Source organism: Microcaecilia unicolor, chromosome 2, assembly GCF_901765095.1.
Source record: "Microcaecilia unicolor chromosome 2, aMicUni1.1, whole genome shotgun sequence".
Classification (NCBI taxonomy): domain Eukaryota; kingdom Metazoa; phylum Chordata; class Amphibia; order Gymnophiona; family Siphonopidae; genus Microcaecilia; species Microcaecilia unicolor.
Window position 1 is genome coordinate 30,233,284 of NC_044032.1, and position 144,179 is coordinate 30,377,462.

At 47.5% G+C, this 144,179-nt stretch overlaps 1 protein-coding gene across 1 annotated transcript; it reads left to right on the top strand.

Annotated features, from left to right (window-relative positions):
* Positions 1–52,444: 52,444 nt before the first annotated feature.
* AQP3 (aquaporin 3 (Gill blood group)) lies at positions 52,445–115,274 on the top strand. The gene is made up of 6 exons (XM_030192875.1): positions 52,445–52,613; positions 90,526–90,652; positions 93,546–93,683; positions 97,378–97,496; positions 102,084–102,301; positions 113,269–115,274. Exons 1-6 carry the CDS (start codon positions 52,506–52,508, stop codon positions 113,435–113,437), a joined length of 879 nt encoding a protein of 292 aa, XP_030048735.1. The 5' UTR covers positions 52,445–52,505; the 3' UTR covers positions 113,438–115,274.
* The last annotated feature ends 28,905 nt before the right edge of the window (positions 115,275–144,179 follow it).

A 144,179-nucleotide genomic window follows, 5' to 3' on the forward strand; every position in this document is an offset into this window, starting at 1 on the left:
GAAAAAGTTTCCCCAGCACTGCTTAACAGCACCCAGGAAGAAAAAGGGTTTCTAGCCCTCCCCCTGGATATCAACTGAGTGGCTGACTTCAGGAAGAGCAAGCCCCCCCCCCCCCCCCCCACTCCTTCAGAAGAGGAGAGATGTCAGTAAGGCTGCCAACTGGATCCAGATTTGCAGGACAGGATTGATCCAGTACTGGGTTTTCCCTGTTTCATGAAGGGAATTTATTTTAGTTACATTTGTACCCCACACTTTCCCACTCATGGCAGGCTCAATGCAGCTTACATATTGTATACAGGTACTTATTTGTACCTGGGGCAATGGAGGGTTAAGTGACTTGCCCAGAGTCACAAGGAGCTGCCTGTGCCTGAAGTGGGAATTGAACTCAGTCCTTTAGATTTCGTCCTTTAGATTGTAAGCTCTTCAGAGCAGGGACTGTCCTTATTTGTTAATTTGTACAGCGCTGCGTAACCCTAGTAGCGCTCTAGAAATGTTAAGTAGTAGTAGTAGTAGTTCCTCAGGACCAGCTTCCACCACCCTAACCACTAGGTCACTCCTCCACTCAAATTGATTGTCCACATTGCATTCCCTAAGAAAAGCAAGTCTACAAGTCCCTGCATGCCACAGGGTAAATCCAGGACTGGATCAACCCTGTCCTCTGAATCTGGATACAGTTGGAAGCCTTAGCTGTCGGGCCATTTTAGGGAGAAAAGAAAAAGAGGGATAACTGACAAGGCAGTGCAGCTTTGTGCTCGCCATAGAGGAGCTTAATGATCAAAGGCAGGGTTGCCAGGTGGAAAATATTTTTCCAGCCTAAAGGAGCCCAAAATCCAACCCAAAACCCGCCCAAACTCAAACCCCGCCCCTGACACCCCCGCCCCCGCGTCATCACCCCCGCCCCCGCCGTCATCAACCCCGCCCCCGCCGTCATCGGCCCCGCCTTCCCCGCCACTAACCCCGCCTTCCCCGTCACTAACCCCGCCTCCCATGTCACTAACCCCGCCTCCCACGTCACTAACCCCGCCTCCCACGTCACTAACCCCGCCCACCGCGGCCGAAAAAGCCACCTAAAAAAACCGCCCGAAGCACAAAAACCAGCCCAAAAAACCGCAACCCGCCGCGGGCAAAAATTTCCCGCGGCGGGTCGCGGAAAACCGCCCAATTGGGCGGTAAAACCGCCCACCTGGCAACACTGATCAAAGGGGCACATGTGCTGAAGATACAGAACCCTATGGAAGTAGGAGGGGCTAATGCAGGGGTTAAAAAAAAGGATTCTCTCCTCTCCCCCCCCCCCTCCCACTGAGCAGAGCAGAACACAGGAGGGAACCAAGCTGAGAAGAAAAGAAAAAAAGAAAAATTCTGCAGTCCCAGTGATTTGCACAAGGGGGGGGGGGGGGGGGGGACAGTGAGAGAAACTCAGCCTTGGTGAGTCATCTGAGGAAAATGCTCAGAAAGGGAACAGAGAGGGAAGATGGAGAAAGCCTCACAGTGGAGCCCTGTACAGATGTCAGAGCTAGTGGCTTCTTATACAGCAGCATGCAAGAAGCAAATTGGATGCAAATTTTATGCATGGCAAATCTGTGGCAAAGGTGGGGGGGAGTATGCCAGACATGCCTACAAGGTTTTGTGGGAAGCCTGGCTTCTTGTGCCACATGTCCAAACCAAAAATGAAAGTGCGCTTGTTTTTTTTTCTGTGCTTAAATTTGAGCCTTGTACAAATTGTTTCAGAGGCTCATATGTAGGAGCAGAAAAACAGGCACCAATGTTTGCTTTCCTTTTCAGTTTTTGTTTGGAGAGGTGCCCATGTTTGTAACTTGCCATCTGACTTTAAAACTTACACGGGTTTCCTTCGGCTTGCATAAGAAGACAGAAGCAGCACTTAAAACTGAAAAATTCACCATAAATCTCCGCAAAACCTGGACCCTCGCAGGAAATTTCTTACGTTATGCATGCGTCAAAAGTGGGAGGTGTACTCGCGGCATAGCACAGAATACCTGAAGGAGCTTGTCAGCATACGTAGAGCGACAGCAGCCAAAAAAGCAAACAGGATGCTAGGAATTATTAGGAAAGGGATGGTAAATAACACTGAGAATACTATAATGCCTCTGTATCGCTCCTTGGTGTGACCTCACCTTGAGTACTGCGTTCAATTCTGGTCACCATATCCCAAAAAAGATATTGCGGAATTAGAAAAGGTTCAAAGAAGAGAGACCAAAATGATAATGGGGATGGAACTCCTCTAGTATGAGGAAAGGCTAAAGAGGTTAGGGCTCTTCAGCTTGGAAACGAGATGGATGAGGGGAGATACGATTGAGGTCTATAAAATCCTGAGTGGTGTAGAACGGGCAGCAGTGAATCAATTTTTCACTCTTTCAAAAAGTACAAAGACCCAGTGGCGTAGGAAGGGGGGGGGGGCGGTCCGCCCCGGGTGCACGCCGCTGGGGGGTGTCGGTTCCGTGCTGGTGCACTGCCCTCTCTGCCCCGGAACAGGTTACTTCCTGTTCCGGGACAGAGAGAGCACTGAACCAGCGCGGAGCCGACACACCCCAGCAACGTGCAGTCGGGGCGGATCGGCCCTCCCGCCCGTCCCTCGCCGCAGGTATGCGCTCCGGGGGGGGGGGGGTGCGCTCCAGCGGGAGGAGGGTGCGCCGTGCTGCACCCGGGGGGGGGAGGTGCTCAGCGGCGACCTGCCCCGGGTGTCAGCTCCCCTCGTTACGGCTCTGCAAAGACCAGGGGACACTCAATGAAATTACATGGAAATACATTTAAAACAAATAAGAGGAAATAATTGTTTTTCGCTCAAAGAATAGTTAAGCTCTGGAACTCGCTGTAGGAGGATGTGGTAACAGTGGTTAGTGTATTTGGGTTAAAAAAAAAAGGTTTGGACAAGTTCCTGGAGGAAAAGTCCATAGTCTGTTATTGAGATGGACATGGGGGAAGTCACTGCTTGCCCCAGGATTGGTAGCAGGGAATGTTGCTACTAATTGAGTTTCTGCCAGGTACTCAGGATACTGGGCTAGATGGACCATTGGTCTGACCCAGTATGGCTGTTCTTTATTACTACTACTACTTATCATTTCTATAACGCTACTAGATGTACGAAGCACTGTACACTGGACATGAAGAGACAATCCCTGCTTGAAAAAGCAAACAATCTATCTAACTAGGACAGACAAATAGGACAAATAACTTGTGGTTGTATCATCTATGCAAATTAACACCTACGCACAAGTCCTCTCTGCATTGCTCGGCACAGAGAATGAGCGTTCAACTCTCAGTAACCCCGCAGCGATTCCTGTGGTTGATTTCTACATTGGCCTCACTCTGAGAGCTATGTGACTGCTGCTAACTAAAAAGAAAACAAACAAAAGCAAAAATCAGCTTCGATGAAAATTCCTGAGGGCAATTCCTGCTAGTGCAGAGAAGGGGCACAGTGTGCTGTAGCCCAGGGGCGTAGCCTCGTGGGGCCACGGGGGCATGGGCCCCCGTCAATTTGGCCCTGGCCCCCCTGCCGCCAACCCCTTCGACCGCCCCATCCCGCCGCCAACCCTCCCCCGCTGCCGCCACCGTCGGGTACCTTTGCTGGCGGGGGTCCCCAACCCCCGCCAGCCGAAGTCCTCTTCTCTGGTGCGGCCGCATTGCTGATCTGCAAGGGCAGGCTTCTGTTTCTGTGAGTCTGTCGTCCTGCACGTACAAACGTGCAGGACCCCCACCAGCAAAGGTACCCGACGGCGGCGGTGGGGGAGGGTTGGCGGCGGTGGGGGAAAGAGGGGGTCGAAAGGGTTGGCACTGGGGGGGGTCAAAGGTGGTGGTGGTGGGGAGGTAACAAATGGTGGGGGGAGGGCTAAAATGTGCCCCCTCACCTCGGGCTCTGGACCCCCCTCCCGCCAAAGTCTGGCTACGCCCCTGCTGTAGCCAGGAGCAGTGTGGGAGCACTAGGCCCCAGGGTTAGCCTCTGGGAGTGCTTGCAGCCTGCACTGCTGCAACAAGGGACAGTCTTGTCAGCAGAGCCAGGGAGAGTCCCTGCAAGTGAGGAGGGACACAGCTAAGACAGTGATACTGAGCTTTGGTGCGTTGCAGGGTGTTGGAAATAAAGATATTGTGTTTCCATAGAACAGAGGTGGAAATGTATAGTTCAGGCTCTAACTAGCTCTTTTGTAACAGAAAGAAGTACATTATAGCTGTTTGAACTATTACTTATAAGAAGCAGGAACAGGAGGCGGGGGGGGGGGGGGGGGCTTGTAAAACTATTGAGAGAGGGAAAAACTTCAGTCAGGTCCCAGAGCTGAGATACAGTTGCATGAGGCGGGACATGGACATCTGTGAGATAGCAGGGAAGTATGAATAAAGGGAAATGGGACTTGATATAGGTTTTTGCAACTACATTCAAAGTGGTTTACATATATTCAGGTACTTATTTTGTACCAGGGGCAATGGAGGGTTAAGTGACTTGCCCAGAGTCACAAGGCGCTGCAATGGGAATTGAACTCAGTTCCCCAGGATCAAAGTCCACTGCACTAACCAATAGGCTACTCCTCCACTAGCAGCATTCCATGTGGAAGCCCGCCCTTGCAGATCAGCAATGCGGCTGCGCAGGCTTCTGTTTCTGTGAGTCTGACGTCCTGCACGTACGTGCAAGACGTCAGACTCACAGAGTGCAGGACGTCAGACTCACAGAAACAGAAGCCTGCGCGGCTGTGTTGCTGATCTGCAAGGGCAGGCTTTTGACATGGAATGTTGCTAGTGGAATAGCAACATTAACATTCCATGTAGAATCTCAGATAGTAGCAACAGAATCTCAAATAGTTTCAACATTCCATGTAGAATCTCAAATAGGGAAAGGGAACTGGGACTAGACATGCCGCCTTTCTGAGGTTTTTGCAACTACATTCAAAGCGGTTTACATATATGTAGGTACTTATTTTGTACCAGGGGCAATGGAGGGTTAAGTGACTTACCCAGAATCACAGGGAGCTGCAGTGGGAATTGAACTTAGTTCCCCAGGATCAAAGTCCAGTGCACTAACCACTAGGCTACTCCTCCAGGGTACAGAAACTACTGAGAGTACATTAGGGAGGAGGTTCTCAGGTTATCTGAGGGCTATTTATAACACAGGGGCCCACAGAGCCATAAGTCCGTCACTGGTTAAGGCAATAAATAAAACCTTAGATACCTTGCAAACTTGAGTTCTGTTTTATTTTAGCTTAGAAAGAATAAAGCCCAGTTCAGTGTACTCACTTTAGAGCAGGCATACTTTGGTGCCAGGACATACATAGGGGTTCTGGTAGTTTTGGTAGTCAGACAGGGGTATCAAAGGATAAGGGATCTTCATTTCATGGAGAAAACCCACTGACACAGTGAAGGAGGGTACAAGGAACACTAAAGCTGGGAATACAAACACGGAGTTAAGGAGACTGACGTCTAGAATCTAGTTTGGGTTAAATGAATAGAGTGGTTTTGAGAACTGTTTGTCCATTTTGCCATTGCTGTTGTTCATGCTTATTTTGGAAGACCTGGTTTTCTTTACTCTTATTCACTATTCTCCTATCTACCTTCAATGAACTAAACAAAACTGTTCACAAATACCATATTCCTGCCTGGTCTCCCACTATAATTCATGCTAACCATTTCTTACAGTGCCAGTCTCTTGCTCCTACCTCCGGGTAAGCCTCACATGAGGGTACATTGTGACTTCAGGGAGGGGTGGTGTCTTGCCCTGCAGGAGAAGTTGGGGTCCCAAAGAGAAGTCACAGGCATCACTCGAAGACGGAGGGAAGCCGGGACCACCTACCCCACCCTGCCTAGTGTGAGAACTACACCTGACGTCATGGACAGGATAACACAGCTGCTAGCTGGAGGTGGACATGTCCCTGTTGAGTGAAGACAGTACTATAGTACTAGCCTTCACTATCTATGGTAGGGTCCAATTCCCGTCATCATGGAGCAGATCGAGGCAATCACCATTGAGATGTATTTGGCCCCACTTGGAGTATTATGTTCGGTTTTGGAGCCGTATCTTGATAAAGATGTAAAAAAAGACTTGAAGTGGTTCAAAGAAAAGTGAGAAAATGGTATGGGGTTTGCATAGCATGAAGTACGAGGAGAGAATTGATGACCTGAACATGTATACCCTAGAGGAAAGGAGAAACAGGGGTGATACGATACAGACATTAAAATATTTGAAAGGTCTTAATCCGTAAACAAACCTTTTCCAGAGATGGGAAGGTGGTGGAACTAGAGGACATGAACTCAGATTGAAGGGGGGGGGGGGGGGGCCCAACTCAGGAATAATGTCAGGAAATATTTTTTTCACTGAGAGGGTGGTAGATACCTGGAATGCCCTCCCGCAGAAAGTAGTGGAGATGAAAATGGTAATGGAATTCAAACGTGCGTGGGATAAAAGGGATCCTGTTTAGATGGAATGGATCCAAAGAAGCTTAGCGGAGATTAGGTGGCAATACCAGTAATTGGGAAGCAAAGTCAATGCTGGGCAGACGTCTACGGTTTGTGCCTTGATCATGGCTGGACAGAATCAGCTTCAGAAGTTGGAGAACAAGGCCAGTGCTGGGCAGACCTCTATGATCTGTGCCCTGATTATGGCTGAATAGATTTGGATGCGTTAGAGTGGAGCCTATCAGGGACTTTGATGATAACTTCTGAAGTTTTAGAACAAGGACCTTGCTGGGCATCTTCAGAAGAGCGGATTCCCAGCATCATAGGAATGAATGTCCTATAGAACTTAAAATATATCTTTGTAAACCTAACTGAGCTTTCTGCGGATCCCAGTATGATGTGGATGAGAAGGATTTTGGCTGATATCAGACAGTACTAGAAGCATAAACGAGCTGAAGAAAAAGAGGTGGTAGACAGCAGATGCCTCAGAATCCCGGCCAGAAGGTCCCATCCAGTGGAGGTGGCTCCTCTAGATACAGCCCCATTGAAAGTTAGGATGCCTATGGAGCATATTCCCTAGCAATCCCAGAGAGGGTCAGTCCAAGCCAGAATGACGGACAGTAAGCCTAAGGCTGGATATATCCCACCAAGACTGAAGACCAAAACCATTAAGAAATACATTTCCCTAGAAGATAAAGACAGAGGAAAGGTAAACTGACAGACGTGCTACCTGGGCTGTTCAGACCAAAAATAAAGTGTCTAATCTACCATATTCATAAGAACATAAGAATATCTATAACTGGGTCAGGCCAATGGCCCATCTAGCCCAGTATTGTGCTAATACCCAAATAGTAGCAACATTCCATGCTACCAATCCCAGGGCAAGCACTGGCTTGTCCCATGTATATTCTCTAGAATAATTAGTTCATTTGCAAACTGAAGACCAAGACCCAGCTAAAGTATCTGCAGCCTTGTGAGCTAAACACTCTCACAACATTAGAAAGTGGATTAAGACTCAGCAGAAACCGTGGAGACACTGTCATTGCTTGGAGAACCAAAATGGGTTGCTGTACATGAAAAACGCAAGAACCGAGAGATAGTAGAGAAGTTTTCCAATTGCTCATACCAAAAAGCTTACAAAGCTAGTAGTTTATTTATTTAGTTACATTTTTCCCACTCATGGCAGGCTCAATGCAGCAGGCAATGGAGAGTTAAGTGACTTGCCCAGAGTCACAAGGAGCTGCCTGTGCTAGGAATTGAACTCAGTTCCTCAGTTCCCCAGGACCAAAGTCCACCACCCTAACCACTAGGCCACTCCTCCACTTGAAGGGAGACACTTGAGAGCAGGACACTACAGAGTAGAGATAATAGTAAAGACCTTGAGAAGGGATTGCTATTGGGTGAGCATGGAGAGAAACATAAAAGACTAGCCCCCCCCCCCCCCTTTATTAAGCTGTGCTAGCTGCTGCCATGCACTAATGCCGACACAGCCCATTGCCCGTTCACTTTGAATGGGCAGCGTCGGCACTGACGCATGGCTTAGTAAACAAGGGTGTCTTTCCAGATTCTGGGTTGGCTGTAGAAAGACTACCCCTCCTGAGAAATGACTCACCCTGTTCCCCAGAGAGAGTAGGCCATAGAATCTCAAGACAAGAGAATAAGGCAAGGGCCCCAGCATTCCTTTCCCAAAATGATTTGCTGTATGGTTAAAATTGAAATTAGGCAAGTTCAATTTCTACTAAAAAGAGAACTGAGTTGATAGAACTAACAAATTATTATTGACTGTGAATCTTTTCTGACAAAGCTAATGATCAAAGAAGTTGACTTGAACTTGTACAGGATTGTGGAAACATCTCTTTTATTCCTTCGGGAAATTCCCTTGGCACAGATTTCACACAACTCCCATAAGAGGCAAACCTCAGTTTTATTATAGGATGTAGCTACAAATGAGCCCGGGCTATATTCATAAAGCATGCCATAACCCTAACTGAACTTCTTCTGGACTCACAAGCATTTTTATACAGTACAGAGACAATTTATTCTTTAGTCAAAATCAATTTACAAATATTCTGTGGTCACCTAGGCCTATTTATCAAATCATGATTGTTCCATGTCTTCCAGTAATTACCCATTACCTTCTATAGTTAAATTCTTACTGAGTTGTCAAAGGACGATAAGGTAGGCACTTGCCTAGATTATTGTGCTACTGTTGCTCTGCGAGCTGGAAACTAGCTATTCATTAAAAGAGGAAAGTTACTGAACAACAGAAATATGCAGGTGCACCATTATCTTACTTGTAAATCTTAACCACAGACGCGTTAAAGAAAGGATAGTTGAAGATGCATGACATTTGAATGCAGACATCATTTCTACTTTCTGTCCTATCACACTTAAGAGTTAACCCACATCCTGTTCTATGCAGCACAATAGACTGTTTTTCCTAACTCCGAGCAAAGCAGTGAGTTCATAATAACAGTGCCCATCACTTAAACCCTACTGGTACTGAACTTCTACAATTTCCCTTTCTTCAGGGCCACTGTACTGGAGTGTTGATATCAGAAGGTGACTGAGACGTAATGTGATGTGAAGTTGATTTTGTGCATAATATTAAGACGTTTAATGATGCACCCTCAGAAGCAGACTGTGTTGAGGGCAACATTAAAGAACCTGGGGAGCAATGTAACTAGTGAAAAAAAAAATAACGATTAGACTTTTCCTTCTCACCTGGGAAGGAATACCTGTCCCTGGCAGCCAGGTAGCAGCCCTAGAGCAGTGGAAAGCATGAGAGGGCATTGGGATCTTCCTTCTGTGACTGACAATTAGGGAAGCCAGGATCAAGGAGATAGTCCTGCAGGAGAACAGCCCAGTCTGAAACAGAGGCTTATGAAAAAAAACGTCCCCCAGTATTGCTTGTCCCAAAAAAACAACAAGGCAAACGATCTGCAAAATCCAATATGGAAAAAGAAGCCAGCAGATCAATATAACATCAAGGGCTGCGTCAGGGGCTACAATAAACAAATATAAGCATTTTTTGTGATGGGATGATTTATTTATTTATTTGTATTAAGTGGTCCTTTCTATGTACACCACATACTTATTTATTCATGTTTAGATTTTACATACATGTATGTATAACATTTTATACCTTATACATTATTTGTTCATGAATATATGAGAAACTATGGTGGTATGTTATTTTTATATTCTAAGTATGTTGTTTTTATATTTTAAATTTGATGTTTTATTTATTATAATTCAATCTGTTTGTTTATTGTAGCCCCTGACGCAGCCCTTGGTGGGCGAAACACGGCCTGTGTCGGGCAATTTGTTTACATACGGTATCTTTAATAAAATCTTTCTGATGTTATATTGATCTGCTGGCTTCTTTTTCCCCCAGCATTGCTTTGCAGGGAATATGAAGAAAAAGGGTTCCTAGCCCCCCCCTCAACTCAGAGCACAGCTGCTGGAAGGAAGAGTCTGTCCCAAGGATCAGGGGCTGAGTGGCAGACAAGTCCCCCCACCCTCCATTTAGAAGAAGAGGAAAGACATCAGACCATTTTTTTGTGGGAAAAGAAAATGCAGGAATAACTGACAAGCAGTGCAGCTTTGGAATAACATGTATAGAATGTTTGTACGTTTGGGAAGCTTGCCAGGTGCCCTTGGCCTGGATTGGCCGCTGTCGTGGACAAGATGCTGGGCTCGATGGACCCTTGGTCTTTTCCCAGTGTGGCATTACTTATGTACTTATGTCCTCTACTTGCCTCACTTTTATTACATAGAGCAGTGATTTAACCTATTGTGATGTCATAGTGGCTCATTCCACCAATAAGAGCCAACCTCATTAGTGATGTCACAATGGCTTGATTGTATAGAATGTTTGTACGTTTGGGAAGCTTGCCAGGTGCCCTTGGCCTGGATTGGCCGCTGTCGTGGACAGGATGCTGGGCTCGATGGACCCTTGGTCTTTTCCCAGTGTGGCATTACTTATGTACTTATATCTTTTGATTAGTAGTTCAAGGCAATGCTGACGACTTCCTTGCCACTGAGGCAGCATGGGAGGCAGAGACATATTGGGCGGTGGATCTCTTTGACTGGTGGGGCTTTAGCATCCCTGTCAGCAATTGAATGGGTGCTACAGTTTTGGAAGGGGCCTGAGCCCAAGATGGGGGAGGGACTCAGGCCCCCAAGAACCCCTCATGCAGTGGCGTAGCTAGACCTGATATTTTGGGAGGTCCCTTCCACTCCCTCTAGATATATAAAATACAGTTGTTTAATCTTTCCCCTCAGCCCCCTGCCCATAACCAACAAACTCTTCTCTCCCCCCCAACTGCAGACTGGTAACTGCCCTTCTCTCTAAACCTCCATCCCTCCCTGGTGTACCTTGGAGGCATCCCCATCAGTCTTTGCAGCTCATTTTTACTTCCTGTGCTGGCCCCGCAGTCTTCTTTCCATCGTGTCCTGCCAGTGAGGAAACAGGAAGTGATGTAATGAGGGTGAGATGTGATGGAGGGAGGTCTGCGGGGCCAGCGCGGATAGTGAAGATGAGTTGCTGTGGCCATCGGGGACATCTCTGAAATACTCCAGAAAGGCAGATGCTGGGCTGCTGGTGGAGCCCCCTACACTTACTCCCATCTAGTTGCATGACCTCACTGCCACCGAGTTTTTCTCTGCCACTCATTCCTTGGCCCTCTGTTCCCTCTAGGCTAAGTGGGAGTCCTCCACCTACAGTCCTGCCAGTGGGAGGGGGGGGGGGGGGGTTCACTATCACATTGTGGAGGAGTAGCCTAGTGGGTTAGAGCACAATTCTTGACTTCCAGAAGTGCCTGGTTCAAATCCCACCACTGCTCCTTGTGATCTTGGGCAAGTCACTTAACCCTCCATTGCCTCAGGTACAAACTTAGATTGTGAGCCCTACTGGGACAGAGGAATATCCAGAGTACCTGAATGTAACTCACCTTGAGCTACTACTGAAAAAGGTGTGAGCAAAATCTAAATAAATAGTTGAGATTCTACATGGAATGTTGCTACTATTGGAGATTCTGTTGCTACTATCTGAGATTCTACATGGAATGTTAATGTTACAATTCCAGTAGCAACACTCCATGTAGAAGCCTGCTCTTGCAGATCAGCAGCACGGCCGCGGAGGCTTCTGTTTCTGTGAGTCTGACGTCCTGCATGTACGTCCTGCAGGACGTCAGACTCACAGAAACAGAAGCCTGCGCAGCCGCATTGCTGATCTGCAAGGGCAGGCTTCTACATGGAATGTTGCTAGTGGAGGAGTAGCCTAGTGGTTAGTGCAGTGGAACATGGAATGTTGCTACTATTTGAGATTCCGTTGCTACTATTTGAGATTCTACATGGAATGTTGCTGACTGGAGGAGTGGCCTAGTGGTTAGAGCACTGGTCTTGTAATCCAAAGTTGGCCAGTTCAAATCCCACTGCTGCTCCTTGTGATCTTGGGCAAGTCAGTTAACCCTCCATTGCCTAAGGTACAGCATTAGTTTGTGAGCCCTCCAGGGACAGGAAAATGCCAAGTGTACCTGAATGTATCCCACCTTGAACTACTGCTGAAATCTAAATAAATTTATTTACAGTCTTTATAAAAAAATATAAATTACAGAGAGGCATATTTTCAAAGCACTTAGCCTTCCAAAGTTCCATTGAAACCTATGGAACTTTGGAAGGCTAAGTGCTTTGAAAATATGCCTCAGACTGTCTTCCTGCTCCTCAGCCATCCAAGGTGGTTTACAACACCATAAAATACAATACTCTTTATATGGCTTCCAGTAAATGAGATGTGTTATCTTCTTGTGCCCAATAAAATGTGTGTCTGTTTCCAGTCCACTGCTGCAAAATGGGGGTCTAGGTTGCGAAAGACATTACTGATAGAATTGCATTTATTTAAGGCTCTCCAGACTTTTAGGGGCCCTTTTACTAAAGCTTAGCATGTGCGAACGGAACTCGCACACGCCAAATGCTAAGAAGCCCATTTTATACCTATGGGCTTCATAGCATTTAGGACATGCTAATTCCTACGCTAGCGGCTGTTTTTGCCATGTGCCAGGGCGCCTTTTACTGCAGCGCAGTGAACAACGTATACATAAGCCTGTGGAGGCCTAAAAACTCAGATTAAAAATACACTAAAAAAAAACCGTCAATAGTTACAACCAAATATATAAATATTATTTAAAAGTATGTACATTTCTAACCAGCATTAAACTGAAAATAAAAATTACACACAGTATAAAGAACAAAATAACTGTGACACATAAATGAGAAAGACATTATTCCCCGGATTCTATAGAGTGCGCTTAGATTTAGGCGCCCAAATTGGCGTGGATTCTATAACACAGCGAGTAACTTAATTGGCTTAACAAGCAATAATGAGCACTAATTGCTACTGATTAGAATTTAGGCGCACAACTCACTAAGCAGGTAAAAAGCCCCCTCAAAAGAAATGGCCGTGCGGTAAGTTCGCACTTTCCACGCAGCCGTTTCAGCTGAAGTGGCAGCAAGGGCTCCTGTGCTAACCCAGCGGTAACTGGGCAGTGTGTGGTGCTGCCCCATTACTGCCGGGTAAACCCCCCCCCCCCTAATATTTTCCAATTTTTTCTAGCGCTGGGAATGGAACTTGCAGCAGTACCCTTGTTGGGCCGTGGTAGTTCCAGATTGCCGTGCGGCAACCCTTTAGGGCAAGGGCCCCTTAGCAAGTACCGAGAGGCACGGCTGTTCATGTAAGCCTTTTAGTTTGATTGGACAGACCACAGTCCCATTAGTCTTGGTTTTGGATTAGGAATTATCCGTGATTTACCTTCTTTTAGGAAATTTTGGAACTGCGGGAGTTGGTGGAGATGAAAATGGTAACGAAATTCAAACATGCGTGGGATAAACAAAGGAATCCTGTTCAGAAGGAAGGGATCCTCAGAAGCTTAGCCGAGATTGGGTGGCAGAGCCGGTGGTGGGAGGCAGGGCTGGTGGTTGGGAGGCGGGGCTAGTGCTGGGCAGACTTCTACGGTCTGTGCCCTGAAAATGATAGATACAAATCAAGGTAAGGTATACACAAAAAGTAGCACATATGAGTTTATCTTGTTGGGCAGACTGGAAAACTCTTTTTATTGGAAAAAACTAAAAACAAATAACATACAAATCAAAAACAAGCCCCTAGCTATACACGGTCCTCCTATCTATGTACACCCCTCCCCCTCCTCAATAGTACAGTGGAAACTGTTTATTAGAAAAACCAAAGAAAAAAAAACGGACATGCAAATCAAACCCCAGGCTCCTAGCTAGACATGGTCTGCCTATCTATGTACACCCCCTCCTCAATAATACAATGGATCAACCCCCCCCCCCCCGACCCCCCACAAACCCCTTCAGACAACTGGCACACAATCCCCTGGGAAGCATGTCCCCTCATGGCAGCTTAAGCCTCACGTGCCTCCACCACCTCGAAGCCACCCCCACCCCTTTTTCCACCCTTTCCCACTTCGCCGCTTCCTGCACCGCCCTTATCACATCCCAGCTGACTACCTCCGCCGGCCGGACCTCCTGGTACAGGGACACCCTGCAGCGCGCCATCCAGAGGCAGTACCGCAATATCACCGAAATCAGAAAGCGTGTTACCGGATCCCCGCGTCCCCCTCCACCCTCTGGGCCGTACACCCAGTCCGCATAGCTGTAGTTGCGGAAACTGGGGATCTGCAGCAACGAGGAAACCCGGTCAGAGACCTGGACTGTAAATGGGCACCTCACCAGGAAATGCTCCATCGTCTCTTCAGTTCCAGCACATTCCTCCCGTGGGCACCCTCTATCCCGCACATTGCGATATTTCAAATTTCCTCAGACGTACAGTCTACCATGAAAGGACAGCCACGCCAGGTCTTTATACTTCGCCGGGATGCGGTTCGAAGCAATCAATCCGTAACCCCTGCTGCACCCGTGGGGCCGGCGCGTCCCTCAGCACTAGAGGAGCTGAGAACATCTGCGCCCGTACTCTGTCCATCCAGATCCCCCGTTGTCCTGCCTTCACCTCCCCCACCATCAGCCCCCACACCCTCACCAATTTCACTAGGGTCTTGCAATAACTCACCCCCCCCCGGGGCCCCCCTTCGCAGTGCCACTACCCTCCCCCCCTCCCGCCATAGGTCCCAATATCTCGGCCACCACTGCAGGACACTCCTAGCCCACCCCGGTGGCTCCCGCCCTACCGCCCTCCCCAGATTGAACTGCAGGAACAAAGCGCTGAAAAACAGGACTGGGTTTATCATGCCCCCCCCCCCCCCCCCTCCTAGGCAGATATGTAACATTCCATTTTACCGGATTCGTCCTGTTGCCCCAGAGCAGCCGGAAGAACACCCCATACAAGGCCGCGTACCGGCTCTCCGGCAGCAAGCAGATGTAACTGACGAACAGAAACAAAGGAACTAAGTGTGCCTTGATGAGCTGTACCCACTCCCCCATGGTCATTTTCCATCCCTTCCATCTATCCACCCTCCCCTTCGCTTCATGTAGACACCTATCCCAGTTGTAGAGCCTATAATCCCCCTTCTCAAAGTATATTCCCAAGACCCGTATACGTTCCACAGCTGTAGGAAACCTACCTCCCAACTCAAACTGCAGCCCCTGATCCCCAACCCACAGGCTATTGGACTTTTGAAAATTGACCTGCGACGCTGTTGCCTGCGAGTATTCCTGGATCAGGTTCTGCAATCTACCTCCCTCCCTCTGGTCCGCTACCCACACTGTAACGTCATCTGCATACGCCACGACCCTTAACTGGCTATTGTCCCCCACCTCCACCCCTTCCAGCCCCTCCGCCCCCCCTTCTCCAGCCGTCTTATAAAAGGGTCGATGGCGTATGCATACAACAGCGGGCTGAGCGGGCACCCCTGCCGGACCCCTGCCCCTACCTCAAACCCCTGCCCTCTCCACCTGTTAACCAGGGGAAAACACCCCGCATGCCGATAAAGTAGCTGTAATTGCTCTATCCAGCCCTTCGGAAACCCATAGCGCTCCAGAATGCTCCATAGGACACCCCACTGCACTCTATCAAACGCTTTTTCCTGGTCGAGTGTTACCAACAGCCTACCATGCCCTCCCACTCTACTGCGTTCTACCCCCTCCCGCACCCATGCTGCCGCTTCCAAGACCCCTCTCCCTTTAACCCCACATACTTGTGAGGCTGCCAGCAAATCCCCAGACACCTGCCTCATTCTCTGGAATAGCATTCGCGCGAAAATTTTCCGATCTGTATGAAGCAGTGCTATAGGCCGCCAGTTGGCCAGCATCGCCGGGTCCTTCCCCTTACTTAGTAGGATAAGAGCTGCCTCTGTCAGGGAACTAGGCAAGGAACCCTCCAACTGGGCTGCCCCCCATACCCTCACCAGGATCGGCACCAGCTGCTCCTTAAAGGCCTGGTAGAACTCAGATGTTAGCCCATCCGGCCCCGGCGAGGTCTTCCTGTGGAGCGCCCCGATGGCTTCCTCCACCTCCTGTTCTGTCCATGGGTTCAAGAGGGCCTGAAGCTGGGGTCCCCCGTGACCTATCCCCGGGGTTCCTTCCACATAACACTCCATCTGCTCTATATCAATCTGCTGGGCCGAAAGGAACGCCGCAAAGTGGTCCCTCACTGCCCCCAGAATCCCCTCCCTGGTGTCCTGCAGGACCCCCTGTGCGTCCCGCACCCCCTCCATCACCCTGCGCGCCCTCCGCTCCAGGCAGCATGCGAAGGGGTCCGGGCTACACATTTTCCCGAAGTCCCGCTTGTACACCAAGGAGGTGTAGCAGTTGTACTGTACCTGTTCCAGGAGTGCTTGGAGATCATGTATTTCTTCCTCCCTCCCCCCTTGTGAAATCAGTGTGTCCCTCTTTTTCTTTATCGCCATGCCCAACTTTGTCCTTTCCCTCCCCTCCCTTCTCGCCTGTCTGAGAAAGAATCCCCGCGTTCGTCTTTTCACTGTATCCCACCACTCCCCCAATGACTGAAATGCCCCCTGCACTGACACCTGATCTTCCAAAAACCGGCGGTACTCCTCCCGCACCTGCTCGCTACCTAACCACTTTAAATTCAGTCGCCATAACCCCCTCCCTGGCCTCTGCGCTGCCGCCCCCCCCACCTGAAGGAGGACCATGTGGTGGTCTGAAAAGTCCACATCCACGTTTCGTGGACCCCCCAGACAAACCCCCTTCTTTACCAGGAATCTATCGATTCTACTCTTACACTGCCCTCGAAAGAACGTGAACCCCTCCTGTTCCTCACAGAAGGCCACATGTGCGTCTACCAGCTCCGCCTCCCGCATGATCCCTGCCAGCCTCACCCCGTCATAGCCCACCTGTACCGATCGTCCCCCACTATCCTTTTTCCGCAATATGGTGTTAAAATCTCCCCCCCAGACTACTTGGCGCGAAGTGTATAGGTAGGGCTTGATCTTCCCAAAGAGGAGCACCCTTTCCTTCTTGCTTTGGGGCCCGTACACATTCACCACCCTCAGTGCTCTATCCTCCCAAATCGCATCCACAACAAGACATCTCCCCACCCCCAGCTCCACCACTCGCTGAATATTCACCCGGTGGGACTTAAATAAGATCCCCACCCCACCATATCTCTCCCCTGCCAACCCCCACACCAAGGGACCCCACTTCCAGGCCCGCCTCGCCCGCCTGATCACCTCAATGGACCGCAGCCGAGTCTCCTGGAGCAGGAAGCAATCTGCTTGGACCCTCGCGAACCAGTCATACGCTAAACCCTGCTTCTTCGGAGAGGCGATGCTGGCCACATTCAGCGTGGCAAATGTCAACACTAAGCCTGCCATCCTTATTGCGAGTCACGGGTCTGCTCACTCCCACCTTCTTTCCTTATCTCCTGGGATACCCCCTTCTTACCCTGAAGCAGGTCCTCTGCTATGCGGTCTACGTCATCCCCTGCCAGATCCCCCTCCCCCCTGCGCAGCCGTCCTGTCTGCACCTTACCCCCCCCTCCCCCTTTCTTCTTCCTTTCTTCTTTGCTCTATCCGGACCCACCCCCTGAACCCTCCCTCTCCCCTCTCCCCCCCCACCCCTACCTCCTCCTCCGAGTCCTCCACCTCCCCCAAGTCCTCCAAGTCCTCCAGATCCTCCTCTAGCTCCACTCTGTCCCCCCAAGCCTGCACTTGGGCCTTCACCACCTGCCCAGCCCCCTCAGCTTTCCTCTTACTCCCCTTTCCCCTCCCTCCCTCCCTTCCCTCTTCCTCCTCCCTCACCCCTCCCCCTCCCCCCAGAGCCTTCCCGCCCTTCTTCCTACCACCAGTACTCTCCTCCAGTGCTTCCTCATATTTCCGTTTGCCCTCTCCAATCCCCCTGCCGCCCCCTCTTCCTCCATTAACTCCACCTCTTCTCCTTCCCCCTGTTCTTCCTCCTCCCTCCCAACCTCCCTATCCTCCTCCTCCTCCTCCAACACCTGAAATCTGTTCTCCCCCCTCTTCCCCTGCAGTGATCCCTCCCCGCCCACCCCTAGTTTCCCCCCCCTCTGAAACTTCCCTTTCCTCTGTGGCACTTGTACCCATTCCCCCTCTCCCCCCTGCTCCACTCCTAACCCAGCCCCCTGCCGCCCCCCTCCTGCATCCCCTCCTTCTCCCCCCCTTGCCCCTCCCTGCCTATCACCCCCTGCCCTATCCCCTCCTCCCTTACCCCCCCTCCCTGTCCCTTCCCCAACATACCCCACTCATTATGGGCCGCCCTAGGGCAGTTCCGATATGCATGGCCTAACCCGCCGCAGAGGTTGCACCTGATTGCGGTGCAGTCCTCTGTGGTGTGCTGATCCCCGCATCTTCCACACTTTACCACTGGGCATGACATGCTGAAGTGCCTAAACGAACCACATCTGAAGCACTGCCACGGCTGCCCCTTGTAAAAGCACAGTATCCTGTCGCGACCGATAAAGTCAGCCGAAGGAATGTGCTGGACCACATGGCTCTCCTGTCTCAATTTGACCAGGGCTCCCCAACCTCCTGCCCAAACCCTGCTTGGATCCGGTAACTTTGTAAGCGGGGATCTCAGCTCCGCGTACCTCTGTAGCCAGTAGGCTAAATCTGCCCCAGAGATAGACTCATTTCTCACGAGCAGGGTGACCTGCACCAGGTCCGGCTTGCTGATTGGAATGGCCCTGAGGTCCCGCCACTCCCCCTTTCCCCTCACCCCCTCGTACCTTTCCCAGAATATTTCCATCCCCCTCTGGGTCATGAAGCTCAAGTCATATTCTGGGATGTTGATGGGGTGTATACACGCGTAAAAGTCCTCGGGTATAAACCCCATCCCCATCACCAGCCTCAAGACCCGATCCCTGGAGGGCATTGCCCCCTCCCCTATCCATTTCAGCTGTACCACATTTCGCCGCTTAGGCAGCTGTCCACCCCCTGTCCCCGCTCCCCCCCAACCCCTCCCTGGGCCCTCAAAACCACCCGATCTCCCCCCCTCCTTCCTTCCCCCTCCCTGGACTACTGCCGCAAAGGACTTGGACCCCAGCCCCCACCGCCCCCCCTCCACACTTGTTCCAGCCCTTCCCTCTGCCTCCCCCCCCTTCTGTCCCTCTGCCCCTCCCCTCATCCCTCTCCCTTCCTCAATATCCACAGCCCCCTCCCCCTCCCGCTGTCCCCCGTCCCCTTCCCTCTCAGACAAACATCCAGCAACGTCCATAGTCAGTTCCGCTGCTTGGGCTGCCTCCAACTGATTGTCCTGCCCATCTCCACTTCCTGGAACGTCCCTTCTCGTCCCTGCCACTGCAGGCTCCAGCCTCTGGGCTAATCGCCTCCTCTCCTCTGTCTCCTGGTGATACTCTGGCTCCTGCCCAGTCAGGTCTGCAGCTGGCGATACCAGACTCCCTGCTCGCTCCGCTCCCGAACTCCCTCCAACCTCCGGCACCAGGGGCGAAGCCTCCGGAACTCCGCCACTCCCCTTGGCTCCTCGCTCCCAGCCGTCCTGCTGGCAGGTCCGCTCCACCACCCGCTGCACATCTGTTGGACTTGCCATGTCCACTTCTCTAGTCAACAGTCTCTCAACAATCGGGTTACTTCCCACTTGCTTCTGGTGCAGTCCCTCCTGTGTTCTCCCAATGGCTGGCGCTTCCCGGGGGCATGGCTTGTCTGTTCCTGATTCCGCCACAGGCTGGCTGTTAGCATCCCCCGATGTCACCTCTTTTAATGGACAGCTGGTCAAATGAGCTCCCAGCTGCTGCCCGCTCCTAATCCTCTCTCTCCGACCCCTCTCCTGTAAACCGCCAGCTACTCCATGCTCAGGGAAGACCTCCCCTGCTCCCGGACTTCGTGGGCGGGGCTTCTCCAGATGCCATGCTGCCTCGGTTTCCACTTCAGCCATTGCAGACCCGGCCAAAAATACCGGAGTCTGCCTCTGCTGACCCTTTTCCAACAGGGCCTCCTTCACGGCAACTGTCTCTGCTGTTTGCACAACTGCAGGTAAGCCCTCTGAGACTTCGACCACCACCTCTGTAGAAAACAGGCTGCTACCTGCGTCTCCCTCTGTCACCTCCATTATCTGGAGTTTTGACAATGTACTGAGTTCTTTCCTCCCCTCCACAGGTAGGATCTCCGCTCCAGCCCCCACCTCAGAGCCATGTCCTGCCGCTGCCTCCTTATCCTCTGGCTGCTGGGTAAGTGCTCTGGACTGTGTTGCCAACTGTCTCATGTATTTTAAAGTGGGGTCACCTCTGAACCCAGACAACTCTTTTGATTCTAATGCTGCTGAAGACACTGAAGCTTGCTGCAACTGTAGTGTTCCTGAACCCCCAGACTGTGGTATAGAAGCCATCCTTTCTCGGTTAACATAGAGCTCCCTCAAAGGATTCACAGAGCCCTTTTTTAAACAGTTCAACAAGTGTTCTTTTTTCCCCAACAACTTCGATATCCGGGCTTCCTCTTTAACATTCATTTGTCTGTGCTCCGCTGGGGCAAATTTAAACATAGTTCTTGCCAGTTTCAGACATTTTCCTAGCTCCACTACTTCTTTTTCCACAATATTTACCACACTACTTGCTGGATCATCAGGGTCATAGCTCACTTCAAGGAACTCCTCTTCCTTCTCCCTTCCTTGGAAGCGCCCTTCTGGGGCCTGTACTATTTTCCTCCCCCCTCCACTGTCTTCTACAGGGGCGTATCTGGACTCCGGCGGTAGGGGGGGCCAGAGCCAGAGGGAGGGGGCACATTTTAGCGCCCCCCCCGCCGCCGAGCCCCCACCGCCACCAATGACTTAGTCTCTCCACCCCCCTCCCGCCGCCAACCCTCCCCCGCTGCCGTTCTTACTTTTGCTGGCGGGGGACCCCAACCCCCGCCAGCCGAGGTCTGCTTCCACCTGCCGCTGCCTTCAAACCTTCTTCTTCAGCCGGCGGGGGACCCCAAACCCCCGCCAGCCGCCCCGCGCTGTTTAAAATTCATCTTCGGCCTCCGTGGCCGTGCTGCTGGGATAGGCGGCGCTGTTGAAATCCACTTCGGAGTCTGACGTCGCAGCACGTACAACGTACAACGACGTCAGACTCCGAAGTGGATTTCAACAGCGCCGCCTATCCCAGCAGCACGGCCACGGAGGCCGAAGATGAATTTTTAAACAGCGCGGGGCGGCTGGCGGGGGTTTGGGGTCCCCCGCCGGCTGAAGAAGAAGGTTTGAAGGCAGCGGCAGGTGGAAGCAGACCTCGGCTGGCGGGGGTTGGGGTCCCCCGCCAGCAAAAGTAAGAACGGGCACGGGGGAGGGTTGATGGCGGTAGGGGGGGCCAGGGCAAAATCTGCGGGGGCCCAGGCCCCTGAGGCCCCACGCAGATACGCCCCTGGTCTTCTAGCTTACCTTCCGCAAGCTGGGCCATGGAGGGGGAAATGCTCTTGTGGCCTCCACTGGGCTGCTTCTCCCTTCGGTCCACTGGACTCCTTTCCCTTCTCCCGGTAGTCAAACCAGGGAGAGAGCCACTCCTTTCAGCCTTCTGGTCCTGGGCCCCAGGAGGCCCCACAGCCTGGGACTTTCCTGAGGCCTTCTCCCCAGGGACCCTCCTCATCTTTGGGGAGGGAGCTAGGTCTCACTCCCTTTCCACTGGAAGTCAGCAGAGCTCTCTAAAACACCTCCTTCCTCCTCAGCAGACTGGATGGACCGTGCAGGTCTTTTTCTGCCGTCATCTACCGTGTTACTATGGTGTAATCCCATGAAGGGTCTGACTAGGAGTGGTTTGTAGCCTGCAACTCGGTATGATCATTAAGATAACAGGTGGTTTGCTGCTACTGTCTGCCACTTCCCTCCAGGAAGTTTACAGTTAGTTTGAATTATTACACTGAGAGGTGGGGTTGGTTTTATTTTATATTTGTAATTGCTCTGTATGTATTTTATTTGCTAGCTGTTGCCCTGCTGAGCCCTTGATGGAATCAAGGACTGCTTTATAGAGCAGCTGGTTCAGGAGTCAACAAGAGGAGGAACAATTATAGACCTAGTCCTTAGTGGAGCAAATGCTCTAGTGCAGGAGGTAATGGTGCTGGGTTGCCAGAGAATGTGGTAAAAGCAGCTAGCCTAGCGGGGTTTAAAAAAAAAAAAAAAGGTTTGGCTAGCTTCCTAAAAGAAAAGTCCACAAGCCATTATTAAAATGGACTTGGGGAAAATCCACTGCTTATTTCTGGGATAAGCAGCATAAAATGTGTTGTACTGTTTTGGGATCTTGCCAGGTGCTTGTAACCTGAATTGGCCACTGTTGGGGAAACAGGATGCTGGGCTTGATGGACCTTCGGTCTGTCCCAGTATGGCAACACTTATGTACTTATGCACTTATGCTTTGAGCTTATATGTATAATACATGCAGGGTTGCCAAATAAAAAAAAAAATTCCCACACAAAACAGCCCAAAAACCGCACACACCCCACCCCCGCCGTCATCAACCCCGCCCCTTCCGTCATCACCCCCACCCCCGCCGTCATCAACCCCGGCCCCTTCCGTCATCACCCCCGCCCCCGCCGTCATCAGCCCCACCCCTTCCGTCATCACCCCCGCCCCCGCCGTCATCAGCCCTGCCCCCACCATCATCGCCCTGCCCAAAACGTCACAAACCCCGCCTCTGTCGCTATTAGCCCCACTCCCGCCGGCTGAAAAACCGCCCCAAAATCCGCACAAAAAAAAACAAAACGAGCTCAAAAAACCACAACCCGCCGCGGGCAAAAGTTTCCCGCGGTGGGTTGGGAAAACCGCCCAATTGGGCGGGAACCGTGAATACATGTGAGATGAATGCAGGTGAGACGTGAGAGTGTCAAGGAAAACCAAAAAAGGAGTGGAAGTGACCACAATAAAATTGTTCCAGGGGAGAGTGTCACAGAGCAGGAAAGAAGCATATTGAGGCGTTAACTGGTGTTTTGTATAGTATGGGTCTACATCAGAGGCGTAGCCAGACACCCAATTTTGGGTGGGCCTGGGCCCAAGATGGGTGAGCAGAAGAACTCTGCCTTGTCCCACAAGTGATTTGGTTTCTCCCTCTCTCGCCTGCATGCCGTATGGTCTCTCAAACATCCCCCCTTCCCCCACCTTTTAAATAGCAGATTTTCATCGGCGGCGAGCAGCAACTAATACACACTGCTCATGTTGGCCCCACAGCCTTCCTTCTGATGCAACTTCCTGTTTCCACATAGGCGGGAATACATCAGAGGGAAGGCTGTAGGGCTGGTGCGAACAGTACGTATCAGTCACTGCTTGCTGCAGGCAAAGATCTGCTATTTACAAAGTATGCAGGAGGGACAGTTCTTGGGAGTTTTCAGCTGGTGGGGCGTGAGGATCCTTGTCAGCCACTTCATAGGTGTGCTGCTACTGGGTGGGCCTGAGCCCAAAGTGGGCGTGCCTGAGCCCAAAGTGGGCGTGCCTGGGCCCACCCGGGCCCACCCTTGGCTACGCCACTGGCCTACATTCTTCTCCCTCCTTTTGCCACTTCTATGGCAGCCAGCTTTGGATCTCCCGGACTTACACTGTTCTTTCTGCGCCTGCTAACTTAGGGGCCCTTTACAAAGGTGTGCTAAAGAAGCGGCCTGTGGTAGCGTGGGCATGTGTATTGGACGTGCGCTGGACCACCGCATCTGGAGGAAAAAAAAGGTTTTTTGTTTTGGGCTGGGAAATGGACGTGTGGCAAAATGAAAACCACTACTACTACTACTACTATTTAGCATTTCTATAGCGCTACAAGGCATACGCAGCGCTGCACAAACATAGAAGAAAGACAGTCCCTGCTCAAAGAGCTTACAATCTAACAGACAAAAAAAAAAAAATAAAGTAAGCAAATCAAATCAATTAATGTGAACGGGAAGGAAGAGAGGAGGGTAGGTGGAGGCGAGTGGTTACGAGTCAAAAGCAATGTTAAAGAGGTGGGCTTTCAGTCTAGATTTAAAGGTGGCCAAGGATGGGGCAAGACGTAGGGGCTCAGGAAGTTTATTCCAGGCGTAGGGTGCAGCGAGACAGAAGGCGCGAAGTCTGGAGTTGGCAGTAGTGGAGAAGGGAACAGATACGAAGGATTTATCCATGAAGCGGAGTGCACGGGAAGGGGTGTAGGGAAGGACGAGTGTGGAGAGATACTGGGGAGCAGCAGAGTGAGTACATTTATAGGTTAGTAGAAGAAGTTTGCAACAGGATGCGAAAATGGATAGGGAGCCAGCACATGTCTATTTATGGCCTGAGCCCTTAATGCCACCCATTGACTTATTTATTTATTTATTTATTTGTTGCGTTTGTATCCCACATTTTCCCACCCATTTGCAGGCTCAATGTGGCTTACAATTTTCCATCATGGCAATCACAATACAAGAGTAAAGAAACAGTTGGTACTGCATAAAAAACAAGTGTAACATCAAACATATAAACGGCAAGTGACCGACTCACCTGCAAATGCGCAGTAGAGACTTCCCTCTCTGTCCCGCTCTCGCGTCAAGATGTGATGACGTCAGAGGGCGGAACAGAGAGGGAAATGGAGTCGGAGTCGCTGTCGGACGCTGCCGCCTGCAAACGAACATCGCGCGCACCAACCTCCACCCTCCCCCCATCCCCGCCGCCGCTCCTGCCCTCCTCCGCATCGGGCCCCCTGCACTGACCTGACAGCGCCTCTCACCTCCGTGTGGAAGCGCTGCAGGCAGCAGCAGAGCGATCTGCTGCTGCCTGCAGCGCTTTCACACGGAGGTGAGAGGCGCTGTCAGTGCAGGGGGCCCGGCACGGAGGGGGGAGGGAGCGGCGGCGAGGAGGGTAGCTGGAAAATGCGCCCATTTTTACGGGCTTAACGGCTAGTAATAGATATAAGCAAATCGGTATTAAAAGATAACAGTCATAGTATCAGGAAGTAGTGATGTGCTAAAATTAGCAGTAAGGACTCACGCATTACCCATGCGGTAACCGTCCAGGTCGCACCAACTGCCGATTACTGCCGGGGATGCCCCTGCGATAGAAAATAGAAAAATTATTTTCTACCGTAGGGTTTCGGCGCATGCCAAATTCGGAATTACCTCGAGGCGCACGCACTAGCTGGGCGGTAATGCCAATTTGATGTACGCTGCACGTGAGTAGCTCCTTACACACCTCTGTAAAAGGGCCCCTTAATGCAGTAAGTCTGTGTTACAGTCATGCACTGAAACTTGGGGGATACTTCAATAATGAGACGCCAAAAGCCAGGTGGGAAGTATGTATTTAGAAGCTGGTATTCTAGCTATTTGCATATGTATGTGAACCAGTGACGTAGCTACGTGGGGTCAGGGGGGCCTGGGCCCCTGTAAATTTGGCCCTGGACCCCCCTGCCGACGACCCTCTCGACCACCCCTCCCGCCGCCAACCCTCCCTCGCCGTCGCCGTGGGCTACCTTTGCTGGCGGGGGACCCCAATCCCCGCCAGCCGAGGAGGTCCTTTTCTTCCCGCGAAGGCTTTGTTCTGTTTCTGATGTCCTGCACGTTGTATGTGCAGGACGTCAGACTCACAGAAACAGAACGAAGCCTTGCGCCGTAAGAAGAGGACCTCGGCTGGCAACGTGCAGGACGTCAAACTCACAGAAACAGAAGGAAGCCTTGCGCCGTAAGAAGAGGACCTCGGCTGGCAACGTGCAGGACGTCAAACTTGTTGGATTATTTGTAGTAAATAATTAGCAGATTTTAGTACACATAGCTTCAGCTTTAGAAATGTTAATTTCTTTTCTTCATCTCTCTCATACACCCCAGAATAATTCACTACTGAGTCACTTTAAAGTTGAAGTAACAAAACATCTGTTTACTCACAGTTTGTAGTTAGATTATATTCAGACAGGCTTATATATACATAATACTATACATTTGGATTATCAGCTCTTTCCATGTGCTTAGATGGTAATGGATGCTCACACCATGAATTCTCTCAGGTTAGGAGAGACCATGAGCTCCATGTGCTGTGTCAAACCCCCACAGGAAGTTGCATGGGTGTGACCTCTCTAAGCAATTTACATCAGAGGTCACAGAGTAATCACAGAGAAAAGATTTCTGACAGGCAATGCATGTAAAATACAATACATTCCAACAAACCCCTTCTCATGCATAACTGTCATGCAATTATTAATTCATACAAAGTCCAAGCTTTATACGCAGATTCTCAAAACGTTCTCTGGGTAACGGTTTGGTCATGATGTCAGCTGTCATCTTACTGGTGTGACAATAGTCTAGCCTGATGACCCCTTCTTTTGCCAACTCTCGCACGTTGTGGTATTTCGTTGCGATGTGCTTGGTGCGTGACTGAACCTTGTCATTCTGTGACAGTCGGATGCAGCTCTGATTATCTTCCATTATCTGGATTGGTCTCTGTTCAGCTATTCCAAAATCCAGCAAAAGTTTTTCAATCCACATCAGTTCTCTGCATGCTTCTGATACGGCCACATATTCAGCTTCTGTAGAAGACAGACTCACAATACTTTGTTTATGACTGGCCCAAGAAATTTTTACATTTCCATACATAAACACATATCCACTTGTGGATTTATAATCAGAATGATCCCCTGCCCAATCTGAATCACAGTAACATATTAGTTTTGGATTACTATTGGCTGAAATCTTTAATTTACAATCAATGGTACCTTTTAAATACCTTACCATCCTTTTAACTGCAGTCCAATCTGATTTGGTAGGTGAGCTGACCCTTCTGCTCAAAATTCCTACTGCATTTGCTATATCAGCCCTGTATGTGGTAGTCAGATATAAAAGCTTACCTATGGCTGATCTATATTGGATGTTATCTGGTAAAGGTTCTCTTACTGTTTCATCCTTCAGAAAATCAGTGATCATGGGAGTGCTTACAACTTGGGCATCTTGCATACCTAAACTTTCAATAAGCTCATTTATTTTCTGCTTCTGGCTTAGAAGATAAGAACCATCATTTTGTTTCTCAATTTCTATACCAAGATAGTATGACACATTACCAAGTTCTTTTATCTCAACATTCAGGTTTAAATATTTTACAATGTCCTTGTACTCTTGCTCACTTTCGCTTGCAATGAGCAGATCATCAACAAAAGCTAAAATGTATGCATATTGTCCATTTCTGCACCTAGTGTACAAGCATTTATCTGCTTCACCTTGCTTAAATCCTAAATTTGTCAATATTTCATGCAATTTGTCATTCCAACATTTTGCACTTTGCTTTAATCCATAAAGACCTTTGTTTAATTTACACACTAGCTGTCTTTGTTTTGTATTTATGAAACCTGTTGGCTGTTCCATGTACAAGTCTTCAGTTATATCTCCATGAAGAAATGCTGTTTTCACATCAATGTGGTTGACTTGCATGCCTTTTGAGACTGCAATGCTCAGAAGTGTTCTGATTGTCGTGTGTTTCACTACAGGTGCAAACACTTAATCAAAATCTTCTCCATATTTTTGAAGATATCCCTTTGCGACTAATCTGGCTTTATACCTTTCCACTTTTCCTTGTGCATTCCTTTTTAACTTGAATACCCATTTGCATCCTATAGCTTTCTTGCCAGGAGGTAATTTTGTAAGAATCCAAGTTTATTTTTATGCAATGCATCAATTTCTTCTTGTGCAGCTTTACGCCATTCAGCAGCTTCTTCTGCTGGCATTTTCTCAATCTCATCCCATGTTAAGGGCTCTTGAGCTTCTGCTGACTTTGTTAGGTAAGACAGTCTTGGGGGTGGAACACCTTTGTTTTCCCTGGATGAGCGTCTGACAACAGGTTGGTCCGACCTTTCTGCATCCTCTAAATCTGAGAGTCCTTCTCCAATTGATTCCCCTTCTCCAACTGTACTGTCTCCTGCGATGATCCTTTCTGTGTCTGCTTCCTCTGCCTGTTCCTCGTTAGATACAGATGAGTTGCTTTCAGACATCTGCCTTGGTATGGCATTTATATACACTGGCATGTCTATTATGGTTCTAGTTTCATATTCTGGATGATAAGGCTCATCTGGGATAATCCAGCCTTTATCAACCCTTTTGTTTTCATCAAAATATGTAACATGTCTTATGCCAACAATGCCAGTTTTCAGTTTCAAAATTCTATATCCTTTGTGTCCTGGAGCATAGCCTTTCTGTTGTGGAATCCAGCTTATGCCTTCTTTGCTTTGGTACATGAGCATATGCTGTACTTCCAAATGTTCTTATGTGTGACAGGTTTGGCTTCCTACCATGCCATGTCTCATGTGGTGTGCGCTCAGCGCCTTTAGTTGGCATTCTGTTTTGTAGGTACACTGCTGTGAGAATGGCTTCCCCCCATAGTCTTTTAGGGAGATTGCTATCTGACAGCATACATCTGGTCATTTCCACAAGTGACCTAAATTTTCTCTCTGCAACAGAATTTTGCTCTGGTGTATAAGCTACTGTTGTGATATGCTGAATGCCTTCTTGTTCTAGAAATGTGCGCATGCTTTGTGAAGTGAACTCACCACCATTGTCGGTCTGAAGAACCTTTGGTTTTCTTTCAAATTTATTGCTCACCATGGCTACGTATTTCTTCAGCATGTCTGTGACTTGACTTTTTTCTTTCAGCAAATAGGCCACACAATATCTAGAGAAATCATCCAAGAATATTAGCACAAATCTGTTATTTCCCAATGATGGGATATTAAACGGTCCACATAAGTCACTGTGTATTAAGTCCAGTACTTTATTACTCCTATTTCCTGTGTATGCAGGAAATGAGGGTCTCACACCTTTTTGAGTAACACAGTCTATGCATTTCTCCATTTTACCAGTATCTGCACTTATCTGAATGCCAGTGGCAAGTTGCTTACTGTAAAGATCCTGGATCACCTTAAAATCACGATGTCCCAGGCGGCGATGCCAGATTTCCAGACTACATTTACCATCATTCTTCCTTACTTGCGCCAGATGTGAGGCTTCACCTGAAATGCTCAGTTTATAAATATCATTATGCCTAAAAGCTTCAGCATACACTTCATCATTTTTAGAGATTGTGCACTTACTGTTTTCAAAATGAATCACAAATCCCTTCTTATCTAATGTAGATACACTAAGCATATTGCAAACTGCTTGGGGAATATACAAGACATCACTTACAGGAATTTCTTTAACTTCATTAGACACTTTGCATTTTAAGAATCCAATGCCTTTTGCTTGGATCTGAGTAGTCCCTGCGTTTGCAGTTTGAAGAATACCTTCTTCTGGACTCATTTCCTGAAAGAAATCCTTACAATTGGTTAAATGGCATGTGCTCCCCGAATCCAAAATCCAAGTACTTTCATTTGAATTATTATTTACCATAGTCAAAGATTTTTCTGCCATTAGAAAGCTCTTATGTTTATTATTGTCTTTCATACATTTCCTGGTTGGAGAATTCTTTTGTTCCATTGGCTTAGGTGAGCTAGAGGGAGTGTTTTGTGTTTCCTTACACCATTTAGATACATGTCCCTCCTTTCCACATGAGTAGCAAATCAGCTTGCCCTTGGGTGGAGTTTTCCCATAGCTCCGCCTTCCTCTGTTCTTTGCCAAGAAATTTGTTTCATTTCTCTCTGACTTGCTTTGAGAACACATCTCCTCAGAATCATTAATTATGCATTCCTGCCTCAGTTTTGATGCTGCCTGTTCAAAAGATTGCCCTTCAATGGCTTCATTTACAGACCTAAAAACATCAAACTTCTTTGATAGTGAGGTAAAAAGAAATGCTCTTTTCAATGCATCACACATGGGAATTCCAGAAAGTTCTAACTTTTGAAATGAAGACATAAGATGCATAATGTGATCATTACACTTACTTTTATCCCTTAATTTGGTTTCATTCAACTCTGCCAACCAAATTGGTTGCTGTTTTGCATATGTAGTTGCATACATAGTTCTCAGTTTATCTAAAATTTCATTTGCTGTATCTTTTGCCTCCACTAATATGGCTTGTTTCTCTGAGAGAGCTTCCAAAAACATGCACTTCACATAATAGTTTGCATTGTCCCATTCAGCCATATTTTCAGCTGTTCTGTTTTGGTCTAAACATATATTTAATTTCTTTGCTTGAAGGAGACATCTGAATCTTAGTTCCCACTGCTGATAATTAAATTCAGTTAATTTAGGCACCTTGAGAGAGTGGAAAAATGGTGAATTTCCTCCCTCAGCCATTTTCTTAGCCTTCTGTTTGGTGTGTGGGGGGAGAGAGAGACAGACTGAATCTTTCTTTTAAAACTTAAGAGAAAATATTTCTCTTCTTCCTTTTTCAATTCCTGGCCCTGGGCCCATAACCCTTTTGTTGGATTATTTGTAGTAAATAATTAGCAGATTTTAGTACACACAGCTTCAGCTTTAGAAATGTTAATTTCTTTTCTTCATCTCTCTCTCATACACCCCAGAATAATTCACTACTGAGTCACTTTAAAGTTGAAGTAACAAAACATCTGTTTACTCACAGTTTGTAGTTAGATTATATTCAGACAGGCTTATATATACATAATACTATACATTTGGATTATCAGCTCTTTCCATGTGCTTAGATGGTAATGGATGCTCACACCATGAATTCTCTCAGGTTAGGAGAGACCATGAGCTCCATGTGCTGTGTCAAACCCCCACAGGAAGTTGCATGGGTGTGACCTCTCTAAGCAATTTACATCAGAGGTCACAGAGTAATCACAGAGAAAAGATTTCTGACAGGCAATGCATGTAAAATACAATACATTCCAACAAAACTCACAGAAACAGAACGAAGCCTTGCGCCGTAAGAAGAGGACCTCGGCTGGCAAGGTGCAGGATGTCAAACTCACAGAAACAGAACAAAGCCTTGCGCCGTAAGAAGAGGACCTCGGCTGGCAACGTGCAGGATGTCAAACTCACAGAAACAGAACGAAGCCTTGCGCCGTAAGAAGAGGTCCTCGGCTGGCAACGTGCAGGACATCAAACTCACAGAAACAGAACGAAGCCTTGCGCCGGAAGAAGAGGACCTCGCTGGCTGATCTGCAAAGCTTCGTTCTGTTTCTGTGAGTCTGACGTCCTGCATGTACAACATGCAGGACGTCAGAAACAGAATGAAGCCATCACGGGAAGAAGAGGACCTCCTCGGCTGGTGGGGATTGGGGTCCCTCGCCAGCAAAGGTAGCCCACGGCGACGGTGGGGGAGGGTTGGCAGCGGGAGGGGGGTTCGAGAGGGTCGTTGGCAGGGGTCATCAAAGTTGGCGGCGGCGGGGGGGGGGGGGTTCGATAATGGCTGGGGGGGTTGGCGCCACCGGGGGGGGGCTAAAATATGGCCCCTCACCTCCGGCTCTGGACCCCCCTCCCGCCGAAGTCTGGCTACGCCCCTGATGTGAACATATATACATGCAAATGACAATAATCTGTATTCTGGTCTCATAAAACATCTACATGCATTACTATCCAGACAGTTAAACCAGCCCAACATCCACATGGCAGGCTCTGCTTATCTTGAATTTGAACTGTTTATTGCAAGAGTAAGCAAACCATAACTTGATGCCTGCAGTAGCTGGAACCAAGAAAGTCACGCTGCCGAGGCAGGAGAGTCTTTGAACTGGATATTCACAATTGTTGATAGGCTGAGAGGCGGATGTGGAGTTTCTGAAGAATGGGTTGCTTTATTGCAGAAGCGAACTCATATCCTATATAATAATTCTCACCTCCAACGTTCTAATGTGCCTGGGACCGTGGCTCCCTCAGAGGTGGTCTGCTAGGCAGTTTAGAATGCACTGACGTCAGTGATGTCACTGACACCTGATTCCAAGGCAAGGGGAGGAGTAGGGAAACAGCTGTCAGTGCCCCCCCTCGGTGCAACACCCAAGCCCCTACCCTGCAAAACCACGAGTCAGGCAGCTCTCAGTGCCCCCCCCTCGGCGCAACACCCAAGCCCCTCTGCCCCGGCACAGCACCCAAGCCCCTACCCCCCCTCGATGCATCACCCAAGACCCTCCCCCCGGCGCATCACCAAAGCCCCTACCCACCCACTCGGGCACATCAACTCCCTCGCCATCCGCAGCCGCCAATACTAACGCCCTCCTGTTGAGCAGCAGCGGCCGGTACAAAAAGAAAAAGCCAAAAAAAGATTTTTAACCTGAAACGCGGCTCTGTAGACAGCCATCTGGCAGGAAGACCCCAGAGGAGCGCAGCGACATCAGAGGGGAGAGGAGGAGCGGCTGCAGAGATGACAGTCAATGCCAGATGGCTGTCTATGGAGCTATGTTTCAGGTTTAAAATCTTTTTTGGCTTTTTTCTTTTTGTACCACCGCTGCTGCTCAACAGGAGACGTAGCAGCGGCCGGACAGCGTTAGTATTGGCGGCTGCGGGTGGCGAGGGGGTTGATGTGCCCGAGGGGGGGGGTAGGTGCTTGGGTGATGCGCTGGGGGGGGGGTTAGGGGTTTGGGTGATGCGCCAAGGGGGGAGGGGAGGGTCGCTGGACATGGGTGGCTGGAGGGGGGCAGGGGGAGGGGAGGGTCGCTGGACTTGGGTGGCTGCAGGGGGGGGCAGAGAAGAGGGAAGTGGGGAGGGGGTCCTGAGACCAGATGGGTGGCTGCAGGGGAGGGCAGGGGAGACAGAAGGGATGCTGCAGGGGGGGCAGGGGGAGAGGAGGGTCGCTGGACATGGGTGGCTGCAGGGGGGGCAGGGGAGAGAGGTGGGTCGCTGGATATGGGTGGCTTCAGGGGGAGGCAAGGGAAAGGAGAGGAGGGTCGTTGGACATGGGTGGCTGCAGGGGGGCAGGGGAGAGGAGGGTCGCTGGATATGGGTAGCTGCAGGGGGAGAGGAGGGTTGCTGGACATGGGTGGCTGCAGGGGGGGCAGGGGGAGAGGAGAGTCACTGGACATGGGTGGCTGCAGGGGGGGCAGGGGGAGAGGAGGGCCGTTGCACATGCGTGGCTGCAGGGGCAGAGGAGGGTTGGTGGGGAGGGGGGTCCTGAGACCAGATGGGTGGCTGCAGGGGGGACAGGGGAGACAGGAAGGACGCTGCAGGGGGGGAGATTACCTTGCTAGCGCCCTTTTCATTGCCTACCGAAACGGGCCTTTTATACTAGTAGAACATAAAACTGAACAAGTTGGGCAAAAAGTTGTGTCTTCTATATTTTTTTCAGAATAAGACTTATCAATTCCAGACAACTGATAGAATTTCTTGTGTCTAGAGAAGAGGAAAGGATCCAAGTATCCAATCCACTGAGATCAGCTACAATAGGCATAGAGTAGGCTGTGTCTTGATATTTTGACTTTATATTTCCTTTCTTTTGAAAATTGTATAATCTTGGATCATTTATTGTGGTTGAATACCTAAGTACTATGTTTCCTTGGTTTTTTTTTAAATTCATTTTGTGAGGTAATTGTGATTTGTAATACTGAAATTATGAAAAAAAGGTGCCTCTTTATAGAACTGACCTCCATGCACATGGTTCCTAATGCTAGCCTAACACTAAATTTTAGTTCCCCAAAGCCATATGAATTAAAAAGTGAGTGGTCCAAAAAAAAAAAAAAATAAAGATAAAAACAGCATGCAGTGCTGCGGTAATATGCAGTTGTTTGATGCATTAATGAGTAAAATGTCTTCCTTTATATCAAGCTCTTCAAAACAGACTAGGGACTCTCGATATGTAGTTTGAAACTTTATTTGGTAATGGCCCGACACGGTACCAAGTTTCAGGGTTACCATATTTTGTCCCCCCAAAAGGAGGACACATGCCCCGCCCCCACCACACACCCGCCCCACCCCTTTCACACCCCACACCCTTTCACGCCCTCGCTCTGCTGGGCAGACTTATACGGTCGGTGCCACAGCCGGTAGTGGGAGGCGGGGCGGGTGGTTGGGAGGCGGGTCTAGTGCTGGGCAGACTTCTACCGTCTGTGCCTTGAAAATGGCAGATACAAATCAAGGTCAGGTATACACAAAAAGTAGCACATATGAGTTTATCTTGTTGGGCAGACTGGTTGGACCGTACAGGTTTTTCTCTGCCGTCACCTACTATGTTACTATCCTTTAGTACTGTGGTTTTATGCTGATTTTCCCCACACTGGTCTATCTTTTACATCTGGGAGCAGGATTAGAGCTGGAAAATCAAGCATAACACGCTGCATTAATGAGTACTCTAGCTCATTGCATCAGTAGGAACCACTGGAAGTATCCACAAGGAAGAGATCGTAGATTACATAAATAGGCTTCATTGGGGAACAGAGGGAGTGCTGAGGAGTTGGAGAAACAAAACATCAATAGGCTTGAAGCGTAATGGAGAAAAGCCAGTTACTGTTTTTTTGTTTATTCAGGCTTAATATACCGCCTGGTATGCAGGCATGTTATGGCAGTTTACAATGTGTTAAATAAAAGAATGAAAGGAACTCCGTAAACGAATAGGAAAGATCATAATACACTCAAGAGCACAGCAATCAGTTCAGACACTCTCAGATTATGCTCTGGGACAAAGCTCCTATGCTCAGCTAGTCAGCAATATATCTAACCACTTTATTCTTATTGTGAATTAATTTGGAAATGCTAGTTTAAAAAAATGGGGTTTTAGAGCTGATCTAAATCAACCTTCTCCTTCATAGGAACTCGGCTATGGAATATGTTGCCTAAACTCTTAAAATCAACTCAGAATCATCTACACCAGGAAATTACTGAAGACCACCCTGTTCAAGAAGGCGCACCATCCAGACGTTACTTAGTTTATTTCCTATCTTTCCAGCAAAATTTATGGACCCTAATGTTTTCCCATTATCTTTTATTATCTTTGTTGTCGTAGACGATACGTTTACGATTAATTTTTTACTATGACATTGTTTAATGTTATTATACTGAAGTGTAGCCAGTGGTGTGCTGGAGCGGGCTCGCGAGAGCCGTTTGTTAAGTTTTTAAGAATTTTGGGAGCCGGTTGTTAAAGTAGGCCTCCCCATGGCTACTTTAACAACTGACTCCCAAAATGTGGGCTTGGGCCCCCTCCTGAATTCTCTTTTACTTTGCTGGCAGTGATGCTGGCCCCACTAGCCAAGTAAACAGACTGCTGCTGCTCCCTGTTCCTTGTTTCTGACTCTGAGCATCAGGCTGGGACTTTTCATGCAAGCGCAAGAAGGTTCCATCATGCTGCTCAGAGCCAGAAACAAGCAGCAGAGAATGGTGGCAGTCCATTTATTGGCTGGTGGGGCTCGGCAAAGGTATGCCAGGTAGTACTAGTCTAAAATCATTTATAAGATTCATTTATAATGAAGAAAGCAGGTAGGAACGTAGGGAGATGGTAAGGGATGATAGATAGATAAGAATACCGGTAATGTAGAGCTTTGTGTGTTAGTGATTATTTTTTAAATTTTAATTCTGAATTCAACGGGTAACCGATGAAGTTGGCGAAGTCATGGTGAAACTATGATCTCTGCGTTTGTACCTGGGGCAATGGAGGGTTAAGTGAATAGAGTGTGTAGAGAATCATTGTCTAAGTAACTGCAAAGTGATCACAGCTGACGTAGGGTAAAAAAAAACCTGCCCGTAAAACAGCTTTTGAGCTGTCCTAAATTCACCTACTTAGCTATGTAGGTGCTGACACTGAGGGAGTCTTTTACTAAAGCTTAGATTGAGTTATCTTCAGCGGGGCCCATAGGAATAAAATGGGCTCTACTGCAGATAATTCCAGCTAAACTTTAGTAAAAGACCCCCCTGAATATTGCCGGTACCTGCATAACTGCCGGCTACTCCCCAACGCCGCCCCCTGTACTGCCCCTGACCTGCCCAATTCTAGCCGGTATTCAGCGACACTGTCTGGTTTAACGCTGCTGAATATTGGGGGTTGGGCAGCCCCAGGCGATATAAGCAGGCAGACGAGGCTTATATTGCTTTGAATGTAAGGCCCAATATTTATATTTTTGGATAAGTACAATTTGTTCTACTGATATTTAGTGTAGGGTGGTGGGAATTTCGCACAGCAGGGAACACCCATGATCAGTTACATCCTTCATTGCATCACTTTGAGGGGCATAATCGAATGGGGACGACCATCTCTAAGGGTGCCCATCTCTATGGACGTCCCGGCGAAGGGGCGGGGAAACCCGTATTATCGAAACAAGATGGGCGTCCATCTTTCGTTTCAATAATATGGTCGGGGACACCCAAATCTCAACATTTAGGTCGACCTTAGAGATGGTTGACCTAAATGTTGAGATGGTCGACCTTAGAGATAGTTGTCCCCTGTTTTCGGTGATAATGGAAACCGAGGACTCCCCTCTCAAAAACGACCAAATCCAAGGCATTTGGTCATGGGAGGAGCCAGTATTCGTAGTGCACTGGCTCCCCTCACATGCCAGGACACCAACTGGGCACCCTAGGGGGCACTGCAGTGGACTTCACAAATTGCTCCCAGGTGCATAGCTCCCTTACCTTGGGTGTTGAGCCCCCCAACCCCCCCCAAAACCCACTCCCCACAACTGTACACCACTACCATGGCCCTAAGGGGTGAAGGGGGACACCTATTTGTGGGTACAGTGGGTTTCGGGTGGTTTTGAAGGGCTCACGTTTACCAGCACAAGTGTAACAGGTAGGGGGGGATTGGCCTGGGTCCGCCTGCCTGAAGTGCACTGCACCCACTAAAACTGTTTCAGGGACCTGCATACTGCTGTCATGGAGTTTGGTATGACATTTGAGGCTGGCATAGAGGCTGGCAAAAAATATTTAAAAAGATTTTTTTGAGGGTGGGAGGGGGTTAGTGACCACTGGGGGAGTAAGGGGAGGTCATCCCCGATTCCTTTGGGTGGTCATGTGGTCAGTTTGGGCACCTTTTTGAGGCTTGGTCGTGAAAACAAACGGACCAAGTAAAGTCGACCGAATGCTCATCAGGGACGCCTTTCTTTTTTCCATTTTTGGCTGAGGATGCCTATCTCTTAAGCACGCCCCTGTCTCGCCTTCGCTACGCCTCCGACATGCCCCTGTGAACTTTGGTCATCCCTAAGATGGACTGCAGTTGACGCCCAAAATCGGCTTTTGATTATGCCGATTTGGGCGACCCTGAGAGAAGGACGCCCATCTCCCGATTTGTGTCGGAAGATGGGCGCCCTTCTCTTTCGTAAATAAGCCTGTTAATCATTCAGCACAGAGTTGGCGTGGGAACTCCAGAAATTTATTTACCCCCCCCCCCCCAAGACAGATGAATACTTTGGGGTCCTGCTACATCACTCTTAATACGAATTTGTTATTGCACTGCAGCTAAGCATTTCAACGGGCGCCAAAGAAAGGTGGGAAGGATACTTTTCGGAAACCTTAAATGAAAAAGGTAGCAAATCTGCCGGTGACTTGAACTCTAGAAACTGCTAAGGAACTAAGGGATCCTTTTACTAAGTTGCGCTGAAAAGTGGCCTGCGCTAGTGTAGACGCATGTTTTGGACGCGCACAGATCCATTTTTCAGCGCACCTGTAAAAAATGCCTTTTGGTGTGTGGGGGGGGGGGGGGGGGGGGGGGCTGAAAATGGATGTGTAGCAAAATGAAAATTGGCACGTATCCATTTTGGGCCTGAGACCTTACCGCCACCCATTCACTTAGTGGTAAGTTCTCAAGCGTTAACTGGGCAGTAACGGTCGATGCGTGTTCAAATGCCGATTACCGTCCGCACGCCGGAAAATAAAATTATTTTCCGGTGCGCGTAGTGGACGGGTGTAAAAAATGAAATTACTGCCCGGGCCAATGCGGTAATTCCAAATTGGCGCATGTTGGGTGAGTGTAGGCGCCTACGTGGCTTAGTAAAAAGGCCCCAAGTTTCTCCTTCTACTAAAAGGTGTTAAGTTTGGGGCTTCATGCGCTATAAGGCGGAATTGTATCACGCAGCAAAACCAAAACCAATGCTACATCAAGAATTGCCATTCCCTCTTTTCTACTGCAGGTTGTGCATTAATATTCGGATTAACACGTGGCACCTGCTCCTGGTTATCTCGGAAGAACTTACCACAGTTGGTGCATGGTGCGTTCCGGCCGTTGACTGCCAAACGCCTTCCATTCCCACGCTCTGCCAATGCCACAGAGAAATTTTTTAAAAATCAACACACGGTTTAACGCGCAGCAGAAGACAAACTACCAGAAAACCCTTTGCCGTGGTTACATGGTGGTCTCTCAGTTTCAGCACATTCACATGTTTAGGGGCTAATTCTACATACATCACCTAAACGTGGTGACAGGATGATGTGTTCTAAGCGCAAATTCTATGGTAACAGTTGTGCACTCAGCATGCCATTATAGAATACTTGTGTAAGTCCACATCTACGCACTTAATTTTAGACGTGAGCTCAATGGCTCTCCTAAATGCTAACTGCAGGCAGTTAGGTGCGTAAATGTTTGTATTCTATAACCCACACACTTCAGTGGCATAGCCATGCGAGGTGCATATGTTGGGTACGCAACCCCTGTTAGATAAGTACATAAGTGTTGCCACACTGGGACAGACCAAAGGTTCATCAAGCCCAGCATCCTGTTTCCAACAGTGGTCAATCCAGGTCACAAATACCTGGCAAGATCCCAGAAAAGCTCAATACATTTTATGCTGCTTATCCCAGAAATAAGCAGTGGATTTTCCCCAAGTAAATGTAATAATGGTCTATGGAGTTTTCCTTTAGGAAGCTGCCCAGACCTTTTTTAAACCCCACTAAGCTAACCGCCTTTACCACATTCTCTTGCAATGAATTCCAGAGTTTAATTACACGTTGAGTGAAGAAAAGTTTTCTCTGATTCGTTTTTAATTTACTACTTTGTAGCTTCATCGAATGCCCCCTAGTCCTAGTATTTTTGAAAAGAGTAAACAAACGATTCACGTCTACCTGTTCCACTCCACTCATTATTTTATAGACTTCTATCATATCTCCCCTCAGCCATCTTTTCTCCAAGCTGAAGAGCCCTAGCCACTTCAGCCTTTCCTCATAGGGAAGTCATCCCATCCCCTTTATCATTTTCGTCTCCCTTCTCTGTACCTTTTCTAATTCCACTATATCTTTTTTGAGATGTGGTGACCAGAATTGAACACAATATTCGAGGTGCGGTCGATTACTATTAATGGTGCTCAGCATTTCCCTCTCTTCTCCATCTCACCCTCTGTCAATGGTCTGGCATTTCTCCCTTCCCAGTCCCACAAAGCTCTCGTAATTCTCTCTCCCCCATGCCTTTAAGTCACCTCCAATCTTTGCCCGGGCAGCGCCAGTGACAGTGGCACCCATTGGCTGCCTGCGGCCTGCACCGGGGCCTTCTCTCTGAACTGTCCCACCCCTTCTGATGCAACTTCCTTTATTCTGAAGTGCAGGTCAGTTCAGAGAGAATGCCCTGGTGCAAGCCGCAGGCAGCCTATGAGTGCCGCTGTCACTGGTGTCGCCCAGTTGCACCCCCTGTTAAAAATTCCTGCCTACGCTATTGGCATGTGTAACTGCCTGGCACGCCCCTGACTTGCCCATGCCCCTCCCAGATCCACACTCTCTCAGAGTTGTACGCTCTAGAATTTGAGCATGCAACTTATATAATACCGACTAAGAGCAGTTAGGTACATAACTGCCAATTAATGGCAATTAATTAATTAATTTGTTACATTTGTATCCCACATTTTCCCACCTATTTGCAGGCTCAATGTGGCTTACATAATACCGTAGGCGTACACCAATTCTAGCCAGTAATTGACTGTTAAGGCCAATCAGCGGCTGATTAATTCATTAAGTTATGCACACAACTGACCTTGTTTTTATAAGCTGTATGCAAAAATTTGCACGCTGGTCAGAAATTTAGGGTCCCAAATTTCTAGAATTAGGGGTAATCAATAGAAATAAAACAAAATAAAACATGGAAAAGAAAATAAGATAATACCTTTTTTATTGGACATAACTTCATACATTTCTTGATTAGCTTTCGAAGGTTGCCCTTCTTCGTCAGATCAGAAATAAGCAAATGCTGGTAGATGACAGTATGTATAAGTGAAACATCAAAGCATTTCAGTGGCAGTCTAACAGGATGGGGGTGGATAGGTGACAGACAGGGAGATATGCATGGAGACAGGAGGGTGACAAACAAAGCAGTACATTTTTATGGCTTATAATGGGCTAGAAAACCCAGAATTAGGTGACCTGTATTTGTGACCTGGATTCTATATATGGTGTGTGGCCAATTTACGCATGCTACTCAATTAGTTAACAAGCCTATTAGTGTTGATAATTGGCCAATAATGATCAATTATCAACATTAATTGGAAATAATTGGAATTTACATGTGCATCTCCTTAAGCGTATTCTAAAAAGACGCGCGAGTAAATTCCAGTGCGTGTGGCCAGAAACAGGGCATGGCAATGGGAGGAGAGTGGGCACGTTGGGGCCATCAATCAAATCTACGCATGTGGTTACAGAATTCGGGGGAAGATTCCGACGCATCCGCCCGGCCTATGCGCTATTCTATAAACCGTGTCTGAATGTAGATGCGGCTTTTCGGGGATCTTGCCAGGTATTTGTGACCTGGATTGGCCACTGTTGGAAACAGGATGCTGGGCTTGATGGACCTTTGGTCTGTCCCAATGTGGCAATACTTGCGTACTGATCTGCTTATAGAATACCGCTAAGTGCGTAAATCGGACGCGCCTAGATTTTAGTCGCCTTATTTAGAATCTAGCCCTTAGTAGAGGGACCCTTTACTCTCAAGACCTTTTTCTCTGCTTGAAGGACATTGATTTCCTGAATTGAATCCTTCCTGTTTTCCCAGATGTAGGTTAAGCAATCCAAGCTAGGCACCAGACATTTCTGGTTATATGCCAGGAGGTGACAGCGTGGGAGGTTGGGGGGAACAGTTGTTACATTTCCCTGGAAGAATTTGGTGATTATGCAAGGAATCATGATGTGCCTCTGGATCTCGCCCAGTGTGAGGCATTGTTGAGGAATCAGGCTTGTCCTGCTTCCTCACCTGTTCTTGGAAAAACAGACTAAGCTGTTGTTTCGAATGAAGCGAGGTTGTATTCTGAGCTTGCGGGTGTCTGTATTGCTTTAGGAATGTATGAGAACTGTTCTGTTTAATTATGCTTTTCTTTAATCATTGGGCTTGGATTCTCTTCCTGTAGAGAAATTTCCAATTACATTTAACATTTGAATAGTACTGGATTTTTTTCTATGTATCTTGACTGAGAAATGTATATTTTATTATTATTATTATTATTTTTAATCTTTACATTACTACTACTAATCATTTCTATAACACTATACAACACTATACACAGATACTTTCTCTGTCCCTAGGGGCTCCCAATCTTAGATCCCTGTTTATTAAGCCGCATTGTAAGTGCGCAAACCTTTTAGCGTGAGCTAAAAATGAGCATGCGCTAACCATAGAAACACCCATAAGAATAACGGGTGTCTATTGTTAGTGCGTGCTAATTTTTAGTGTGCGCTAAAACATTTGTACGCCTTCAGCGCTGCTTAGTAAATAGGGCCCTAAGGGGATCTTTTACGTAGGCGTGCTGCTGTTTTTAGCGCACTCAATCTGCAGCCCCTCACTACCTCTCTACCCTCATCTCCCCTTACGTTCCTACCCGTAACCTCCGCTCTCAAGACAAATTCTTCCTTTCAGTACCCTTCTCCACCACCGCCAACTCCAGGCCCCGCCCCTTTCTGCCTCGCCTCACCCTATGCTTGGAATAAACTCCCTGAGCCCATACGCCAAGCCCCCTCCCCGGCCATCTTCAAATCCTTGCTCAAAGCCCACCTCTTCAATGTCGCTTTCGGCACTTAACCATTGTACCTCTATCCAGGAAATCTAGACGGCCTCAATCTTGATTGACTGCACTTTTTGTCCTTTAGATTGTAAGCTCCTTTGAGCAGGGACTGTCCTTCTTTGTTAATTGTACAGCGCTGCGCAACCCTGGTAGCGCTTTAGAAATGTTAAATAGTAGTAGTAGTGTTAAAAATAGGAGCGCGCTAAACGCTAAAGACATCAATGTATTCCTAAGGGAGTCTTTTGTGTTTAGCGCACACCTATTTTTAATGCGCGCTAAAAATGCCAGCGTGCCTACATAAAAGACCCCCCCTAAGTTTTTGTACCTGGGGCAATGGGGGGTTAAATGATTTGCCCAAGGTCACAAGAAGCTGCAGTGGCTCAAAGCCCCCTGCTCTAACCATTAGGCTACACCTCTACTCCTAATGCATTATTTAAAGAGAGAGAGAGAGATTTTCCCATTTTGGCAGAATTGCGTTGGTTGCCCAGTGAACAATGCATTTTTCTGGAGCTGTATCTGGAGGGTGTTATATGTTTGAAAGATCTCTTGATATTGTACGAACCTTCGAGGCAATACACAGTTGCAAGCCACCTTTTCCTGGGTATTCATGGTGATGACGAGTCTAAAGCTGTGAAATACTAGTCCATGTTCAAGAAGAAATTGAAAGCACGGCTCTGTGGGAACCGCTAGTGGTAGTCAGGCCTGATTGTAGTTTTGCTGTTATTTGGCTTGGGGTAGTTAGATGAGATGCATAATATGAGATCACAGCAAAACTGACTTAACTCTTTTTGAATCGGGGATAGTGGAGTTCTGGTAGCACAAGTCCCAGATACCACTACTTTATCAACAAACGGTCTTTTTCGAGACCCCTTTTAGCAATTCAGTCTTTGAAGGCAGGCTCACGTGTGCTTTTCACCACCAAGGACAGACTGTATTTTGACTGTGGTCTGTGGTCTGTGACTTTGAAAGAAAGACCTGCAGAGTGGTCTGTGATTCTGAAAGTTATATATAAATATATAAATAAATAAATAAATAAATAAATAAATATATATATATATATATATATATATATATATATATATATATATATATATATATATATATTGTGAGGAATGGGTAGATAAACAGAAGGGGAAAGGGAGAAGGGGGGCCCTCCTTCCATATAGGAAGCTCAAGAGGAGCGAGGGGGACTACAGAGACTACAAGTCCCAGAAGCCTGAGTTGAGTAGGAAACAGGAGGGGGAGGACTTTCCTTCCCGGAGAAAGGGGGAGGAGGAGGCTGATTGGGAAATGAAGTCTGAGGAGGGGAATGAGGCACACCTGCTGGGGGAGGGAGTGAACGAGCATATGGACTGGCAAGCAGCAGGAGGGGAGGAGGAGCCTGAGGAGATGGACTTAACAGCTTTTGCTCGTAGCAGGAAAGGGGCTAAAGAAAAGTAAGTCCAGGGGAAAACTGTATGAATTCCAGACCTGAGTGGGTGGTTGTCAGGAAGCAGTGCTGACAAATGAGGGAGGTGGGTCCCTAGGGTAGCAAGTAGGAATTGCTAGCCCCAGGAGGGGATTCATATAGTATAGGAAAAGCTTTGATCTGAAGAACATTTGAACTGGCAAGTGGATCTTTGTATGAGAATTCTACAAAAGGGGGGGGGGGGAGGGAAAGAGACTGAAGGGGCCTGTGCTCAGAACAGGACTAGTAGAGAAGCATTTGGCCTCCTAACCTGGGCTGGAGAGGGTCAGGGAGTAAGTAAACTCGGTGGCTTCTCTTAACTCCCCCCGAATACGGGGTCTGCTCTAAGTAGAGGCAGGACTATCCCTAAGGGAAAGCCCAGGGTACAGAAGGGGGTTCTCTGGGCTTCACAAAGAGAAATATCCTGTTTGGTAGTAGGGTGGGCCTGGAACTAATTGGCTTACTGTTGACTAGAGTGAACTTAGTCGCAGAAGCAGGAGTAGTGGTGGGATACTGACAAGAAGGAGCTTGCAGCAATAATAGAAGTAGGAGGATTAGCCCCAATTGGGCGGGCGAAGAAGGACAGCACGGAGGGGTGTCTAAGGGAGAGCGGACAGCACGGAGAGGTGCAAGCTGACAATATATATATATATGTAAATCCATTGAATCGTTCAAACAACCAGGATTTTGTATGTTATAACCTTTTGGAGTAGATGTACTATCTATGTATGAAATAATGTTATTTTATAGTGTTTGTTTGTGGATGATATGAATGAGTATGTGTGATAGTGATTGGGGAGGTTTTTCAAACAACAGTGGAAAAGTAGTAATGATAAAGAAAAAAAGAGTTTAATAAAGATTGTTAATACATTTTGTAGCGGTTGTCAGTAATTGGTAATTTAAATGAATGCAACCAATAAATGAGTGTTAACTCAAATAAGAATTGTGGTTTATATCAATAAGAGACTCCTGAGGCAGGCACATTTGTGCCGAAACGTGGTACTGTGTCAAGTCATCCTTAAGAGTCATGAATAAAAGCTTTGATTTCATACTGGGTGTTCCTCAGCTCCTACCAGAAGCAGTGGCGTAGCTACGTGGGGCCAGGGGGGGCCTGGGCCCCCGTAGATTTGGCCCTGGACCCCCCTGCCGACAACCCTCTCGCCCCCCCTCCCGCCGCCAACCCTCCCCCGCCATCGCCTACTTTTGCTGGCGGGGGACCCCAATGCCCGCCAGCCGAAGAGGTCCTCTTCTTCCCGCGAAGGCTTCGTTCTGTTTCTGACGTCCTGCACATTTATACCCCGCACTTTCCCACTCATTAGCAGGTTCAATGTGGCTTACGTGGAGGGGCATAATTGAATGAAAACGTCTATCTCCATGGGCGTTTATCTCCGAGAACGGGTCCGTGAAGGGGCGGACCAAACCGTATTTTGGAAAAAAATAGACGTCCATGTTTTATTCGACAATTTGTGAGCTGGGCGTTTTTGTTTTTCAGCGATAATGGAAAATGAAAGCGCCCAGCTCAAAAACGAATAAATCCAAGGCATTTGTTTGTGGGAGGGGCCAGGATTCGTAGTGCACTGGTCCCCCTCACATGCCAGGACACCAACCGGGCACCCTAGGGGGCACTTTTACAAAAACAAAAAGGTACAAGAGCTCCCAGGTGCATAGCACCCTTCCCTTGTGTGTTGAGCCCCCCAAATCCCCCTCAAAACCCACTGCCCAAAAGTCTACACCATTACTATAGCCCTAAGGGGTGAAGGGGGGCACCTACATGTGGGTACAGTGAGTTTGAGGGGGTTGGACGACTAAGCATTAAGCAGCACAATTGTAACAGGTAGGGGGGGATGGGCCTGGGTCCACCTGCCTGAAGTCCACTGCACCCCCTAACAACTGCTCCAGGGACCTGCATACTGCTGCCAGGGAGGTGGGTATGACATTTGAGGGTGAAAATAAAAAGTTGTGAAACATCATTTTTTGTGGTGGGAGGGGGTTAGTGACCACAGGGGGAGTCAGGGGAGGTCATCCCCGATTCCCTCTGGTGGTAATCTGGTCATTTAGGGCACTTTTTGGGGCCTTATTCGTGAAAAAACAGGGTCCAGGAAAAGTGCCCTAAATTCTAACTACAAACGCATACGTTTTTTCCATTATCGGCGAAAGGCGCCCATCTCTCCTCGGCCGATAACCACGCCCCAGTTCCACCTTCGCCACGCCTCCGACACGCCCCAGTCAACTTTGTACGCTTCCGCGATGGAGTGCAGTTGAAAACGTCCAAAATCGGCTTTCCATTATACCGATTTATTCGTTTTTGTGAGATAAACGTCTATCTCCCGATTTGGGTCGCAATATAGGCGTTTTTCTCTTTCGATTATAAGCTGGATAGTAAATCAGGTTAACAAAGTGATATAGAATGGGTGCAGCTGTAAGATAGTAAGTAAGGAGGTGGCCGTTTATGTGTGGATAGGTAAGATGGGCAAGGAAGGAGGATGGAAGAGGTAGGGGAATGGGAGGAGGGTGTGTATTGGGATTAACGTGTAGTTTAGTGTGGGAAAATGTAAGGGAGGGGTAGGAAGAGGGATATATTAGATTGTATAGGGAGGGGTAGGAAGAGGGATATACTAAAAGGATTAAATAGGGGAGCATATTCCAGGTTCTGTTTTCTGCAAAGAGGTGGGATAATGTGGGATACAAATGCAATAAATAATCTATATATATATATAAAAGGCACCACCAACGTTCTATGAAGCCTCCAGCCGGAAGCGCCAGAGATATCTGGTTTCCCCATGAGTGAAGGAAAACAGCACAGCAGTGAAGGGAAACAGCAAACAGCAGGAAATCCCTCTCTCTGTAACAGTGAAGGACTCAGAGGGGTGAGGGGAGAGAGATGCCCTCACTCTCTCTGTAACACAAACACAGAACAGCAGGAAACTTAACACTGAAGGACTGGACTGGGAGGGGGGAGGGGGAGGGAGAGAGGGCAGAGGGCAGGGACACACACACTCCCACATGCACACTCTGAAGAAAACCTTGCTAGCCCCCCCGTTTCATTTGCATCAGAAACGGGGCTTTTTTACTAGTAAATAATAATAGTCTGATCCGGTATTACACTTGGACTTGTAGTTTAAATCAGGTTATTTGTGTAGGCTTGCTTGAAGAGGTAAGTTTTTAGTAGCTTCTGGAAAGGTAGAAGGTCATTGACTATGCGAATGGATCTTGGTAAGGCATTCCAGAGTTGGCTGCCTATGATGGAGAAGTTGGATGCATAATATGTCTTGTACTTAAGTCCTTTGCAATTAGGAAGATGCAAGTTGAGATACGTTCGAGAAGATTTTGAGCCGTTTCTGGCTGGAAGGTCAATCAGATTATACATGTAACCCGGGGCTTCTCCGTAGATAATCTTGTGAATCAGCGTGTGGACTGAAATACTGAATTAGAAGCACAAAAATCATTTTGGCTTGGGTCAAGAAAGAGGGCTCAGTGCAATGCAAAAACAGTAAAGATATGTTTGGTGTTTTTTTTTCATGATTTCAATGTGGAGCTGGACAGTAAGCAGCAGCAGTTGAGAGAAGTTAAAAGAAGGCTTCTTATTCATGGTATGCAGTTGCCACTGTTTTATTTATTTATTGACTGGGATTTATTAACCACTTTTATGAAGAGATTCACCTAAGGTGGTGTACAGCAGATACAGTTTAACATAAAATGTTTTGGAGTGGAGGAGTGACCTAGTGGTTAGGGTGGTGGACTTTGGTCCTGGGGAACTGAGGAACTGAGTTCGATTCTCACTTCAGGCACAGGCAGCTCCTTGTGACTCTGGGCAAGTCACTTAACCCTCCATTGCCCCATGTAAGCCGCATTGAGCCTGCCATGAGTGGGAAAGCGAGGGGTACAAATGTAACAAAAATAAAATAGATACTATTGGAGATTCTACATGGAATGTTGCTACTATTGGAGATTCTACATGGAATGTTGCTATTCCACTAGCAACATTCCATGTAGAAGGCTGCGCAGGCTTCTGTTTCTGTGAGTCTGACGTCCTGCATGTACATGCAGGACGTCAGACTCACAGAAGCAGAAGCCTGCGCGGCCACATTGGTGATCTGCAAGGGCCGACTTCTAGTGGAATAGCAACATTCCATGTAGAATCTCAAATAGTAGCAACAGTGGAGGAGTGGCCTAGTGGTTAGGGTGGTGGACTTTGGTCCTGAGGAACTGAGTTCAATTCCCACTTCAGGCACAGGCAGCTCCTTGTGACTCTGGGCAAGTCACTTAACGCTCCATTGCCCCATGTAAGCGGCATTGAGCCTGCCATGAGTGGGAAAGCGCAGGGTACAAATGTAACAAAAAAAAACTTGCAATTTTGTTAACAGTATAACAATAGTAAAATGACCAAACATAAATACAATAAATGAGGTAAACTTGAAAACAGCAAATTGAAACCTAATAATAGGCTAATTACTAGTGAGGTAATTAAATTTGCTGATGACACAAAGTTATTCAAAGTTGTTAAACCGCGGGAGGATTGTGAAAAATTACAAGAGGACCTTATGAGACTGGGAGACTGGGCATCTAAATGGCGGATGATGTTTAATGTGAGCAAGTGCAAAGTGATGCATGTGGGAAAGAGGAACCCAAATTATGGCTACGTCATGCAAGGTTCCACGTTAGGAGTCACAGACCAAGAAAGGGATCTAGGTGTCGTCGTTGATGATACGTTGAAACCTTCTGCTCAGTGTGCTGCTGCGGCTAAGAAAGCAAATAGAATGTCAGATAATATTAGGAAAGGAATGGAAAACAAAAATGAGGATGTTATAATGCCTTTGTATCACTCCATGGTGCAACTGCACCTCGAATATTGTGTTCAATTCTGGTCGCCGCATCTCAAAAAAGATATAGTGGAATTAGAAAAGGTGCAGAGAAGGGCGACGAAAATGATAAAGGGGAAGGGACGACTTCCCTATGAGGAAAGACTAAAGCGGCTAGGGCTCTTCAGCTTGGAGAAAAGGCGGCTGAGGGGAGATATGATAGAGGTCTATAAAATAATGAGTGGAGTTGAACAGGTAGATGTGAAGCGTCTGTTCACGCTTTCCAAAAATACTAGGACTAGGGGGCATGCGATGAAGCTACAATGTAGTAAATTTAAAACGAATTGGAGAAAATGTTTCTTCACTTAACGTATAATCAAATCTGGAATTCGTTGCCAGAGAATGTGGTAAAGGCGGTTAGCTTAGCGGAGTTTAAAAAGGTTTGGATGGCTTCCTAAAGGAAAAGTCCATAGACCGTTATTAAATGGACTTGGGGAAAAATCCACTATTTCTGGGGTAAGCAATATAAAATGTTTTGTACATTTTGGGGATCTTGCCGGGTATTTGTGACCTGGATTGGTCACTGGACCTTTGGTCTTTCCCAGTATGGCAATACTTATGTACTTATGTAATGAAATAAATTGAAAAGAGGCCTTTTGAGAGCTACATTAGAAATGGGCTTAGTGCATGGGAAAGGGCCTGCGTAAGTGTGTGCTGAGTTCTTTTTTAGTGCAGCTTAGCAAAAGAACCCCTTAATGAAGAAAGCTCTCGGTAATTTTTATCTATTGGCTGCATGCATAGTAATTGCAGCAAATGAAGAAGGTGAAAGGATCGTTGAGGGATTTCTGGCTGGGAAAGGTTAGGCAGATTATGAATATGGAGAAATTGACAGCAACATAAGCACTGACAAGTCAGATGCAAAGCATTAATAAGGAAGGCTAAAAGAGAATATGAAGAGAAACTTGCCGCAGAGGCTAAAACTCAGAGTAACAACTTTTTCAGGTACATCAGAAGCAGAAAGCCTGAGAGGGAATTCATGGAATCGTTAGATCACGAAGGAGCAAAAGGGGTGCTCAGGGAGGACAAGGCCATAGCGGAACTCCAACAGAGAGCGGGATGGGGGTGAAGGAAGAACCATGAGAATGTACTCTGAAAGTACGGTGGGAGAGGTAAGAGGAGAACCAGGAGAGGACAGAGCCCTGGAACCCAAATGTGGACAGTGTGGCAAGAAGTAAGTTGTGATTGACAGTGTCAAAAGGGGCGGATAGGTCGAGGAGGATGAGGATGGAGTAGTGACCTTTGGATTTGGCAAGGAACAGGTCATTGCAGACTTTAGATAGTGCCGTTACCGTCGAGTGTAGGGGGCGAAAGCCGGATTGAAGTGGACTGAGGATGGCCTGAGAGGAGAGAAAATCAAGGCAACGGCTGTGAACGGCACATTCAAGTATCTTGGAGAGGAAGGGTAGGAGGGAAATGGGGCGGTAGTTGGAGGGACAAGTAGGGTCAAGTGATGGTTTTTTGAGGAGTGGTGTGACTACAGCTTGCTTGAAGGTGTCAGGGACAGTTGCAGTGGAGAGAGGTTGAGGATATGACAGATGGAGGGGGTGACAGTAGGAGAGATGGTGTTAAGTAAGTTGGTGTGGATGGGGTCAGAGGAACAGGTGGTGCATTTCGAGGAGGAAAGAAGATGGGCGGTTTCCTCTTCGGTGATGTCAGGAAAAGAGGAGAAGGAGGATTTGGTTGGTTGGTTGAGGGAGTGGGTTGTAAGGTGAAGGTTTGGTGGTGAATTCGAGGTTGATCTTTTGCACCTTGTCATGCCAGTGATTGAGGAGAGAGTGAGGGGGGTGGGTGGGAGCGGAGGGCACTTTGAGGAGGGAGTTAAGGGTGGCGAAGAGACGACGAGGGTTAGAGCTGAGGGAATTAGTCAAATGGGTGTAATAGTCCTGTTTGGCGAGGAATAGGGAGGACTGGAAGGAGGATAACATGAATTTGAAATGAATGAAATCAGTATGGGTGTGAGATTTCCTCCAGAGGCGTTCAGCCGATCGGGTGCAAGGGGTCAACCAGGGCTGGGGATTAGTACGCCTTGCGGGACGGGAGATAGATTGTGCAAGGGTGTCCAGAGCAGAGGAGAGAGTGGCATTGTAAGTGGAGACCGCCTTGTCGACAGACTCGGAGGACATGATGGAAGGGAGATGCCTAGACCCCTGATCATAGACGGTCGGTAGCCAACTGTTTTGGGGAGGCTAAAGGGGGTGGAGCTTACCTCCGTGGCGACATCAATGACGTTGCGTCGCTGCCAAGGGGGCAGAGGGGTGGAGCTTACCTCCGTAGCGACGTCAATGACATCGTGTCGCTGCCAAGAGGGCGGAGCTGACCTCCATATTCTCCGTAGAAGCGACGTCAATGACGTCGCTGCAATGGAACTAAAACAAACCGCATGCGCGAGGGGAGCGGGTAGGGCGGGCGCAACACCTGGAAGTTGACCATTGGGCTTATATGAGGCGCCTATGCCCTTGATGCAGGTGTTTCCTGCCGAAACACGGACCGTGTCGGGTCTGACCAATACAGCATAGCTGAGACGCCCCTAACTAGAAGGCTCCTGGGGCTTCTTTGCTTTCTATTTGCCTTTGTGCTTTTGGATTCCCTCTCCTTGCCGTTATGTTTTAACTGGCCTCGTATGCCTGGATATTCAATGCCAGCACTTCAATGTCCGTGACAAAAGCCAGTGGTGGTCAGCAAAACACTGACTGTGACCAGCTGAATATCAGCCTCTACGTATTTGGAATTTGGAATACAACATGGCAAACTCCCACTGGGGTAGTTTGGGTTTTGTCCAGAGGCTTCAGCAGAGAAAATAGGACAGATGTTATTAGATTGTTGGAAAGGAAGCATCTGGCAGGGCAAAGAGTAGAAAAATATGCTAACCATTATGGGGGAAAGAGGGGGAGCTGGAGGAAACTGTTATCCTGTGACCATTATAATAGTAACAGGGAAGTTCTACTGGAAATCAGTTCTGTTTATGTGCATTTTGGGGGTCCTGTTGAAATTTTCTTGCCTTGTGTACAAAATTATATGTGGTTTATCCTCACTTTATTTATCGAACCATCTTGTTTTTACAAACAAAACTAGAGTTACTAGAATATTTGAACTTTTCACTTTTCCTTCTCTAAAAAAAAATATGGTGTGGAGGAGTGGCCTAGTGGTTAGGGTGGTGGACTTTGGTCCTGGGGAACTGAGGAACTGAGTTTGATTCCCACTTCAGGCACAGGCAGCTCCTTGTGACTCTGGGCAACTCACTTAACCCTCCATTGCCCCATGTAAGCCGCATTGAGCCTGCCATGAGTGGGAAAGCGCAGGGTACAAATGTAACAAAAATAAAATAGATACTATTGGAGATTCTACATGGAATGTTGCTACTATTAGAGATTCTACATGGAATGTTGCTATTCCACTAGCAACATTCCATGTAGAAGGCTGCGCAGGCTTCTGTTTCTGTGACTGTGAGTCTGACGTCCTGCACATACGTGCAGGACGTCAGACTCGCAGAAGCCTGCGCAGCCACATTGGTGATCTGCAAGGGCCGACTTCTACATGGAATGTTGGAATAGCAACATTCCATGTAGAATCTCAAATAGTAGCAACAGTGGAGGAGTGACCTAGGAGTGGTTAGGGTGGTGGACTTTGGTCCTGGGGAACTGAGGAATTGAGTTCAATTCCCACTTCAGGCATAGACAGCTCCTTGTGACTCTGGGCAAGTCACTTAACCCTCCATTGCCCCATGTAAGCCACATTGAGCCTGCCATGAGTGGGAAAGCGCAGGGTACAAATGTAATAAAAAATAAAATAAATTAATAGACACTGTCCAAGGGCTATTAAAGATCTCTTGACATCTAAAATCTCCTATAACCTGTTCTGTAAGCAGATCAAAACCTATTTGTTTAAAAAGGTTTATGTGTAGATTAGAGATATTCTGTCTCTGTTAAGTTACAACTTGTTATTCCTGGAAATGTCCAGGCTTCTTTAATGCGTGATCCGCATTGAACTGAAAGGTATATGGTGGAATATACATTTATTGTTAACGTTAATAAGAAGACAGATGAATAAGAGAATTGAGTTCAGTCCCAGGAAGGTGACACTGAACGCTGCCAGTGTGGTTAATATAGAAAGGTTTCAAGAAAACACTTTGAGACTTGAAAGGTGAATTCTTTCTTGGTCTTACAAATGGTGACGGTCTGTCCTGCATAGGAACCAACTTTTCAAAATTATTGGGGGTGCTAAGCCCAGTGGAAATAACTCTTCCCTGGACACATACAAGGAATTTTCACAATATTGGAGGGTGCTCAAGCACCCACAGCACCCACAGAGTCAGCTCCTGTGCTGTAGAGTGTGTAATACAAAACGATGGTACAGTCAGTGCTGTACAAGAGCCTGATTTGGGGAGGCAGAGTTTGGGCTACTTTTTGAAACCTCTTCATTTTATCTAGCAAAGCAATGCAGACAGTTTCTAGGTTGCAGAAGGTAAGTCACTGGCCACACTCTGGCTTCTGCACTGTGCAAGTGGGATGGGAAGCAGCCCTGGGTGGGGAGGGGTGTGGTTACATAGGGAGGGTGGGGGGGGGGGGGGGGGGAGGTGTCACAGGATATATGAACTTATTTATAAGCAAAGGCAGGTCTGTCTGGATAACAGTTACGGTAGAGAGATTAGACTGAGCAGCAAGCAGCTCACCATCAGCCCTTTCAGTCCACGATGGGTCGCCAGAAGGAATTGGTTAACCGGTGTGGGGAGATGCTACGGATTCAGAACAAACTGCTGAGACAGGCTCTAGCAGAGTGCCTGGGGACGCTAATCCTAGTGGTAAGTCCCTGCAGTTAAGCAAACTTTTATCCTCAGACTCCAGAGACAAACGTTAAGGAGGGTAGTTGCCCTGTCAATCCGCTCAAATATTTAAAAAAGAAAGGTCAACAAACTGTGTGGGTGGATAAACTTAACTATATTTGGAGATTAGCATTGAGAGCTACCTTTGCAACACTCCCTTCTTTCATGATCACCAGAAAAAAAAAAGATAGAAATTGAAAACAAAAAAAACCAAACAGACCAAAGTGGACCTGCAACATCTCCCTGAAGTTGCATTAGACATACAAATTTGTATTTATTTTTATTTTTTGTTACATTTGTACCCCGCACTTTCCCACTCATGGCAGGCTCAATGCGGCAGGCAATGGAGGGTTAAGTGGTCTTTAGGCTGCTGTTTGCTTTAGGATACAGGATTGGTGAGTCTCTCTCTCTTTTTTTTTTTTTTTTGCGTGTGTAGATGTTGGTGCAAAGCAGGAGAGTTTCAGCCCTGCCAGGGCACCAGTGTGCGTGCCCCAAGCGTTCCACCTGGGCACACTGTACCGTACGATGCGACACTGGTGCCCTGGTAGCAGCGCTAGGGTGCTGGGACAGGGGAAGCAGAGCCGCAGGCAGGGGGCGGCTCAGGGTGGCAGGTGCAAAACCCCACAAAGCCCCTGCAGAACTCGGGAGCTGCGCCAAGAACGGGAGCTGTAAATATCCGATACTCTCCACCACCTCACTTGCGCAAGACATAATAAAGGGCGCATTGTCTGCGTGATGTTCGCATCCTGCAAACTTCCTTCCAAGGAAGAATAGCTTTGTGGTGCAGGCGTTGATCAGGAACCTTATTATGGACAATTAGGGCATTAACTTTCTTGCTCCAAATACACATATATGCAATGCAATCAAACTTGGGCTGGCCAGACTCCTTGGTCCACCCCTGCTTTTTGGTTTTGACTCTAGTTATACACGTGGTGGTGGTGGTGGTGGTGGGGGGGGGGGGGGGGGGGGGGGGGGGGGTCCTTTGCCCTGACCTGCGGGTTATTGTTTTGGTCAACTAGGGGAAGCAGCCTGCTTAACTGTAGCTGCCTTTCTGTAAAGCATTTCACAAACAGCTTGGTCACTTCTTGCTGGTGGTTGCTTTTCCCTCCCATGGAGAACTGTGGCAGGGTCCAATGAAAAGATATAGCCAGGGCTTTTTTTTTTGAGGGGGTACTCGGGGGTACTGAGTACCGGCACCTTTTCCATTGTGTGCTTAAAATTGACCCCATGGCCCCCAAGTTTTAATGAAAGAGCTCAGGCTCTACACACCAGTTCTGCCTTGTCATAGGTTCTGTGACTGGTTGCAGGGGATCTGGCCATTGTGGGGTGGGTCCGGCAGTGATCACCCCAACCCTGAAGGGTGGCACAGCATTTGAGTACCTGCACCTTTTTTTGCTAGAAAAAAACACACTGTAGGTACATAGATTTTCTAATGAAGTGAGTGTGTGTGTGTGAGAGAGAGAGAGAGAGAGAGAGAGAGAGAGAGAGAGAGAGAGAGAGTGTGTGTGTGTGTGTAAGATGTCATTAGAATAAAATATATGTGAAGCATTAAAATAGTAGTTTGAAGGCAAAGTGGGGGGGGGGGGGGGGGGGGGGGGGGGGCTGTCGATGGATGATCAGAAGCTGACAGGCAGTAGAATCCTGCGCTTCGTGAGTTAAGAAACTCGGGTCTCAGTTGAGTCCTTTCTTGCCCTCCCTGATCTCTCAGCGCAGAAACTCCTGTTCTGCCATCCGTCCGCTCCTGAGAACATCCTGTCCGTATCCTGGTGTATTTCTGTCTCTGGCTCCAGGAACTATTCAGGTTGGCAGGAGCCTTTCACTCCCCAGGTTTTTCCTTGCAAAATGCAAGCGGAGCCCACTCGCTTCTCTGGAACTTATCGAACTGCGCCCAGGACGGATGAGGGGGGGGGGGAAACAGAACCTGATGGGCTTGAACTATTTTTTGTCTGTTTGTTTGTTTTTCTCACTGATGTCTCAGCAAGGAAGTTATTTGAAGTTATTTCGATATCTAGTGCTGACTCAGACTGCAGAAGCGTTGGAGAAACTTTCTACCACCCACACCGTGTTACTCCTTCGTGCTGAAAACTCATAGAATCCACCTGCCTTCGGAATTGTGCAATGCATACAAACAGAAACAGATGACAAGAAAGGCTGTTCACAGACTAAACGAAGCAGCCAGCCGTGCATTTGAATAATCTGTGTGAAGGATAAATGATGTTTTGTCTGAATACGAGGCAGCCTTCGGGCTTGAGGTGAAATAGTGCAGCTGATCACTTCATTTCTTCCACTGGAAATATTTTTTGGGACATGTTTCAGCTGGTTTTCTCTATATTCCCTCTAAGGAACATTACATAAGTACATAAGTAATGCCACACTGGGAAAAGACCAAGGGTCCATCGAGCCCAGCATCCTGTCCACGACAGCGGCCAATCCAGGCCAAGGGCACCTGGCGAGCTTCCCAAACGTACAAACATTCTATACATGTTATTCCTGGAATTGTGGATTTTTCCCAAGTCAATTTAGTAGCGGTTTATGGACTTGTCCTTTAGGAAACCGTCTAACCCCTTTTTAAACTCTGCCAAGCTAACCACCTTCACCACATTCTCCGGCAACGAATTCCAGAGTTTAATTACGCGTTGGGTGAAGAAACATTTTCTCCGATTTGTTTTAAATTTACTACACTGTAGTTTCATCGCATGCCCCCTAGTTCTACTATTTTTGGAAAGCGTGAACAGACGCTTCACATCCACCTGTTCCACCCCACTCATTATTTTATATACCTCTATCATGTCTCCCCTCAGCCGTCTCTTCTCCAAGCTGAAAAGCCCTAGCCTCCTTAGTCTTTCTTCATAGGGAAGTCGTCCCATCCCCTTTACCATTTTAGTCGCCCTTCGCTGCACCTTTTCCAATTCTACTATATCTTTCTTGAGATGCGGCGACCAGAACTGAACACGATACTCAAGGTGCGGTCGCACCATGGAGCGATACAACGGCATTATAACATCCTCATACCTGTTTTCCATACCTTTGCTGGGGAAGCTTAGCTCTCAAATATTTTAGGTTGCCAATAGACCCAGAAAAGGCTGTGGCTTGCCTGTTTTCTGCCATGGCTCTTTCCTAGGAAATGGCTTTATTCATTTACAGTGTCACTTACCACTCAGTGAACTGTACAAGGCTGGCCACATTTTCTTTCTTAAAGACCTCTGTCCTTCTCCCTGGGCATCTGGCATGCTCCATTTCAAGATGTAGTGCTCATACATAAAATTAGATGGCTGAAAGTAATAGGAATTTCTGCTGCAATTCTTTCAGTCTCCCAAAGGGCTTAGGATAATACTTGATTTCGGAAAGCACGGAGCTAGGTCTGAATAGTGGGGGAGGGGAGCAGAGCCAGTGCAAGGGTAGTGCGTGCCCTCGACAAACCTTCAGCCTTACGCCGCCCTTGGTAACCCCCTTAAGATTTCGATAGTTAAATCGAACAATCATGATTATCACACCATACATCCTATAAAAATGGAGGGCTATTTATTTATTTATTGCATTTGTATCCCACATTATCCCACCCGTTTGCAGGCTCAATGTGGCTTACATAGTTTTGTAATGACGTTGTCATTCCAGAATATCAGATACAGTTAGTAGTGTGAAGAGATTAAGTAGGGAAGAAAGAGGAAGTGATTGGGCGGGTGATTGTAGAAGTGGAAAGTATGTGTTTTTAGTTTTTGTGGCTGTCAGGACCTGTTGTAACATAGTAACAGAGTAAATGATGACAGATAAAGATAAACTCATTACATCTTGTATGTGATACTTCATATGTATACCTGGTCTTGATTTGTCCTTGCCAATTTTAGAGCTTAGACGGCAGAAGTCCACCCAGCACCGTCCTTGTTCTAAAATTTCGGAAGTTAACGTCAAAGCCCCTGGAGCCCATACAAATCTGTCCAGCCACGATCAGAGCACGCACCGTAGAAGATTGCCCAGTACTGGCTTTGCTTCCCAGTTACCGGTGTTGCTTCCTAATCTCTGCTAAGCTTCTTTGGATCCATTCCCTTCGTGCTTATCCCACACGTTTTTGAATTCCGTTACTGTTTTCATCTCCGCCATCTCCCGCGGGAGGGCATTCCAGGTACCTACCGCCCTCGCCGTGAAAAAATACTTCCTGACGTTCTTCCCGAGTCTGCCCCGTGTCTTGCTTTAGCTGTAGGTGCTGCTCCAAGAAGCTACCACCCTAGGCGGTTGGGACAGCGCTGGAAAGGGGGGGGAGGGGTGAACGTTCCTTGAAAGATTCTATTGTAACTGAGCCCCTTGAGCGATCCAGAGGGTAACTCCCTGTGCCCTAATTGGAAGGCTAGGTAGGACGAGGAGCCGCTGTGGTGCCAAAATACCACTTCAAAAATTACAGGAAAAGATGCCAGCTGATTAGCTCGTGAGCCTTTTCTGCCTATAAATGGTGTTGGTAAGGGCTCACGCTCTAATCGCCACGTATTAATTGGAAAATCAGTGCCTGGCCATTAATGGGAAAAAATGGAAATGTGGCCATTTTATAGACACGCTAAAAGTGGCCTCAGAGCATGGGGAAATCCCAGGGGCGTAGCCAGACAACAGATTTTGGTTGGTTCTAGGCAAGAAGTGGGTGGCCACCAAGGGTTCTCTCCCCCCCCCCCCCCCCCCCCCCCAACCACCACCAAACAATATCTCAGCTGGTGGGAAAACACTTCTTTCCACACTGGCGGTCTGCAGCAGCCATGCGCTGAAAAATGAGCATGCTCAGGTGCCAGTATTGTAGAGAGTAGCGTTTTCGTTATCATCAGGGGGAAGTCTTCAGCTGGCAGAGCTTGGGATCCCCACCAGCTACCGCTAAACGTGTGCTACTGTTGGGTGGGCCTGAGCCCTAAATGGGTGGGGCCAGGCCCACCTGTGGATACGCCACTGGGAAACCCATCCACTAGTCCTAGTGGAGGAATAACCTAATGGACTTTCATCCTTATGTCCTGTCTATCCTAACCCATATCCCTTACTTGTCCTGTCTGTCTGTCATAATTAGATTGTAAGCTCTATCGAGCAGGGACTGTCTCTCCATGTTCAAGTGTGAAGCGCTGCGTATGTCCGGTAACGCTATAGAAATGATAAGTAGTAGTAGTCGTCATCCTGGGGAGCAGGGTTTGATTCCCACTGCAGCTCCTTGTGACTCTGGGCAAGTCACTTAACCCTGCATTGCCCCAGGTACAAAATAAGTACCTGAATATATGTAAACCGCTTTGAATGCAAGAACCACAGAAAAGTGTATATCAAGTCCCATTTCCCTTTCCTTATTTGAGAAGCTACATGGAATGTTGCTAGTGGAGGAGTAGCCTAGTGGTTAATATAGTGGACATGGGGAACTGGGTTCAATTCCCACTGCAGCTCCCTGTGACTCTGGGCAAATCACTTAAACCTCCATTGCCCCAGGTACAAAATAAGTACCTGAATATATGTAAACCGCTTTGAATGTAGTTGCAAAATACCACAGAAAGGCGGTATATCAAGTCCCATTTCCCTTTCCCTATTTCAGATTCTACATGGAATGTTGCTACTATTGGAGATTCTAGATGGAATGTTAATGTTGCTATTCCACTAGTAACATTCCATGTAGAAGCCTGCCCTTGCAGATCAGCAACGCGGCTGCGCAGGCTTCTGTTTCATACGTGCAGGACGTCAGACTCACAGAAACAGAAGCCTGTGCGGCCACATTGCTGATCTGCAAGGGCAGGTTTCTACATTGCACCCTGCCAGTGGAGGAGTAGCCTAGTGGTTAGTGCAATGGACTTTGGTCCTGGGGAACTAGGTTCAATTCCCACTGCAGCTCCTTGTGACCCTCGGCAAGTCATTTAACCCTCTATTGCCCCAAGTCCAAAGAAGTACCTGTATGTACTATGTGAACTGCTTTGAATGTAGTTGCAATAGAAATCAAAGAAAATAAGATGATACCTTTTTTTATTGGACATAACTTAATACATTTCTTGATTAGCTTTCGAAGGTTGCCCTTCTTCGTCAGATCGGAAATAAGCAAATGTGTTAGTTGATAGTATATATAAGCTGTGGCGTACCAAGGGGGGTGGTGGGGGCGGTCCGCCCTGGGTGCATGCCGCTGGGGGGTGCCACGGCGCGCGCCTGTCGGCTGCGAGTTCGAATCGCTACGCTAAATTCTCTCGTTCGCTGCAGCTCCCTCCCTCTGCCCTGGAACAGGTTACTTCCTGTTCCGAGGCAGAGGGAGGGAGCTGCAGCGAACGAGAGAATTTAGCGTAGCGATTCGGACTTGCAGCAGACAGGCGCGCGCCGCAGCACCCCCCTAGCGGCGTGCACCCGGGGGGGGTGTCATTTCGCCGGGGGGGGGGAGGCGCTGCACCCGGGGGGGGGGGGGGTGTCATTTCGCCGGGGGGGGGGGTGCATCGGTGATCCGCCCGGGTGTCGTCGAGGCTAGGAACGCCACTGTATATAAGTGAAGCTTAAAAGTATTTCAATGACAGTCTAGCAAGGTGGGGGTGGGTAGGATGTATGCATGGGTACATCAAAGCATTTCATTTCATTGATAGTCTGACAGGATGGGTGTGGGTAGTTGAGAGGAGAGTGATAAACAGAGAAATACAACTTTATGCTTTATAATGGGCTAGAAAACCCAGATCCTTGTTAAGTCCTGTCTGTTGGGTGTCAAAATATTCAATCATTCTGACTTCAAAGGTCTTAGGTTCCTGTATTGTTTCAAAAACCACAGAAAGGCAGTATATTAATTCCCTTTCCTTAGTGCATGGCCTCTTTAGCACAGTTTAGCAAAAGCACCCCTTAATCTATTGCAATTGCTGGTAAATTATTCCGCAGAAGTGAATAAAAACAGTCCCATATCGCATACTGCCTATCTTAATAAACTCATGTGATGTTTTGTGTCTCTGATGCTTCAGGGAATCATGTATTACTGAGGTTCTTTTCCTGCTGATTAATACTAAATCAGACTGTGAAAGAAAAGAAAAATCAATAAGAATTTGATGTTAGAAAATACTGTCCTCATATCTACTAAAAATATTTGCAGATGGAATAATTTGAGTGTAGCTCACTGAGGATATGTAGCCTTACTGGTTACTCCAGTTATCTGGTTCATTTTCTATCTTATTACTTAAGATTTTACTTGGAAGACGAGCAGCCCAGGCCTGCATGGGGAGGGAAACTTAGAAAACGAGGAATGGACTTCTATGTTGTGATGATAAGGCTCAGGCTGTCAGCCTTTGCTAGCGAAAAAGGCAGGGCACGTCAGATAAATCAAATTTGTAAATGAAACCAGATGCCAGATGGCTCTGGGTCGTCACGGCCAGACAGTCAGTCCTGTTTAAGCTGGGTTGTATGCAGGGATTTGAGATTCGGATTTCTCTAGCTCAGAACTGTCACTCCTTACATGCAGCGGGATAGGGAGTGTAAATGTTGGTTGTGGCATTATCTCCTGGAGCTATTGCCAATAAATCAATATATAGACGCCCGACTTTGTCATCACTTCTATCTGATAAGTCTTATGTGAAGAATATCAGATAACACCTCCCCCCAACAGCAGAGATGCCGAGTTACCCAGTTCCAGGCTGAGACTTTTTGGACAGTCCTAGTTCTGAACTTACACCTCAAAGCAGTGTGGGAATTGTAGTTGCCTGATCTTGCCCCTTGAAACCAGTGTTGCAAGTGTGGTGGAGGGGCATAATCGAACGGCGCCGGCCATCTATATGGGCAGTCATCTATATGGCCGGCGCCGCAAAGAGCAGTCTCGAACCGTATTATCGAAAAAGATGGCCGGCCATCTTTCATTTCGATAATACAGTTGGGGCCGGCCAAATGTCAGAGATGTTTGAGATGGCCGGCATTGGTTTTCGCCCATAATGGAAACTAATGCCGGCGATCTCAAACCTGGCCAAATTCAAGGCATTTGGTTGTGGGAGGAGCCAGCATTTGTAGTGCACTGGCCAGGACACCAACCGGGCACCCTAGGGGGCACTTCTAAAAATTTTAAAAACAAAATAGCTCCCAGGTGCATAGCTCCCTTACCTTGGGTGCTGAGCCCCCCAAATCCCCCCCCAAAACCCACTCCCCACAACTCTACACCATTACCATAGCCCTTATGGGTGAAGGGGAGGCACCTACATGTGGGTACAGTGGGTTTGGGGGGGGTTGGAGGGCTCCCATTTACCACCACAAGTGTAACAGGTAGGGGGGGATGGGCCAGGGTCCACCTGCCTGAAGTGCACTGCACCCACTAAAAACTGCTCCAGAGACCTGAATACTGCTGTCAGGGAGCTGGGTATGACATTTCAGGTTGGTATAGAGGCTGGCAAAAAAAGTTTATTTATTTATTTATTTTTGGGTGGGAGGGGGTTGGTGACCACTGGGGGAGTAAGGGGAGGTGATCCCCGATTCCCTCCGGTGGTCATCTGGTCAATTGGGGCACTTTTTTTTGAGACTTGGTCCTAAAAAAAATGGACCAAGTGAAGCCGGCGAAATGCTCCTCAGAGCCGGCCTTCTTTTTCGCATTATCAGCTGAAGCCGGCCATGTCTTAACAACGCCCCCGTCCCGCCTCCCATACCCTTCCGAAACGCCCCCTTTAACTTTGGCCGGCTCTGCGACGGAAAGCAGTTGGAGTCGGCCAAAATCGGTTTTCCAATATACCAATTTGGCCAGCTTCAGGAGATGGCCGGCCATCTCCCGATTTGTGTCGGAAGATGGCTGTCGATCTCCTTCGAAAATAAGCTGGATAGTGCACCAGGCCAGGGTGGTCAAAAATCCAGGACTGTCCCCAAATTTCCAGTCTGGAACTAGGTAACTTGCCATCTCTATAGCAGTTATGAAGGAAGCAGTGGCGTAGCCAGAAGGCAATTTTTGGGTGGGCCAACAAGTTGGATGGGTGGGCACTAGAGTTGCCAACTTTTTGAAAGAGAAAAAAACCCCAGCCACCTAATACACCCATGCTTTGCCCCTACCCCGCATCTCACGCAACTTCCTGTTTACGCAGGCTGGGTGGGACGCGGCAGAGAGGAAGGCTCTGACATAGCGCTGACGCGCTGTTTTGAAGTTCCTGCTGGGCGGTGATCATAGAGTGAGCAAGCGCCGCAGCTAGGATGGGGGGTGGGTAAGGAAGACATGGAGGTGGCGGTGCCGGAACTGTGGGAGGGGAGAGAGAGGCGCCGGACATGCGAGGGTGGAGGGAAGGGAAGAGGCGCTGTGCTGTACATGGGAGTGAGGTTGGAGGGAAGGGAGGGAATTGGTTTGGGTGTAGCGCTTCTGGGTGGGCCTGAACCAAGACTGGACGGGCCTAGGCCCACCCAGGCCCACCCGTAGCTACGCCCCTGGAAGGAAGGACAGGATGGTTAGCAGCTGCACCACGGCCCAAGTGACGGTCTGGGAGCAACTGTGCAGCTACTCAACCAATCTAAGCCCATGAGGCTTCTCTCTGGAATGGGAACCACCTGGGCTAAAATTAAATGCATCGCACAGGTGCCCCTTGATCGATGCAGTTGCATGGGCGCATTTCATGCCTCCCCTCAACTCATGCCATCAGATGGTGGCGCCTGGGCCCACATTATGGCCCAAATGATTATTGCTCCGCCACTGACTTTTAGTATGTTGCAGGGCCGCCGCGTGCACTCGCAACCCCGTGCACCCCCCACTCGGGCCGTCTCCTCTGCACCTTTCTGCTGCTCCCTCACTCTATCCTTTCCTGCACTGCTCCTGTCCATGCCGGGAGTCGGGACCTGGATGATTGCATTAATGCGATATCGCATTAATGCAATCATCCGGGGTCCTGAGCGGCACGCGAGAGCAGGAGAGGACAAACCCGGAAGCAGGCAGAAAGAAGCTTGCTGGGCCCGGGGAATTTTGCCCCCCTACCGCCCTCTCTTTGTGGCCCTGATACAATGCAGCTCATATTATGGGTTTGCTTATATCAAAGTTAAGAGTTGGTCTCTGCTTTTTCTTTTAGTACATATTGCACATACTGTAGACCCAATATAACTCTAAGGCTGCCAGCTGGATCCAGATCCATAGGACAGGGTTGATCCAGTCCTGGGTTTACCCCCAGTGCATTCTGAGACTTCTAGTCTTGTTTTTCTTAGGGAATGCAACGGGGAAATGAAACCTAGAAGTCCCTGCATGCAGCGGTGGGAAACCAGGACTAGATCAACCCTATCCTGCAAATCTGGATCCAGTTAGCAGCCTTAATAACATAGATCCATATATCATGCAGTCAAATATCTTGGACCCTAATATCTATAGATTAGTTATTTAGATTCTGTGCCTTCACATTCTAGAGATGATAGTGGAGTGGAATGGTGTGGAGTGGAGGAGTGGCCTAGTGGTTAGGGTGATGGACTTTGGTCCTGAGGAACTGAGTTTGATTCCCAGCACAGGCAGCTCCTTGTGACTCTAGGCAAGTCACTTAACCCTCCATTGCCTGCTGCATTGAGCCTGCCATGAGTGGGAAAGTGTGGGGTACAAATGTAACAAAAATAAATATTACATAAGTAATGCCATACTGGGAAAAGACCAAGGGTCCATCAAGCCCAGCATCCTGTCCACGACAGTGGCCAATCCAGGCCAAGGGCACCTGGCAAGCTTCCCAAACATACAAACATTCTATACTTGTTATTCCTGGAATTGTGGATTTTTCCCAAGTCCATTTAGTAGCAGTTTATGGACTTGTCCTTTAGGAAACCGTCTAACCCCTTTTTAAACTCTGCCAAGCTAACCGCCTTCACCACGTTCTCCGGCAGAGCCAGATGAACCCATTCTTTATAAATCAGGCATGGGTGAACCTTTTTTTAATATACATCTGACCCAGAAAGTAACTGGACCACCCTGTTTGACATTTGATTAATATCATTTCACTGTGGGTTTTTTTTTTCCTCTGCTGTTAATCCGGTTCTTGGCAGAACCCAGGGTGCATTATAATTATGAAAATGCACTTGTAAATTATCTAAATGAACTACCCAGAAAATTAGACTCTTAAATACTGTAGACCAAGCAGCCAAATTTCTGTGCTTCTGTATAATAACATGCTACAGTTCCTTTAGGCTAACAGGCTAATTTTATAAGAGCAGGGAGGGAACCTGCAATTACCCAGCGTGAAATGACATGTGATTAGGAGACTGGAGGTTCTCCAGGTTTTATTGACACAGAGCCACCGTGACATCTGGTGCAACAAAGCGTCAATCAGATCTGGATTTAGGGTCACCAGCTCACCCTGAACAGATTGCTCCAGGCCTACGTTCACCCCATCGCATGCCTTAAAATGTAGTTCTTTGATCTTAAGGAAATCAGACCTGCATTTCCTTGCATGCAACATGCAGCATCAAGCCTGAATCAGCCTATTTGCATTAAGTTGGTGAGCTGACTAGCGTGGAGAAACCCATCCGCTAATCCCAGTGCATGGTCCCTTTCAGCACAACTTAATAAAAGGACCCTTTAATCGGTTGCAATTGCTGGTAAATTATTCCACAGAAGTGAATAAAAATGAAGTGGAGGAGTGGCCTAGTGGTGGACTTTGGTCCTGGTGAACTGAGTTCGATTCCCACTTCAGGCACAGGCAGCTCCTTGTGACTCTGGGCAAGTCACTTAACCCTCCATTGCCCCATGAAAGCCGCATTGAGCCTGCCACGAGTGGGAAAGCGCGGGATACAAATGTAACAAAAATAAAATAGATACTATTGGAGATTCCACATGGAATGTTGCTATTCCACTAGCAACATTCCATGTAAAATGTTGTGCAGGCTTCAAACTCACAGAAGCAGAAGCCTGCGCGGCCACATTGCTGACCTGCAAGGGCCGACTTCTACATGGAATGTTGCTAGCGGAATAGCAACATTCCATGTAGAATCTCAAATAGTAGCAACACTGGCGGAGTGGCCTAGTGGTTAGGGTGGTGGACTTTGGTCCTGAGGAACTGAGTTTGATTCCCATTTCAGGCACAGGCAGCTCCTTGTGACTCTGGGCAAGTCACTTAACCCTCCATTGCCCCATGTAAGCCGCATTGAGCCTGCCATGACTGGGAAAGTGCAGGGTACAAATGTAACAAAAATAAAATAGATACTATTGGAGATTCCACATGGAATGTTGCTACTCTTTGAGATTCTACATGGAATGTTGCTACTCTTGGAGATTCTACATGGAATGTTGCTATTCCACTAGCCTGAAACCACTTAAATCTCCCTTATACACAAAACTCTTTGGTAACTTTAATGCTCTTCACATATCCAAAGATGAGAACTATGAGAATGCCCACAGTCTACTTGCCGGAAATACATTTGCCTTAATGATTGCAAAACTCAGCCATACATGTATCTTGTTTCAATACCTTCATAAGTTAACTCATTTTTTGGGGAACCCTCGGACGATACCACTAAAAGGCAATATCATACATTTCTGCCTAGTGGCTCAGCATCTCTTCATAGGGTCTTCATAGGGTAACTTATGAAGGTATTGAAACAAGATACATGTATGGCTGAGTTTTGCAATCATTAAGGCAAATGTATTTCCGGCAAGTAGACTGTGGGCATTCTCATAGTTCTCATCTTTGGATATGTGAAGAGCTATTCCACTAGCAACATTCCATGTAGAAGGCTGCACAGGCTTCTGTTTCTGTGAGTCTGACGTCCTGCACGTACGTGCAGGACGTCAGAATCACAGAAGCAAAAGCCTGCGCGGCCACATTGGTGATCTGCAAGGGCCGACTTCTACATGGAATGTTGCTAGTGGAATAGCAACATTCCATGTAGAATCTCAAACAAATGGTAGCAACAGTAGAAGAGTGGCCTAGTGGTTAGGGTGGTGGACTTTGGTCCTGAGGAACTGAGTTCAATTCCCACTTCAGCCACAGGCAGCTCCTTGTGACTCTGGGCAAGTCACTTAACCCTGCATTGAGCCTGCCATGAGTGGGAAAGCGCGGGGTACAATGTAACAAAAAATAAATACTGTTCCCTATTGCATACTGCCTACCTTAATAAACTCATCAGACACTGGCTGGTGTTTTGTGTCTGATGCTTCAGGGTATCATTTATTTATTTATTTATTGCATTTGTACCCCACATTTTCCCACCTATTTGCAGGCTCAATGTGGCTTACATAGTACCGTCAAGGCGTTTGCCCAGTCGGTTGATAACAGATACAAGGTTGTATAGTGATCGTATGCAGTGGCGTAGCAAGGGCGGGGCGGTGGGGGCGGTCCGCCCAGGGTGTCAACGGGAGGGGGGGTGCTCCGCTCCGTCCACCCACACTCCCTCCTTGGCATGGAACCGCCTCCTCCCCGACGCAGTCCCACCTACCAACCAGGTTCCAGCTCCGTCCACCCCCAGTGTGGCGCCGCCTCCCCCCCCACGCAGTCCCCACCTGCCAACCAGGTTCCAGCTCCATCCACCCCAGCGTGGCGCCTCGCATCTGCAGCGCTGCTGTAAAAAGAAGAAAATCGCCTCGTCGTCGGCCCTTCCCTCACTGTGTCCCGCCCTCTGATATAACTTCCTATTTCCTTGAGGGCGGGACACAGTGAGGGAAGGGCCGCCGCCGAGGCGATTTTCTTCTTTTTACAACAGCGCTGCAGATGCGAGGCGCCACGCTGGGGTGGACGGAGCTGGAACTTGGAAGGCAAGTGGGGACTGTGTGGGGTGGGGGGGGGGTGCCGTGTTGCCCTGCACCCGGGGGGGGGGGGGGAGGGAGGGAGCAGTGGCGATCCGCCCTGGGTGTCAGGCAACCGCGGAACGCCACTGATCGTATGAGTTATAAGTGGAGGGTCGCAAGGGATGAAGATTGTGTGTCGTCCAGTACGATTATAGTCATGCTGTGTTGCTGGGTGAAGAGGTTTACCTGGGGTCGTTGGGGTAGGCCGTTTTGAAGAGTTTATTATTTATTTATTAGGATTTATTTACCGCCTCTTTGAAGGAATTTACTCAAGGCGATGTACAGTAAGAGTAGATCAAACATGAGCGATAGCCAGTTACAGCAGTAAAAAAATGTTCAACTAACAATACAAAGTATGGCATGGTACACTACTTGCAATGTCAACACAATGTGTAATTGATAGTGAAGGGTAAGGCAAAGTTGTAACATATAGATGCACATAGAGCCGGTGGTGGGAGGCCGGGATAGTGCTGGGCAGACTTATACGGTCTGTGCCCTGAGGAGCACAGGTTAGGGGCGTAGCCAGACTTGCGTGGGAGGGGGGTCCACAGCTCGAGGGGAGGGGGCACATTTTAGCCCCCCCTGCCGCCGCCCCCCTCCCGCCGCCATTGTCGCCCCCCCGTCTCTGCCGACCCCCCTCCCGCCGCGAACCCTCCTCCACCACCGCCTACCTTCCGTTTTGCTGGCGGGGGACCCCACTCCCCGCCAGCCGATGTCCTTTCCCGTAGAATGCAGCGGCACTCTCTGGCAGAGAAAAGTCTTCTTCCTTGCATGCTGACGTCCTGCACGTTGTACGTGCAGGACGTCAGCATGCAAGGAAGAAGACTTTTCTCTGCCAGTGCCGCTGCGTTCTACGGGAGAGGACGTCGGCTGGCGGGGAGTGGGGTCCCCCGCCAGCAAAACGGAAGGTAGGCGGGGGCGGGTTCGCCGGGAGGGGGGTCCCCACTGAAATCTACTGGGGCCCAGGCCCCCTCAGGCCCCAAGTAGCTACGCCACTGGGTACAAATCAAAGTAGGGTATACACAGAAAGTAGCACATATGAGTTATCTTGTTGGGCAGGCTGGATGGACCGTGCAGGTCTTTTTCTGCCGTCATCTACCATGTATATGTTACTATGGTAAGAAAGTAGCAAGAGTTAGAAAGTAAGGTGACTGATTTGAAGGAAGTTGCATGTGAGGTCAGAGAGATGGTAAAAATATTATCTCAGCTAGGGTAGGAGTGGATAAACATGTCCCGCTGCAGTATGTGCAGCCCGAGTCAATCCTTGTGTGTGTCTGAGGAATATGTAGCCTTCCTGGTTACTCCGGTTATCTGGTTCACTTTTCCGTACTATTACTTAAGATTTCACTTGGAAGACAAGCAGCCCAGGCCTGCGTGGGGAGGGAAACTTAGAAAACGAGGAATGAACTTCTGTGTTGTGCTGATAATGGCTCTGGCTGGCAGCCTTTGAGAGCGAAAAAGCCTGAATCAGCCTATTTGCATTAACTTGGTGAGCTGACACGTTTCCACCGATACCAGCATAAGACCTAGAAGGATGAGGGTTTGCAGAAATCCGGATTTGGAGCCGAATAGGCCTGGCACACAGCATGTCCAGGGTGACCATGTGTGAGTCACATCTTCATGTGGTGGATCTCCAATGTAGCCAAAGCAATCTTGAGCAACAAAACAGCAGATTGATAATTAAAAAGAAGGCTCCAGAGGGCTTTTAATTATTTATGCATTTGTTCCTTTATGTGTGGTGAATACATTTGAAGCCATTTACATTGTTGGAGCCTTTGATTTATCAATGATCTGCTGTTTTGTTGCCTGTCTTCGATCTTGTAGGTTGCCTGCCCGTTTGCTTTCTAGGACAAAGCAATCTTGTGCAGGACTGGCTGAGGGTATTTGATGCCTTAAGCAAACCTTTAGATGTGTCCCCCCCCCCCCCACACTCACCCCAGGTTGACTCAGGGCCCTCCCCCACCCTCTCCTCACATCCTGCATCTTCCCTTCTGATCTAGTCTAGCATCTCCTCTTCCCTACCTCCCCCTCTTGGTGTCCAGCATCTCTCTCCTGCCCTCACCCTCACATGGTATTCAGTATCTTTCTCCCTCCCTACCTCCCTGTCACTGTGATGTCTTTCCTTATTCCCCCCTCCCCCCTCCCATGGTGTTCAGCATCTCCACATCCTCCCCTCTAGGTGTTCAGCTGTTTCCCTTTCTTACTCCCTCTGTGGCAGAACCAGCAAGTCAGTCAGCTTGCTGGCACAACAATCATTGGGCCCAGTGTGTGGGGCCTTGAGCTTCTGTGCATACTCAAGGCTCGTCTAGTCCCATCCTATCTGAAAGAGAAAGTTTGAGGGGATACAATCTGTCGAGTCTTGAGTAGGTGCAGATGCTCCATGCCTCATGTTGGGTGCGAAGTGTTCTGTCAGACTGGGATGCTGGTGCCACTGCAGGGAAGGTAAGCTGCTGAACACCTTGGAAGGGGGAACGGCAAGATGCTAAACACAGGCACATTGACTGCTGCAACTGTGCCACACAACCCCTCCCCCCCCAAATTGTGCCACCCAGGCAGATGCTTAGTCTGTCTAGTGGTTGGGATGGCCCTGATTTTGAGTATATATTGAAAACTGAACCAATTAGATGAAGCTCCACACCCTGGCTGGGAAACACTGGACTAGTGTGATTTGATCGACCTGAACTTCATGAAAATAATTATGAAGGCCATTTTATGTTGGTATTTTGAAAGCTTTAAAAATGGCTCAGCATCTATGCAGAGAATAGCTTGAAGTTGGTCTGCCTATTTGATGGGAGGGGTAGAGAGGAGTAGGGGGGTCATAGTGGTAAGAGGGAGAGCTATCTCTGCTTCACGAGGCGTCTGAAGGCAATAATACTCTCGGTGGCCCATCAGGCCCGGTTCATTTCTTTCTCTTTAGTGTATGGGAATCTCTAATACCCCGGCAATTACATTACCATTCTACGACTCTATGTTTTTTTTTAAAACTGGAAGCCTATATGGATTTATTGGGCCTGATTATGGAGGAGGTGTTTTTATGGCAGAGAATGAGATTGCAAAATAATTGTGTGCATCTGCCTACCTCTCTAGCTCTGGAATGGTGCAGAGCTCTTAGAAGGGAGGTAGAGAGAGAGACAGAATTAGCAAAGTGCGGAGTGATATTGTAATTGCACACCTGGCCGATTGCCTGGGATCCTGTTCCTGCCTCGTCATCAAGCAGAATGTGCCAGTTGCTTCTGCAGTACTGGTGCCACTTGGCTTTATTGCGAAAACAGCAAGCGTTGGAAAGCAGCGTACACCTCAGGGCGAAAGGTTTGAATGAACAGAAAGGTGCTCTTTCTTCTTGCTGTACATTCTAGCTGAAGCATCTAGGGAACAGCGATGAAAGACTCCAGTGAGGAGATGCCTCTGGTTTGATATCACTGCCACTGCCGAAAGAGGAGCTTCCGAAACCCACAGCCAGTCAGGTTTGCAGGACACCCACAATAAATACGTATGAGACAAAATTTGCATACAACGCACTGACAGGGTTTGCAAACACGTCACAGACGTAATCACTGTGGACGTCCTGAAATTCTTCTCCCAACTGGAGAAATATAGTAACATAGTAAATGACGGCAAATAATGACGTGCACGGTCCATCCAAGTTTGCCCAACAAGATAAACTCGTATGTGCTACTTTATATGTATACCTGACCTCGATTTGTACCTGCCATTTTCTGGGCACAGACCGTAGACGTCAGCCCAGCACTAGCCCCGCCTCCCCCCACCGGCGCTGCCACCCAATCTCCGCTAAGCTTCTGAGGATCCATTCCTTCTGAACAGGATTCCTTTAGGTTTATCCCACGCATTTTTGAATTCCGTTACCGTTTTCAACTCCACCATCTCCCGCGGGAGGGCATTCCAAGTATCTACCACTCTCTCCGTGAAAAAATACTTCCTGACATTTTTCTCAAGTCTGCCCCCCTTCAACCTCATTTCATGTCCTCTAGTTCTACCGCCTTCCCATCTCCGGAAAAGGTTTGTTTGCGGATTAATACCTTTCAAATATTTGAACGTTTGTATCATGTCACCCCTGTTTCTCCTTTCCTCCAGGGTATACATGTTCAGGTCGGCAAGTCTCTTGTACAGTTTGCAACGCAAATCCCAACTCCCTCACCTCAAACAAAAATGTAACAGGACAAGGAAGAAGTTAGAAACAAGCCAGAGAGATTTAGAGCTGGCAGGAAATCAGATTCTGAAATTTTAAAATATTTGACTGCACTGTGGAAGTTTGCATTTAGCTGACACTTTTCAAAGGCTCAGCATCTGATACAGCAAGTATTTGTCCCCAGAATATTAACACAATTCAGTGCAACTATCCAGAGGGTTGCCATGAGTTAACGACACTTTACAACAGAAGACTCACGATCCAAATCCTACCTGAAATAATAGAAGGGAAACTCCAGATTCTATATAAGGTGTCCAAAGTTGCGCTCTAAAATTTGGGTGTGAGCCCAAGATGCGCACGCAAGTTAATCGATTAACAATCCCTTAACTAACAATCAGTGCCGTAGCGAGGGCAGCTGACACCCTGGGCGGGTCACCGCTGCGCACCCTCCCCCCTCCGAAGCGCCTACTTACATAGGAAGGCAGCGAGGGATGGGCGGGAGTGCACGTCACTGGGAGCTGCTTCGGCTCCGCTGGGAGCTGCTTCGGCTCCGCTGGGAGCTGCTCCCTCTGCCCCGGAACAGGAAGTAACCTGTTCCGGAGCAGAGGGAGCAGGTAACCAGCGGAGCCGACACCCCCCCAGCGGCGTGCACCCGGGGCGGACCGCCCAACCGCCCCCCCCTTCCTACGCCACTGGTAACAATAATAGTGTGCTAACAACTGATTATTGCCGTTAATTGAGGTTGCAAATCTGGCTGCATGTAGTTCTATAAGAAACGATGGCCAACTTTTCTAGCGCGTATCTGAAAAGGGGGCGTGGCCAGGGGGCGTGTCAGGGATGTTCCAAAAAGCTGTGTGCAAGATTACAGAGTTTGGCCTGAGTGTGCCGGCATTTACACCCGGTTTCAGTAGACGTAAGTCCAGTGACAACCCTAGGTCGGCTGCTACCTGGGGCGGATCACTGATGCGCACCCCCTCCCCCCCCGGGTGCAGCACAACACCCCCCCGGCGCAATGACCCCCCCCCAGTGCATCAACCCCCACCGGGTGCATTCTTGGCTGCTGGGAGCAGCCGCGCAGCTCTCGGCTCCGCTGGCGCCCTCTGCCCTGGAACAGGAAGTAACCTGTTCCGGGGCAGTGGCGTACCAAGGGGGGGGGGGTGGTGGGGGCGGTCCGCCCCGGGTGCACGCCGCTGGGGGGAGCCGTGGCGCGCGCCTGTCAGCTGAGTTTGCTGACTTCGCTAACTTCGCTGCAGCTCCCTCTGCCCCGGAACAGGTTACTTCCTGTTCCGGCCGGGGCAGAGGGAGCTGCAGCGAAGTTAGCGAAGTCAGCAAACTCAGCTGAAAGGCGCGCACCGCGGCACCCCCCACCCCCAGCGGCGTGCACCTGGGGGGGGTGTCATTTCACCAGGGGGGGAGGTGTCATCTCACCGGGGGGGGGGGGCGCACTGCACCCGGGGGGGGGGGGCGCATCGGTGATCCGCCCCGGGTGAAATGCAGGCTAGGATCACCACTGGCAGAGGGAGCAGGGAACCGGCGGAGCCGACAGGCATGCGGCTGCTCTCTGCACCCCTCCAGCGGCGTGCACCCGGGGTGGACTGCCCGCACCACCCCATCCTTGCTACGCCGCTGCGTAAGTCTGGTGTCCAAACGTTAGGTGTGGAACCTGCACCTAAGCACTATTCTATCCCTTTATAGAACAGCACTGAATTTTTTGGTGCACAAGTTTCGGCACCATTTGTAGAATTTTCCACAAAGTAACTTGCACAATGTGTGTCATGGGGGGTGGGGGGCTGGGATTTGATTTCTGGTTTCCCTGAGTCTTAGCCCACTGCTTTAATCACTCACGTCACTCATGCACTCAGTTGCAGTATAGCTATTTTATTTGTGAGTAGTACTACTACCACTAAAAAATACACAGCAAAGAAAACCAAAAACCATGCTTAGCATAGCCAGCTCAAAAAGGATATAGCGGACTTAGAAAAGGTACAGAGAAGGGCGACGAGAATGATAAAGGTGATGGGATGACTTCCCTATGAGGAAAGGCTAAAGTGGCTAGGGCTCTTCAGTTTGGAGAAAAGACGGCTCAGGGGAGATATGATAGAGGACTCTAAAATAACGAGTGGAGTTGAACGGGTAGATGTGAATCATTTGTTTACTCTTTCCAAAAATACTAGGACTAGGGGGCACGCAATGAAGCTACAAAATAGTACATTTAAAACAAATCAGTGAAAATATTTCTTCACTCAACATATAATTAAACTCTGGAATTCGTTGTCAGTGTATGAAGTAAAAGCAATTAGCTTAGCGGGGTTTAAAAAAAGGTTTGGATACCTTCCTAAAAGAAAAGTCCATAAGCCATCATTAAGATGGACTTGGGGGAAAATCCACTGCTTATTTTTAGGATAAGCAGCATAAAATGTACTGTTTTGGGATCTTGCCAAGTACTTGTGACCTGGATTGGCCACTGTGGGAAACAGGATGCTGGGCTTGATGGACCTTCGGTCTGTCCCAGTATGGCAACACTTATGTTCTTAAGGAGACATGCTACCATAATTCTGATGGTAGTGTTACCCATTATGGGCTAGATTCTATATATGATGTCTAAAAAATCAGGGCCGAACAATACTCACTTAAACAGTATTCTATAAGCTGCACCTAAAGTTCAGCGCACTTTATAGAATACATGCTTAGGCGGAGAGTTTAGGTGTGGCTATTTTGCACCAGTGAAAATGTGGTGCAAATGCCTGCACCTAAATTAACGCACAGAGCACCATTCTGTAATTACATATGTCACTTGAATCCACGCCCATGTTCCACCCCAAAACGTCCATGACTGTAACATTGTACACCCCTTTTTGGACTACATGTAAACACTTTAAGTGTAGATCCCACACCTAACTTTATACACATTTATAGAGTGTAGTGCTCAGTGCACAATTTTTTTCACTGCCCAAATTTGAGCACCATTAATTGAGTCTAGTCCTAAGTGCTTCCACACTAATTGCAAGCTGAATATCAAGCGTTAAATGGCATTGTAACATGGTAACTGCAGGTTACAAGGTCGGCACACCCAATAGGTACCGGCGTACCGCATTAGTTTTGCACTTGCTTCATGTGAATTTCCTTGCATTGAAGTGCATTAAATGCAAAATCTAATGCTCTTTAGTAAAAGGGACCCTAAGAGTGGAGGAGTGGCCTAGCGGTTAGAGCACCGGTCTTGCAATCCAGAGGTGCCCGGTTCAAATCCCACTGCTGCTCCTTGTGATTTTGGGCAAGTCACTTAACTCTCCATGGCCTCAGGTACAAACTTAGATTCTGAGCCCTCCTGGGACAGAGGAAATATCCAGTGTACCTGAATGTAACTCACCTTGAGCTACTACTGGAAAAGGTGTGAGCAAAATCTAAATAAATAAGATTTAGTGACTCTGGAATTAGCATGGTCTATTGCTCCAATGAAGGATGACCCTCAGAATGTTTCAGCTATCTCTTCAGGGAAGAAAGCATCCAAGAGAATGGGGTACAGTCAGACTGCTGGAAGAACTGGAAAGGCGGAGAGCTCGTTTAACACTTCTTATGTCATCTAGTCTGGTCAAAGCAAATGACCTTGAACTTCTCCCGTGGGTTATGTCTTTAGAAAATACTTTATCCCCAGTGGGTATGAACAAGGCAGTTATTAAGGGCTCCTTTTACTAGGTGTGATAACAGTTAGTGCGGACTAAATCCATTAGCACACCTTAGAAAAAAAGAGACCGAAGTCAATATTAAAGAAGAAGGGTTTCGACATTTCAATTCTGGCACATTGTTGACTACTTTCAAACTTAACAGTTTGGAAAAAGTTGGGGAGAAAAAGGGAGTTCCAGTTTGGTAGACTACCTGGAAGAAGAGACTATTTTGCCCTCCTTGGCAGTTGGTCATGGGACCATTGGCATAGCCAGACTTGTATTTTGGGTGGGCCTGAGCCCAAACGGGGTGGGCATACAATCCCCCTCCTTTCCACCCCTGCACTAGCGACACTAAAGAATAAAATAAATACCTGAATTGGCGAGGCTCTCCAAGCCCCACCAGCTGAAGTTGTCCTCCAGTGGCCAGAACAAGTGATTTTCCTACTTGTTACAGCTGGTGGCACTTTCCACCCATTGTCGCTGTGCCGGCCTCTCCCCTCCCGCTCGCACTGGCTTTTCGCGTATGTGGGTGGGGTGGGAGGGTTGGTGCGGTTGCAATGAGTGGAAAGTACCGCTGGCTGTAGCAGGCAGGGAAATCACTTGTTCTGGCCTCTGGAGGACATCTTCAGCTGACAGGGCTTGGGGATCCCTGACCAGCCATAAGGGTGTCAGAATTTTGGATGGGCCTGAGCCCAAATTGGGTGGATGCAGGCCCACCCGGCCCCACCCATAGCTACTCCACTGCATGGGACCAAATCAGTCTCCTTATCTTTGAAGGACAATGTACAAAGGCAAACGGATACAAGAAGTGACATTTATTCTCTACTTACAGTGGTGGAAATAAGTATTTGATCCCTTGCTGATTTTGTAAGTATGCCCACTGACAAAGACATGAGCAGCCCATAATTGAAGGGTAGGTTATTGGTAACAGTGAGAGATAGCACATCACAAATTAAATCCGGAAAATCACATTGTGGAAAGTATATGAATTTATTTGCATTCTGCAGAGGGAAATAAGTATTTGATCCCCCACCAACCAGTAAGAGATCTGGCCCCTACAGACCAGGTAGATGCTCCAAATCAACTCGTTACCTGCATGACAGACAGCTGTCGGCAATGGTCACCTGTATGAAAGACACCTGTCCACAGACTCAGTGAATCAGTCAGACTCTAACCTCTACAAAATGGCCAAGAGCAAGGAGCTGTCTAAGGATGTCAGGGACAAGATCATACACCTGCACAAGGCTGGAATGGGCTACAAAACCATCAGTAAGACGCTGGGCGAGAAGGAGACAACTGTTGGTGCCATAGTAAGAAAATGGAAGAAGTACAAAATGACTGTCAATCGACAAAGATCTGGGGCTCCACGCAAAATCTCACCTCGTGGGGTATCCTTGATCATGAGGAAGGTTAGAAATCAGCCTACAACTACAAGGGGGGAACTTGTCAATGATCTCAAGGCAGCTGGGACCACTGTCACCACGAAAACCATTGGTAACACATTACGACATAACGGATTGCAATCCTGCAGTGCCCGCAAGGTCCCCCTGCTCCGGAAGGCACATGTGACGGCCCGTCTGAAGTTTGCCAGTGAACACCTGGATGATGCCGAGAGTGATTGGGAGAAGGTGCTGTGGTCAGATGAGACAAAAATTGAGCTCTTTGGCATGAACTCAACTCGCCGTGTTTGGAGGAAGAGAAATACTGCCTATGACCCAAAGAACACCGTCCCCACTGTCAAGCATGGAGGTGGAAATGTTATGTTTTGGGGGTGTTTCTCTGCTAAGGGCACAGGACTACTTCACCGCATCAATGGGAGAATGGATGGGGCCATGTACCGTACAATTCTGAGTGACAACCTCCTTCCCTCCGCCAGGGCCTTAAAAATGGGTCGTGGCTGGGTCTTCCAGCACGACAATGACCCAAAACATACAGCCAAGGCAACAAAGGAGTGGCTCAGGAAGAAGCACATTAGGGTCATGGAGTGGCCTAGCCAGTCACCAGACCTTAATCCCATTGAAAACTTATGGAGGGAGCTGAAGCTGCGAGTTGCCAAGCGACAGCCCAGAACTCTTAATGATTTAGAGATGATCTGCAAAGAGGAGTGGACCAAAATTCCTCCTGACATGTGTGCAAACCTCATCATCAACTACAGAAGACGTCTGACCGCTGTGCTTGCCAACAAGGGTTTTGCCACCAAGTATTAGGTCTTGTTTGCCAGAGGGATTAAATACTTATTTCCCTCTGCAGAATGCAAATAAATTCATATACTTTCCACAATGTGATTTTCCGGATTTAATTTGTGATGTGCTATCTCTCACTGTTACCAATAACCTACCCTTCAATTATGGGCTGCTCATGTCTTTGTCAGTGGGCAAACTTACAAAATCAGCAAGGGATCAAATACTTATTTCCACCACTGTACTTGATTATTTATTCACTGCCTTCTAAGGATAGATCATAAAAAAATAAAAAAAAATATCTATAGTCCTTAGTGGCACTTCCTGGCAGCAAAGAACTGGTTATCTGAAGAATATAACAATAATTTTATACTATTTGTTTGATTAAAACAAAGACCAAAACATGTGAAACTCCCACATATATCCAGAAATGTTAATAATGCCTTCTGTTAGATCACTATCATGTATTCTATTACCATGTAACCCCAAATCCTTCTGTAACACCAAATATCTACTCTTTTCTCTTTCCCACTATCCATGATGTATTGTAAGCCACATTGAGCCTGCAAAGAGGTGGGATACAAATGCAACAAATAATAATAATAATTATTCATAAAGCTTACAGCTTTGTTGTTTTACTGTACTTCACTTAGTACCTCTTCCCTGGGCTCGCTGATCTCGTCTCATGGTTTTCAGTATCATCTTTATGCTGATGACACCCAGCTATACCTCTCCACCCCTGACATCACTGCGGAGACTCAGGCCAAGGTATCGGCCTGTTTATCCGACATTGCGGCATGGATGTCCAACCGCCACCTGAAGCTGAACATGTCCAAGACTGAGCTCCTCGTCTTTCCACCTAAACCCACTTCTCCTCTTCCTCCACTCTCTATCTCTGTTGATAACACCCTCATCCTCCCCGTCCCATCTGCCCGCAACCTCGGAGTCATCTTCGACTCCTCCCTCTCCTTCTCTGCGCATATCCAACAGACTGCCAAGACCTGTCGCTTCTTCCTCTTCAACATCAGCAAAATTCACCCTTTCCTCTCTGAGCATACCACCAGAACTCTCGTCCATGCTCTCATTACCTCTCGCCTTGATTACTGCAACCTACTCCTCACCGGCCTCCCACTCGGCCATCTATCCCCCCTTCAATCCGTTCAGAACGCTGCTGCACGTCTTATATTCCGCCAAAACCGATATACTCATATCACCCCTCTCCTTAAATCACTTCATTGGCTTCCGATCAGATATCGCATACAATTCAAGCTTCTGCTCCTTACCTACAAATGCACTCAGTCTGCGGCTCCTCACTACCTCTCCACCCTCATCTCCCCCTATGTTCCCGCCCGCAACCTCCGCTCACAGGACAAAGCCCTTCTCTCAGTACCCTTCTCCACCACTGCCAACTCCAGGCTCTGCTCATTCTGCCTTGCCTCACCTTATGCCTGGAATAATCTTCCTTTACCTATACGCCATGCCCCCTCCCTACCCATCTTCAAATCTCTGCTTAAAACTCACCTCTTCAATGCTGCCTTCGGCGCCTAACCGCTCGAGAAATATAAAATACCCCAATCTATCCACCCTATCAGATTAACTGTTCACTTGTCTTTAGATTGCTCTCTTGTCTTTTAGATTGTAAGCTCTTTGAGCAGGGACTGTCCTTCTAGGTTTGAATTGTACAGCGCTGCGTAACCCTAGTAGCGCTTTAGAAATGGTTGTTGTTGTTGTACTGCATGAGATGGGCAGGTGAGAAAATGCCAATATGACACAAAAGTTTAAACCTAAAAGAACCTGTGTATATTGTGTGCTTGCTATGGGAGTGTAGCGAGCTACCTTTAGGACTGTTTGCATTTTCCAACTGTACAAATACACGTTTCGCTTTTACATATAGTTTTAAGTCAGGATTCGCTACTTGTGTGCAGTACGTAAGCCTCACTGATCTGCTCTTTTTTGACCGTTCTTTGGCCCAGCCGTTGATACTGGTCAATGCTGTATATTTGAATTTGGATTTTAGATATGATATGCGGCACTCTTCCAGACTGCAGGTGTGCGAGTTCTCCAACGACAGGCTCTCTGCTGGCACTGAAAGGAGTGACCTCTTTAAGACAAGGTGGAGCTGATTAGCGGGTTGGCTTGGGAGGTTTGCTTTGAGCAGGTGTTGCCTAAATCTTTCTCTTCTATCAGTTTACATAACCTTCGGCCAATCTTTATAAGCTTTTCGGAATGTAAATATTTGGGCAAGTAGAAATGCAGCATGCACTAAAACAAAAAGGGAAAAACTGTAGGTCATAGCATGGACCAAGGTTCTGTTTTCAAAAATGAAAAAAAGAGCAGCTGGACTTGGGACTATTTGGTCCCATCATCGCCTTGAGGAGGCCAGAGAGTGGCGTTCCTCTGCCAGAAGTGTAGTTGGCAAGTTTTCCAGGCAGAAGTTAGGAGTGAAAGGAAAGAAGGACAAAGGAAAAAAAATGCACCCAGAAGTGGTTTTCTAGTAGTTTGTATTGGGTTCCAGTAATCTAGGTGATATATTATGTAATACTATCCACCTAAAAAAACCAACAGTGTGAAACTCTTCCTGGTGTGGACAGATGAGGATTTATGTCTTAAAAGACCTATAAGCACTTCCAAAGGTCATGCTGCAATATAAGTACATAAGTAATGCCACACTGGGAAAAGACCAAGGGTCCATCGAGCCCAGCATCCTGTCCACGACAGCGGCCAATCCAGGCCAAGGGCACCTGGCGAGCTTCCCAAACGTACAAACATTCTATACAATCAAGCCATTGTGACATCACTAATGAGGTTGGCTCTTATTGGTGGAATGAGCCACTATGACATCACAATAGGTTAAATCACTGCTCTATGTAATAAAAGTGAGCCAAGTAGAGGACATAAGTACATAAGTAATGCCACACTGGGAAAAGATCAAGCATCCTGTCCACGACAGCGGCCAATCCAGGCCAAGGGCACCTGGCAAGCTTCCCAAACGTACAAACATTCTATACATGTCATTCCTGGAATTGCGGATTTTTTTCCCAAGTCCATTTAGTAGCGGTTTATGGACTTGTCCTTTAGGAAACTGTCTAACCCCTTTTTAAACTCTGCTAAGCTAACCGCCTTCACCACGTTCGCCGGCAATGAATTCCAGGGTTTAATTATGCGTTGGGTGAAGAAACATTTTCTCTGATTTGTTGTAAATTGACTACACTGTAGTTTCATCGCATGCCCCCTAGTCCTAGTATTTTTGGAAAGCATGAACAGACGCTTCACATCCACCTGTTCCACTCCACTCATTATTTTATATACCCTTGGTACTCTGTCAAAAATGGATATTGAGTAGTGCGTTCAATTCTGGTCGCTGAATCTCAAAAAAGATATAGCGGAATTAGAAAAGGTTGAAAGAAGAGGGAAGGAACTTCACCCATATGAGGAAAGCCTAAAGAGGTTAGGGACCTTCAGCTTGGTAAAGAGACGGCTGAAGGGGGGGGGGGGGGGGGATATGGTTGAGGTCTATAAAATCCTGAGTGGTGTAGAACAGGTAAAAGTGAATCGATTTTTCACCCTTTCAAAAAGTACAAAGACCAAGGGACACTCAATGAAATTACATGGAAATACTTTTTGACTCAAAGCTCTGGAACTCATTGCTGGAGCATGTGGTGACAGCGGTTAGCATATCTGGTTTTAAAGTAAGTTTCACAATTCCTGGAGGATTGAGATGGACGTGGGGGGAAGCCACTGCTTGGCCCAGGGATTGGTAGCATAGAATGTTGCTACTATTTGGGTTTCTGCCAGGTACTTGTGACCTAGATTGTCCACCGTTGAAAGCAGGCTACTGGGCTAGATGGACCATTGGTCTGACCCAGTATGACTATTCTTACATTCTTACATATATGGAAGAAGGTTAAGGCTTTTGATGGCAACTAACTTTGGCTAGTTGCTAGCTGAGGATGGTTCGACAGCTTGTTAGCTATTCCGGTGAATTTGTGGGCTGGAGATGATGGCGAGAGGAGTAGTGACAGAATTAGGGTGGCGATGGCAGTAGGGCTTAGGAGTGGGGGAGATTGTGTTAGTGAGAAAACTGAGTGCAGAGAAGGTGACAGTCATGGTTATTTATTTATTTGTTACATTTGTATCCCACATTTTCCCACATATTTGCAGGTTCAATGTGGCTTACATAATACCGTAAAGGCATTCGCCAAGTCCGGTAGGGGACAGGTACAAAAGATGTTATGATGGGATAGAGAAGATAAGATACAGTCAAATTGGGTTAGGGTAGAAGGGTTTGATAATGTCCAATACGATCTTTGATAGTGAAGTGTTGCAGGGTTGAGTCACTTAAGTTGGGTCATTCGGATATGCCTTTCCGAATAGGTGAGTCTTTAATAATTTTCTGAATTTTAGGTGACCGTGAGTCGTTTTCACCATTTTTGGCAGTTCATTATAGGATTGAGAAGAGGGGTGATGAGGCCAGTGAGCGAACTGAAGGCAGTGATGGAGGTAGTGGTTGGATATGGTGATAACGGTGGCTGGGGGAGAGTAGTGGTAGACTTTGGAGAAGTGGTGGCAGTTGGACTATGGGGTGATTTGATGGCGATGATTTAGGAGTCACAGTGATTGTATCGCTGGAAGTGATGCCAGTATGGTGTTGTTATTGATAAAGAAGTGCATTTTATTAAGATAAAATATATTTAAAATGAGTGTGTTTGCGTCTGTGTGCACTAGAGAAACCAAGTACATTAAAGAATCTTCTGATTTTATAAAATGTGCTGTCGTAACTTACAACTTCGTTTGAATGCTAGTTCGTACTATGGTAATAATTGGTAGTTTTTAAAATGTTATTTATTGGATTGGATTGGATGAACCTAATGGTTAAAGCAGTGGGCTGAGAACCAGGGGAGCCAGGTTCAAATCCCACTGTGGTTCCTTTTGACCTTGGGCTTTTCACCTAACCCTCCATTGCCTCAGATACAAAGCAGTGGTAAAAGTAGCCACAGCACACACTTGCGCGGGTCTTTCCCTTGCTCTGTGGCCATTTTCACCGTTTCAGTAAGATGACTGATTTTCCTATTTCTCCTATTAATGGCCATGGGCTAATTTTGCCTTTAGCATGTGGCCATTTAAAAAGATTAGCACGTGAGCCCTTACCGCCATCTACTATGCGGGCAGTAAGGACTCACACGCTAATCATAAGCTAATCGGTTAGCGCATGGCAGCAGACACGACCACTCTCCGCCCTCCAGACACCCCACCCCCCTTTGGCGAAAAAAATACATTTTATTTTTTAGCATGCCAGTAGCACACGCACATATCAAAAGTACCACAGGATGCCTCAGCGTACTCCGTGATTTGCCATTTTAAGCTTTGGTAAGTACTCGTTAGTGCATACTGCAGCTTGGTAAAAAAGGGCCTCTTTGATTGTGAGCTCACTAGGAAAAGGGAAAATACCTCCTGTACTTGAATGTAATTCACCTTGGGAAAAAGGCATGAACTAACCCCCAGATTCTATATAGAGCACCTAGGGATCCGCGCCAAAATCCAAGCGGATTCTGTAACAATGCTCGTAACTCAACAAGCTGAGCGCCGATAACAGCACTTAACAAGCAATAATGAGCACTAATTGGCACCAATTAGAATTTACACGCACAACTCGCTAAGTGTATTCTGTAACGAAATGCGCCAAACTTCTAGCGCAATGCAGACAAAAAGGGGCGTAGTTTGGGGGGGGTGGGGAAATAGGCGTTTTGTGGGCATTCTGAAATTTATACGTGTAGTTATAAAATGTGGCCCAGTGTGTGTAAATCTACGTGCCGAGATGTAAGCCACGTTTTCATTGGTGTAAATGGATGTGCATAGTTTTAGACACTGAGATATTCACTAAGTGTATTCTATATACCGCGGCTAAATCTAGGCATCGATTCTAGAATACACTTAGTCGACACTGATTTTATAGGTGCCGTATATACAATCTCCCCCTAAATGCTTAAATAAATATATAAGTTGCCAGTCATTTGTTTACTGGTTCCCTTGGTTGCGTGTTACAAACAAGCATCGGAGAGTTCATTTTCGTTCCAAGAAGCATATATTTAGAACGGTCTACTCTCGTTTATCAGGCAGCAGTCATCTTTATTTTTCTTTTCGTAAACATGTCAAAACATTTCTTTTCCATGAATTACTGATCTTGGAGAACTGACAATAATTGGATATTCTAATTTTACGTGTAAGTTGTCAATGATTGCATTGGTTTCTTTGATGCAAACTGCTTCAGACTTCATTGGGGAAAAAGCAGATTATAAAGGTTCCAGATTAGATTAGATTAGATAAGACCACCCGAACCCTCGTCCACTCACTCGTTACCTCTCGTCTTGACTATTGCAACCTTCTCCTCGCTGGTCTCCCACTTAGCCACCTATCCCCCCTCCAATCTGTCCAAAATTCCGCCACACGTCTTATCTACCGCGTGAACCGATACTCTCATATCACCCCTCTCCTCAAGTCGCTTCACTGGCTCCCGATCCGCTACCGTATACAGTTCAAGCTTCTCCTATTGACCTTCAAGTGCACTCAATCTGCAGCCCCCCATTACCTCTCCACCCTCCTTTCCCCGTATGTCCCCACCCGTAACCTCCGCTCTCAGGACAAATCACTCCTATCTGTACCCTTCTCCACCACCGCTAACTCCAGACTCCGCCCCTTCTGCCTCGCATCACCTTATGCCTGGAACAGACTTCCCGAGCCCATACGCCATGCGCCCTCCCTGCCCATCTTCAAGTCCTTACTCAAAGCCCATCTCTTCTCCCTTGCTTTTGGCGCCTAACCACCTTCCCCATTCATGATACCTACACTGACTACATAGTTTTACTACCTTTAGATTGTAAGCTCTCTTGAGTAGGGACTGTCCTTCCCCTTGTTTAAAATTGTACAGCGCTGCATAACCCTAGCAGCGCTATAGAAATGCTAAGTAGTAGTAGTAGTAGTGATGCAAACTGCTTCAGACTTCATTGGGGAAAAAGCAGATTATAAAGGTTCCGGATTAGATTAGATTCAGATGGCTGTAGCTCTAGAATAAATGAAGGGACATTGCAATAAGAAAAACTAGCATGCATTATGGCAAGAAGATGCAGCCATGCTTTAAACAATTACAAGACACATCCACTGCCTATTTACACTGTGCATTTGTTACTTCAGAGGCATGTAGAGCAGGAATTCGGTAAATCCTTATAATGCCGAAACAGCAGCCTGCAAGAGCAGTTCTCAACCCAATCCTCAGACACCAGTCAGTCAGTCTGGTTTCTGCTTACCCTCAGTGAGTATACATGAAACAGATTTGCATACAGTGGTGTTGGTGCGTAGAAATACATCTCATGCGTGCTCATTGTGTCTATCCCGAAAACCAGAATCGATTGAGAATCACTGGTTTAAGCACCAGTCTTTGACCTTCTGAGCTCCTGAATGGTATCAGAGTGTCAGTCATTTTTACGTCCCAGGTACCTAATTGCCAGGTACCTAATTTTCCAAGAGCCCAAATCAGAATGCCTGGAAGAGATGCTCAGAATTTTCTTCCAGGTCTTGTTGTCGAATTATCAATTTAAAACTGTAGGGAAAAGGTGTTTTTCAAGCATTCTGCCTTTAAATATCACCACTGCTGTCCTGACTTTCTTTCATCTGCTACTTTTAAGAACACATTGCCATACTGGGACAGACCAAAGGTCCATCAAACTCAGCATCCTGTTTCCGACAGTGGCCAATCCAGGTTACAAGTACCTGTCAAGATCCCAAAACAGTACAATACATTTTATGCTGCTTATCCTAGAAATAAGCAGTGGATTTTCAGCATCTTAACAATGGCTTATGGGCTTTTCTTTTAGGAAGTTAGCCAAACCTTTTTTTAAACCCCGCTAAGTTCACTGCTTTTACCACATTCTCTGGCAACGAATTCCAGGGTTTAATTACTTGTTGAGTGAAGAAATATTTTCTCCGATTTGTATTAAATTTACTACTTTGTAGCTTCATCGCATGCCCCCTAGTCCTAGTATTTTTGGAAAGAGTAAACAAGTGATTTACCTCTACCTGTTCCACTCTACTCATTATTGTATAGATCTCTATCATATCATATCATGTCTCCCCTATTCCTTGATACACTGTCTTCATTTGGGTTTCAGGGCTCTATTATGTCTTGGTCTTCTTCTTTTCGCACCCATCTCAATTTTAGTGTGCTTTGGTGGATTGCTATCCCACTACCAGTCAGTGTACCTCAGGGATTTGTCTTGGGATCTCTTATCTTTCTGTACTTGTTCTCTTGATGCTCTGATCTCCTTCCAGGGTTTTTAGTGCTATCTTTATGCTGATGACTCCCAGATCTACCTCTCTGCACTTGAAATTTCATTTGTAATCCAGGACCAAGTCCCAGCCTGCTTGTCTTACTTTTTTTTTTTTTTTGTTACATTTGTACCCCGCACTTTCCCACTCATGGCAGGCTCTATGCGGCGGGCAATGGAGGGTTAAGTGACTTGCCCAGAGTCACAAGGAGCTGTAGTGGGAATCGAGCTCAGTTCCTCAGGACCAAAGTCCACCACCCTAACCACTAGGCCACTCCTCCACTGTTGCTACTATTTGAGATTCTACATGGAATGTTGCTATTCCACTTGCAACATTCCATGTAGAAGTCAGCCCTTGCAGATCACCAATGTGGCCGCGCAGGCTTCTGCTTCTGTGAGTCTGACGTCCTGCACGTACGTGCAGGACGTCAGACTCACAGAAGCAGAAGCCTGCGCAGCCTTCTACATGGAATGTTGCTAGTGGAATAGCAACATTCCATGTAGAATCTTCAACAGTAGCAACATTCCATGTATAATCTCCAATAGTATCTATTTTATTTTTGTTACATTTGTACCCTGCGCTTTCCCACTTATGGCAGGCTCAATGCAGCTTACATGGGGCAATGGAGGGTTAAGTGACTTGCCCAGAGTCACAAGGAGCTGCCTGTGCCTGAAGTGGGAATTGAACTCACTTCCCCAGGACCAGAATCCACCACCCTAACCACTAGGCCACTCCTCCACTGTTGCTATTTGAGATTCTACATGGAATGATGCTATTCCACTAGCAACATTCCATGTAGAAGTCGGCCCTTGCAGATCACTAATGTGGCCGCGCAGGCTTCTGCTTCTGTGAGTCTGACATCCTGCACGTACATGCAGGACGTCAGACTCACAGAAACAGAAGCCTGCACAGCCTTCTACATGGAATGTTGCTAGTGGAATAGCAACATTCCATGTAGAATCTCCAATAGTAGCAACATTCCATGTAGAATCTCCAACAGTAGCAACATTCCATGTATAATCTCCAATAGTATCTATTTTATTTTTGTTACATTTGTACCCCGCGCTTTCCCACTCATGGCAGGCTCAATGCGGCTTACATGGGGCAATGGAGGGTTAAGTGACTTGCCCAGAGTCACAAGGAGCTGTAGTGGGAATCGAGCTCAGTTCCTCAGGACCAAAGTCCACCACCCTAACCACAAGGCCACTCCTGCACTGTTGTTACTATTTGAGATTCTACATGGAATGTTGCTATTCCACTAGCAACATTCCATGTAGAAGTCGGCTCTTGCAGATCACCAATGTGGCTGCGCAGGCTTCTGCTTCTGTGAGTCTGACGTCCTGCACGTACGTGCAGGACGTCAGACTCACAGAAACAGAAGCCTGCGCAGCCTTCTACATGGAATGTTGCTAGTGGAATAGCAACATTCCATGTAGAATCTCCAATGTCACGCCCCCCTGCCCCGCCCCTGCCCACACCATGCCCCCTGCCCCGCCCACACCATGTCCCTTTTGGATCCTCACCCCATCCTTTCTCGCTCTCGCCCCGCCCCCTGTCACATGTTCCCCTCCCCTCCCCTCCCCTCACTTACTATCTACTGTCCTGGTGGTCTAGTGACCTCTTCGGGGCAGGAAAGAGCCCCCTCTTTCCTGCCCGGAGTGCTGCCTTGCCCTGCATTCTTCTCTGTCTCGGCTCGGGATTCAAAATGGCCGCCGAGAGTTGAAGTCTCGCGAGGCCGCTTCAACTCTCGGCGGCCATTTTGAATCCCGAGCCGAGACTGAGAAGGATGCAGGGCAAGGGTAGACAGCACTCCGGGCAGGAAAGAGAGGGCTCTCTCCTGCCTCAAAGAGGTCACTAGACCACCAGGGCCGATAGTAAGTAAGGGGAGGGGAGACCCACGGCGCCGCTCGCCTGCCCGCCCGTTTGTCCAGAAATCCAAACAGGCGGGCGGGCAAAACCTGCCGGACGCCTCGGACATGTCCTCAAAAAGAGGAGAGTTATCCACTAACGTATTCAGGCCATAGGAGCCAACTTTTCAAAATGATTGGGGATGTTGAACACAACCCAATATTCTCCCTCCGCCTGCCCCCACCTTAAAAGAAATAGCCTTAGACTGCATTGCTAACTCCTGAATAGCTTCACAAAATCAGAGACCCAATGCCAGGGCTAAATACTGCAAGAAAAAAAATGAACATACCATGTTTCCCCGAAAATAAGACACTGTCTTATATTAAATTTTGCCCCCCAAAATGCGCTAGGTCTTATTTTCAGGGGCTGTCTTATTTTTCGGGGAAACATTGGGGTTGGATCGGGGTTGGCCTGTCCGCTCTCCGTCGCTCCCGGAACTAACCTTAAACACCTCCTTTCACCTTTGCAGCAAGCAGCAGCAGGGCAGGCCACTCCTTCCTTCGGTGTCCCGCCCTCGCCTGATGTAACGTCCGCGAGGGTGGGGCACGGAAGGAAAGAGTTCCGGGAGCGATGGAGGGTGGGGGGGGGGGGGGGGGGGGGGCGGCCTTGTCCGGCTCTCAGCGGCCCTGCTTTCAAACAAAAATTTGCTAGGTCTTACTTTTGGGGGAGGCCTTATATCTAGTAATTCAGGAAAACCTCTACTAGGTCTTATTTTCGGGGGATGTCTTACTTTCAGGGAAACAGGGTAGATACACCAATGCAAATCAAGAATATTAACTCATTTTATATCTGCAGCAACAACCTAAGCAGGAGGCCGCTTGAGTATCACTTTTTGTTACACAGCAAAATAGAGTAGGTTCGTAAAAATATATTCGGCTTCCTAGAAGTTGATTATACATTTGCAGCATTGTAAACAGAACTGAAGATTGGTCCCACTTTAGTTTCTTCTGTCTTCTCTCTTCTTCTCCAGGGTCTCTTCCCATTTATCATTTCTTGTTTTCCCTCTTATCGTCTTCCTTTCCTGTAGTGACACTGATTTTTCTATGTCTTGTTTCTTGTCTCTCTACCCCCTTCAGTCTTCAGCCCCATCTTTCACATCACAGTTACTTATACCTTTTTCCGCTGTTTCCATGGCCGTTACCCATTTCCAGTCTTTACTCACTCCTGCCTTTCCCAAATCTACTTTCCTCTGCCCTAGTGCCTCACCTCCTGTCCCCAGCCTCTGTCCTTTTGTTTTGTCTTATTTCCTTCCCAGACTTCCTTTCTATCAACTCTCACCTCTTCCATGGCCTTACAGACCTTTAAGACCACCACTGATCTTTCAGCAACCCTTTACACCCCTCCCACATCCATAGTTCCATTTCTAGGCGCTCAATCATCATGCATTCCTAACCCCTCCCCCCCCCACACATGTATACCATCCCCTGCCTACCCAACTCAATTCCAATCCCTTCCCTACCTGTGTCCACCCAGGTCCTCACTCACCCTCTCAGTCCCGCCCTGAGTCTTCACACTCACACTCTCCTGACCCAAACTTGTGCCCCCCTCTCCCTTCCCCCTGCCTCCTGCCCTCTACCCCCTCACCTCCTCTGCTCGTCGCCTCTGAAAAGCAGAGCTCAATTCTCACCTGGAATTTCCCATGATAGTCCGGAGAGGCTGCAGGAGGAGGAGCGGTCGATTGGTGGTTCGGGAGGTGGGAGGCTAGGATAACGGTTGCTGCTGCATTGCGCTCATGTTTAGCCTTCTGGGCCACGGCCGGTGTAAAGCAGCCAGCAGGCTGTTCCGGCTCGGAACTTCCAGCTTTCACCAACCTGCCCAGACACACAAATTTTCCTCGTACAGTGGTGCAGCCAGGAAACGATTCCCGCTGTCTTTCTATTGGCTGCAGATATCGCATGTGCCTCACTTTCAGCTGAGTTGCTAGTAGAGCACTATGGGTTTTTTTTTTTTTAATTAGCTTCGGGCCAAGTGGGATCCCGGGAGGAGCAAGCAAGCAACAACAACAACATTGTCGGGCCAGCATATAACATTAACAGAGGCAGAGCTCCGTTCTAAGTTCTCCCATTTTGGATGACTGCAGGCTGGCGGCGGTCCAAGGCTCTAAATATTGGTGGTGCTCGAGCACCAACAGCACCCACAGAGCTGGCGCCTATGATTCAGGCCTCACAGTTCTTTTCTTTCTATATAAATAAGTATATGCTGGACTATCTTAGTTCTCAGTCTGATGAAGAAAATGTAACATATTAGCAGTGTATGCTGAGAGCAGAGGCCAGATTTTAATTGCCGTAGAAAGGCCCAGATTTAGATATACTACTAATCATTTCTATAGCACTACTAGACGTGGAGGGGCATTTTCGAAAGAAACGTCTAAATCAAAATTTGGACGTCTTACAAAGACGTCCAAATTCCGAACCAGGAAGAAGGTCATTTTTGAAAAAGATGGATGTCCATCGTTTGTGTTCAAAAATACCATGGACGTCCTGCGATTTGGACGTCTTTGATTTTCGGCCATTAAAAAAAAAAAAAAAGAAACGTCCAAGTGTAAAACGTCCAAATTCAAGCCATTGGGACATAGGAGGAGTCAGTATATTTAGTAGACTGGTCCCCCTGACATGCCAGGACACTAACCGGGCACCCTAGGGTGCACTGCAGTGGACTTCAGAAATTGCTCCCAGGTGCATAGCTCCCTTTCCTTCTATGCAGAGCCCCCCAAAATCCCCCCAAAACCCACTACCCCCAACTGTACACCACTACCATAGCCCTTACGGGTGAAGGGGTCCCCTATATGTGGGTACAATGGGTTTCTGGTGAGTTTTGGAGGGCTCGCAGTTTCCTCCACAAGTGTAACAGGTAGTGGGGGTATGGGCCTGGGTTCACCTGTCTGAAGTGTACTGCACCTACTACTAAACTACTCCAGGGACCTGCATGCTGCTGTCTTGGACCTGAGTATGACATCTGAGGCTGGCAAGTAATGTTCTTCAACACACTTTTTGGGGGTGGGAGGGAGTTAATGACCACTGGGGGAGTAAGGGGAGGTCATCCCTGATTCCATCTGGTCATTTGGGCCACCTTTTTGTGCCTTATTCGCAATAAAACAGGTCTAGCTCAAAACGTCGAAGTTTTAGTGCTGGACGTTTTTGCTTTGTTCCATTATGGCTGAAAGACGTCCAAGTCTTAGGAACGCCCAAGTCCCGCCTCGCACACGGCCCTGATACGCCCCCTTGAGATTTGGACATCCTTCCGATGGACATCGGAGAAAACGTCCAAAATGAGGTTTCGATTATACCGATTTGGACGTTTCTGTGAGATGGACGTCCAAATGCCGATTTATGTCACTTTTTGGACGTCCATCTCTTTCGAAAATGAGCCTTATAGTTAGCACTGTACACATTACATGCAGGCACTTTCTCTGTCCATAGAGGGCTCAGAACCTACGTTTTTTGGTACCTGGGGCAATGGAGGGTTAAGTGACTTGCCCGAGGTCACAAGGAGCTGTAGCAGGAATTGAACCCAGGTTGCCAGAATCAAAGCCTGCTGTACTAACCATTAGGCCACTTCTCCAGCATAGGAACGAACATACCTCTGGTTCCAAATTTTGAAGGTGCTCAAATGTTAGGAACTCTTCTCCCCAGTCTCCGAGAGGGACCTTAGAAACCCCTAGTCTTGCATAAAGATGTTATAATCTTAAGTCTTAATAGTAGGTGGGAAAGATTCTTGCCTGAATACAGCCCAGTTATCTGCTTTGGACATCACTCCAGTGTTCAGTGAATGTTTCCTACATTGCTCTCAGGCCATATTTTTCTAGCTTACAAGACTGAATAGTGCTGAAGAAAGCCGGTAGCCAAGATGTTCCCTCCACTTTCAGAATCTCTCGCTCCCCTGACCCGCCTCCATGTATAATAGAAAATTAATAATACCTTCCACATCTGCTTTTCATGCTTAAATCGTACTCATTTGTTACTAACTTCATATAATTCTCACAGCGTTGACTGTATTCTTTTTCTTACAGATGTTTGGCTGTGGTTCTGTGGCTCAGGTGGTTCTCAGCAAGGGATCCCATGGACAGTTCTTGACTGTTAACCTAGCTTTTGGTTTCGCTGTGACGCTTGGCATTCTGATAGCAGGGCAGGTGTCAGGTACGTAACACCTCACGTGTACACACTACTCAATATAAGGAGGGAAAGGAACTCCAGTTGCATGACAAGACAGAGCAAAGAAAAACATGAATATGAGACAGCCCAATAAGGAAGAAATCAAACCCATAGAAAGAGAGAGAGAAAAGGGAAGGGGAGCAAAGGGAGAGAGGCCGGCAGACTGATCACATCTGTGGAGACCTAGGATGCATCAAAGGCTGTGAAACAAGGTTGTCAGTGCAGCCCTAAATTTCCAGACGAAGAGATGACAAATCTTTCCAGAGGTTTGGGGCAACATAGAAGGAAGCACTGGGGGGCAATTCTGTAAATGGGTGCCTCCATTTAGACACCCCGAGTGTAGGTGGTAGGAGCCTAGGCGCCTACGGTGTGTTGTAGGATACTACCATAACCCAGTATGGGCAGGCGTACAAGTTAGCTGTCTGCAGTTACACCAGCCATAAGTGTGGCATAAGTGTGGACGCCTAATGGGGATATGCAAAACTTACATGGGGTCCTTGTACTAAGGCGCACCTGAAAGTGGCCTGAGCTGGTGTAGGCACGTGTTTTGGACGTGCGCAGGTCCATTTGCTCAACGCACCTGGAAAAAAAGCCATTTTTTCTTTGTGCCGGAAAATGGACGTACGGCAAAATTAAAACCAGCGCACGTCCATTTTCGTGCTGAGATCTTACCGCCACCCATTAACTTAGCGGTACGGTCTCACGTGCTAACAGGGCGGTAAGGGCCATTGCGTGCAAACTACCGATTACCGCCGGGTAAGCGCCTCGCAGTAGAAAATATTTTCTACCGCGCATTTTGGGCGCACGTCAAAAATGGAATTACCGCCCAGGGCGCACGGTATCTGGATGGTAGTGCCAATTTGACGCGTGTTGGGTGTGCGTAGATGCCTACGTGCCTTTGTAAAAGGGCCCCACAAAGTTACTCGTTTAAGTAAAAGACACACCTGTATCCTGTCTATGTTCCACCCATGTGCAGGGGCGTAGCCAGACTTCGGCAGGAGGGAGGTCCAGAGCCCGAGGTGAGGGGGCACATTTTAGCCCCATCCCATCCCCTGCTGACCCCTCCCGCCGCCACCGCCACCTCCACCAACTTTGACCCCACCCTACCAACGACCCTCTCGACCCACCCCTCCCGCCGCCAACCCTCCCCCGCCGCTGCCGTCGCCTACCTTTGCTGGCGGGGGACCCCAACCCCTGCCAGCCGAGGTCCTCTTCTTCCGGCACAAGGCTTTGTTCTATTTCTGTGAGTCTGACGTCCTGCACGTACAACGTGCAGGACGTCAGACTCACAGAAACAGAACGAAGCCTTGCAGATCAGCCAGCAATGTGGCTGCTGGCTGATCTGCAAGGCTTCGTTCTGTTTCTGTGAGTCTGATGTCCTGCACGTTGTGGTTCCCACACCAGCAAAGGTTGCCAACGGCAACGGCGGGGGAAGGTTGTCGGCGGGAGGGGGTCGAGAGGATTGTCAGCAGGGGGTCCAGGGCCAAATCTACGGGGGCCCAGGCCCCCGTGGCCCCACGTAGCTACGCCACTGCCAATGTGTACAACCCCCTTGCACACATATCCTATGTAAGTTATGCGGGTCTTTGCAGAATGGCACCTAGGCACCCTGCTAACGTTTACATAAGTGCGTGCGCACATTTACACATAAGTGCTAATGTTCTGAACACTTATGCACGTAGGGCTGGATTCTATATAAGGCGTGGTGAGTAGTGCGTGTGAAATTGTGCACATGGCCAATTTACGTGCACTGCTCAATTGAGTAATGAGCCAATTAGTCATGATAATTGGCTGATAACAACCAATCTTCCTCACTAATTGGCAATAATTAAAATCTATGCACGCTTCTTTTTAGGCGTATTCTAAAAAGACGCACAAGTAAATTCCAATGCGCGTAAGCTGAAAAGGGGGCGCAGCCTTGGGAGGAGTGTGGGTGTGTCAGGGGTATCAATGCACGTTGTTATAGAATTCAGGGGAACGTGCCTACATTTAGGCGCGGGCATCTAGAACAGGTTTTTTAGCAGCATAAATGGCCGCGCCTAATTGTACGTGTGTTCCCCCGGCCTATGCACTATTCTATAAGCCACATCTTACTTTACACGCAGTTTATAGAATAGCACTACATGCGTTATTCTGACACGCCTACATTTAAGACGTCTTATATAGAATCCGGCCCGTAATAAATAAAAATGGGCACATCGGTTTATAGAATCGTCCATCACCCAGGCACATGATGACTTGGGGAATCGATAGAAGTCTTATGATGAACGGAGTGTATAAGAGGGAAAATATGGAGTAATTAGAGGAGACAGAGAAGACAGTTGACCCATATACCAGGCTGCGCAAGTGAGGATCTTGGATTGAATTCCAAACCACAGCTTCCCGAACTGTGGGTCGGGACCCAAAATGGGGGGGGGGGGGGGGGGGGGGGGTCACAAAACTTGCCTTTGGGGTCACGACCACAGTTGCATCAATATTCTGCACCTCCAGGAGGGGTCACACAATTTTATTCAGCTGCAATCAAGGGGGTCACAGCCAGAAAAAGATTGGGAAGGGAAAGGGAAATGGGACTTGATATACTGCCTTTCTGAGGTTTTTGCAACTACATTCAAAGCGGTTTACATATATTTAGGTACTTATTTTGTACCAGGGCCAATGGAGGGTTAAGTGACTTACCCAGAGTCACAGGGAGCTGCAGTGGGAATTGAACTCAGCTCCCCAGGATCAACGTCCACTGCACTAACCACTAGGCTACTCCTCCACTGTTCTAAGCTGAATAGGAAGCTAGTGGTGTGGATGCAGTAGCGGAATGACATGAACATACACTTCTGCAACTCTTAATGTGTTTAGATCATACTAATGCAAAACTGTTTCTTAGGTGGCCATCTCAATCCTGCAGTCACTTTTGCATTGTGCTTGTTGGCAAAGGAGCCGTGGGTTAAATTCCCCATCTATTGCTTGGCACAAACCCTCGGGGCTTTTCTCGGAGCTGGCATAGTCTACGGCTTGTATTATGGTAAGTAGATATGATATGAGAATGTTACCTAAAGAATGTGTCCACATAGAGCAGTTTGATTGTGTAAGGCCAGAACCTGTAAATATATTGCATGGTTGGTTACACTGAAGGAAAAGCAGGAATGGGTCAAGCCCAGCCCTTTTCTGATTGCCAGAGCTGTTCTGGGATGTGTGCACAGAACACATCCAGTGCTAAAATTAATAATAATAATACTGGAGTCGATATTCAAAGCAATTTAACTGGCTTTAACTGGCGGTTAGCTTGGCAGAGTTTAAAAAAGGGTTAGACGGTTTCCTAAAGGACAAGTCCATAAACCACTACTAAATGGACTTGGGAAAAATCCACAATTCCAGGAATAACATGTATAGAATGTTTGTACATTTGGGAAGCTCACCAGGTGCCCTTGGCCTGGATTGGCCGCTGTCGTGGACAGGATGCTGGGCTCGATGGACCCTTGGTCTTTTCCCAGTGTGGCATTACTTACGTACTTATGGCAGGGGAGGCTCCTGGCCAGTTAAACTGCCTGTGCAGGGCTATCCAGCAGCATTTCATTGGATAATGCTACTGAATATCCTTTCTAACTGCCTAAGCCAAAACTGGCAATGTTGTGGGCAGTCTGGAGGCGGAGTCAGGACTGAGCTGATACTTATGTACAGGGGCGGCCCAAGACAGTGGAATGTTCTAAGGGAATCAAGTGTGACAGTTATAAATCAATCTGCACGGCTGGATTTAGCTGCCTGGGCTGTCAATGGTGGAACTCGATCTCCGAGGCCATAAGAAGCATTAACGAGTACCTAATGTTTTTTTTTTTTTATTACATTTGTATCCTGCGCTTTCCCACTCATGGCAGGCTCAATGCGGCTTACATGGGGCAATGGAGGGTTAAGTGACTTGCCCAGAGTCACAAGGAGCTGCCTGTGCCTGAAGTGGGAATCAAACTCAGTTCCTCAGTTCCCCAGGACCAAAGTCCACCACCCTAACCACTAGGCCACTCCTCCACTATCTCTTCAAAAACTTGTATGGCTAATTACTCATGATAGAAATGTCGAACACTAATTGTAAATGTAATGATAATCGCAAAAGAAAGTTAGCCTCTTCTAATTGATAATTATAAGCCACATTGAACGGAACCTTGTTTTTGGATAATGTGGGATACAAGAACGAACAGGTAAATAAATAAATGTCGGCTACCGTTAAGATCTGTTATTTTACTGCGAACACATGTCCCATTTTATGCAATCAGACCTAGGGCCCTGTTTACTAAGCTACGTTACAGGCGTGCTAGCATTTTTAGCGTGCCCTAACCGTGTGGGCACCCATAGTATTCCTATGGGCGCCTACACAGTTAGCATGCGTTCATTTTTTAGCATGTGCGAAAAACTCTAGCACACTTTCGTAAACAGGGCCCCTAGTTACTAATTACTGGGGTTAACAGTAAAATAACAGCCAGATGCATGTCCAAACCCTAATCGGTGACAATTAATGTCATTAATTGGTTATTAGCACCCAATTATTGATATAGAATCCGGGGGGGGGGGGGTATGTTTAGGAAATTTGTTTGTAGTGAGCAGCACTCCACCAAAGGGATGAGGGGAGATCACCCCCTTAATCCCCCTGTGGTTGATGTTCTCCCAAATGCGAAACTTGCAAGGGATATTGGATTCTGTGACAGCTGATTCATAAAAGCAATTTCTTGAGTTCACGATTCCAACAGTGTCTATGACGCAACTATTTATGACCCCTGAGGCAGGCGCTTAGTGCCGAAAAACGGTGCCGTGTCGGGCCTTGCATGTATTTTGCATGTATCAGCAAGAAAGTGTTCTGATTATTGATGAACATCTCGTGTCCCTGGTCATTCTCAAGCCTTCTCCAACTTCCCACTTTCGTCTGTTAATTACATTCTATTTGGGATTTTTTTTCAGTTCTCCTTTTCCTTCATGTAATTTAGACCACGCTCTGTGTGAGCAGATCCTGTTCTCAAATACTAGCAAAACTTGAGTCCTGGATGTCTCCTCCCTGGTATTCAGCCGGTGGCGGGCAGCGGAACTGATCCTGGATATTCAATGCCAGGCTATATCCGCCAACCAGCATTGAATATCTAGTGTCATAGTCAAGTTACTAGCAGGTAAAGATAGGCCTGCTATTTAAGCAGCCTATCTTAACCGCTCAACTCAGCCGGCTTAGCGCTGAATATTGCCAGTTAGCAGCTAGCCAAAAAGCGCTAATATTCAGCTACAATAACCGGCTATCTCGTGCTGAATATTGGCACTCAGCAGGCTAAGTGCTATTTAACTAACCATGAGCTGGCTCATTTCCAATTTCTACAACGCTTTCTAAAACGCCGCTCTCATATGATTTGTTTTGACTCTAAGCAAGGAACAACCACAAAAGTGGAAGACCACTCAATCCCTACGAGAGTCAATCGAGCAAAAAAAGGAGTAGGGTAGGCTGGCTCTTTCCAAACAACAAGGGAGACACTTGTACAATTATAAGTCTTTACTGAGAAATGCCAAGCGACTCGACACAGCTGCCAAAGCGCCTGCCTCAGGAGTCTTGTGATGTAATAAAATGATGTTTCCAAGGTTTAATACAAAAAGAAAGCGAATGTCGTTGTTTTCAAGGTTTAGAATAAAAGAAAGCAAATGTCATAGTCTAAGAGTCAAAGAATATACTTCCAACGACCACTGGAGTATTCCGAATGAAATGTCTCCCTTGTTGTTTGGAGTCAGCCTACCCTACTCCTGTTTTCGCTTGTTTTGACTCTAACCAGGTTCCCTAAGTTCATGGCTTTCTGTTCTAGCACTGCACAAGATTGTTTGTTCTAAATATAACACCTATGCCTATTAAATGATACCATTGTTATTAAACCCATCTGCAGATTTTCCATTTTACTTGGCAATGATAGAACCATGGTTATATTAGAGTAACTCTAAACAGTCAAATCAGGGCTTGGATATCATCAAATATCATACGATAAAACATATAAAGATATCTACTTGCTGTGTGTACTTCGTTGTATCTAGATGAGGAAAAAGCCTCAAATGCTAAGGAAAGCTCCTATGTTAGTCACCCAACTCAAGGAGCCGCCTTTCATTCATCATAGGCTAAAAACCTCTTCCATGGCAAACTTGAACCTGATTACTTCGTATCTTAGTGGTTCTAAGGTGCACTTATCTCAACAGCTGTAGTCGTGTTTCATCATCCACTGCCCGACTTCGGCCCGAGTTTCGATGTCTGCCTCAGGGTCCGTGGTACCAACTGACTATATCAAATGCTGTGATTCTCTCAGTGCTGCAGTGATGAAACACGACTACAGCTGTTGAGATAAGTGCACCTTAGAACCACTAAGATACGAAGTAATCAGGTTCACGTTTGCCATGTAAGAGGTTTTTAGCCTATAATGAATGAAAGGCGGCTCCTTGAGTTGGGTGACTAACATAGGAGCTTCCCTTAGCATTTGAGGCTTTTTCCTCATCTAGATACAACGGAGAACCATGGTTATCTCAGATGACATTCACCAGCTCACAGATAAATATGTTATTTGCTCTATACTTTGTAGCTGTTTCTCAGCCAGAATAATGCTTGGCTTTAAGAACATTTTAAGAACACCTATGAGCTCTTGCCAATACGAAACAAGGATGGCACGGAAGGTGCAAGTGCAGGACTGATGGGATTGTGGGTTTTTGGATTGCAGATGCCATATGGATGTTTGCGAATGATCGACTGTATGTATTGGGAGAAAACGGCACGGCAGGGATCTTTGCAACTTACCCAACTGACCATTTGACGTTAATGAATGGATTCTTTGATCAGGTGGGATACCAGGGAGCTACATTCTCACAAAATCCGACATTGACACACTTTTAAGTCTGACAAACCCAGAGTGCTCAGTGTAAGATCTAGCTAAAACTGATTCTTTTTTTTCTTCTGCAGAAGAAGAAAAGTGAATTTGATTGTCTGAAGGCACCCTTCCCCAATAGATCCCCCTCGTTTCTCCTCAATTTCAATATCTATCTTTATGGAGCTTATGATACAGATATGAAAATCCAGATGCTATTCAGAAGTCAAGATAACTTCCCTGTTAACCCAAGCTACTATTTGATCTTATTGGGGTTCTGTCGTGGGATGATCTGCCCAAGATATTTCAGATTATTGTACAGGTTAGTTTGATGATAATCTAATATATAAACATAAGAATAGCCATACTGGGTCAGACCAATGGTCCATCTAGCCCAGTATCCTTTATCCAACAGTGGCCAATCCAGGTCACAAGTACCTGGTAGAAACCCAAATAGTAGCAACATTCCATGCTACCAGTCTCAGGGCAAGCACTAGCTTCCCCATGTCTGTCTCAAAAGCAGATTATGAACCCAGATACGCTAACCACATCCTTGGGGTCCATGGGTCAATTTTAGCAGACAATGGAAAAGGTGCCGGTATTCAGTACCCCTGCCCCCCAAGTACCCCCTCAAAAAAAGCCCTTCTGTGCTGGCATGACAGCATGCGTGAATTCATGTATTAACTGCATGCCGTGTTATAGGTGGAAAATGGGTAGGTTATGGTCATAGGCTGCACATTATAGGTAGTGCATAGTACCTTGCCATGCACATGTGGTTTGCATAGGGGAAAAATTACCACTTCCTAAATGGAACATGCTGCATAGCAGGGGCGTAGCCAGACTTTGGCGGGAGGGGGGTCCAGAGCCCGAGGTGAGGGGGGCACATTTTAGCCCCTCCCCGGCGCCACCGACCCCCTCCCCGCCATTCCCAACTTTGCCCCCCCCACCGCCGACCCTCTCGACCCCCCCTCCCGCCGGCAACCTGCTGTCGCCAACCTTTGCTGGCAGGGGACCTCTTCTTCCCGCAAAAGGCTTCCTTCTGTTTCTGACGTCCTGCACGTACAACGTCAGAAATAGAAGGAAGCCTTTTACAAGAAGAAGAGGACCTCGGCTGGCCGGGGTTGGGGTCCCCCACCAGCAAAGGTAGGCGACGGCGGGTTGCCGGCGGGAGGGGGGGGTCGAGAGGGTCGTTAGCAGGGGTCCAGGGCCAAATCTACGGGGGCCCAGGCCCCACGTAGCTACGCCACTGCTGCATAGAGTGTGGATTGCTCTACAAGAAATATGAACAAGACTGACTAGATCTGTGGTTCTCAATTTAGAGGGAAGTAAGGGATGGTGTTGGTTAAGGCCTCAATGCCTGTGGAGATTGTGTCAACCTAACCTGTAAAATAATCTGAAATATCTTGGGCAGGGCATCCCACAACAGAACCCTGATAAGATCAAAGAGTCGCTTGGGAAGTACCTTGGCTTATGAATGGCATCCGGATTTTCATATCTTTATCTTAAGCTCCTCACAGTAGCTGTCATAAAAATGGATATTTAAATGGAGGAGGAACCAGGGGGAGCTGATGGGGGAGGGTGCCTTTAGTCAAGCAAATTCCTTTCTTCTTCTGAAGATGAAAAGACTAAAGCTGAAACCACATGACAGTGAAGGCGTGCTAACTCGGCAAAAGGGTTATTCTGAAATAACCCAAGTTGAGTATCCGAGGAGGCGGTAAGTGCATCAGCGCTCATTGAGAAAATATGTTGCATGGTAAAGAGCTTTTCTTTGTGGCAAGTGTGTTGGGGGAATGCCCTGAATAGTTAGTGCACAGGCCATTCCACTCACTGCATGTTCATCTTTACATTTAACACAGTGGCGTAGCCACAGGTGGGCCTAGGTGGGCCAGGGCCCACCCACTTTGGGTTCAGGCCCACCCAACAGTAGCACATGTTTAGTGGTAGCTGGTGGGGATCCCAAGTTCCGCCACCTGAAGACTTCCCCCTGACGGTAACGAGAACGCTACTCTCCAAGATACCGGCACTTGCACATACTCAGTTCTCAGCGAATGCCTGCTGCAGACTGCCAAGGTGGAAAGAAGTGTTTTCCCACCAGCTGAGATATTTTTTTTGTGGTGGTGGGGGGAGGAGAACACTTGGTGCCCACCCACTTCTTGCCTAGGCCCACCCAAAATCTGTTGTCTGACTACGCCCCTGATTTAACATCTAGGAAGTGCAAAACCTCACCACATTTCAGCAAAAATGCCCCTTTCTGTTACTGTCTTCAATTTATTTTCCTTGTCTCATGATCTTATTTTGATGCCATGACACGTACTAGCGTTGGAAAGTCACTGGCAGAGACAGGAGCAGAGGAAGTGACCTAGGGCTCCTTTTACTAAGCGGCGGTAAGCACAACACGGGCTTACCGCTCGCTATACGGGAAGTACTGCCGGGCTACCACAGCAGCCCGGCGGTACTTCCCACCCCTAGCGCGCCGTCATTTCCGGAGCAACCAAAACTTATTTATTTTTGTAGCACCGAAGTGTACCCGGCGGTAATTGGTTACCGCTGGGTTAACACGGGAGCCCTTACCACCACCTCAATGAGTGGTGGTAAGGGCTCCCCCTCCTCCCGAAATGGCGCCCGGCCATTTCCTTTAGGAAGCGAGACTTGTCTTTTACCAGCTGTGGTAAAAGGGGGCCTCGGTGCGCGGCGTGTTTTACCGTAGCTTGGTAAAAGGGGCCCCTACTGTGTAGAGGGAAATAGGCTGAGAACTGGGGAAACTGGGGTTCAGATCCTATTTTGTCACTAACACTCCATGTGACCTTGGGCAGGTTATTATCTCTCTTTGCCTGAGATACCCACCTAGATTATAAGCTCTTTAGGACAGGGACATATCACCATTGAATAGTGCTAGACATGATGTATGTTATTATTACAACTGGGTAAAAGGAAGGACAGGTATCAACCTTTGATGAACAACCTTCTGTTGTCCCCCCCCTCTTTGTTAAAATGCATCAGAGTGGCATAATGTTGCAAACAGAAAAGAGAGATTGTCATACATCAGGTTTTTCTGTAGCTGATTAGTTTCTTAAATAGCCTCTTGTGTTTTACACTTTGTGGAAAGCGTTTGTGAAAGATTTCTGTTTTATCCTCAGATTCATTTTTGCAAAACCTGACTGTATTTTTAATGTTTTACTGCTCCTTTGAAAAACCTCAAAGCAAACTTTATTTTTCCCACTTTGCTTTTGATCATCTGCCTGTCAATGAAGCTTCTCAAACGCCGGCGCTAGAGGCTGTTAGCGCCATACTAGCGCCGGCGTTTGCTACCTCCCCATGATCAGAGCCCTCAAGCGCGTGAAACAACACGCTCAAGGGCTCTTAGCGCAAGTAGCATGCAAATGCATGCTAAACAGGGCTCTTAGCGCAAGTAGCTTGCAAATGCATGCTAATCAGCGCTTAACGCATTCATCCCCAATGATCAGCGACCAGCGCGCCAAAGATTGGGTTGCTGGCTGCGACAAACCCTATGCCAGCTCCGAGGTGGCATTAGGGTTTGCAGATCATTGGGGAAGAAGGGTGAGCCCTGTCCCCATTCCCCCCTACAGCAAACCTGCCAGCGAAGGCAGTTGAGGACGTTCAAAATTTGGACGTTTCTGGGACGGGGCAGTTGAGGATGTCCAAATTTTCGACGGTTCTGAAATGGGCAGTTAAGGACGTCCAAAATTGGATGTTTCTATGAGAAAGACATCTTTCTCATAGAAACATCCAATTTCGGATGTCCTTAACTGCCCCATCGCTATACCTCCGACACCCCCTTGAAATCTGGCCGTCCCTGCAACAGGGCAGTTGAGGACGTCCATCTTCCGATTTAAAGATGGGCGTCCTTCTCTTTTCATTGGTCTCCAGCCCAGACCTGTCAAACAAGTGCGGGAGGATTGTGCTGAGCGCATGCTCAGGCACAATTCTCCCGCACTTCTACCCCATCAGCAGAGATAATTGCGCTGCTTAAATTTGCATGCATTATCTCTGATCATAGGTCTAATAGCGCCCCGCGCTGTTCCAGCGCTATTTTAGAGCATTAGACTAGCCCCCTACTCCAGTGGCACCTCTGCCCCGTATTTCCTGGATGCCATGGATTCATGCCCTGAAACTGATCTCAATACTTTCTTTTAGTTTGAAAGAGGCTTTTTCTTACTATTAGTAGATGTGTGAACAGAGCTGGGTAGAATCTGTGCATAAAAATGAAAAGATCAGTTAAGACAAAACAAGTACGTATTCAGTGGAACCTGTCTTCTCAATGCCTTAATCTAGTTGACCTTGTAGGCGGTTGAGGCATCTTTCAGTAAAGAGAGTCCTACACGCAACATTTTTTTATAACATCCTTCAACCTGTCTTCCTAAGGTTTCGATAAACTGAATGCCTCAGTCTGTAACCTTGTGTACCCTTCCTGACAGCAGAGGCCCCCATCCTTTTGATGCTTCAATATAACCTTTGTTCAGGAATTATTAGATTTTCCAAGTTCCTGTTCTCATTTTCAACGGTACTGTCTAATTCGCCTCCTCTGCCTCTCTTTCCTCCAGTTCATTGGTACGGCGGCCCTGGTGGTCTGTGTCCTGGCTATCATAGATCCATACAATAATCCCGTCCCAAGGGGCCTTGAGGCTTTCACCGTTGGGTTTGTCGTCTTGGTCATCGGACTCTCCATGGGCTTCAACTCCGGCTATGCTGTTAACCCTGCGAGGGACTTCGGACCTCGTCTTTTCACAGCCATTGCTGGTTGGGGCACTGAGGTTTTCAGGTATGTCTACAGTACCAACCAAGTCACAATGGCATTAATTTGTATTTATATAATATTCTGTTCTCCAAACAAGGCCTTCTTAGTTTAATGCTATGGAGGGGGCACCGCTCAGGTGTATGAAGCTGCTGAAGGGGTGAAGAACTATTTGGGGAGGGGGAATAAAGAGATTTGCCCACAGTCACACTGCCTCAGTCTTCATATATAGATTTATTTATTTTTGTTACATTTGTACCCCGCGCTTTCCCACTCATGGCAGGCTCAATGCAGTGGGCAATGGAGGGTTAAGTGACTTGCCCAGAGTCACAAGGAGCTGCCTGTGCCAGGAATCAAACTCAGTTCCTCAGGACCAAAGTCCACCACCCTAACCACTAGGCCACTCCTCCACTGTTGCTACTATTTGAAGTCAGCGGCCCTTGCAGATCACCAATGTGGCCGCACAGGCTTCTGCTTCTGTGAGTCTGACGTCCTGCACATATGTGCAGGATGTCAGACTCACAGAAGCCTGCGCAGCCTTCTACATGGAATGTTGCTAGTGGAATAGCAACATTCCATGTAGAATCTCCAATAGTATCTATTTTATTTTTGTTACATTTGTACCCTGCGCTTTCCCACTCATGGCAGGCTCAATGCAGTGGGCAATGGAGGGTTAAGTGACTTGCCCAGAGTCACAAGGAGCTGCCTGTGCCGGGAATCAAACTCAGTTCCTCAGGACCAAAGTCCACCACCCTAACCACTAGGCCACTCCTCCACTGTATGAACTGAAGGACTGGGAGCTTGTGAGCTGAACGTTTGACCTGTAGTCAGAAGATCCAGCTGAACAGGATGGAACTATTTATCTTAGCTCCTGAGAACAATCCAGGTCCAACAGGGGGATCATGTGTTCTTTACTTTACCTGACTGTCTGCTTTCCATACAGCTCCCCAAGGCCTTGGCTCCACATTAGAGAAAATGTTTAAATTCATCATGCAAACTCCCTGAAATAGCAGCACTGCATTTGCAGGTTATTCTGGCATCTCTATTTCTTAATCAGCGAATGTGCAAGCAGACTGGCACCATAATAAAGGGGTAACCAAAACTCCTCAGGCCCTTAAATGACTTTCAGAGTGTCATTTTATAACAGGGTGCTTAACTTGTATGGCCCAGTACAACTGTGTGGTGAAAGCCTATTATATCATGACATCTGGTCACTCAGATTGTGTTATAGAATACTAACATAACATGATCTTGACACATTGTACGTTTACTCGCCTGCAATTACATCAGTCATAGACTTAGCGTAAATCATTTGTGTAAATGCAGCAGGGAAGCGTGTGATAGAGAATGACATGGGGACAAAGTTTGTCCCTGTCCCCATCCCATCCCTGCGGGTTCTGTCCTCATCCTCATCCCCTCTCCATCCCTGCAGACTCTGTCCTTGTCCCCGCCCCATCCCTTCGGGCTCTGACCCCATCCCCGCCCTGTCACCATGGGCTCTGTCCCCAACCCCACCCTTTCCCCACAGGCTCTGTCCCATCCCCGCCCTGTCCCCGCAGGCTCTGACTCTGTCCCCGCCCCTTCCCAGCAGGTCATGTCTGTCCCTGCCCCATTCCTGTAGGCTCTGTCTCCATCCCTGGTCCATCCCTATGGGCTCTATCACCATCCTCGCCCATTCTCCATGGGCTCTGTACCCATCCCTGCTTCCCCACAGGCACTGTCTCCTTCCCTTCCCTATCCCTGTGGGCTCTGTCCACATCTCTACCCCACCCCTGTGGGCTCTGTCCCCATCCCTGTCCCATCTCTGCTGGCTCTGTCACTATCCCCTCCCCTTCCCCATGGGCTCTGACCCCATCCCCACTCTTTCCCCACGGGCTCTGCGATGAAACTACGGTGTAGTAAATTTAAAACAAATCAGAGAAAATGTTTCTTCACCCAACGCATAATTAATCTCTGAAATTCGTTGCCGGAGAACGTGGTGAAGGCGGTTAGCTTGGCAGAGTTTAAAAAGAGGTTAGACGGTTTACTAAAGGACAAGTCCATAAACCACTACTAAATGGACTTGGGAAAAAATCCACAATTCCAGGAATAACATGTATAGAATGTTTCTACGTTTGGGAAGCTTGCCAGGTGCCCTTGGCCTGGATTGGCCGTTGTCGTGGACAGGATGCTGGGCTCGATGGACCCTTGGTCTTTTCCCAGTGTGGCATTACTTATGTATGTACTTATGATGTTCAGGCCAAGCTTGATTTCGTTGGTGATTTCTGTCAGTTTGGTTTTTGTAAGGAATGCATATTGTGACATCGTGTGCATATATGAAAGGGTTAAGGCCATGGTTGGATAAGGACTTGGCAAGTGGGGTCATCACTACGTTGATTAGCATCGGTGACAGCGGTGATCCTTGTGGTACTCCGCAGTCTGCTTTCCACGGTGATGATATGTTTGAATTTGATTTTACTTGATATGTTCTTGTGGTTAGGAAGCCCTTGATCCAGTTAAGTATGTTTCCACCAATCCCGAACTTATCTAGTAATCTTATTAAGGTTTACCATGTCGAATGCACTAGACATGTCGAATTGGAGGAGAAGGATGTTATTAATGTGCGCAAGGGGCATGTAAATGTAGATCATTAGAGAATTGCTCTCACACTAGAGAATGACACGGGGACAAAGTTTGTCCCCATCCCCGCCCCATCCCCGTGGGTTCTGTCTCCGTCCCCACCCTGTCCCCGCAACCCCAGTCTCCATTTCCACCCGAGTGGAGGAGTGGCCTAGTGGTTAGGGTGGTGGACTTTGGTCCTAGGGAACTGAGGAACTGAGTTCGATTCCCACTTCAGGCACAGGCAGCTCCTTGTGACTGGGCAAGTCACTTAACCCTCCATTGCCACATTGAGCCTGCCATGAGTGGGAAAGCGCAGGGTACAAATGTAACAAAAATAAAATAGATACTATTGGAGATTCTACATGGAATGTTGCTATTCCACTAGCAACATTCCAAGTAGAAGGCTGCACAGGCTTCTGTTTCTGTGAGTCTGACGTCCTGCACATACGTGCAGGACATCAGACTCACAGAAGCAGAAGCCTGCGCGGCCACATTGGTGATCTGCAAGGGCCGACTTCTACATGGAATGTTGCTAGTGGAATAGCAACATTCCATGTAGAATCTCCAATAGTAGCAACAGTGGAGGAGTGGTCTAGTGGTTAGGGTGGTGGACTCTGGTCCTGAGGAACTGAGTTCACTTCCCACTTCAGGCACAGGCAGCTCCTTGTGACTGGGCAAGTCACTTAACCCTCCATTGCCACATTGAGCCTGCCATGAGTGGGAAAGCGCGGGGTACAAATGTAACAAAAATAAAAAACCCTGTCACTGTGGGTTCTGACCTCATCTGCAAAAGCCTCAAAAACTTATGATTTTATATTTAAATCTTTTTATTAAAGTATAACATCGAACCCTATGCTGTGCAACCGTTGTGTATAAATTACAAGTAGAAAACAATAATAACAATGAGCAGCTATAACAACCCTTCTCCCCACCACCACCCCCTACCCTTCCAACCCCAACAATAGCTGGTTTCTACTACCCCAAGGAATCCTAATCCACCCTGTTAAATTGTCCAGGGGTACAAAATGCAACCCGTTCTGTATGCCCTAGCGGGGAGAAATATGCCCTATGAAGCACTGTTATGATTTTTTAATCTATGGATGAATAGGAAGTCATCAACAATCTCAGGATTCAGTCTAGCTCTCCTGTCTTCCACAGTCCTTCCTGCAATAGAAGATGTCTTCTTAGAAGATGTGCTGGTAGCAGGATGTACAGGTTCCAAATTTTGCTAGTTGTGGCCAGCATGTTTGCTTGTTTTTCCCCCCAAAAAATCAAAATATCGTTGTAGGCATCACTCAAACATAATTAACAGTCCAGTTCGTTAACAGGTTTCAAAGTAGAAAATGGCACAGGGACAAAGTTTGTCCCCCATCCCCATCCCCGCAGTTACCGTGGGTCCCCGTCCCGATGACAATCTCTACCTCACAGTAAACCTTTCTGTTTCTTAAAACAGCATCACTCAACTGTTCTAACAACCAGCAAAAGATACCTGCAACTGCATGTACATTTGTAACTGTACATGTAAAATCAAGCAGTCAGAAAGGTTCATTTTTATGAAGTGATTGCAGCACCTAGGAACAGGGCCGTGCCAAGGGTCTGTGGTGCCCCCCTGCAGGAGATCAGTTGGCGCCCCCCCCCCCCGCAGACGAACAGTTGGCGCGCCCCCTCCCCCCCGTGAAAATGATCGCTGCCCTCCCGCTCCCATGTCCCAACTGCCCGCCCTCTTCTCCCCCCCCCCCCCACCAAGATCCCTTTTAATTTACCTCTGTCCGGCAGCGAAGGCGCGCCACAGCGTCAGTGAATGAGGCGGTGCTCCCGACGTCTCTGCTATTCTTCCCTCCGCTCAATGTCCCGCCTTCTTCTGACGTCATTTCCTTGACGTCAGAAGAAGGCGGAACACTGAGCGAAGGGAAGACTAGTAGAGACGTCGAGAGCGCCGCCTCCTTCACTGACGCTGCCGGACGGAGGTAAATTTCAAAGGGATCTTGTTGGGGGGGAGAAGAGGGCGGGCAGTTGGGCCGCGGGAGGGCGAGGTAAGCATGGCGCGGCGGGGCGCCCCCAAGAGGACGGCGCCCTCCTGCCGTGCTTACGTCGCTTACCGTGTTGGCACGGCCCTGCCTAGGAAGTATCTCTGAGAAATCTGTATTGGGTCTTTTGGCCAATATTGGTTTCTCATGTCCTGAAACCCCCTTGTCCATGTGTGTTTATAGAATGGGGACGTGTGTTGTTCATCCTCACCTAGGATTTGCTGGGATGAAACAAAAATCTAAAGCTGAAGAGCTAGGCCTGTCAGGGAGTGAAAGCTGGTGAATAGGCCTTGGGCAGATCTTATTCAGCATGGATTTCTGCCTCAACATGTTAGAAATTAGGGCATCTCCAAACAGAAGTCCCTGAAGTTTTATGGACAGAAAGCAACAAACCAATTAGAAGCTAATAAGCAGACCCAACAGACTGGATTTTTTTTTTTCTCAGGGCTCTTTGAACTAGCATAAGAAAGGTGTGTTCATGTCAAGGCAGATTCATGTCTGATGTTATCATATTTTATGTTTGAGGGATGTTGTAATCCCTTTTCAACATTTTGCTGTCAAGTATAATACATCTAGAACTCAACATACGCCTTTCATTCAGTTTGTCAAGTAAAATTTGTGGTTTCTAAACATCTCTAACTTTACCATATGAAAGAATTCAAGGCAAGTTTGCATCATTCCATTAAAAGTTTGTAGCATAGCACAGGCCTATGGTTTAGACTGCGCCATGAACCAACTGTGTTTGGCCGGCTGGAGGCTCGGGTTGGGATGTTAAGGGGAGGAGGTAAGTGGCAACTCTTATAGGCCTACTACTCAGTGGCGTAGCCAAGGGTGGGCCCAGGCCCATCCATTTTGGGCTCAGGCCCACCCAGTAGCAGCACACCTATGATGGCAAGGATCCCCAAGCCTCACCAGCCGAAAACTCCCAACAACTATTCCTCCTGCATACCTTGTAAATAGCAGATCTTCGCCTGCCGTGAGTAGCGACTGATATATACTGCTCAAACCAGCCCCACAGCCTTCCCTCTGATATATTTCCGCCTATGCAGAAACAGGAAGTTGCATCAGAGGGAAGGCTGTGGGGTCAACTTGAGCAGTGTGTATTAGTTGCTGCTCGCTGCCGGTGAAAAGCTGCTATTTAAAAGGTATGCAGGGGATGGGGGGATGTTTGAGAGACCATATGGCATGCAGGCGAGTGAGGGAGAGACCAAATCACTTGTGGGACAAGGCGGAGTTCTTCTGCCCACCCATCTTGGACCCAGGCCCACCCAAAATTGGGTGTCTGGCTACACCCCTGCTACTACTGACTTGGTGTATAAATTGATAGGGAAGGAAAAAGCCTCAAAGAGCTCCAGGGATATCGCCCTTTGAAGCTAATATACCATATCATGGCTCAACAGTTCATCGTCGGCATAAAAAAACCTTCTACTGTCTATAAACCTGCTATCAAATTATTAGCAGTCCTTGATATAGAGTAATTCTTTAAACCTTCTACTTCGCTTAAAATTACTTGGATCGCCTCCATTTAATCTCCATTCCAGAAGTATAGTATCCGAGCTGTCTGTATGCAGAGCCGCCGAGAGACTGGGCCAGGCCCGGGACAAGGCCACCTCCCGGGCCCCCCCCCCCCACCCGAGGTCGCCGGGCCCCCCTCCACCCGCCACCGGGCCGGGCCCTCTCTCTACCCCCGGGTCCTCTGCACGCCACTGACCTTAAGCGCCTCATCGTCTCCTTCGAAAGCACAGCAAGCAGCGGCAGACCTCTCCTTCCTTCCGTGTCCCGCCCTCGCGGAAGTTACGTCAGGTGAGGGCGGGACACGGAAGGAAGGAGTGGTCTGCTTGCTGCGCTTTCGAGCGCTTAATGTCAGTATCAGGGAGCGACGGAGGGCGGGCAGGCCCGGACTGCAGCGGCGGCGCATTTTGTCCCCCCTGTCCCCCCCTCTCGGCGGCCCTGTCTGTATGCCAGAAACCATCGTTGACCACCGTTTCGTCCAACTGCATCAGGGGTTAGTGACAAAGTTCTAAATACAAAAAAAAAAAATTACTAAAGCTACGGAGCAAAAAGCAAAGAATTGCTAAGAAACTGACAGATTTTTGTTTGTTTGAGAACTTTATATTTGAATAATAGTAGGTACTTTTTCAGTTCTCACCTCACTATAGTGTGTAGTTAACCCTGATAGGCCTACCAGTAGCACTAAGAGTGACCTATAGGGGAGGAAGTTGCACGTGAGGTCAGAGCGATGGTTAAATATTATCTCAGCTAGGGTAGGAGTGGATAAACATGTCCTGCTGCGGTATGTGCAGCCCGTGCCACTCCTTGTGTGTATGAGTGAGAAATGTCAACTTGGAGAAAAGACGGGAGATAAGATAGAAGTCTATAAAATAATGAGTGGAGTGGAACGGGTAGAAGTGAATCACTTGTTTACGCTTTCCAAAAATACTACGACTAGGGGGCCCGCAATGAAGCTAGAAAGTAGTAAATTTAAAACAAATCGGAGCAAATATTTACTGAACGTGTAATTAAACTCTGGAATCTGTTGCCGTAGAATGTAGGAAAAGCAGTTAGCTTAGCGGGGTTTTAAAAGGTTTGGGTGGCTTCCTAAAGGAAAAGTCCATAGACCCTTATTAAAATGGACTTGGGGAAAATCCACTGCTTATTTCTACAATAAGCAACTTAAAATGTATTGTACTGTTTTGGGATCTTGCCAGGTACTTGTGACCTGGATTGGCCACTGCTGGAAACAGGATGCTGGTCTTGATGGACTTTCGGTCTGTCCCAGTATGGCCATTCTTATGTATTTATGTAGGAACCTTCAGAACCTTTCCAGTGTGACCTGTACTTTAGGGTAGTCCGTCTGGGAAAAGGTGGGACAGCAGAGGCTACCCAAGGGCTTCAGATGGGAACAGTGGCGTTCCTAGGGGCGCTGACACCCGGGGCGGATCACCGATGCGCCCCACCCCCTGGGTGCAGCACCCCCCCGGAACAGCGTGACCCCCCCCCCTGCGAAATAACCCCCTGGGTGCAGCGCGACCCTCCGGCGAAAGAACCCTCCCGGGTGCACGCCGCTGGGGGGGGGGGTGCTTGCGCCTGTCGGCTCTTCGTTTCCATGCTCCCTCTGTCCCAGAACAGGAAGTAACCTGTTCCGGGGTAGAGGGAGCATGAAAACGAAGTGCTGACAGGCGCACGGCACCCCCCCCAGCGGCGTGCACCCGGGGCGGACCGCCCCCACCGCTCCCCCCTTGGTACGCCACTGGATGGGAAAATAAATCAGAACAAAGCCATAAAAAGAGCATTGTGCTGTCTTTCAGTATGTTGAATCTTGCAGCAATCAGTAACATTTTCAGTCCTTTTTCTTTCTTGTTTCTTTTACAATTTTTGGTGTTTATTGTTGAATATATTAGCCAAAAAAAAACTCTAACCACAAGTGGATAAGACAACTGATACCAAACTTCTTTTTTATTTTTTTAATGTAATTTTATCATAAAAAGGAAAAGGCCTCAGAAGTCCGTAGTAATACAGCACCCTATCGGACCGGTCTGTGGAGTACTCAGTTGATAATTAGAGCTCATTCGGAGCCGTTTCCACTGGACCTCAATCTATCATTGGCCAAAAAACCCTTTCAAAACTTTATTCTTAATTCTTTATTCTTAATTCCACCAATAACTCAAAACTAACATATGATGATAAGAATAGAAAATGCATATGCAGCATGCGGTGCACTTACCTGTTCCCAACGGGGCCCGTTTCACCCTCAGGCTTCTTCAGGGATGCCTTCAAATGAAGGAGAGCTCTGGAATGAGGGGGCATATGACAAAGTTAAGAGGGAATAGGCTTAGGAGTAACCTAAAGAAGTATTCACAGAAAGGGTGGTGGAGGCGAGCAGTGGCCTCCCGGTGGAGGTGGTGGAGTCGAGGACTGTTCCAGAATTTTAAAAGGCATGGGATAGGCATGTGGGATTGCTTAGGAACAGGAAGAATTAGGGGTTACAGAGGATGGGCAGACTGGATGGGTCATATGGCCTTTATCTGCCGTCATGTTTCTATGTTTCTATTCCACCAATGCCTAAGAGCCAACCTCATCAGTGATGTCACAATGGCTCAATTGTCCTATTATTGCCTTACTTTCCCCCCTTAGTGTGTTTCAGTCTCTGGTAACCAGAGCTCATATTGTGATGTCATAATGGGAACAGGCTTAGGAGTAACCTAAGGAAGTATTATTTCACAGAAAGGGTGGTGGAGGCGTGGAATGGCCTCCCGGTGGAGGTGGTGGAGTCGAGGACTGTTCCAGAATTTAAAAAGGCATGGGATAAGCATGTGGGATCCAGGGGCGTAGCCACGGGTGGGCCTGGACGGGCCCAGGCCCAGCCAGTTTCCCTCCAGGCCCGCCCAGCCCTGGGTGTCAGCAGGTGGGGAGGGGGGTGCTCTGCTGGCGCTGCAGTCCCCACCTACCTACCAGCTCCACGATCGACGAGCAGACGACCCTCGTCTTCCATCCGGCATCGAGTCTTAAAAAAAAAAAAAAAAGCCCGGAGAAATGCCTCGCGTCTGCTGTGCACTGCTGTAAAGCAAGCAGCAAATCGTCTCGTCGGTCCTTCCTTCACTGTGCCCGCCCTTGCGGAAATAGGAAGTTACATCAGAGGGCGGGACACAGTGAAGGAAGGACCGACGAGACGATTTGCTGCTTGCTTTACAGCAGTGCACAGCAGACGCAAGGCGTTTCTCCGGGCTTTTTTTTTTTTTTTTTTAAGACTCGATGCCGGATGGAAGACGAGGGTCGTCTGCTCGTCGATCGTGGAGCTGGTAGGCAGGTGGGGACTGGGTCATGCAGGGGGGCTCAGATGGGATGTCGGGGTGGGGTGGGGAGGGGTTCAAATTTATAGTATTTAACTTTTAAAGTTCATGGGGGGGGGGGGGGTAGAGAAGGGAAGAAGAAATGCATGCCCACCGAACCTACCCACTTGCCCACACAAAAATTACATTCTGGCTACGTCACTGGTGGGATCGCTTAGGAACAGGAAGAATTAGGGGTTACAGCGGATGGGCAGACTGGATGGGTCATATGGCCTTTATCTGCCGTCATGTTTCTATGTTTCTATGACCCGCCCTCGCTGATGTCATTGCCTGTTTCCTGTCTGGCGGAACGTGGCAGATGGAAGCCTGCGGGGCCGGCGTAAGCAGTGAGAATGAATTGCTGCAGGTGCTGAGGACACCTGTACCGACACTGGGTAGGGAAGGGGTTCAAAGGCCAGAGTGCAGATGCTGGGATGCCGCGGAGGAGAGGTGGGAAGAGAGCAGTGTGGCGCTGCAGCTGGGTGGGCCAGAGCCAAGATTGGGTGGGCCTGTGCCCACCCAGGTCCACCCATAGCTACACCACTGTGTTGAATGATGCTTCACAATGCTTCAGAGAACTTGAAATTTACATGTAATAGCATATCTCTGGAATTATGGTCTTACAATAACATGGAGTTAACCAGATCATTTGATTTTTCATTTCTGCATGGTAGACCAAAATCAATTTTGCTAAATGTAAAAGGTACTTTCTTTTAAAAGTTTGACTTCTGATTCTCAAACAAAGATTCTGAGTTTGTATGTGTTAACAAGATAGAATGAACTAAACTTGCAAACGCAAGTGGAGGAGTGGCCTAGTGGTTAGGGTGGTGGACTTTGGTCCTGAGGAACTGAGTTCGATTCCCACTTCAGGCACAGGCAGCTCCTTGTGACTCTGGGCAAGTCACTTAACCCTCCATTGCCCCATGGAAGCTGCATTGAGCCTGCCATGAGTGGGAAAGCGCAGGGTACAAATGTAACAAAAATAAAGTAGATACTATTGGAGAAACTACATGGAATGTTGCTACTATTGGAGATTCTACATGGAATGTTGCTATTCCACTAGCAACATTCCATGTAGAAGGCTGTGCAGGCTTCTGTTTCTGTGAGTCTGACGTCCTGCACGTACGTGCAGGATGTCAGACTCACAGAAGCAGAAGCCTGTGCGGCCACATTGCTGATCTGGAAGGGCTGACGTCTAGTGGAATAGCAACATGCTATGTAGAATCTCAAATAGTAGCAACAGTGGAGGAGTGGCCTAGTGGTTAGGGTGGTGGACTTTGGTCCTGAGGAACTGAGTTTGATTCGCACTTCAGGCACAGGCAGCTCCTTGTGACTCTAGGCAAGTCACCTAACCCTCCATTGCCCCATGTAAGCCGCATTGAGCCCGCCATGAGTGAGAAAGCGCAGGGTACAAATGTAACAAAAATAAAATAATGTGCACCATAGAATTTTTTTCCACAGAAACAAAGGTATGACTTTATTCATAGCTCTTCCATCCTATTTCATCTCTTTGTTTTGCCATCCCTTTTTATTTTAGCGCTGGAGACCAGTGGTGGTGGGTGCCAATCGTTTCACCATTACTTGGTGCAGTGGCCGGCATTTTGGTTTACCAGCTCATGGTTGGGTTTCACTTTGAACCTCCACCACAGTCAACCGAGCAAGAAAACGTCAAGTTATCAAATGTGAAGCACAAAGAGAGGATCTAAAGATCGCCTACAAGAGCCATTTGCTGCCACCAAGGGACAAAGACTTTCTTCTTAGGAGTGAAATAACCAAAGAAGCAGAAGACGATGGAGGAAGACAAAGTCTGGCTCCACTCTATGATCTCTGTCGTACTTGGTTGCATAGCCTTAATGCATTTACTTTAGAAATATGCATATGCCTTTTGTTACTCTGCTCTGTGTGCATTCCCCCATGAACTGAGGCACCGAGTATGTTTTTATAACCCTGGAAACCTATGCAGAAGACAAGAGGAGGTACAGTGAGTGCTCTTTTGAAATATCCCATACTAAGAAGATCAATAAGGAAAGTCATCTTTGAACTGTAGCACATTATGCTATATAATGCCATACCTTAGAGTAGTGGCTTGACATGACATAGCATGATGGTTATCATAAAGCTATTATTAGAGTAACTGCTACCCTTAAGTCATGCCCCTAAAGCAAGTAATCATATTTCTCAAGTTATGGATCATATATATAGTGGGAAAGAGATACAATGGCCTCTCCAGTTGGTCTTCGACCAAAAATGTTTACACATCTTGTTCTGAACAACTGGATTGCTTACGATGTCTTGCTCTATCTCCATTGTGCTTTGGTTGAAGTAACAATGATTTTGGAAACTATTGGTAACTGAAGAGTATTGGGGCCTTCCAGAATGTGTTAGCAGTCATTTAAATTAGAAATAATTCGAGAACTTCAGACTTCGTTGTACATAGACATAGGTAATAGTATCTTCTATGTGTTCGTAGCTTATTATTAGATGTAGGGGCACAGTAGCTTTTTATACAACAACAGATTAGTAAGGTATGAATCCAAACAGTCCTACGAACATACTCTTTGAAATTACTTCAAATATTGACAGTTCGTCTAGTCAAAGGAATGGTGAAGAACTTTGTAGTTTTTCTACAGGGCTTCTAGATTTCAGTAGTTTCTACAAAACTTTATTTGGTAGATTGCTATGGACTTTGTATAGATTTTTTAATAATCTCTTGCAGCTTATATTTCTATTTCTATACACATTGTACAGAGATTTACACTATCCGGTAGATCCCCAAAGACATTCTATATCACAGTATCCACACAAGTTCCATGTAATTTTGTGTATTTGTATAGATTTTAAGAAACTTCCATGGCAATTTTAGAAGACTATATATGGGGTAATTCTATAAAGAAGGTGCTAATATTTGCCAATTAAGCATGTAAATAATTAGAATATCAACATATATACACTTACGTGTGCACATGCATGTAAATGCCAACAATCATTCTAAGAGCTATTCTGTAAATATGCATATATCTTGCATAGTATGTATTTTACAGGTGGGCGAATGCATGTCCTGGATACAAACTTACATGCACGACCCATAGACTACTATACCTTACACGTGTATCTCTGGGCAAACATTTACACTAGCACTATGGCTCACACCTTAGCATTTACCTCCATCTTCATTACCCCACCTGTAGGCATGTAAAATACAAGACTCTTTATGCTTTGTCCTTCCCCTACATCAGCACAAAATCCTGGAATGTCCTGCCACGACAGCTTAAGGAGCTCGTCGACCATCTGCAGTTCAAGAAGTCCTTAAAGACCTTCTTATTCGCCAAGGCTTATTCCCCTGGCTACTCCTCTGTTTAAGCTCTACCATTTGTTGGCTCTTCACCCCTGTCTTTTGCCCGTGTCATCCCGTGTACCTTCCCCTCTTGTCACATTCTGTTTCTGTGCCATCTCTATATTGAATTGTATACGCTTGACTTGATGTAAGCCACTTTGCGCCTGCTTATGTGGGAAAATGTGGGGTACAAATGCACCAAATAAATACAAATAAAATGTGTGCATATATATTCATTTATGCTAATATTCTATAAAGGAAAGGAGGCCCTTCATTCCTGTATAAAGTAGGCACTACAGAGGCACCTCAATAGATGCCCTGTTACAGAATCACTCCCTTGGAGAGCAATTACTGAAGGGTTTTGGATGATGCAACTCATTTTCAGAGAACACACTAAGGTCTATTTTTATTTCGCCCTGAATTCCACAATGGGGAGGCTAAATGCAAAGTTACGAAGAAATACACAAGACCACCACAGTGCAAGGAGATTTTCCTAACACAGTTCTTGCATACGTCGAGTTTGCAAATCGGGTTGTTCTGCAGGTAAATGTCCCTGCATCCATGTAAGTGACGTAAAATGGAACAATGAAGTTTGGTGCGTTACCAGCACGGGGGAAGATCTTTGGAAGATGTGTAAATATAAGGGTAGCTCCATAAAGGGGCATCTCTTTATAGGCACCAGGAATGCACTTTTTTAGAACCTCTTCTATAAGGAAAAGTAGGCGTCTAGAATACTAATGTAATAGCATAGGCCTATATTTTACTCATGACCACTTACACCAGTTCTAGAGCCATAGAGCTGGTTTAGATTGTTAAAGAACGTGTATACATGATAGTATCTTGTAATGTTCACATGTAAATGTGCACCCTACCCACGCTGGCCAAACGCTGCCAATGTGAGCTGCCACCTGCAAAGTACACCCTGTAAAATATTTTCATGTATTGACAACCAGAAAATGGTCATTTATGCATCTATATGTCAACATATGCACATACATGACTTAAATAGCAGCATTTATGCGCATTCTTGCCGCCAAAATCTAGGTGGCTTCTTATAGAATTACCCCCTATCCCCCAGATTCTATATATGGCGAGTAAAGTTACATGTGCAAATCAGCGTGCATAGCCAATCTGTAGGCACAAATTAATTGATTAATGAGCCAATTAGCACCAATAATTGGCTGCTATTGATGTTAATTGGCCTTAATTGAGAGTTACATTCTCATCATATTCTATAACAAAATGCATGTAACTCCTTTAGGGGCCCGTTTACTAAGCCACGTAGGCGCCTATGTACGTCCAATGTGTGTCAATTTGGAGTTACTGCCTGGGTATCGCAAGGCTTGGGTGGTAATTTCGCATTTTACGTGCGTCCGCTACGCGCGCCAGAAAATAATTTTTGTCTTCCTATGCGTGGCAGAAACTGGGCGGGGATCATCATTCTACACACATAGATGATTACCGCATGGTTACCGCGTGAGATCTTACTTCTAAGTCAATGGCTGGTGGTAAGGTCTCAGACCCAACATGGATGCGCGCCAATTTTTATTTTGCCACATGTCCATTTTCAGCCAAAATTATTAAAAAGGCCTTTTTTTACAGGCACACTGAAAAATGGAACTGTGCACGCCCGAAACACGCGCCTACACTAGCGCAGCCCATTTTTTTGGCACACCATAGTAAAAGGACCCCTTAGCGCGTAATTTCAAGGGGGCGTGTTTATGGGGTGTTCCTATGAGTTGCATGCATTTTTATAGGATATGTCAGATCCATGCCTAATTTAGGTGCTGGTACAGTGATACCTCGGTTTTCGTCGATAATCCGTCCGAAAACAATCGGCGAAATCTGAAACTGATGAAAACCGAGGTAATTATTTCCATATGAATCAGCACTGGAAAGCAATGGAATTGTTTGGCTAGACGCGCGGGGTGATGCTCACACAATGAGAAACAACGCCACACTGAGCAGGAGAATGCGTGGGTCGCCCTTTGCTTTCGCAAAATTAGCAGCGAGGTCACATGGGCACGCCGACGAAATCCGAGGCAACCGACGAAATCCGAGATAAATTGTTCGCGGAAAAATCAACGAAAACCGAGGTATTACTGTATATACACCTAGTTTCAGCCAATGGCGTAGCCAAGGGTGGGCCCTGGTGGGCCCAGGCCCACCCAGTTTGGGTTCAGGCCCACCCAGTAGCAGCATATGTATGATGTGGCTGACAGGGAGACCAAGCCCCACCAGCCAAAAACTCCCAACAACTGTCCCTCCTGCATACCTTGTAAATAGTAGATCTTCACCTGCAGCAAGCAGCGACTGGTACATACTGTTCACACTGACCCCACAGCCTTCCCTCTGATGTATTCCCGTCTATGTGGAAATACATCAGAGGGAAGTCTGTGGGGCCAACATGAGCAGTGTGTATTAGTTGCTGCTTGTTGCCGGTGAAAATCTGCTATTTAAAAGGTATGCGGAGGAGGGGGGATGTTTGAGAGACCATATGGTATGCAGGCAAGAGAGGGAAGACTAAATCACTCGTGGGACAGGGCGGAGTTCTTCTGCCCACCCTGGTTTCAGCACAGGCACCTTAAGTTAGGCACGGATTAGGCAACTATTCTAGAAAATGTGGATACCCTTTATAGAATAGCACTCAGTGCATAACTCTTTCTGCGCTGATTTTTTTGGCACGATTTACTGAATCTAGATCTAGTGTGTACATCATATGCATGCCCCTAGGATGCCCCAGTTTTTATGTGGCCAAGTTTGTGCGTGATGTGAAAATGTACACCATGCTTTTGTGAGGCTGAAAATTCACTTACCTGGGTTAACGTACATGGATTAAATTTATTTTTATTGTCATATAAGGTGACTACATTTTTGCAGTGGCGTTCCTAGGGGGGCTGACATCTGGGGCGGATCACCGATGCGCCCCATCCCCCGGGTGCAGCGCCCCCCCCGGTGCAGTGCGACCCCCCCCCCCCGGTGAAAGGATACCCCCCACCCTGGTGAAAGAACCCCCCCAGGTGCACGCTGCTGGGGGGGTGCCGCGCGCTGGTCAGCTTCGTTCGTTTCCATGCTCCCTCTGCCCCCACCGCCCCCCCCCCCTTGGTACGCCACTGCATTTTTGAAATTGTATGCCTAAATATGCAGCCTGTATCAATATACATAATTCAGATCAACAGTACAATAAATTTCTTGTTGTCTTTTTAAAAATATATTTCTTTACTAAAATTAAAAAAATCTTGCTATGTTGCTTATATGGCTCAGTGTATGTGTTGATCATGCTTTAATTAATGGATCATACAATTCCTCTTTTTATTCACTGAGCACCTGTGAACGATCTTTCAGAGAAATCTGCCTTTCTCCACAGAACTCATTTAGGGCCGGTCTTAGGGTGAGGCGACCGCATAGGGCCTGGCGCTCAAGGGGGCGGCGCGCCTCTGCCCCCGCACCCGACCGCCTGAGTTCCAGTCCCCCTCCCTCTGAATTTTAAAAGTTACCTCGTCGGGTTACAGGCAGCGGCAGGAGTGAAAAGCATGCGAGCTGCTCGGCGCTTCAGGAGCCTTCCCTCTCTCAGCTCTGGTCCTGCTCTCGTGGAAACAGGAAATGAGGGCGGGACCAGAGCTGAGAGACGGAAGGCTTCTGAAGCAGCGCCGAGCAGCTCGCACCACGCTTTTCACTCCTGCCGCTGCCTGTAACCCAACGAGGTAACTTTTAAAATTCAGAGGGAGGAGGACTGGACCTGGGAGGGAGGCCGCGGAAGGAGGGGAGCCTTGGAGCTGGGAGGGAGGGGGGCCTTGGAGCTGAGAAGGAGGGAGTAGCCCTGAAGCTCGGAGGGGGGCCGGGCCCTGGAGCTGGGTGGGTGGGAGGGAGGGGGAGATTGTCCAGGAGCTCGGAGGGGATGGCCAGCCCTGGAGCTAGGGTGGGGCGGAGCTAGGATGGGGCCCCTTCAAATTGGTCTGCACAGGGCCCCGCACTTGCTAAGACTGGCCTGGCTCTTTTGAAGACCTTCCAAGACATGAAAGCAGGCAGTGGACATTATGGGTTTTTGTTAAATCTCCAACCATTCACAGAAGTTTGAAAATTGAGAATTTAGTTTGTGGGTGTCTCCCCAATGGTTTACTAGAGATTCCAATAAAGAAATCTATAATGACCAATTACTCAGCGATCTTTAACTTTTTCATCCTGCGACGTCAGACTCCATCCAACTGGAACTAAAGATGCATGCAGCTTTCACAGCGCGCTGCACGACGAGGATGAAAAAGTTAAAGATCGCGGCTGGGCTGGCGGGGGGTTGGGGTCCCCCGCCAGCTGAAGCAATATTTTAAAAAGCCGGAGGAAGCGGACCTCGGGGTAGGTGACGGCGGTAGGCGGGGGAGGGAGGGAGTGTTAACGGCGGTAGGGGGGGTTGACGGCGGTGAGGGGGGTTGACGGCGGTGAGGGGGGTTGACGGCGGTGGGGGGGGGTTGAATGCGGTGGGGGGGTTGACGGCGGTAGGGGGGGGCTATAATATGCCCCCTCACTCTAGCCCCTGCCCCCCCTACCGCCGAACCTCAGATACGCCCCTGGTTTAACTGCAAGCAGCCTCTACCATTGAGTGACCCTGGGCATTTTGCCAGGCTCGCTCAATGGTAGCTATGCCCCAATGTGGGACAGACCGAAGATCCATCAAGCCCAGCATCCAATTCACATTACAAGTACTGTTTTGGGATCTTGCCAGGCACATGTAACCTGGTTTGGCCACCGTTGGAAACAGGATGCTGGGCTTGATGGACCTTCGGTCTGTCCCAGCATGAAAAAACAAACAAACAAAAAAGACCCCATGCAGAGTTCCGTCTTCTCCACAGCACTTGCAACTTTTATGGCTGGCTTCCCATAAGGCTGGATCCTACCACAGTCTCAAGAAAAGAACAAGGCAGTCTATCTGCAAGATCGACATGGCGACACAAAAAGCAGAACAGACGAAGACATTTATATGAAGATGAATTTATTCAACCAACAATGCCCGACACAGGCCGTGTTTCGCCCACACATGGACTGCCTCAGGGGCATATTATGTTGAGAACTGGATACCTGTTTTAGCAATGATGCTGGGGGATTCATGGAGCCATTGTGTGGATTCCCTTGTCATATGATTGCAGTCATATGAGTCACAACGCATATGTGAAGAGGTATCCAGTGGAGGAGTGGCCTAGTGGTTAGGGTGGTGGACTTTGGTCCTGGGGAACTGAGGAACTGAATTCGATTCCCACTTCAGGCACAGGCAGCTCCTTGTGTGACTCTGGGCAAGTCACTTAACCCTCCATTGCCCCATGGAAGCCTCATTGAGCCTGCCATGAGTGGGAAAGCGCGGGGTACAAATGTAACAAAAATAAAGTAGATACTATTGGAGATTCCACTAGCAACATTCCATGTAGAAGGCTGCGCAGGCTTCTGTTTCTGTGAGTCTGACGTCGCAGGATGAAAAAGTTAAAGATCGTGGCTGGGCTGGCGGGGGGTTGGGGTCCCCCGCCAGCTGAAGCAATATTTTAAAAAGCCAGAGGAAGCGGACCTCGGGGTAGGTGACGGCGGTAGGCGAGGGAGGGAGGGTTAACGGCAGTAGGGGGGTCCGGGGCAAAATCTGCGGGGGCCCAGGCCCCTGTGGCCCCACGCAGATACGCCCCTGAGTTAAACCCTTTCTTCCTCTCCTCTCCCCGCTCTTGGATCCGGCATCTCTCCAGCTCTTCACTTGCCTGCTGGGCCTCCAAACGCTGCAGAGGGTCATAGTAGAGACAGCACTGAAAGCTGCCTTTCTTTAGCTGGTGGATCCATTCCTCAGGGCCCTCCTCTCTAATGCAACTTCCTGTGGGTGAGATGTAGCTGAGGAAAGGCTCCACTGGCCAGAAAGAGGCAGCTTTCAGTGCTGTCTCTACCACGACCCGCTGCAGCATTTGGAGGCCTGGCAGGTGCGTGAAGAGCTGGATTGATGTTGGACCTTGGGTGGTGGTGGTGGTGGGAGGGAAGCAGAGGGAAGAAAGAGAAAGAGAGAGAGCTGAACCAAAGGAAAGGGGGGAAGGAGGGGGAATATGCTGGACTGGGGGAGGGTAGAGAGAGAGAGAGAGAGAGAGAGAGAGAGACCCTGTACCAAAGAAGGAGAGAGAGAGAGAGAGACCCTGAACCAAGGAGGGAGGGGGAGAGAGACACACACACCCTGAACCACGGATGAAGGGAGAGAGAGAGAGGGAGAGATACTCTAGAACAAGGAGGGAGAGAAAAAAGTAGAGATGCAGGACCATGGAAGGAGGGTCGGTCTGGGGTTTGCAGGAGGAAAGGAAGAGAAAGTGGACCTGAGGAGGGACAGGGAGATAGAGAAGAGATACTGGGCATGGAGGGAGCACAGAGATAGGGACATAGAGGGGTGATGCTGGATACAAGGGGAGGGATAGTGACACAGAGGGGTATGCTGGACAGAGTAAGATAAAAAGATAGAGAAGATATCCTGAACATGGGGGGATGATACAGGTGGGGACACAGAAAGAAGATGCTGGATAGGACAGATAGATACACAGAGGACAAAGAGAGAAGGAATTTCAGAAGGACAGGAGACCCTGGAAAGAGTTAAGAAAAGAAAAACAGAGAAAAGCAGGAGCCACTGGGACCAAAATAATGCTCAGACAACAGAGGTAGAAAAATATATTTCTTGTTTCTGAACTGTTATATGTCAGCTTTGGGAAATTACATTTCAATTTCTATTACTGTGACAGGTTTGCCTTTGGAGGGCTTGTTTATTGGAGCTCTGAGGGGGTGCGAAGTAGAAGAACCTACCATGGGAATGAACCACCTGTACTGTATTGCCACTATTCACCAGAACAGCCCACAATCCTTAGTGTTTCTGCTGAGGCTGATAAGTTACTAACAAATGAGATTTTTTCGGGGGTGGTGGTGGGGGGAATGATGCACAAGCCTGCCATAGGCTGCTCTAATAGGAGTTGTTAGTATAGTGATTTGGCAGAGAGAGTTTGCAGAAGGGAGAGAGGAATACTAAACAGGAGACAAACCTGCAAAAATCTGGCTTATCAATACATTTGTCTAACTCCCCAATAAATTTCCACCAATCTCTGGTGTATTTGGCCACTAACTGTAGAAGAGAACCAGGCAAAAAGTCACCTTGTTTGTCTGCCTATTAAATTTATTTGCTCAGCCCATCAAATAGTACTCAGATCATACTCCAGTCACTACCAATAAAAGTTGGCTTTGAATTTGTAAGCAACAGAGAAAGGCACTGTGATGTTCTGCCAGGTTGCCCGCCCATTATTCTCTGTACATAACTGTTAATAAATCAAGTTAATTATCCAACTAGTGCTACCTGAATACATTAAAAACAGAATCTTATTGAACAGAAAACTGGAAAGGGACCCAACTTTCCAAATTTTGGGTGATCGCGGACCCACCTGTGCCTGTGAACTTTTCTTGGCAGAATACTGTACAAAGCTTGAGCCATGGTGCCCAGTCTTCCCTGGCTGTGCTATGTTCTACTGCTAGCCAGGCCTAGGCCTGCCTATATCAAGAGGAATAACTTCAGGCTTACCTAGCTACAGGGCCGCCGAGGGGGGGGGGGGGGGAAATTTCCCGGGCCCGAGCCTCCAAGGGGGGCCTGGCACCAGGGTCAAGCTGCCGGCGCTGCAGTCCCCGGTCTCACCTGCCTGCCTCCCCGGCTCCGGGTCCCCTGCATTCAAAGCGGCAGTTACAGATCGCCTCCCTTCGGGCCTTCCCTCCCTGTGTCCCGCCTTCGCAGAAACTGGAAGTTACATCAGACGAGGGCGGGACACAGGGAGGGAAGGCCAGAAGAGAGGCGATCTTGCCCTTGCCCCACAGCCTACTTTCAAATAGGGCTAGACACTTTGTGAAATAACACAAACCCCTGCAAAAAGACACCCAAAACCTATACTGAAAACTTACCACACCATAACAGCCCTAACCCACCTATGAAAAGACAATGCTATAAATATTACAGTGGGACATAGAGAAGTGTTTCCCTAGGTGGTCCTGGAGTACCCCCTTGCCATTCAGGTTTTCAGGCTATCCACATTGAATCTGCATGAAGAAGATTTGCATGTAATGGAGGCAGTATATGCAAATCAATGTCATGCATATTTCTTGTGGATAGCCTGAAAACCTTACTGGCAAGGGGGTACTCCAGGACCACCTTGGGAAACACTGCCCTAGAACACAAAACTTACCACACCATAACAGCCCTAACCCACCTATGAACAGACAGTGCTATATATATTACACTGGGCTCTAGAGCACCAGTTAACCTACTATTGGGAAACTGGAATAAGCTGCACCGTTACACATTCCTACACAGATGCTACGTGCTAGCAGATTCCTTCACCTCAGGCACCCATGCAGAACATGGACAGACCCTCATCTATATAACATAAGAGTAGTCATACTGGGTCAGACCAATGGTCCATTTAGCCCAGTATCCTGTCAACAGTGGTCAACCCAGGTCACAAGCACCTGGCAGAAACCCAAATTGTGACAACATTCCATGCTATCAATCTAATACAGAATAGGGGGGAAAAACCCAACAGCAAAAATTGAAATAGAGACCCCCCTCCTCTCTGCCCAAGGAAGCCAGACCCTATAAATAGTGCAATACCGGTTAAAAAAAAAACAGAAATGCATTTTCTCCTGTACTTTGCAAAATAAAAATAGGAAAAAATGTACCTTTTACAACGCAGGTACATCTCAGTTCTTACAAAGTATTAAATAAAAATAATTTTTGTCTACCTTTGTTGTCTGGGAATTTGGCTGGTCCCAGTCTTTTGTTCCATGAGTCAGCCTTACAAATTCTTTTCCAGGTTGACCTTTCCATTTCTGCTCTCGCCTCTTGTCTTCTTCCTTTCCTTCTCTACATCTGTTGGCACTGATCTTTCGTTTTATGTCCCCACTATCAAATAGCTGTGTATAGAGCTGCCAAGTGATCCAGTTCCAGAAGGGAGATTTTTCAACCAGTCCTAGTGTGAACTCACATCCAAAATTCATGTGGGATTTGCAGTCCCTGATTCTACCCATCAAAATCTGTGCTGCAGTACGTCCAAAATGACTTAAGAAAATGCACTCGGACCCGTGCAGGGTTGCTAATTTGAAGATATCGGAGATGTGCATTTTAAAATACGGTCATATTCCTAATATCAAATTCAAAATGAAATACCTTTTTCTACTGATGTTTGAACAATTTATTTTCTCTTTTGCTTTGGTCCTACTGTCTCTTTTCTGTTTTTCTCTGTTTCTTCTGCCTTCCTCTTGCCCATCTGACATTTCTTCTGTCTCCAAGTGCACCATCCTTCTTTCCTCTGCACCACTATTTGCCCTGTCCAGTATCTCCCTTCTGTGTCTCCTACCCCCAAGTTCAGCATCTGCCCTTTTTGTGTCCCCCATCTCCCCTCTTTTTCAGCACAAGCCTACCTGGTCTCCTCATCTCCCCCCTTTTCTAGTATCTGTCCTCCTGGTGTCCCCATCTTCCCCCTTTTTCCAGCATTACGTCTTTCTCCCCATCTCATCCCTTTTTTACCATTCTCATATTCCCATTCCTCCTTCTAGTGGTGCCCCTTTGTGTCCCTATCTCCTCCTCCCCTTTGCCAGTTGCGCCCTCTCTGTGTCCCTATCTCCTTACCTCCTTTCCAGTAGTGCCCCTGTGTCCCCATTTCTTCTTTTTCCAGCACTGACTCTTTGCATTCCAATGTCCCTACCCTCTCCCTGTCCAGTATTGACTCTGTGTCCTTCTCCCTCCCTGTCTCGCATTTACTATATCCTTCTCTTTCCCCATGTTAACCTTCTTCCCTGTCTCTTTCAGCGCTCCCCATCCTCCTTCGGGCCACATATCTCCCTGGCCTGCTCCCACGGAGACTAAGAAACAGATTAACTAAACTGGATTCCTTGCTTACAATGGACGAGATAGGCTCACTTCCATTCCTGTCTATTAAACCTCCTTGGGCAGTTCTTTCTCTCCCCCCCCCCCCCCCCCCCCAGTCTTACATCTTTCATGTTTCGCCTGTTCTTTAATACATTTTCAATGCCCTGCCTTCTGCCAGCGTCGGAGCCTCTCCTCAGGCGCGTCCCGCCTACTCTACTGCAACTTCCTGTTTTCCGCAGAGCAGGGGCGTAGCTACTTTGGGGTCACAGGGGCCAGGGCCCCCATAGATTTGGCCATGGACCCCCCTGCCAACGACCCTCTCAACCCCCCCTCCCGCCGCCACCCCGCCGTCAACCTGCCGTCTCCGTCTGCTACCTTTGCTGGTGGGGGACCCCAACCTCCACCAGCCGAAGTCTTCTTGCTTTGTTTGGTTTCTGAGTCTGTCTGACGTCCTGCATGCACACAACGTGCAGGACATCAGAGTCACAGAAACAGAACGAAGCCTTGCGATCTGCAGGGCTTCGTTCTGTTTCTGTGAGTCTGACATCTTGAACGTTGTACATGCAGGACATTAGACAGACTCAGAAACCAAACGAAGCAAGAAGACTTTGGCTGGCGGGGGTTGGGGTCCACCGCCAGCAAAGGTAGGCGACGTCATAGCAATGGCGGGCGGGGGGTCGTCGACAGGCGGGCCACAGTTGTTGGAGGTGGTTCTGGCGGCGGCGGGGGGTGTTGGCAATGGCGGACTGGCGGCATCAGCAATGGCAGCGGGGGGTCGGCGGTAGCGCTGGGGGGGGGGGGCTAAAATGTGCCCTCTCGGCTCTGGACCCCCCTAATGGCAAAGTCCAGATACGCCCCTGCCGCAGAGGTGGGACACGCCTGAGGAGAGGCCTCGACGCTGGCAGAAGGTTGACTATGTCAATCGCCGGTGCCGGAGGGAGAAGTCTTCAGTGGTGTAAAAACGACCATGCAGATAGGAGAGAGAGGGCAGAAGAGACAGGAGGAGATGCAAGACTCGCGTGGGAGGGGGGGAGGAGGCAGAGAAAGATATTGGCATGTGGTGCACAGGCGCCATTTTTTCTAACAATCTGCTTGGCGGAGTGACCGCTCCCCCTGCGCCCCACCTAGCTATGCCACTGTATACCCCCCCCCCCCTCATCATAACACTTTTTTAGTAGGGTGGATTAGCCTAATGGTTAGTGCACCAGCCTTGTTGTGTTGGGCAAGTCACTTAAGCCTCCATTGGTCCAGATCCAATAGCTTTAGGGGAGGAGGTAGTCTAGTGGCTAGAAGGCTTGTCATTGTTCTGAGGTGGCCAGTTGGAACCCCAGCACATGCATAAATGACCCAGAGCTGTTTACGTGACCCGCTTGCAATTTAGGAGTGGAGGAGTAGCCTACGTTAGTGCAGTGGGGTTTGATCCTGACAATTATTATTATTATTATTATTTGTTGCATTTGTATCCCACATTTTCCCACCTCTTTGCAGGCTCAATGTGGCTTACAATACATCATGAATAATGAGAATACATGAGAAAGTATACATTTAGTAATAGCAGAAGGATTTTGGGTAACATGATAATGATGAAACATGGTAGTATTTTAACAAGCAAACATAGTAAGAGATATTTAAGAAATATATAAGAATTATAAAGAAAATGTACATTTAGTAATAGTAGAAGATCTTGGGTAACATAATAATGAAAAAACATGATAGTAGCTTGGTAAGCCAATATTGTAGGGGCAATTCTGGATGTGTGTACAGGAATTCATATTTGTTGATCATTGTTGGATGCCTTGTTGAAGAGATGGGTCTTCAGTAGACTTCGGAAGTTGGCTTGTTCATAGGTCGTTTTTAGGTTTCGCGGTAGCGCATTCCAGAATTGTGTGCTCAGGTAGGAAAAGGTTGACGCATGCGTTAGTTTGTATTTAAGACCTTTACAATTTGGAAAGTGAAGATTGGGTTTGATTCCCACTGCAGCTCCTTGTGACCATAGGCAAGTCACTTAACCCTCCATTGCCCCAGGTACAAAAACTTTGATTATGAGCCCTCTAGAGACAGAGAAAATACCTGCATATAATGTGTACAGCACTGAGTACATCTAGTAGTGCTATAGAAATGATTAGCAGTAGTATAACACATGATTAAGTTACTATATATCATGGCCAAATTGTTGGGCAGACTGGTAGACCATCCAGCTTATAATCGAAAGAGAAAAACGCCTAGATTTCGACCCAAATCGGGAGATAGACGTTTAGCTCACAAAAACGAATAAATCGGTATAATCGAAAGCCGATTTTGGACGTTTTCAACTGCACTCCGTCGCGGATGCGGACAAAGTTGATGGGGCGTGTCAGAGGTGTGGCGAAGGTGGAACTGGGGCATGGTTATCGGCCGAGGAGAGATGTACGCGTTAGGGCGATAATCGAAAAAATAAAGGCGTTTGTAGCGAACATTTAGGCCACTTTTGTTGGACCCTTTTTTCACACGAACAGGTCCCAAAAAAGTGCTCTAAATGACCAGATGACCATCGGAGGGAATCGGGGATGACCTCCCCTGACTCCCCCAGTGGTCACAAACCCCCTCCCACCACAAAAAAATGATGTTTCACAACTTTTTATTTTCACCATCAAATGTCATACCCACCTCCCTGACAGCAGTATGCAGGTCCCTGGAGCAGTTGTTAGGGGGTGCAGTGGACTTCAGACAGGTGGACCCAGGCCCATCCCCCCCTACCTGTTACAATTGTGCTGCTTAATGCTTATTAGTCGTCCAACCCCCCAAACCCACTGTACCCACATGTAGGTGCCCCCCCTTCACCCCTTAGGGCTATAGTAATGGTGTAGACTTGTGGGCAGTGGGTTTTGAGGGGGATTTGGGGGGCTCAACAGACAAGGGAAGGGTGCTATGCACCTGGGAGCTCTTTTACCTTTTTTTTTGTTTTTGTAAAAGTGCCCCCTAGGGTGCCCGGTTGATGTCCTGGCATGTGAAGGGGACCAGTGCACTACGAATCCTGGCCCCTCCCACGAACAAATGCCTTGGATTTATTCGTTTTTGAGCTGGGCGCTTTCATTTTCCATTATCGCTGAAAAACAAAAACGCCCAGCTCACAAATTGTCGAATAAAACATGGACGTCTATTTTTTGCGAAAATACGGTTCGGTCCGCCCCTTCACGGACCCGTTCTCGGAGATAAACGCCCATGGAGATAGACGTTTTCGTTCGATTATGCCCCTCTATGTAGGCTTGCAGCTGCTGTCATTTGTTTGGGACACTCAATGAAGGTACATGGAAATACTTTTAAAACAAATAGGAGTTAACCTCTGGAACTCATTGCCAGAAGATGTGGTAACAAAGGTTAGTGTATCTGGATTTTAAAAAAAAAGGTTTGGATAAGTTCCTGGAGGAAAAGTTCATAGTTTGCTATTGAGAAAGACACGGGGAAGCCACTTCTTGCCCTGGGATTGGTAGCATGGAATGTTGCGACTATTTGGGTTTCTGCCAGGTACTTGTGACCTGGATTGACCACTGTTGAAAACAGGATATTGGGAAGGTGTTAGTACATTCTATGGCCTAGCGGTTAGAGCAATGGGCTGAGAACAAACATTCAAATCCTTTTTTTCCATTGACTCTTCTCATGACCATGGGGACATTTCTTTATCTCCTGTTACTCAAGTATCTGTCCTGCCCCCACAGTTGTGTTCACATATTAACATTTATTGTATTTGTATTATACAATTCAAATCTTTCGCTTTCCACTGCGATTGTTCCTGATGCCTTCAAACATGCTGTAGTCACACCGCTCCTTAAAAAACCTTCACTGGACCCTACCTGCCCCTCTAGCTATCGGCCCATCTCCCTCCTCCCTTTCCACTCCAAGATACTTGAACGTGCTGTTCACCGCCGCTGCCTCGACTTCCTTTCATCTCGAGCTATTCTTGACCCGCTCCAATCTGGCTTTCGCTCTCTTCACTCGACTGAAACGGCACTTGCCAAAGTCTCCAATGACCTGTTACTGGCCAAATCTAAAGGTCTACTCTATTCTCATCCTCCTTGACCTATCTGCTGCTTTTGATACTGTTGATCACACCTTACTCCTTGATACATTATCCTCTCTTGGATTCCAGGGCCCTGTTCTTTCCTGGTTCTCTTCCTATCTCTCCCAACGTACTTTTAGCGTATACTCTGGTGGTTCCTCCTCCACATCTATCCCGCTAACAGTTGGTGTACCCCAAGGATCTGTCCTAGGACCTCTCCTCTTCTCCATCTATACCTCTTCCCTTGGTGCTCTGATCTCATCCCATGGCTTTCAATACCACCTTTACGCTGATGATACCCAGATCTACCTCTCCACACCGGATATCTCAGCTGAAATCCAAACCAAAGTATCGGCCTGCCTGTCTGACATCGCTGCCTGGATGTCTCGCCGCCACCTGAAACTAAACATGACCAAAACCGAGCTTCTCATCTTTCCCCCTAAACCTGCCTCTCCTCTCCCCCCGTTCTCTATTTCGGTAGATAACACTCTCATCCTCCCTGTCCCGTCTGCGCGCAACCTTGGAGTCATCTTTGACTCCGCTCTCTCCTTCTCTGCTCATATTCAGCAGATTGCCAAAACCTGTTGTTTCTTTCTCTATAATATTAACAAAATTCGCCCTTTCCTCTCCGAGGACGCTACCAAAACCCTTACCCACACCCTTATCACCTCTCGCCTAGACTACTGCAATTTGCTTCTCACTGGTCTCCCGCTCAGCCATCTATCTCCTCTTCAATCTGTCCAAAACTCTGCTGCGCGTCTTATATTCCACCAGAGTCGCTATACTCAAGTTAGCCATCTCCTCAAGTCGCTTCACTGGCTCCCTATCCGCTTCCGCATACGGTTCAAACTTCTCCTTTTGACCTACAAGTGCATCCACTCCGCAGCTCCTCAGTACCTTTCCGCTCTCATCTCTCCCTACACTCCTCCCCGTGAACTCCGTTCCCTGGGTAAATGTCTCCTGTCGTCCCCCTTCTCCCCCACTGCTAACTCCCGGCTCCGTTCCTTCTATCTCGTTGCTCCCTATGCCTGGAATAGAGTCCCTGAGCCAGTACGTCAGGCTCAGTCTCTGGCTGTCTTCAAGTCTAGGCTTAAAGCCCACCTCTTTGCTACTGCTTTCGACTCCTAACCATGACTCTCTTACTCAACACCCTCACTTATCACCCCTACCACTGCAATTTCCCCACCCCTAGCTGTCTGTTCGTCTGTCCAATTTAGATTGTAAGCTCTGTTGAGCAGGGACTGTCTTTTCATGTTAATTTGTACAGCGCTGCGAAAGTCTAGTAGCGCTATAGAAATGTTTAATAGTAGGAGTAGTAGTAGTAGTAAGTTAGCATTAACTTCCTGGTAGGACTTGTAATCTCTGTTTTCATAGGTCACCCCTTGCATGTGACCGATTTCCTCCAGTCACTGAGAAACCTGCCAGGTTCTGGCTTCATCCTCTCAAGCACATGGTCTGATCTTTTTGGTCATTTTCTAAGCCCTGGATTTTATAGGTATTCTGTGCATCCCTCCCTGCAGAGCTGAATTTTCCATCTTGGGCTCAAGAGCAAGCTGTCTTTAGCTCTTTCCCTCCCTCTCCCCTGAGAAAGCTTCTTCTTTTTCCACAAAGAGGTCAACATCCTCTTCACAGATACCCAATTTTCGTCCTGCATTGAACCCTGTATCTATCCCGTCAATAGACAGGCCTCCCTTTTTCCATTAAAGTTAACTTCCATCTGTACAATAATTCAGAATCCATTTCTCCAGCCACTAAACAACCGCTTTTTCAGTCTGGCAGCCTGTCATCCAGCTGATCAGCATACAGCTTCAAGGACTCACCCTGTCTGAGCAAAACTCTTGTTTTTAACCAATTGCATGCAGTAAGTTATCTGTTCACTTATTTGCAATAAATAGTTGGAAATTAAGAAAGGAGAGTCTTCCTTTGGATGTTGGCTTGGTTTAACCAGCTGTTTAATGGTGCAAGGAAATATACTGTGAGAACAGCACAATACTGACTTAAATTATAAGTTAAGCTTGTTGGGATCAGGGCTAATCATACCACAGTTCTAATGATGCTGGAAGCTCCCTCCATGATCATTTGGAAAGGCAGAGTACAAATCCAGAAATTATGAACATAAGATCATATAAGAACATAAGAGTAACCATACTGGGTCAGACTAATGGTCCATCTAGCCCAGTATCCTGTTTTCCAAACAGTGGCCAAGCCAGGTCACAAGTACCTGGAAGAAACCCAAATTGTGGCAACACTCCATGCTACAAATCCCAGGGCAAGCAGTTGCTTCCCATGTCTGTCTCAATAGCAGACTATGGACTTTTCCTCCAGGAATTTGTCCAAACCTTTTTTAAACCCAGATATGCTAACCACTGTTACCACCTCCTCTGGCACAGAGTTCCAGAGCATAACTATTCATTGAGTGAAAAAATGTTTCCTCCTATTTATTCTAAAAAGTATTTTTATGTAACTTCCTCTAGTGTCCCCTAGTCTTTGTAGTTTTGGAATGAGTTAAAAATTGATTTACTTCTACTCGTTGTACACCACTCAGGATTTTGTAGACCTCAATCATATCTCCCCTCATCCATCTCTTTTCCAAGCTGAAGAGCCCTAACCTTTTTAGCCTTTCCTCATACAAGAGGAGTTCCATCTCCTTTATTATTTTAGTCTACTACTACTACTACTATTTAGCATTTCTATAGCGCTACAAGGCATACGCAGCACTGTATACCATACACTAAAAGACAGTCCCTGCTCAAAGAGCTTACAATCTAGATAAGACAGGTAGACAGACAGAACAATTAAGGGTAAGGGAATAATAGGTGAGGTTAAAGGACAGGGCAAGTGACTAGTGGTTAGGACTCAAAAGCAGTGGTAAACAGGTGGGCTTTAAGTTTGGACATGAAAACGGCCAAAGATGGGGCTAGACGCACAGGCTCGGGAAGTCTATTCCAGGCGTGGGGTGCAGCAAGACAAAAGGAACGGAGTCTAGAATTAGCAGTAGAGGAGAAGGGGACAGATAAGAGAGATTTATCTACAGAACGGTACTCGAGGGGGGGGCATAGGGAGAGACGAGAGTGGAGAGGTACTGGGGAGCAGAAGAGTAAATACACTTATAGGTCAATAAGAGAAGCTTGAACTGAATACAGAAATGGATAGGGAGCCAGTGAAGTGACTTAAGGAGGGGGCTAATGTGAGCATAGCGACTTTGGCGGAAAATGAGTCACGCAGCCGAGTTTTGGACTGATTCAAGAGGAGAGAGATGGCTAAGAGGGAGGCCGGTGAGAAGCAGGTTACAATAATCAAGACGAGAGGTGATAAGAATGTGGATAAGGGTTCTGGTAGAGTGTTCAGAGATAAAGGGACGGATTTTGCTAATGTTATAGAGAAAGAAATGACAGGTTTTGGCAATCTGTTGAATATGAGGAGAGAAGGAGAGAGAGGAGTCAAAGATGACCCCAAGGTTACGGGCTGATGAGACAGGGAGAATGAGAGTGCCATCCACAGAAATAGAGAAAGGGGGGATAGGACAGGTAGGCTTAGGGGGGAAAGATGAGAAGCTCAGTTTTGGCCAAGTTCCCTTTCCTAATAATTCCTAGCATCCTGGTGGTGTCCTTCTTTTAAATATCCTTTGTTCCTCTTATATGCCCTGATCCCTCCCCCGGCACTGAAATGAAGGGGCCTTTGAATTCTGAACACAAGAGTTGCCATATTGGGTCAGACCATCTAGCCCAGTATGTGGCCAATCCAGGTAGCAAGTACCCAAGATGATCGGTACCAGTGGTGGGATTGAAACTGGCCACCCCTGAATGTCACGTCTACAATTGTAACCACTAGGCTACCTCTTCCACTCTTTCATATTTATTCCCTCCCACCTCCCCTGGAAGGTCTCTCCCTAGTGGCAAAGTACCTCAAGAGGTTAGTTATAATCATTTTGAAAAACGTTGGCTACAGAAGAGAAGAATGGCCAGTTTTCTCCTGCTCTGATCTTTAAAAGAACAGGGTCAGTCTTCGTACAATGGTGGAACTTGGGAGAAGGAGTCATCCAGGGGAGAGTGGTAAGAAAGGAGCATGTCAGGTCCCTGAGGCTCCTTATTTTCAGTACTGGTGGGTAGGTGGTGGGATCAGGGTTGAATTGCAAATGAAAATATTCTAGAACGTCTTAAAATACAAAAATATATTCTTCTGTTTGACTGCTTAATAAAGTTACTGTTATTTATTGCATTTATTTAATCATTCATTCTCAGTAAATATAACAGTATATCATACACATAGAATAATAATTCCACAATTAATGATTACATAGAGAAATATTTTTTTAAACCGGTAAGTTTTTAAAGCTTTATGGAATGGAATATATGAGCTTATGCTTCTAATTTCTTTCGGAATGAGATTCCACCATTTGGATCCTAGATAACTAAATCCGGTTGTATGAACAGATTTCTATGCAACATTTTTACAACTAGGTAGGTGTCGTAACAAATGTTCTCTTGATTTTGGCTTTGCATTTCTAGCTGATAAGACAATTAGGCTTATCTCTCGCAGCCCTCAAGGTTACAGTCCAGGTTGATGGCAATTCTCTTTCAAGTGGGTTTTAGTGTTCGATATAATATCTTTCTACTAGCTTTGATCTCAAAAGTATCTAGTACTGCCAGCAAGAAGAATTTCAGATGCTCTGTTGCTCTTCACTCTTGGTTTTCAAGACGTGACTTAGATGAGTTCAAATTCCTGCCAACCAGGACAGTTAAAGTGTGAAAGACTAAAACCAGATGGGGAATTCATGATGTATTTGTACCAAAGCCTAGCATTTCTGCAGTGGGTAGTTTGAATTATTGAGTAACATCTTTTCAGCAGGTCAACCAAAGCCATACATTAGCCAAGAGCTGGAAGGTATCCAAAGACTTCCTACAAGATAAACCTACATATCAGAGATTAGGATTGTCTCACAGAAGACTATGTGCACAAAATGCCGCAGCTGTATATTTTCCAAACCCTAGACTTCCAGCCCAAATGAATCTCACATTATCTAATTCTTGTTGCTGTTGCACCCACTGAGTCTTTCTTGGCATTTAAAGGGCATTTCTATAACACAGGGTTCAAATGTACACACCACTTAAGCATGTACGTACACAGAATGCTGGCACTTTGTGGGTAAGTGTGTACTTATGCACGTAAGTGGCAGCAAAACATCTAAGCACTACTCTATAAGGCAGCCATTCCCAACCCAGTCCTCAGGGCACACTTACAGGCTTATTTTCGAAAGAGAAGGGCACCCATCTTTCGATACAAATCGGGAGATGGGCGTCCTTCTCCCAGGGTCGCCCAAATCGGTATAATCGAAAGCCGATTTTGGGCGTCCCCAACTGCTTTCCATCGCGGGGACGACCAAAGTTCCCGGGGGCGTGTCGGAGGGGTAGCGAAGGCAGGACTTAGGCGTGCCTAACACATGAACGTCCTCGACCCATAATGGAAAAAAGAAGGGTGTCCCTGACGAGCACTTGGCCGACTTTACTTGGTCCCATTTTTCTTATGACCAAGCCTCAAAAAGGTGCCCGAACTGACCAGATGACCACCGGAGGGAATCAGGGATGACCTCCCCTTACTCCCCCAATGGCCACTAACCCCCTCCCACCCTCAAAAAACAACTTTAAAAATATTTTGTGCCAGTCTCTATGCCAGCCTCAAATGTCATACTCAGGTCCCTCGCAGCAGTATGCAGGTCCCTGGAGCAGTTTTAGTGGGTGCAGGGCACTTCAAGCAGGCGGATTCAGGCCCATCCCCCCCACCTGTTACACTTGTGGTGGTAAATGTGAGCCCTACAAAACCCACAAGAAACCCACTGTACCCACATCTAGGTGCCCCCCTTCACCCTTAAGGGCTATGGTACTGGTGTACAGTTGAGGGTAGTGGGTTTTGGAGGGGTTTTGGGGGGCTCAGCACACAAGGAAAGGGAGCTATGCACTTGGGAGCAATTTGTGAAGTTTACTGCAGTGCCCCCTAGGGTGCCTGGTTGATGTCCTGGCATGTCAGGGGGACCAGTGCACTACGAATGCTGGCTCCTCCCATGACCAAATGGCTTGGATTTGGTCATTTCTGAGATGGGCGTCCTCGGTTTCCATTATTGCCGAAAATCAGAAACGACCAAGTCTAAGAATGACCATCTCTAAGGTTGACCTAAATTTTGCGATTTGGGTGTCCCCAACCGTATTATCGAAACGAAAGATGGACGTCCATCTTGTTTCGATAATACGGGTTTCCCCGCCCCTTCACAGGGCCATCCTGCGAGGACTTCCCCAGGAAAACTGGGTCGACCCTTTCGATTATGCCCTTCCACGTCCCATAAGGTTTTCAGGATATCTACAATGAATATGCATGAGATAGTGCAGCACTGTCTCAATTGCATGCAAATCTGACTCATGCATATTCATTGTGGATATCCTGAAAACCCGATGGGACTAGGTGAGCCCTGAGTAATGGGTTGGGAATGGCAGCTATAAGATCATGCATAAGTGGTGTAAGGTAAAAATTTGAGAAGGGCATTCAAATGGGTGGAGCATGGGAGGGAATGGCCAGGGCTGTTACTTACATGAACTTACAGAATACAGTAACTTACATACGCCCTTGCAGTTACATAGAGCCGGCCTTCCCAACCCAGTCTTCGGGGCACACCAAGTCCCTTTGGGTTTTCTGGATATCCACAATGAATATGCATGAGATAGATTGGTATACCAAAGAGGAAGTGCATATGCAGATGATGTAACGATATTTATCCCTTTCAAACAAGACATTAATGAAATCTCCAATGAAATCAACCAAAGTCTACACATCATGAATACCTGAGCAGATGCATTCCGATTGAAACTGAATGCAGAAAAAACTCAATGCCTCATACTTACCTCCCAATACAACACGAAGAAATTTACCGCTATTACCACACCTAAACTAAATCTGCCAATCTCATAAACTCTAAAACTCCTTGGAGTCACTATCGACCGCCACCTAACACTCGAAACTCACGCGAACAACACAACCAAAAAGATGTTCTACTCCATGTGGAAACTGAAAAGAATAAAACCATTCTTTCCAAGATCTGTCTTCCGCAGCCTAGTGCAATCACTCGTACTCAGTCATCTGGACTACTGCAACTCACTATACGCAGGCTGCAAAGAACAAATACTGAGGAAACTTCAAACAGCCCAGAATACAGCAGCCAGACTCATCTTCGGAAAGCCAAAATACGAAAGTGCAAAACCCTTACGTGAGAAACTGCACTGGCTCCCACTCAGGGAACATATCACCTTTAAAGTATGTACCTTGGTCCACAAGATCATTCATGGTGAGGCCCCTGCATACATGTCTGACTTAATAGACCTGCCACCCAGAAATGCCAAAAGATCATCCCAAACTTTCCTCAATCTCCACTTCCCTAAGTGCAAAGGCATAAAATACAAAGCACTGCATGTCTCAACCTTCTCTTACACATGCACGAAATTCTGGAATACACTACCACGCAACCTGAAAATGATATATGAATTAACCCACTTCCACAAACTATTGAAAACTCACCTCTTCGAGAAAAGCTATGGCAAGAATCAAAACATATGAAGTCCTTACGCACTAACAGAGATAGGCAATACACTCTCTTCTGATCTCTCTTCCCCTTATTCTCACTACACTTAAAACGCTACCCACAGATGGAACTGTTATACCCTAATGTTCTCGCGCCATTATTTTATCGCCGATCACTTCCCCATTGTTACATTCTACTATTCCATTCCCAAACTATGTTTGACTTTGACTTGTTTTCCCAAAATATGTTTGACTTCGACTGTCTTCCCATAACTCTTCTCAATATAACCCATAACCATATTGTAACCAATGTAATTCCATGACTCATAATGTATTGTAAGCCACATTGAACCCGCAAATAGGTGGGAAAATGTGGGATACAAATGCAATAAATAAATAAAAAATAAATAAATATTTTACAGGGAACAGTCAGTACGGCATGGGCGTGTCAAACATCAAGGCATGCATCTTACAGAATGCTCTAAGACTGGCCCGGTATACGTGGGCAAGCATTGTTTTTTGCATGCCAGTGTGGTATTTGCACTAGTATTAAGCAGCGACATTCCTAGGGTGGTTGACACCCGGGGCGGATCGCCGATGCGCCCCCCGGGTGCAGCGTGATCCCCCCCCCCCCGGTGAAAGGACACCTCCCTCCGGCAAAAGAACACCCCCCCGGGTGCATTTTTACCTGCTGGGGGGGGGGGGGGGGTGCCGTGTGCCTCTCGGCTTCGCTCGTTCCATGCTCCCTCTGCCCCGGAACAGGAAGTAACTTGTTCCGGGGCAGAGGGAGCACGGAATAAGCAGAGCCAACAGGCGTGCAGCACCCCCCCAGCTGTGTGCACCCGGGGCGGACCGCCCCGACCACCCCCCTTGGTACGCCACTGGTATTAAGAGAAAAAGGAGGCGCCAGTTTACAGAATTGTATATTTGTTTATGAGATTTTTGATATACCGTCTTTCTATGGTATGGCCAAAGCAGTTTTCACATTACATACAGGTACACAGAGTAGGTATGCCGGATTCATCTTACCAATCAGAACTAAAAAAAACAAAACAAAACCCAATTTTGCAATCACTTCTCTAATGTCAGATTTGGGAGTCTGGTTTACAGCCAGATACTGAGACTCCAGTGTGACCAAAATCATCATCTCCCCAAACTTCATGTTTAAAAGACTCTTGGATAATATCTAAGTACATAAGCATCGCCATGCTGGGACAGACCAAGGGTCCATCGAGCCCAGCACCCTGTCACCGACAGCGGCCAAAAGAACAAGCAATTTGTCCCGCCCATCCTAGAAATACTGTATTCCCTCGTCCATTCAATAACATTCTATGGCTTTTTCCTCCAGGAAGCCGTCCAACCCTTTTTTGAAGTCCGCTAAGTTAACCGCCTTAACCACCTTTTCCAGCAGCGTTGAGTGAAGAAAACTTTCCTCCGATTTATTTTAAATTTACCACACTGCAGCTTCATCACATGTCCCCTTGTCCTAGTATTTTTGGAAAGCGTAAACAGACGCTCCACATCGACCCTTTCCATTCCACTTATTATGTTATAGACCTCTATCATATCTCCACTCAGCTGCCTTTTCTCCAAGCTGAAGAGTCCCAGCCTCTTCAGCCTATCCTGATAGGGAAGCCGTCCCATCCCCTGTATCATCTTTGTCGCCCTTCTCTGCACCTTTTCCAATTCCACTATGTGTGTTTTGAGGTGCGCAACACTGAACAGTCGTATTTAAAATGAATGCAAGTTTGCTCTGTATCATACAGGTTTTAACCAACGCAAATGGACATTCAGATAGGTTCTGGGAAATCAGTGTAGAGAAGAGGAGCCAGTGGCTTCCAAGTTTAAGAGGACACTTCTTATCAGAGACTAAACTCTACCAGTTTATCCTGAACGATCAGGGAAACTTTGGCAAATGACTTTTAGTCCCTGTTTCCATATGCTGACAATCCCTTTTAGTATACAAACACTTCTCTTTCCCCACCATCTCTTATATGGGATTAAATTGTTGCTTCCTTCTCTCCCTTGGCTGGGAAACAGTCTTGCACTCAGACATCTGGGAGCTGGTCCAGGAAAAATCCCCTCTGAGGGAGATTCCTCTCCTTTGTTCTGCATAAGCCTCCCCAGAAGCCATAGGGTTGCCCAAAGTGGTGATTCATCTGCTCCAAGTCCATGTTGTTATCTGCCACACCCCTCTGTTATGGCAGCTCCTCCCAGCAACACCTGTTCCTTCTTGCCTCTGGTTCAGAGCTTTCACTCCTAACTCACTGAACCCCCGAGCATGCTCAGATCGGCTCTGGACTGGAAGGGTCTCTTAAGCTATAATACAGGGGCCTCTACAGGGGGGGGGGGGGTCTATATTTTACTCATGTGCAGGAGCTAAGCATACTGTAAAATATTACCAGGTCCTTTACCTTATTAAATTTAGCAATAATGTAGTCAAGACTACTTCCAGGATAGACCTTCTAAGGATGGTTTTGTTTGATTGTAAAGATGCTTCTATGTCATCTACTATAATAAAACTCACCCTCAACGTTCTGAAGACAACGTTCTGAAGTCACTCAGTCACTCCCTGAAGGGTTCATGGATTCATGGTGGTGAAGCCACAACACTGACCATGTCTCTCTGCCCCGCCCTCGCATGACGGACCAATCAGAAAAAACACCCTCATCATTCTGAAACACAAAGGACCATCACAACACCGTTCCCAGGCAACACTAGGCAACGTAAGACGGACCAATCAGAGGAAACTATGTGACAATAAGGGAGGAGCATTCCCCAGCAGAATGGCTCATTATCTGTGCAGCACGGAGAGCACAGAACCACCGCTGGAACGAGTGAAGAATATTCCTGCTGTGGGTATGTGCAAAAATAGACCGGGGGGGGGGGGGGGAATTTTTAAATGCCTAATGCCAGTACTGAAGAGTGCCAGAGGGCCTATAGCACATACTATATTTGGGATCGCTTGACATGGAATCAGAGGAGCCGGAAAACAACGTGCCCGTTACCATCTGGGACGTGGGTGAACAGGACAAGCTGCGGCCCAGCTGGAAGAATTACCCGCGACCCAGCCAGCAGCAAACAGCGACCAAGGACAGCACAGCACATCCCCCAACCCCCAAGCAAAAAACAAAACAAAACAAAAAAAGCCACACATCAACAACCTGCACACACACCACACCCTCACACACACACAAAATAACTCTGTGACACATACACACACACACAAAAAAAGCCACATGCTAGCGCCCGTTTCATTGGTTTCGGAAACGGGCCTTTTTTACTAGTAGTATATAAACATCGAAACATGAGGCCCATCCAGTCTGCGTTTCCTCGGTAACCACTAACTCCTCCTTTTCCTAAGAGATCCCACGTGCCTGTCCCACGCCTTCTTAAACTCTGACACAGTCTTCGTCTCCACAGCCTGCACTAGGAGGCCATTCCATGCATCCACCACCCTTTCCGTGAAAGAGTATTTCCTCAAATTCGTCCTAAGTCTATTTCCTCTTAACTTTATCTTATGTCCTCTCATTCCAGAGGTTTCCTTCATTTGAAAAAGGCTCACCTCCTGTATATTAACGCCACGGAGGTGTTTAAAGGTCTTTATCATATCCCGCCCTCATTTCCTGTTTCCGCAAGGGCGGGACCAGAGCTGAGACAGAAAGGAAGGCTGAAGCGCCGAACCTGCTTGCCTTTCACTGCTGCTGCCGCTGGGACACCGAGGTAAGATGACTTTTAAAATTCTGGATGGCACGTAGGAAGGTGAGGGCAGACAGGCGGAGGACTGTTTTGGGAGAAGAGGTAGGGCTGGGTGGGTTGGGACTGGCACTCGGAGGGAGGGGGCCTGGAACTCGGAGGGAGGGAGGGCCTGGAACTCAGAGGCAGGGAGAGCCTGGAACTCGGAGAGAGGGAGGGCCTGGAACTCGGAGGAGAGGGAGGGAGGGGGGCCTGGAACTTGGAGGAGAGGGAGGGGGAGGGAGGGGGAGCAGGGGAGGGAGGGGGAGGGGGGAATGCACCATCTGTAAAAAAAAAAAAAATTCAGCACCCCCAATTATTTTGAAAAGTTGGCTCCTATGCCTCCCACGTCCAACTGTTTGGTCACTCAGTCAAAGAAGTCAATCAGATTTGTCTGACAAGATCTGCCTCTAGTGAAACCATGTTGTCTTGGTTCCTGCAGTCCATTCGATTCGAGAAACCTCACAATCCTCCGCTTTAGAAGCATTTCCAACAAAAATGAAAACATCAATGTTCTCTAAAGTGTTTCTCTAGTGTTTTGGGTGGAATGTTGATAATAAGGGTTTGGGATGGATGACATCATGAATTTTTGTGGCATGCTGTCTCCCAAAATGATTGGGTTGATATGGGTGATGGTGTATGTACTATGTGTAAGGGGTCCTCAACAGTCCCTGGTCCCAGACTAGTGTAATGTGTGTGTCTGTGTTTTCATAGACACGTATGAGTGGTATGTAATGATTTTCAGACACTCTCCTTTAGGGCTGGCTAATTTTCTGTCTTTTAGTAGTCTTTTCTGTCCCCCCCCCCCCCCCCCCCCATGTTATTTTTTATCTTTTTGATTTGTTAACCGCTGTGGTAAGTGCATTGAAAGGGGAGGGGTGCATATAAAGAATTGTAATAAACAATAAGGGTTCATGGACTGAATGCAGTGCTTGTTCTCTAGTTGGGGACTGGGACTTGGGATCAGAGTGCCTGAGACTCAACAGGAGAGAGAGAGATGGGAATGCTTGGAGCAGCACTAAGGGGCTGTAAGCAGAACCCTGCACATCTGTTAGAAAAGAGCAGTGAATGAACATGTCAGACTGTGTGTCCTGCAATAAGAAGAGGTTTTGCATAAAAAAAGCAGAAGCCAAAATTTATTCTAAAGTGAATTTATAGAACATCTTAGAGGAGAAATCACTGAGGGGAGATATGATGGAGGTCTATAAAATAATGAGTGGAGTGGAAAGGGTAGACGGGAAGCATCTGTGTACTCTTTCCAAAAATACTAGGACTAGGGGGCATGCGATGAAGCTACAAAGTAGTAAATTTAAAACGAATCAGAGAAAATGTTTCTTCACTCAACGTGTAATTAAACTCTGGAAGTCGTTGCCAGAGAATGTGGTAAAGGCGGTTAGCTTAGCGGAGTTTAAAAAAGGTTTGGACAGCTTCCTAAAGGGAAAATCCATAGACCATTATTAAAATGGATGGGGAAAATCCACTGCTTATTTCTGGGATAAGCAGCATAAAATGTTTTGTACTTTTTTGGGGTCTTGCCATGGTATTTGTGAGCTGGATTGGCCACTGTTGGAAACAGAATGCTGGGCTTGATGGACCTTTGGTCTGTCCCAGTATGGCAATACTTATGTACTTATAAAGGGATTTCATTCTGGTGCATGGAACCTGCCCTTTATACATCATTGTAGTTTGCCTGCTTATTTTACAGGTGGGAGGGGAGCAAAGAGTAAGGAAATCATATTCGCGGCGCGCGTTGTCCTCGGAGCAGCCAGCAAAATGATGGTGAGTGAGGGGCACGGGAGTAGATCTGTTTCCATCCGCTCTCATTCTGCCGTATCAACCCCAGGATTTTTCTTCATTAGTGTTCGCTTACTTTTGCTGTTATTGTTCTGTATCTTCTCTCGGCATTTTGCGCGAAGAGTCTCGTTCCCGTATTTGTTGTGTCCGGGCCTGTTTCCGGTGAGGCTGCAGGATGGTCCCCGTGGGCTCCTAGTGGTGGGATGTTGAGTTTTCTCTCCTGGTAGAGGAGGGTAGGTGGGCTCTGACTCTCAGCTAGCTTCACCCGGAGCCGCTGATAGGAAGGAATCCCCAGAAGCTTAGCCGGCGGTGGGAGGCAGGGCTGGTGGTTGGGAGGCGGGGATAGTGCTGGGCAGACTTATACGGTCTGTGTCCTGAAAAAGACAGGTACAAATGAAGGTAAGGTATACACAAAAAATGACAAATGTGAGTTTATCTTGTTGGGCAGACTGGGTGGACCGTGCAGGTCTTTTTCTGCCGTCATCTACTATGTTACTATGCTATATTAGCAGTGGGGGCAGGGGGATCAATTCAACTTTAGCATCTGCAGCGTTTGAAGGGGGGCACCATCTCCCACGCTCACCCCAAAGTATGCCTATGCCAATATAATCAAAGGAGAAGGAGGACCCATCAGTTTGATGTTGGTGCCTGCAGAGGGAGTCCCACAGCTGAGGAGCCTGGGAGTCCCTGGAACACCCTCCTAACTAATGAACTATATTTATATAACTGTTTGGATTATGTTCTGAATGTAGCACACAGGAACTTTATTTTTGTCATTTGATCACCACTCAACAAATGGTTCAGTAAAACTGTAATTTTGGAATCACCTCTGTTGATGTGATTGTTTCCCCCTCCCCCCCCCCCCCCCCCCCCCCAATCCCATGGGCCCTGGAGCTATTATTGCTCCATACTGAAGAAGCCCAGACTAAGGGACACTCAATGAAGTTACACAGAAATACTTTTAAAACAAATAGGAGGAAATATTTTTTTTCACACAACCAAGAGTTAAGCTGTGGAACTCATTGCCAGAGGATGTGGTAAAAGTAGTTAGTATATCTGGGTATAAAAAAAAGGTTTGGACAAGTTCCTGGAGGAAAAGTCCATAGTCTGCTATTGAGACAAACATAGGGAAACCACTGCTTGCCTTGGGATTGGTAGCATGGAATGTTGCTACCATTTGAGGTTCTGCCAGATACTTGCGACCTGGATTGGCCACTGTTGGAAACAGGATACTGGGCTGGATGGACCATTGGTCTGACCCAGTATGGCTATTCTTAGGTGCCACAGCAAGCTAGCTGACACCCTGCAGCAGGATCATACTGAGCTACAGTTGCATCGTGTGTGACTTGCTCACTGGTTCCATTCCCTCCCTATCTGTTTTCTCACCCCCCCAATGAGAGAAGATGGGGGGCTGGGAGCAATTTTGTGCTCTTCCATATTTGCACCGAGTGTGGTGACATCAGTCACACCATCTTTGGTATGATGATGCCCTCCAGCATCCAGATGTGCCCCTACATTGTATAAAGTGAATATAAAGGGTTACATTTACTTAGGACCTCTAATTTTCAGTTATGAAGGAAAACCCCTGAAAAATAACCTCATGATGGACTGGATTTTCGTTATAACAACAACAACAAAAAATTAAATAGAGCTGCTGCACAGAGCTGCAAAGATGTCATCCAACCACAGCTCTCACGCAAGTCAAGAAGGAGGTATTAAGTGCTTCCCTGTTAACTGCAATCTCATTAATATGAGCTAATGCAAATGTTAACCCGTGGCCTGCAATGGAAAATGCTGAGCACGAGCATTACATTTGAAGCTACCATGTGTTCATTTTCTGTGTTAAGCTGCAGAAACTGTAAAATCTAACACATTTTACGGGATCCCATAGCCTGGCATAGAAATTTCTTGATTACTTAGATGGCTTCATTAGGCTTTTACCCCATGCCCATGTCCAACAATCAATTTATACATATAGTAATAGTAACATAGTAGATGACGGCAGAAAAAGACCTGCACGGTCCATCCAGTCTGCCCAAGAAGATAAATTCATATGTGCTACTTTTTTTATTTGTACTGTCCTCTTCA

What these genes read in the sequence shown, in the direction of transcription:
- AQP3 (XM_030192875.1), top strand. Translation starts at nt 52,506, where the DNA reads ATGGGTCGCCAGAAGGAATTGGTTAACCGGTGTGGGGAGATGCTACGG. An exon ending in TGGGGACGCTAATCCTAGTG is followed by an intron (nt 52,614 to 90,525) that starts GTAAGTCCCTGC and finishes TTTTTCTTACAG; the next exon opens with ATGTTTGGCTGTGGTTCTGT. An exon ending in AGTCTACGGCTTGTATTATG is followed by an intron (nt 93,684 to 97,377) that starts GTAAGTAGATAT and finishes TTTGGATTGCAG; the next exon opens with ATGCCATATGGATGTTTGCG.